At 39.1% G+C, this 144179-nt stretch overlaps 3 protein-coding genes and 1 long non-coding RNA gene across 5 annotated transcripts; all 4 read right to left on the reverse strand.

Moving 5' to 3' along the window:
• Nucleotides 1-970: 970 nt before the first annotated feature.
• LOC150091008 (uncharacterized) lies at nt 971-2838 on the reverse strand. The gene is made up of 3 exons (XR_016547377.1): nt 2770-2838; nt 1370-1436; nt 971-1268 (listed from the first exon to the last, which is right to left on the reverse strand). It is a non-coding gene; the product is annotated as an uncharacterized LOC150091008 (long non-coding RNA).
• Nucleotides 2839-19729: 16891 nt separating this feature from the next.
• Nucleotides 19730-32020, reverse strand: LOC150091009 (uncharacterized). The gene is made up of 3 exons (XM_090380221.1): nt 31953-32020; nt 23098-23281; nt 19730-19815 (listed from the first exon to the last, which is right to left on the reverse strand). The coding sequence occupies exons 1-3, from the start codon at nt 32010-32012 to the stop codon at nt 19730-19732; spliced, it is 330 nt and encodes a 109-aa protein (XP_090236347.1). The 5' UTR covers nt 32013-32020.
• Nucleotides 32021-40106: 8086 nt separating this feature from the next.
• Nucleotides 40107-62301, reverse strand: LOC150091010 (uncharacterized). Of its 2 annotated transcripts, none has more exons than XM_090373864.1 (3): nt 59136-59316; nt 41140-41314; nt 40107-40412 (listed from the first exon to the last, which is right to left on the reverse strand). In XM_090373864.1, exons 1-3 carry the CDS (start codon nt 59202-59204, stop codon nt 40192-40194), a joined length of 465 nt encoding a protein of 154 aa, XP_090229990.1. In that variant the 5' UTR covers nt 59205-59316; the 3' UTR covers nt 40107-40191. The 2 variants fall into 2 exon arrangements, with proteins under 2 accessions (XP_090229990.1, XP_090229996.1); XM_090373870.1 differs by lacking the exon at nt 59136-59316 and adding an exon at nt 62247-62301 and having other exon boundaries at nt 40110-40412.
• A 7516-nt stretch (nt 62302-69817) lies between these two features.
• LOC150091011 (BMP and activin membrane-bound inhibitor homolog) lies at nt 69818-99663 on the reverse strand. Its single transcript, XM_090373841.1, has 3 exons — nt 99300-99663; nt 74138-74413; nt 69818-70412 (listed from the first exon to the last, which is right to left on the reverse strand). The coding sequence occupies exons 1-3, from the start codon at nt 99400-99402 to the stop codon at nt 70021-70023; spliced, it is 771 nt and encodes a 256-aa protein (XP_090229967.1). The 5' UTR covers nt 99403-99663; the 3' UTR covers nt 69818-70020.
• Nucleotides 99664-144179: the final 44516 nt, after the last annotated feature.

Raw genomic sequence — 144179 nt, forward strand, 5'->3', positions numbered from 1 at the left:
CTATTCAAATAGGATGAGCTATTTAGTGGAGTATTTTCCTGGGTTCTGTAAATGTTCTAGACGGTACAAGTTCCAAGTTCTCCGGGTATTATCCATAGAGAATTTTGGAAATGTAGGCTACAATCAATTCAGTACGTTGGACAAACTCGAAAGAGAATCAAACGAATAGGACCTTGCAATGTTGCTTCAACTTGACCTTACGTTTTAACTCGTATCAACAATACGAGTTAAAACGTAAGGTCAGTTGTTCCACATCCTCCCTATGAAAGACTATCAAATTAAAGGCATCCAAAAACTAACTTATACGTCCATGTGTATTATGTCCATAAATTGCGTGCGTTTTCTGGTAGATTTGCCTGTTTTTCCGGACGAAAACCCCTAGTTTTCTGGGAAAGAGACACTTGCTATCCTCGCGTGAGACCGACTAACTCACCTACGAAGTGAAAACGGGCCATAAAAGTTCCTCGTGTCATTGACGGGACCCGAAACAGGCCTTTACTACCCGTGTGTGTAAATGATTATAACCACTAATTACAGGCAGCCAGAAGAATAAGCAATGTGGTGGAGGGGGATTAATTACCTTTTAATCAGTGCATTCCCTATTTTAATTCATTCTGACTCATCCCAATGTAAAAAAAGATTAATATAAGTTTTAAATTCAAAAAGAAAATGTTATCCAAACAAAGCTCTAATTTGTTAAAAAAAAGTGTGAAAAAATTGCACATTTCGGCAAGGCACTATATTTAAAAGGTTGTTCAAATCCATGGTATTATTATTATGTTACATAAAATCCTTGCGATGATTTTATGTAACATAGAAACAAGGGTGGTCATATGTGTTCACTTCTGGCCTTTGAGCTGCTCTCAGTGATACCCTCGTATTTCTAGATGATGTTATAGTAGATATATATTCTGGTAAATATATATTCGTCAAGAAAACTTGTTTAATGATTAATCATGAATTTATTTGCTCTTTGGTGCATACATTAGAAAGACAATAAATTGACTAGTCGGTTGGTCATCCATGGAATTGGAATTTTTTTTAGAAATCCTGACATACATTGGTGAGTTAGAAGTGATTCAGTGTGCAACCCGTGCTCAATCGGACAGCTTGATTGTTGTCAGGATTGGATGGCCCTCTTCCTCACCCACTGCCGGCAGTGGTAGTGGGAATGGTTGCTGGAGTTGTACTACGACGTCCGCATCGCTTTCCACGCACATGCGCTTCATTGTGAGCAGATCGTTTCTCAAGCAACCGCTCCTTCAAACCTGTAAATTAAAATATGTTTTTAATCTCAACACTAGCAAAATGTGCAATAACACCACTCAAGCTACATTGACATAACATAACAAACATAACAAAGCCTTACTTAAGCTTTCAGAGTTAGCGTTCTGCATGCAGAGCAGTAGTACCAAAGCGAAACCAACGAAAATTATCTGAAAAATCAAACAAAGTATTCTTAGTTACAGCAGTGGTATTAGAGCAATTAAAAATGCGTGATATTCTTACATTTAAAAATTACAACAAACTGGTGGGCTGTTACTTGCTTCTTGGGAAAAACCAATTGTACAAGTTTATTGTTTTAAGTACCAGGAGTATGAATACTTCCAAATGACGTCGACAAGATGCAGTTCTAAAAAGGGTACTTCAGTAAACTGAGCAGTTTCTGCTCACATTTGCGCTAACTTCAAAAAAGCCAGCCAACTTTTTCTAAAGCATGGAGGCAGAAAACGAAAAATATTGAACATAAAGTTGCATATCCTGAGGCAAGAAAACAAGTTCCAAAAAGAACACAGAAAACCAGCAATACTCCAATGAGTATTCCAACAATTGCTACCTCAACATTATATAAACGAAGAAACCAAAAAAAGTATTCAAGTCCAGAAGGCTGTTCCTGCAATACCGGCAGTATGGATGACACAGTGTTAGAATTGCAACCAAATAAAACCATGGAATTAGACCGCCCGATATGTCTCAGTAAATAAAAACGTTCATCACTCCTAAAAAGCAGTCGGATCAGTCTTCCTTAACCAAGCCCAAATAATGAATAAATTCATACACTGGAACTTCAGAGACCTGTGCAGTAATTTCGATGACTTGTCCCCAAAGAGTTCTCCTAAATTCCGAAGATCGAACCTCAATAGAAGGAACGTAAATTCCGAAGATCGAACCTCAATAGAAGGAACGTTTAAGAGCTAACATAACATCATTGTGGAAATAATCTGTGTAGGACGAATTGCATGGTTTCTGCTCCACAAGTACAGGAAACAGACAAACCAACCACAGAACTAGCGAAATTTACAGACGCAGAGGATCTCATTGCCTTAGCTCTCTTGCAGTTTATTTCAAACATGCACTACATATTCTAAATATATGTAGTGCATGGACGGACATTCCACCCTAACTGCATGATCTCATTGAGAATAATACGTACCAAGATTAGTTTTGCGTTGAGAGCTAAAAAATAGTCCCATTTTTTTTAGTTTTTTGAAGTGCGAATGCACCAACGTGTTGTTTACAACGATTTATACATCACGAATAGTAGAAACCTGAAAAATGAGTTTCAACGTAGCATATTAGTGGTTTATTTTTCGATGTCTCAGCACCATAGACCATATTGAACCAGTGTGTTGTGTCTGAGCAAGTATATTTTTATATTGCTTACTGATTTGTGTCTCGCTGCGCGATAGGTCTAACATTTAACCGACTACATATATTTCTAACTGGGACTGTTAGGAATAGCCTCAGAAAAATTAATAATTCGCTTACCACTCTCTTGTCCATGGTGTTCAAAACTTCAGACAGAAATGTTAACTTTCGGTAACTTCAACATCTGATGAGGAGCTGTCTGAATAAATGTGGTATTTATACATAACCACATTTGGTTTCATCATTTCTCCCCTCTTCCCCTCACCGATTCGACAAGCGAGTGACCTGCGACGAATGACTCATAAGTGTGATACGTACTATACATTGGCGTAAGCCATTCATGTTTCGAAATTGCCTGACAGCAGATGTCTAAAGGGGTTAATTGACAAAAATCTTCCACGCACACACACATACACACGTGGTAGTTCTATAGAATTCATTGTCCTATTCAGTGGAATCTAACTTGCCTGAAAAATTGTAGTTTCCTCAAACCTCGTATTTTTGAAATGAAAAGATTTATTTATTTAAAATCGTTCCTTACTATCGATCACTTTTTTCATCGGTTTTATAAGTTGGTATATCCTACAACTTAACTTTCAAAATGGCCTCGGAATATCTAACTGTGGTCAGCGAGCTTTTGGTTCACCACCGGTTAATTAAACACTTTTCTGCTGTATTTCTCATATTTCTCTTGTTTTAACTTAAAGCTGCGACATTGAAATTAAATTCAAATTCTGCCATTCTTACAGTAGCATCTGAATGAGAAACTAATGTAAATGTGGACTAGGACATCAGTAAATTAATTGAGAGAATATGACGAGAAGTTCTCTTTGGAGAAATAATGTGAATGTAAAATTTTGACGAAAAACTGACCAAGAAACAATGAATATACTCGTATTTGCACAGTAAGTTCAAACATTGCAGCAAATCTGCTGATGTTAGTAGCTAGCATCATAAGGACATCGTAGAATTTATGATTGTCACCAAAGGTCGATCTCTGGACGGTGTATAACCTCCATAGAAAAAATGACTGACATGGAGTGTGTTCTGATATCATCTGGAACAGCCAACTACAACAAGGTTGTATAATCATGATTCAATAGGTGATTTTTAAGAGAGCTCAAGGATCTTCTACATTAGGACATTTATCAAGAGCGAAATGGAAAGTTGGACAGGTTTCCGAAGTTAGAATTTAGAAATACGTCACACGTTGTTGAAAGCACCTGTTATCTTAAAATGATTTGCTGCATGCAAGAACTGTAGAATGGGAATGAGAAATAATACTAAAATAGGGTCTTCCCCAACTCACTGATTAACGCTCTCCCGGATGGTAATACTATATACCAGGGAAGCCCATGGGCTGGCCACATCAGGCCCATAAACCAATTCTATGAGACCATCAGTCCCCTCAGAAAAATAGTAAACTGCACATTGAAATTCAACTCAACTACAGATTTTAATTTCGAATTATAACCAACTACGTACTTCTTTCTATTTCTTTCAACGTTATAAAAAAAAAAAAGTGTGGACAACTCAATTTCATGAAAGTGAAAGCTTTCGATTATGATTTTTTCTAATATTAATTTAATCCAATTAATTTATATTGATATTATCATCATAATCATCTATCATCGTTCCGCTGTTCCACGGGTTGACGTATGAAGCCTCGCCACCATGCCCTGTCCGTGTACTTCTCTCCGTCGTTGATTTCACTCCAATTTCTTCCTCTCTTAATGACATCGGTCCTTATCATGTCCTGTCATCTCACTCTTAGTCTCCCCCTTGGTTTTTTGTCCCTTAATTGTAAATCAAACATTCTTCTTGGCAAACGCCTCTCGTTGATCCTCTTGACATGTCCAAACCATTTCAAATGGGACCTTTCAATCCTATTCTGACATTTTTCAACCTGAATCTCTCCCTAATCACATCATTCCTGATTTTGTCGCGTCTTGTCTTTCCGGCTATGCTCCTCACAAATCTCATTTCTGCCCCCTAAATTCTGCTTTCATCCTTTATCCTCATAGTCCAAGTTTCAGATGCATATGTCATTGGTACGTAATAGGCCTGATAGCCTTCTTACACTTCAGTGGTATGTTCCTGTTCCAGATCACATCTATTGTCTGCCTATAGAAATTCCCACCCGCGTGTATCCTTCTACTTATTTCTTCATCTATTACTCCAGTCTTTGTAATGGTGCTTCCTAGATACTTGAAGTTGTTAACCATTTTTAGCTGCTTCCCTTCCATTGTAATGTATCCGTCAAGCTCGCCACTCCTCTTTAGAACCATTACCTCACTCTTCTCCTGACTGAAAACCAGTCCAAATTCATTGGCCATACTAGCCCATATATCAACTTACCGTTGCACTTATTCCCTGCTCCCCCCCCCCCATATACAGAGGTCATCTGCGAAGAGCATGACTTTCATTTGGTCCTGTCCAAGTTGTTCCACTACTCTACATCATTATATTAATATTTAATATCAGTAAATAATATATTGATATTAGTAATTAATAATTCATTTTAATTTACCTTATTAATTTTTAATATTTTAAGTAACGACTTTTAAGAGGCATGTTGATTTAGATTACCAAACAGAATCGTTGTATTTCTCACAGTAAAATTTCTTAATTTAGTGAAAACCTTTGACATTTAAAGATGCAGCTTTTCCATATATTTAAACTATTTCATCTATTTCCATTCAGCACGGTTTATTTTGGTAATTGTTAGGTTTCTCTTGTTTGCTATTTTAAATGTTAAAAGTCTATATTTTAACAGTTTCTATCCGTATTAATTATTTTTGGTATTCTTATGAGCTATGAACTGAGCAACAAAAATACTGAGTTTCATCTTGATTTCGTGGTTCTGTTACAGAAGTCACCAGTTAGCGAACTCCCAACGATTTTTCAGTAGTCTTGAACCTAGGTCAATAATTTTTACTTAAATAATTACTTACTATTTGATTTTTACATTTTTGTAAGTTTCCTTGATTCGATGCATTACACTGATCAATTTTTAGAATTTTATATGATTCGCAATATGAAAAAGGCTTCCAACACCCAACTAGAGGGGTGGGGGAACTTCCACATGTTACGTTGAAGAAAAGCCAAAGTTATTGGCTTATTGGATGTTAGAGATACTGTAATCATTGGCTTATTGGATTGGCTGTTGGAGATTCTATAGTTTGCGTGCTGATTGCGGTAATAAAACAGTACAATGTCTATTGAAAATAAAGACATGTATCCCTCTATTTTAAACATGTTTCAACTTTAAACATTCTTACAATTAATGAGGCGTTCGCTTTTTTTTTTTTAAATATCCGCTGCTTTTCGCAGGGTAGTGTATAAATGAGTGTGTATCCCTATAATTCTAGAAGAGATTGCAATCATATCTTTATTGTCGATATCATGAGTAGGTGTAACACAGATAAGTTGATCGCACTCTTCGAATGTCACAATGGAAGATGGCATTCATCAGCCCGCCAGTTACAACTCAAAAATCATACGTTTACATCGCGGTCATCCGATGATGAAATTCGTGTATCACAGGACCGAAATAAATGCGAAAGTTTGTAGAATTGAACTCCCTGATCATTTGCTAATGTCATCATTTGCATCGTCGCACTGGCAGAACGCTTTACTGACTCATACTTGAGTCAGCCATCTGTGATTTGTTATTTTGATTAGTACGTGGGATTACGTAGAATATTCAAAATATCTGGAGACAGATTAATGCACCGATACCAAGTGACAAAGAAGGCAGTTTTCCAAAAAAAAAAAAGGAATAATTCTGTAGCCAATCGAATCGAAAACTTCCGTTGCACTTTCATAAATATATTTGTACCTTATTCAAAATATGTTTAAATTCTTTTCATTCGTCACTAACTAACTAATGACTCGATATTTTAATTTGATTTATTTTCTTGTTGCGTGGTATCAGCAACAAGCATCAGCCACTTTGCGCTATATTGTGAACTTGCATATTATGTTTGTATATAATATAAGAAGATTTCCATTTAAGCTTCAGCCTTCAATAATTATTGAAGTTTCAAAATAATTACGCGAAACTGTAAATTTTCTAATTAAATTTGCTATGAAATCTTAATTTACATTTTAAATTGCTTTCATCAATTTAAATCAATTTTTAGATAGAAATTTCTAATTTTTATAATTTCTATCTAAAAAAGACAAAAATTACAAATTTTGAATTTCGTGGCCGACTTAACGAAAGTTTGAATAAATTTTTCAATATTTTCAATATCCATATTTAAAAAAATGGCCACTAGGGGGCTAAATTAAAATATCCCAAAAATAAGTAATTTGTTCCTGACTAACATAAACACAGTAATTTATCTCTGTAACTAAGGGTTAATAACACCTCAATGGTAAGCCCAAAAGGAGCCCGATTTTACTAAATCCTGTATAGCTTAATGTATATTAAAATATAACAACAACAACAACTAGACTAACCTTATAATCCAAGAACAGACTACACAGCTTGTGTAATCCTGTCCTAAACTAGATCTGAACTGAGGAAACACAGGCCACAGGTCTTGCATGTCGTGCTGAATAAAAAATCCGTAATAATTTAGGAATGAGAATCTGAGATCGATTAACTACAACTCCGATTGAAAAGGTCTTTAGAAATTCCGACAGCCATCGATGAGACTTGAAGCTAGACTTCTGTAAAATGGAGGGCTAATGTCCCAAACCACGTTTTCTCCAGATATAACACCACTGAGATTCGAATAAATGCAAGTTGGCATACAGATGAGTTTTCTGTTGCTTTTGTAGACTTCTGTAAAGTCTAGTGCAAAAAACCGTTTTATTCGCATGATTGGAGCTGTAACATGCCCTTCCGTTTTAGAATAACCTCAAATGTTATTTTATGCTTTTATTCCTGCGAGTCGATAGAATGAATCTCATAGGTTTTCTTTTATAGGATCGCGTAACATGAGTAGGCGATGTCATGTGGAAAACTGTGAGCGATGAAGAGCAGAGGAAGGATCGGCATGCACTAATTACACTGTGGAGGTTGAAAAGTGACCAATAGCCCCATCTCCAAAGTATAGCAACAATTTCTGTAAGCGGTTTCATGTAACGGCCGAAAAGATGAAGGTCATCTACAGGAAAATTCGAATTAGTTGAACGACTATCTGGCTTCGACAGCCAAAAGCAACAAAAAACTCATCTGTATGCCAACTTGCATTTATTCGAATCTCAGTGGTGTAAACGTGGCGAAAACGTGGTTTGGGACATTAGTCCTTCATTCATGTTTAATGGTCGCATACCCCTCGATAGCTTCTGGTGCAGATCCTTGATTGTTCAACGATATATAAAAGAATATATTGTAATAGTCAGTCTTACAAATATGGAGATTTAGAGGTTATGGTAAAATTTGTAATTTGGGAATAATTTAATCTTTGATATGGAAAGGAATTTTGACATTTAAGAGAAGCATATATGAAAGAAGTACTAGATTTAGAAAATAAGCGATTACAGATGTGCAAACTGAATAGCACTGAAATGGAAGAGAAAGTAACATATAAATGTATATCCGTGGGAAGAGTGGGTGAACGGTGAGTAAACAAAAACAGCCGTCCCATACTAGGGAAGGAGTGGTCATTAGTGAAGGAGCGGAAAAAGGGTTACTGGAAACAGAACAATAGGTCTGTGAAATGCAGGTGATTAAGACACGTTTGATCTATGCGGCAGTTGGATATAAGTCCCGATGGGCGTTTAGGTCGAAAAAGACCAGGTTACTGTGGCGGCTTTTTGGTAAGTTTTCAGCATTTTCGCAAATGGGAAAAGACGAAAATGGCTATCCTGGGAGACGATGGCAGACATGAAAAGATTGTGCTACCCTGCAAACTAAACAAGAAAATGGCTTGGTTTGCACACGGGGCAAATAGTTATGGTAAGTTTTTTTAACGAATAGAAAAGAGGGAACGATTAAGCGAATTCCTGGGATTGGTATAGTCCTGGGGAAGGAGGTTCAAACGACGGAGATAAAGTTGGGATCGTGAGTGTGAGGGGAGGGGTGGCAAGAAGAAGAGAGAAGTGGCGATAAGAGGAGTGTGACTAAAGGGGTGATCGTGGAGACAGAGTGAGAGAAGTAAGTCGGGCACTGCAGAAATGTAGGGAGTGCAAAAAGGGTCCTAGACAATAAGGGGGAAAATAGTTAAGAGTAGAAAAGTAACGAGAAGGCTAAGGATGATAAGAAAAAGGTTATGAAAGACAGTTAAGTGAACCAAGCAAGGTAACGACCTCTTGGAGAACATCTGAATGATTTATAGTAAAGAAGGAGTTATGTATTCAAGGCAGAAGAAAGGACGCCAGACCCATGCAGCCAAGAGTTCCTGAAAATTATCTGAAGCAGATTCAGGAGAAAGCAGATGAAGGAAAGCCTTAGAAGACAGCCTGGAGAGCCTAAGATGGAAGCTTGAAACCTCCCTGGAAAAGAAAGGAACAAGATAGAAGTAGGTGAGCGATATATTAAGTACACTAAGTTAACAAGAAGGACTGTTAGTGAAATAGTAGGGTAATTAATGAAAAGGGGGTAGCACTAGAAAGTAAAGTGAAAGATAAATTATCTCTGAGGTAGATATACCAGAAGAGTTTATTATGTTAAAAAGAGTTAATGTATAATGCAAGGGAAACGAAGGAATGAGTAATAGATTAAATTGATGTACAAATAGCTATAATGTGTTAGAAGGGTAGTAAAATTTATAAAGAGGGATTCTGAATATGTTTTAAATGATAGAAATGTAAGTTATATGAGCAACTCTGAATATAGTGTTTTTATTGATGAAGATTTGTTGGTTTATCTGAGTGTTAATAACAAGTAGGGACTTTAGAATACTGAAGATTGGTCTACAAGTATATTGTAACAGAATGGTGAGAACACCGAGTTGAATGATGAACGTAGCATGTTTGTTTATTAATATATGAAACAGGATTGTATCCAGGAGTAAGTGAAATAGGTATAGTGAATGTACAAGTTTTAGGAGTTAGTTGGTGAATGAGGAAAGCAGAATGAATCAGGTGTTTTTTATATATATAATTGTCAAATCAGAATAACTAGTAAATGGAAACTGTAATTAGAATAATATATGCGAGGTATCTCTGGGTCGACTTTGTATATTAGGACTGTATGCTTTCTAATTCAATTGTATATTATGTTTTATATATGTATGTAATAATTTTCATGTTTTGTTTTCACTTTGAGTCCTGTTATTTTAAATAACACTCGCGTTGCTTGCCTAGTTAAGAGTTTGCTCTCACACAGTTTATCGAGAGAATCTGTGTCACTGATTAAGGGGAATAAAAAGAAATTACCCTCAAGATCTTGAGAATCTTCTGTTATATATACAGAGTATAGCAGTCAGGTGGCAAAAAGTTGGGGCCTTTGTAGGTGTGAGGGCACCTAAGGAAAATCTTCTGTGAGATAAAATATAATAAGAAAGTGAGAAGTAATAATAAAAAAGTAGAAGATAAGTAAAAATATAAAATAACCCCCCCGCCACAATATGAAGGAGTGTTTTATTACACCTACGGGCAATAACGCACTTCCCCAATAGGGCTCATCCTATGCTTATTCTTCGATGACCCTCAGATTTCTAGAGAAGATCACATAGCTCTATTAGGGATTACTCATCTCTTGACAAAAGCACATCACAAATATTGCTTTCTCTGCATCTAAAAAACTGGGTTTTCTCTTTCGCTCTCGGTGTTACTTTTCTTCCATGGTAGAGCGGATTTGCAATCCGCTCTACCATGGAATATTTTTTCCCACATCTGTGGCGGTACCCCCAAAACCTCTCAGGCTTCTAGATTCCATTCAAAAGACGGCAGTTAGGTTAATTAATGACACATCTCTAACAAATGCTCTCCACTCTCTGTCTCATAGACGTTCTGTTTCTGCTGCATGCCTTTTATGCCACTGAAAAGTGGCATAAAAGGCACTTTTACTTTGGCATTATTAAATGCCACTGAAAAGGTTAGGCTGGCAAAGGCAGATTATGAGAAATTGCGGGCAAAGAGAGCAAAGGGGGGAAAGAATTCTTCACATATATAAATGCAAAGAAGAGAAGGACAAACCAGATCGGACCCTTATGAAATGGACGTTGGATACTATTAGATACCCCTGCTGGAGTTGCAGATTAACTCAACAGTTACTTTGCATCGATATTTACAGAAGAAAAACCCTTCACGTCAATAAGAAATTATGGGAGTGAAGTTTAAAAAAATGTAATTAATGATGTTGAAATTTCACGTTTATTTAATGAAAAAACTTTCGAGCCTACAGGCCACTAAGGCTCCTAGGGTTGATAGCATTTTACCCTATAATTTTAAGAGAGGCGGCATTGAACCATCAGGCTAAATATGAGAGCATCACTGGACTCGGGAGTGATTCCGTTGGATTGGAAAAGGGCCAATGTATCTCCAATACATAAGGGCAGTTCTAAGAGTGAAGTGAGAAATTACCGGCCGGTTAATGTAACTTCAGTAGTAGGGAAAATCATGGAGACTATGATCAAGGGTGGAATTAATTTAGGATCACTTAGATAGAAATGGAATTCTGAAGGCTACTCAGCATGGTTTTCTAAAGGGAAAATCATGTTTAACTAATCTGGTTAGTTATTTTGACAGGGTCACTGAAGAGTTGGACTTAGGGAATAATTTCGATGTTGTGTATATGTATTTCAGCAAAGCATTTGACTCAGTCCCACATGAGCGGTTGCTTTATAAGCTGGAAACAGGTTGGAATCACAGAGAAAATTCTTAGATGGAAAAGCAGGGTGGCTTCAGGGCGGGAGGCAGAGGGTTGTGATAAATGGTTATTCCTCAGATTGGGTTGATATAAGAAGTGGGGTTCCCCAAGGATCACTATTAGGATCATTGCTGTTTTTGATTTTCATAAATGACATCGATGAAGGGATAGAGGTCGTGATGTCTAAATTTGCAGATGATGTAAAGATTGGTAGAGTAGTTAATGATTGCCGCCAAGCAGAGCTTCCTCAGTATGACCTAGGACTTCAGAGACGGTCAGAAAAATGGCTGCTATGCTTTAATCCAGCAAAGTATAAATTATTGCACCTGGGGAACAGTAACCCCAAAATAACTTATACACTTGGCGAAGTTGAACTAAAGCAGGTAGTGGAGAATAGGGACTTGGGTATTACGATCCGATCAGATATGAAGTTCTCCGAGCATTGTACACTGGTTGCAAGGAGGGCCCATGGTGTCCTATCGATCATTTATCGAACAATCGCTAATAGAGAAAAAAACGTCATAATCCCGTTATATAAGGCTATTGTTAGGCCACACTTGGAACACTGTTCAAGAGACTGAACCTAAAGAAAGACATTGCGCTTCTTGAAAGGGTCCAGAGACGGATAACTCGCCAGGTGAGATCGGCAAAAGGGCGTCCATATGATGAACGACTTCGAATATGTGGGTAGCAGAGCCTGGAAACTAGGCACCTTAGACATGACTGAGAGGCATAAGTAAAATGAATGAGGACGAATTTTTCAGGTTTATAAATGATTCTAGAACTAAGGGCCATAATTTCATGTTACGAGGGGAAGTTGTTTAAATTGGATTGCAGGAAGTTTTATTTTAGCCAGCGAGTTATAATTTATTCGAATAAGACAGCTTCTGCCACCCTACATGGCTGGTAGAAGCTGACACTCTGGGGAAATTCAAAGATCAGCTGGATAATTACCCAAGGGAGGAAGGAAATGCATGGGTTGTCCATTTCCTTTTCTCTTATTAATTTTTATTATCATCATCATGAACTTGGTCTGGCTTCAGTCTTTTAAGACCTGTTCCGTTGTTGCTCTTGGAGGTGGTCTTGATCTCGCCATCGTTGTCGTAGTCGACCAACATCTCTCTTGTCTGTAGGTTTGTAGTTAAAGGCTAATTTTGGGATCCCGTCTGGGTTCATTCTTTTTTTTTTTTTTTGTGGCTGGTCCATTTTTCCTGATACCGTTTTATGTCATTTACTATGTTATCTACTTTTAATTTCTCGCGGATATCTAAATTTCTTCGGTGGCCTAGTCTTGTAAAGCCTGATAATGGTCTTAAAAATCTAATTTGTGCGCATATTTCTTATTTATGACCCAAGTCTCACAGCTGTAGAAGAGGGCTGGTTTTGAAGTAATGTTGTGCAGTCGTAATTTTATTTCAGTTGTGCTTTGTTTTCCGAAGTGGCGTTTAATCGTTCCATTCATTATTATTATATTTTTGTAGTTTAGTATGGTTGTCTTTCCCTTCATTTGATATTAAATTTTCCAAAGAGGTGAAGTCAGATATTTGTTCTACTATTTTATTGTCAATAACAATTTTGACCCTTTGTATGTTTTTTCCACATAATCCCATTGATTTTGTTTTTGAGGTGAAGATTTTCATCTCGTACTTTTTACCTATTTTATTAAGTTCATGTGCTGCTATCTGTAGTTCTTCTTCGGATTTTGCAATTATGACTTGATCATCAGCATATAATATAGTTTGCATTTTATTCCCGTTGTTCAACTGTATTCCGTTGTTAATTGTTTGTTTCCATTCTTTAAGAATTTTATTGATGTAGATATTAAATAAATTTGGTGATAGCCCACATCCTTGTTTTATTCCTTTATTGGTGTTAATTGGGCCTGATAGTTGGCCATTAGAATATTTTATACAGACTTTTGAGTTTTTATATAGGCTTTGGATCGCTTTCCGGAGTTGGGTTGGGATATTTTCTTCACGTAGAATCTGCCAAAGTTTTTCCCGGTTTACATTGTCATATGCTTTTTCATAATCAATAAAGAGCAGAAACGTTGGTAGATTGAATTTTCTCCAAAATTTGTTGTAGTGAGAAAATAGCATCTATTGTGTTTCTCCCTTTTCTGAACCCACATTGTTCTTCTTCTAAGAATTGTTCACTGTGTTTATTAAGTTTATTCGTTAGTATATTAGAGTATAGCTTGACAACAGTGTTATCCCTCTGTAGTTGTTAGGGTTATTTCTGGAGCCTGTTTTTTTGTGTAAATTGATTACTATTCCTGTTTCCCAATCTTTGGGTATCTGTTGCTTATGCCATATGATGTTAAATAATTTTAGTAGTGCGTTTTTTAGTAAGGTGTCCCCATATTTAAGTTTTACATTCAAACTGTCTATGCCTGGACTTTTTCGGTTTTTTTGATTTTTGTAATATTAACTCTAGTTCATCCATTGTTATATTTTTTTTCTTCATTTTTGGTTACCAAAGATTCATCTTCCGATTCCCTAGTGCCTGGGTTATACCATAGTTTGGAATAGTGTTGCTTCCATTCTGCTTGGGAAAAGGAGTTGGTTTTTATTTGATCATTTGTGTCCAGTTGTAATTTGTTAAAAATTTTAAAACCTCTTCTCTGTGGGCCCGTGATATCACGTTCTAAAGATTTAACAAATTTATCCCAGTCATCTCGTCGGATTCTCCTGGTTAGTTTTCTGACTTCTGCTCGAAGCTTTTTATATTTTATGTGTAGATGTAGGTCTTTAGTTTGTAGGAACAGTTTATAGGTCTGTTTTTTTCTCATTGATTGTTTGTTTCAATTCTTCATTCCAAGTTTTTAGCCAGTTTTTATTTTTTATAGGTTTATATCCAAGACTTTTTTCAGCAGCTCCCAGAATTGATTTTTTCATGTTTGACCAGATTTCCTCACAATTATCACTCTCATTTGATTTGTGTTTATCTTTCTTTCAATCGACTTTCATACAGGAATTTAGTGCTTTCGTCTTATTTTATTATTATTATGTTAAAATTTTCTTCTTATTATTAATTTGTTTTTATTCTTATTATTTTATTGTATGTATTATTTGTTATTTTATTTTATTATTATATACATATACATATATATTTTTTAGATGGTGCAGCATAAGCCATAGGCTTCCTTGGGCCATGTGGCCATTACTAATACTTTTTTGTAGATACTTCCTTGGGCAGTGTTCGTGCCGTAACCAGTCAGCATCCTTTTACTGTCCAACATCAAACTCATAGAATCAACTTTTCTTCTTCCTCATTTATTCCTTCAACTTCCGTTTTTGGAACAGCCTCCCTTCTCAAGTATTTTCGTGTGAAAATTACAATCTACAGAAATTCAAGTCTAATGTCAACAAGTATCTTCTTTCGTCTTCTCAGTCTTCAATGTATGCACGGTACTAAGTAGTACAGGTTCTAATAACTTTCTTGCTTGGGGTTCTCATAAAAAAAAAGCTCGGTTGAATTTTAATGAATTTGAGGAAAGTGAAGGTATACAAAGAATGTGTTGGTCTGCCAGATCTCAGACCTGAACCTATAGAAAAAGACCAGGATGCTCAGGAGGAGGCAAACTGCAAGTCTCTTGAACAAAAATCTCCCCTCAAACAGGAATGGGATTTATTTTCGTCCTAAAAACTTTAGTGCCATGAGGGGTCTTGTGACAGATGCATAGCAAAAAGGGGATGATCACGTCATCTATTAATCCCTGTGTAACCCTTTATTTGTGGTGTGAAATCGTGCTATTTTTGAGCTAATGATTATTCTTCCACGACATGCACATTCAGTGTTTTCTTCATGGGTTTCAGAAGTTTCTCATATATTTAAGTCTACAGAAAATTTTATTGATGTCTCATCAGTGGGTGATGAGATATTCTTAAAATTTCCTTAACTTTTGCACATCAGCGTATTTAAGTAGTCTTAAAGTTGCATCCCCACCATCTGGCCATCGTGGGTAGCACAGTTGGTATAATTCCCGTCCTCCCCATACTGAGTGGAAAAGACCTGAGTTCCAATCCTGTCAATGATGCGAGGAATTTTTATGGGTCTCTTTCACAATGTGGCTGAGCTAGTCGGTCTCAGGATAGGTTGCCTGTTTTTTTTTTATTCAAGAAACTCGACATTTTCGTCCAGCAAACAGCAAATCGACCAAAAAAAAAAAAAACAGTATATTATCACGTCTTGGCCTTAGCTGCCTTGGCGCGTGTTTTATACAACAACCTCAGAACAGCACCTGTTTGTTTCGTTAATGATAAAACTTTAATCGCCTTTTCCAGAATTAAGAAAAAATTATAAACCTCATATTTTATAAACAAATAAAAATAAAACAAAAATCCGATGTCAGGTCACCAGCCGATCAAGCAGTGCCCCTCTAACTCATTCTCGATTTGGCACTTTCTAAAAAATAAGAAAACCTGGCTACATCAAACTTAAGGGTGAGAAGAAAGAGTTGATTCCTCTCATGACCCGAGGAACCTCCGTGTGTTTATTTTATTATTTGCCATCCCCGGCCCTCATTGTTTTTCTACCATATCATCTCGTAGGACCATTTAGTATATTTTACGAGTTCGCTTCAAATATTCGTCTACTTCTCCCAATAGACATTTGTGTAACGCTCCACCTGCTGGAAGCAGTAGGTATTGTGTCACACTATTGTGTCACCCACACAGACTTACTCACGCGCTCGTGCGTCATGATAACGTCGGTCATCGTAAAATTTTGCCACATTTTCGATTGATTCATCCGTCGGATATTCATTCATACACGCCCAACTGGTTTGAAAGGGAAATCATTGACATAAATTGCATGCAATAATTTTGCTCAATGAAATCCACAAAAGGATTCTTAGGATGTCAATGAAGAGATGATCCAACATCCTCTTCCAACCTTTAGAAGATACGCAATTCAGATACTCTATGCAACGCTTCCTGGCCTAAGCCGCCCTTGAACTATTTCAAAATAACCAAACTCTCACTGATTTCTTACAGGGAAAACACAATTGGGGACAAATTCTTGTGCGAGTCAACTGCATAACAAATTTTAACTTCTTTCTTTCCTGTAATGCCGTTAGATATTAAATCAAACACTAACAGAATTCTCTAATATTTAAATATCAAATGTTATGAATTTCATCAAAGTGATTCAATCTGTTTGTTCATTAATTGAATTGACTGACACTTCTGTCAGAGTTACACAGCATATCTGAAATTTCTTTTATGGTAATCGTGCCCTGTATATCAATTTCACAAATGTTGTTCCTCTGAATATACACTGGTGTGCAAAACTTAAGGACCAAAACTATTTCTAAAAGTTACAACCACAAAATCTTTACTTAAGGTTTTACTGATGAGAGTAGATTCAGTCTCAGCAGCGATTCTAGATGTCAGCTAATGTGGCGAGAGGTTGGCACACGGTATCACCCCGAAAACATCATTAAAGTGGAGCGATATGGCGGTCGAGGTGTTCTCGTCTGGGAAAGCGTTACCTTGGATGGACGTACACAACTCCAGATACTGGAAGGCGGTACTGTAACCGGTGCACGCTACTCTACTGAGGTAATCCTTCCCCATGTGCGTCTGTTCCGAGGTGCCATTGACCCCGAGTTCGTGTTTATGAATGATAACCACACGCCATCGCACTGCAGCTGTTGATATGCTTTTGGAAAACGAGGACACTGTTCGTATGGATTGGTCTGCCCGTTTCCGCGATCTAAATCCCATCGAACACATATGGGACGCTCTGGGGGAACGCCTAGCGGCACGTCCACACCCACCAGAAAATGTTCACCAGCTGAAGATGGAGCTGACAGAGGAATGGACTATGTTACCCCAAGAACTTATCAACAACATTGTTCTAAGTATGGACAGGCGGTGAAAAGCCTGCGTCGACATTATGGGCGGCCATATCTCCTACTGAGGACCACCTCTTCCCTCTGTTCCATCTTTGGCAGTGATGCATCTGTGTCATGGCAGCCAGTGCTATGTTGCCATTTTTGAATAAAGTCCATCTGTACCGTTTTGTTTCCGTTGTTGTGTCGGTGTTGTTTCCTTCATCATTTCTGTACCTCATGAGGTTCCTTTGGTAAGGTTTTCCCATATCCAAGCCACTCCTATGAGAAGCTACAGGTGAAAACCTGACTGGTCCTTAAATTTTGCACACCAGTGTAATAGGGTGTTTCGTAACACGAGGGCCATACTTTTATGATCTAATTTGAACCTAAACACAACGAAAAAGTTTAAAAAGAAACATGTGTCTGATTCTAATCAGTTGTGGAGCGACTCCTGTTTGAATTTTTAAAATGGCTATGGAGTTGCCAATAATAAAAAATAGTAAAATAATAAATGAGAATAAGCAGACACATACTTAGTAAAATGTTTATCCATATTAGGAACGTGTTAATTTATCCTTTTATTTTTTAATTTTTTACCATTGAGAACTCCATCTAGAACCGCGATGGCGAACATTTTTTAACCTGTGAGCAGAAAATAAAATCAAAGACGCTATGTGACAATTTTCGCGTGCTATATGAAAACAAAACAGATTAAAATTAATAAAAAGTCTTTATTGATATTGTATATTTTCTCGTGCATGCACTGGTGGCACGTGTGCACTAGTTTGAACAGATTAAAATTAATAAAAAGTCTTTATTTTCTCGTGGCACGTGTGCACTGGTTTGCAATCGCCTTTTGTTTGAATGTTATGTTCCATTATTGTTTTTGAAGTGTTTTTTTTTAATATCAAACAGGCGTTATAAGTTATAGACGTAAGTGGTAAAAATTTTCATTTTTTTGGGGGGTTTGAGTTTGTTAGTCCCGTGTAAGTTACTTTAAGAACATTTTTAATTATCATCTTGTGTTTGCTTTTAAAAAGATATAGTAGGGAAAGTCTAAATGTTTGGAAATTTGGTATGAACAGAGAAAAGCGTGCTTAACAGGATAATTTTGAATTTTTTTTTAAATTAAACTAAATAGTTTATTGAAACTTGTTTTCGTTTTTTTGAACCTCAGTTCAGCTTTAAGTAAAACATAGATAAATAAACAAATAATGGCATTTAAAATTAGTTGAATAGCGACTCATGTTTGCCATTGAGAATTTTTAACACTTAAGTGCTGCCATCTTTCGGATTTCATTATAACTACAGTTAAAAATATTAACGAAATTCTGGATTATTATTATTATATTTTATTCTATTGAATTGTGTTATTACTTAAATTGTACTATCTGAATCTTATAAAAATGTGTCCTCCATGGCAATAAAGTAGTTTGTCACTTTTCACAGGTTGGGGAAGCCTCAGATGCCACTACTATATGAAAATAAGAACCCTGGCCAATAAAATATGGTTTTAATTAAGTGCGTTCGGTTGCTTACAAGTGTTAAGTCACCTGGTATTAGCATAGCTTTCAAACAAACGATAACTGCGTTCTCCTCCAGTGAGAAGACCCTGATTTGCAAAAATTTAGTGATATCCAAGAAAAAGCGAATTGTGAGGGGTGTTCTGTAAATGAGACACACAAGGCTCTTGTATAGATTTGTTTATTGATACACAGATACAATTTTGTATTTAATATCATGAGCAGAGAGGTCTTAGTTGAAATTTAAATACTTCCCCTTCCCACAACTGTTCTAGCTTCCACTTCACGAACAGAAAGCACAGCCATTATACATACGACTGTCGCACCTTAATAATTTATTATTAAGGTGCGACAGTCGTATTGAGGTAAAACCACGTTTCTATAAGCAGTCTGCAGGAAGAGGTCGATTTGTGGGAGGTCATTGACTAGCTATCCAGCATGGTGTGAAACTTTGCATTTGTATAATTAATTCATCTTTATATTCACATTGTCGTTATCCCCCCCCGCGAGAAAAAAGTGGTGCAATTCGAAGATCAACAAACTTCTTGCTTTCACCTAGAGGAAGAGAGGGAAGTTCGTTATGTGTGTCGCTACCCTACGATCACTGTAACATCTGGATTGTGCTGGTGAATACCCAAGACTTCGTTACTCATCATTTGGGATTTCGTTTATAAGTAGTAAGTGGATTCTATATACAAATCTTTCGAATATTTATCCTAATAATCTGTACTGTTTAATATATGATATTGTAACTTACACAAAGGCTTTGCTTTATTAAAATTTTGACCAAGTAATTGTATTAACTGGTATTAGTTGGTATCGATATGTCTATTCAAACGCCTTGTCCAAAAAACTCAACTATTACGAAAGTTTATTTTATTTTCATGAAAATACGTTTTAGAAACATGACTTAAAATTTGTTAAAGTAATATTTAATTTTGCCTAGATTTAAAAGCAGGGATTTCTGCTATTTTTTCCATTATCTATCCAGTGATAGTCACTGTAGTCCTCATTAATGTCGATTTGGTATTCATCTGAAAAGAAACAAAACAGTGGTTAAATTAACGTTTCGTCTTTATATTTGCAAATAAAATAATTCTGAATTTATAGATTCATAATGAAATGGAATAGACTGGTAGTAGTAGGGTGTACATTGTAAATAACGTAATTAGCAGTAACTATGTTTAAAAAATAAAGACAAAAATGGAATTGAGTTAATAAAGTTAGAGTTAAGTCTAATAAAGCCAAATACTGGAATGTAAAAAAGCATTCTGAGTTCCATTTAATCACAGTCTGGGATATCTCAGATGGCACTAAACTCACTATCTGTGAATCCTCTTATGCTACTGATCTGACCATGGTTTAGTAATTTCGCTTTTTTCTACTCCTTTATTGTGGTCATCTGAGTTTCTTTCTGAGGATTCAGCTTTAGCCATATTCGCCCAAGATAATCTTTCAGTTCAAGCAGGATGTTTTGTGTATCGTAGATGACTGAGCTTACATTTGCTGGATCATCCCAGATGATAGGTAGCTTTAAATCGTCGACGAATGTAACAAAGTTGGGAGGAAAGTATACCCAACCCCCTGTGGGATACCGAAGGAGGTTGTGATGGTGGACCTTTCCGTTTTATGGGTACATGATGTAAAATATGCCTGTTGTGAGCAGTTCATTGAGGATAGCTTGGAGTTGGGAATTTTGAATTTCCCAGCTGGCCATTAAGAGTTTTGACAACGTGGACTTCCTAGGATTAACGATATGCAGATGTTATGGACTCTCATTGAAACATTGGTCGATTATGATGGAATAAATCGTTTCCTCAAAAACGTTTAATAATCTGCAAGGTATGAGATAACCTAGTATCCGTTCATGTGTGTCTGTTAGTTGGTTTTTGGGATTGGTAGGCAGTGAAGAATATTTCAAAATTGTCGGTGTGATACTGGTCTCAAGAATACGGTTAAAAATGCTAAACAGTGGGCCAATCACATATACACTGAACATTTTCAAAATAAAAAGTGGAAATTCATCAGGACCAGTTGTAGATTTGTTGGACAGGAAGTTAAAGAAACAATAATCGCTTTACTGTTGTTTCTTAAACTTTGTACTGCAGCCTGAGTTACCATAACTGTTTAGAATAAGCGATCACAAAACTTATGACCGCTCTTTTGATTCTAACAAAATTCCATTTAACTTTGGAGAAACCATATGGACCCAACTGCTCAGGTCATTTTCCGAGTTAACAGTTTGGTCTAATACATGCTGGTGACTATCCGTTTGTGAAGGTTATATGAATCAGCTGTGTTATCCAAGTATAAAAATAACGAACTGTCCCTGAATATTTAAGCTGTTGCATAATTTTCAAAAATTAAACGAATAACGGAATTTTCAAAACTCCAGAACGCGCTGCATCTTAGAGGATGTTGGATTTGAGGTTTTACTGTATTTCTTTATTAAACATTTAAAGCATTCAGTTATAAGGATTCATACTTGGAACCCTCTAAACGCAAAATAATATATTCTAGTAGTAGTCACCCCTCCAAATATCGTTTTCCATCGTGAATAAAATCAGACTAATCGTGTACTGCATCCCATTATACAAATGATTTCAGTCCGCTCCGACAGATGGCAGCAGGAATTAAATGCGGACCTGGGAGTATTTCTGACTTGTATATTATTCTTGGTCCCTTCTCGATTGGAGTTAAGATATCAGTCAAGTCAAGTTTTATACAACCTAGAAGAAGAAGTGTTTAAATAAGTATTTAATGTCTTCTGTGTTATTTAAGCCTATATAATGTTTTCTATAAAATATCCTTTAAGGTATTATATTGAACAGAAACATTTATTCCCAATATTTCAGCTTCCATTTCCCTTGTCTTTGTATTGGCAGTCTTCAGCTGCAATTCACATTGATATTTCTGCATATCAATGTAAATATCTCTCAAATACAACATAGCTGAATAAACAACACTTTAAAATACTTTAATAACAACAAAATTAAAAATAAACCATTTATTTTCTTATAGTGATTGTCTTGCGTTTGTAATGTTCCAGAAAAAAAAGCTATTTTTCTTATTTCTTTAAAAGATTTCGTTCACCACAACTTCCATCTACTCCAATGTCTGCTGTTGTTTCTTACGTTTGCAAAATCAAGTTTCAAAACACCGAAAAAAATTAAACTAATCCTTTGTCACTTAATCCGAGAGGATTAATAAAAACTATTAAATATTAAACTCTAATTTATAACCCTAAAAACCAATGACTCAAGTTTACCAAATGTTGACCAAGGCCGTATATGTCAAATATCTTTTGGAAAATAGATTTGTAATGCTCTATCGTGTCAGTGTTTAATTATTCACACATATCTGGCCACCAGCTGACAATGAACAATGACATATTATCTTTCTTCGAAAAGCAGCCATGTAGAAGACTTCTGAAATATGCCCAATATTTACTGAAAAACAATATTTTACCAATGAAAAGCAAGATTTAAAATAAGGATTGACTTGCGATACTTCATCGATTAATGCAGTCTGAATTTCATTGCACAATTTAAACTGAAACATTACTTCTTGTTTTTTCTCCTTTCTTTCGTGTTGTACGCAATCGTAGTATCATTGACATTCTCAAATCGCATCAAGTCTCTCTCAAAAAAAGTAACTGTATCATTCCAACCTCTCATCCTTCCATCTCCCCCCTCCCCCAAAAAAAAGCTCCGTTGTTTACCAATTGCTAATAAAAGATTGGGGAAGAACTGCAACTTCTATCCCAAGAGTTTTAACTCAAGGTCACTATCAGTATATTTAAAAAGTAGAGGATTAGTGAAGTTGGGAAAAAGAGGACGAATGCAGATATTATATTTATATTGCACATGAAGATCGAAGTGAGATCAGAATCCATTCTATACATTATTTTTTTATACATTTAGATGATTACTTTTGTTTAAAATTTATCTAAAAAGCAAAATACCTTAATCTATTCACCCTACTCTACCTACTCTCTAATCTACTGTAAAGCCTCTAAAACCTCTCTAAGACCTCTAAAATACACATGTACTCAAGGTCATCAACGGATTGCCTCCGTTGATGACCTTGAGTTCACTTTTGTAGCAGTATGGTATATGTCCCACAACATGACTCGTTGAGGAGGCTTCCATCCTGCAGTGGATTTGATTGATAATGGCTGCAGTTTATCTCTTTTACCTTTTTTATGGTATATGTCTATTTGAGATTGATCTTTCTCCACTCTGAATTATATTTCTTAGTTTAATAGTATATAACAGAGCTATGATGCTCAAGTTAAAGATTCGAAACATTCTTACCACTACTTCGGGTGCACGAATTACAGAAAACTGGTAGTCTTTGAACTGGAACAACTTCGAAATATATTTCCATGGATGGTTTTCTGCCCTCAAAATATGGCTTGAATTTGTTCTCTTTGTTTTTTGAGTTCAGTATGGCACGGCAGCAAGGGATAAAACATCCCATCAGACATACCAATAAAATCTGTAAAAGGAAACGAAATTAAGTTTTAATCCTTTTAATTTGGGTCACTGGTCCGCAGTAATTTCATTCTTGGAAACCACCAAATTTGATATTCTATTCTGTTTTGTTTAATTTTGAAGATCAATAAAGCAAAATAAAAGAAGTATTTCTTAACGAAACACATCTTTGTGACGAATATGGCAAGGTCAATAATCTCAAGAAAATCTTGAGACTGGTGACTTTTCCATATTTATCGAGTTCTTGGACCACTAATTGAGATGCTTGACGAATAAATGCTCTCATTTCTCAGGTATAATGTTAATAAGAGCATAAAATTCACTTTGAGTGATAAGTAATCGAAATGTGCAGCACAATTTTCGGAGAATTTTGACTTAAAATATTATGATATTCAATTTTAATGATGGTCCAAAATTGGTCCAGGTCTAGTTCTTCATCTTTCAGTTTTAGTGTTCTGTGAAGTGACTGGAGTGGCTAGTCTGACGTCTATTCAAATACTGAGTACTGTGTATTAATGGAATATTCTGTAAACTTAATTCTTAATGTGTTTTGAAAAACATTAGTCACGATAAGAAACGTTTGTCGTTTTCTGATAACTCTGTCATCTATACGATAATAAAAAATAAAGTTGGCCACGTTTAAGCAATTGAGTTTTGTGATGTAGCAAATACGAGCTTCGCAGTTATTATCGTGGTAGTGTTCCTCATCTCCAGACTGGTATAAAATGTTTATGAACAGATGCAGGACAGGTAAAAGGGTTTTAAGGGTCTTTATTGTAAACAAGAAAATACCGCCAATTCTTCACTGCATGAAGAGGTCCTAGTAATCATTAATGATTACTATAGTAGAGGCAAATGATGCAAGAAAGCAAACTTAGACAAGCATCAGCCAAAAACAGAGCCCAAATTTCCCATTTCACCTGTCCATCACCTCTAACGGTTTATCTATTCTTCCTCCAATTTATTCAAACTACCCACTTCTCAATACGAGATGGGAATTTGTTTCAAAAATCAACCACCCTCCGACTGAAGGCAAATTTCCGCACATCCAACCTGCAACTATTCTTCCTCAAACGGAATTTATGCTCCTCCATTGGTGTAATCTGAGCAAGCAGTATTATGCTTGCTCAATCCATTCAAGCCCTTAAACACCTGAAATAGATCTGATTGCAGATGCTTCGTCTCCAAACGCTGCAATTTAAAAAAACTGAACCCTTTTTCTGGTAAGGCCATCCTTTTGTTCCCCTCACAAATCTTGTTGCTCTCTCCTCTCCTCTCTACCAGTTCCAACAGGTCTACGTCCTTCATAGAATGAGGCTTCCAGATCTGTATACAGTATTCATGATGTGGCTCAACCATTGCCTTATACAATGGATAAAAGTGAAGTGGGAAATTATCGACCTGTCAGTCTGACTTCAGTAGTAGGGAAAATCATGGAGGCATTGATCAAGGGTGGAATTCAGGATCATTTGGATCGAATTGAAATTCTCAAGAATACTCAGCATGGTTTTGTAAAGGGAAAATCATGTTTAACAAATCTGGTTCGCTATTTCGAAAGGGTCACTCACGAGCTGGATTTAGGGAATAATTTCGACATTGTTTATTTAGATTTCAGCAAAGCTTTTGACTCAGTCCCACATGAGCGGTTGCTTTATAAGCTGGAACAGGTTGGAATCACTGGAAAAATCCTTAGATGGATAGAAGGATGGCTTCAGGGCAGGAGGCAGAGGGTTGTGATAAATGGCTATTCCTCAGATTGGGTTGATGTAAGAAGTGGGGTTCCCCAAGGATCAGTATTAGGACCACTGTTGTTTTTAATTTTCATAAACGACATTGATGAAGGGATAGAGGGCGTGATGTCTAAATTTGCAGATGATGTTAAAATTGGTAGAGTAGTTAATGATCACTGTCAAGCTGAGCTTCTTCAGAGAGACCTAGATAGACTTCAAGAATGGTCAGAAAAATGGCAGCTGTGCTTTAATCCAACAAAGTGTAAGGTATTACACCTGGGAAACAGTAATCCCAAAATAACTTATTCACTTGGTGGAGTTCAACTAAAGCCAGTACTGGAGGAAAGGGACTTGGGTGTTACGATACGGTCAGACATGAAATTCTCTGAGCATTGTAAACAGGTTGCAAGGAAGGCCCATGGTGTCCTATCGATGATCTATCGAACTTTTGCAAGTAGAGATAGGGACGTGATAATCCCATTATATAAGGCCTATGTTAGACCACACTTGGAATACTGTGTTCAAGTATGGAGACCGCACCTAAAGAAAGACATCGAGCTTCTTGAAAGGGTGCAAAGAAGGGTAACTCGCCTGGTGAGATCGGCAAAAGGGCGTCCGTATGAAGAAAGACTTCGAATATGTGGGTTGCAGAGTTTGGAAACTAGACACCTTAGGGGAGATTTGATTGAGGTGTTTAAGGCTCTGAGAGGCATCAGTAAAATGAATGAGGACAAAATTTTCAAGATTATAAATGATGCTAGAACTAGGGGACATAAATTCAAGTTACGGGGGGAAATGTTTAGATTGGACTGCAGGAAGTTTTATTTTAGCCAGCGAGTTATAAATTACTGGAATAAGTTGCCTTCATGGGTGGTAGAGGCCGACAGTTTGGGGAAATTCAAAGGTCATCTGGATAGTACTTTCGGGTAAGGGAAGCCCATAGGATGATAGGATTAATTTCCTTTTTATTTAATTTTTAATTTCATTTTATTATTTTTATTTATTTATTAATTATTATTATTTATTTATTTATTTAATTTTTGTTTTTATCATTGTTTTGTTCGGATTTTTTTTTTTTTTTTTTTTTTTTTTTTTTTGGCTGGTGCAGCATAAGCCATAGGCTTTCTTGCACCATACGGCCGTTACTAATACTAATACTAATACTAATAATCACCTCCTTATCTCTACTGGAAAAATCCGTATATATCATTGATAAAGCTCCGTGACTCTAGTGACAGCCTCTCCATACTACTCAGAGAACCTCATATCTGACTGCACAATTACCCCGTCTTTTCATTTTCCACTGCCCTGAGTGTGGTACCACACAGTTGGTACATTAATCTGGATATACTGCATCCCATGTGAAGTTCCCGGCATTTGTCAATATTAAAAAAAAAAACTTCAACTGCCACTTCTCAACCCATTTGCCTAATTTGTCTAGATCATGTTGCAGTAGCATTCCCTCATTACTATGATTAACTATCTTGCCAACCTTCGTATCACATGCAAACTTAGACATTAAAGCTAATATAACTTCATTATTATTAATAATAAATATATAAACAATGTCCTAACATCGAACCTTTGTAGCTTTTGTACTTTACAGCGCTCTCAATACACTTTTTTGTTCAAGTCTTGACATTATACATATCTAGGATCAAATCATTGTTCCTGACTATTAAACATAATGACCTTTCAGTCATCTTAAGCTCTTCTCAGTAACGTTCAATTTCTTTTCGATAACTTAAAATGAAGCTTTGCGCTGCTAAACATCTATGCTTTTTAGAAACGTTGGCTGACAGCCAACTCCAACTCCTGAAAATGGCTGCATCTTCCTGGGCTGCTGTTTATTATTTAATGTTTATGGAGCCAGGGGTTACCTGCCTGGAAATGATTAAAATTATCATTCCTGATCATTTAACCTTTTTTCTTTCTTAAACTTAAAAGAAAGTGAATATTCTTCGGTCTTAAATGCTTTTAATGCCTGAAAAATAATTCTTTGTTAGATCTAACTGCAATTTGTGGCGTTTCTTGTTGCTTGCCAATCAAATGGTTGCTATCGCGATGCCAAAAATCGTTTGTACGTCGAAGAGGAGCGTGTAGCAACAACTGGTAGCACTCAAAGCAGTTGTGATTACTGTCGGAGTAAAATCAACTCAGAAAAATACTTCCAACCGGAAAAACACGCGCTGCTGCTTACCACCTGTCGAGTGACGGAGTTGATCGTGCGATACGAGCCTGGGGAGAATTACGGTAACCTATTATGACATTTTACGACTACGCAAGCCGTGAAATGACACAATAGATTACTTTTAATAGTACAATTTCATGACCAGCGTATTAAAGACTTTTACATAATCTTAAATTTATTCTGTTCAATCCATGAAGGTATTGGTCTCGCTCTGTGAGGAAAACCTAAAATTATCATTCGTTTTTTCCATTGATTTTTCTCCCATTTCATTTTGGCATCCCCTTGCTCTTTTATTCATTTATCTTTCATTTTTGTCTTATTCGAAACACGAGTTTCTCAACCAGATCATTGCGCAGACTTTATAAACGTTTAGTCGCAGTTCATCTAAGTGGCCGCGTGCGTTCAATCATCTATAACGCCACCACTACGCCATTTCCGCATTGAACAACTTAAATGTAGTTCACTCACTCACTTTTCCGACTTTTAAACAAGGGTAGAGGGAATATTACCTGCTGTATCCGCAAATTGGTACCTTAAATTCAAATTCTATTAAAAATATAAATCATTTTTAACTCAGGCTCCGAATATTCCATTTAAAAAATCTGTAGCATTGATTCCTAAGAAGAATTCCAAATAAACAGAAGCATACCTCTCTCGTTTGGATGCAGTTCTGTTTATTTTTAGTGCGAAACCGTGGCAAGTCATGATTTGCTTCACAATAGATGCATTACGAAGCAAACTTAATTTTCTCTTCAACTGCGTTTTGCCAGCTCGTGTACTTTAAGTTTTTTTTAAGCATATTACAAAGTCATGAGCTTCTCTCTCTCACCGAATAAAATAACATATTTTTATGCATATGTACAAGTTTGGATATATATTTAACTTAGGAAGCACGTGTATACATGAGTTCTGAACTTCAGGTGGGCTGAGTTAAGATATTTTGATGTTTGGGTTAAAATTCATACTGGTATAAATCCATGAAGCGTTTTGTGGGGATCCGACTTTATAAATCTTACATTAGCACTATGATTAATTTCTGTTAGGGGAGGCACCGTGAGTAATTTGGTGACAAGGTCTGTCCTCACCGAGCTTCTAAAATATAGCCAACCGAAGTGTACTGCTGCCTTCCCCTGTCTTTCTAAACTGCAAAGAAACCTCCTTTTTTAAGAGTGAGAATTATGGAAATTTAAAAAATATATATGAATTTGAGAATAAAGTAATATATCTCGAAGCCAAAAAGAAATCAAGTACGCCTGCGTGCTCCTATGCAATAACTATCAAAGCCCACAGAACAGTTGCTGTCCAAACAGATGTCTCAGTTTCTCCGAATGTCTCTGTTGCACCTGGACACATCCTTCCAACAAGACAGTTAAATGTCCAAACACAGTTAATGAGAAGACTAACAGCCCGAGAACCGTAGTACCTGACAAATGGACAACCTCACAGAAACCAACCAAAAAAAGCATGCTGTCATTAATGGCAAAAAAAGGGCATTTTTCCACCAGTGTGGAAATAGATGATCGAACGGATGAAAATTATACACTACTGATGCTCTGTGCAGAAGATGGCATTTATAAAACCCTCCCTGTTTTCTCTAAGAGGGAGAAATAGACCAGACATAAAATAATTTCCTCAAAAGATCAGTCGGAACAAGCAAATCATCAAATAATGCAGACCTTGATATAGTGGAGGTTACGCAGTAGCAGCAGAGACGACTAACAGATTTAATACAATAGTACCGTACATTTTAATTGACTAATTCCAGTACTCAATTGTCTCATTCTTACAAACTCTTTCTCCTTCTAAATATACACCATCCTCTCGGAGATAAAGCAAGCAAATTAAGAACTTTTCCTCTTTCTTGGCGACTACAGATCTATGCCGGAATTTAACCAGCCATGGTGCTGGTGACATGCATGCCAATAGTCAACCTTGAATCTTGGTGCGAAGTCGGTTGACTTGTCACCAGGATTCACTTGTCAGTCCTGGTTGAAAATCACATGGCAATAAAATAAATGATTAAAAGATACGTTTTGGTCTTGGTTGCCCTTCTTTCATCAATCTTTTCACAACAGCAAACAGAAAGGATTACAGCATGGTTTCATCAAACGAAGCTCTTTCCTGAACAATCTGGTTCATTGCCACGATGAGGCCATAAAACATTTTAATGCAACCAGATTTCAGTAAAACTCTTGATACGACCCACCCGCACAAGAAATTATTGCGTAAAATGTGGAATGTTTTCGGATTTACATTTAGAGTTCTTCCAATAGTTAACTTTCGAGATTTCTTATAGAAAAAGTGCTTACCTATTGAAGCACTGTTTACGGGAAAACTAGTTTACAATACGGGAACTGAACACGCAACAAGGAGTGGCTCGGATACTAATCGAAGTTGCCCCAATACGCTAATAAAAACTATGGTAAGATCACCTACGCCTGTAGGGGTTTCTTAAAATTAGTATTACCTTACCCACATAGTGATAGAATGCCACCGGCTTTTCCTGCGCTTTCCAAAAAAGTATTATAATAATAATAAATAAAAAAATATGAAATGAATAAAAAGAAAATAAACAGCCTTATGTTTCCCTTCTTACGTAGGAAAGAATGATCTTTGAATTTCCTCAAGCTGTCTGCTTCAACAACCCACGGAGTTAACTTATTCCAGTAATTACAACACGCTGGCTAAACTAAAACTTCACACAATCCAGTATGTAACTCTTTCTTTGGAATTTAAATTTGTGTGTTGTAGTTCTGGAATCACTTACAAAAGTGAAAATATTCTCTTCATTCATTTTATGAGCCCCTCTTAGAGCCTTATGCGTCTCAATCAAGTGCCCCTAAGGTGTTTGTTTGCTAAATTTACTTGGAATACTGTGTTCAAATATGGAGACCGCACCTAAAGAAAGACATTGTTCTTCTTGAAAGGGTCCAAAGACGGGTAACTCGCCTTGGTGAGATCGGCAAAAGGGCGTCCATATCAGGAAAGACTTCGAATATGTGGGATGCAGAGCTTGGAAACTAAGCACCTTAGAGGAGACTTGATTGAGGTGTTTAGTCTCTGAGAGGCATAAGCAAAATAAATAAGGACGAAATTTTCACGGTTATAAATGATTCTAGAAATAGGGGCCATAATTTCAAGTTACGGGGGAAGAGTTGTTTAGATTGTATTGCAGGAAGTTTTATTTTAGCCAGCCAGTTATAAATGACTGGAATAAGTTACCTACATGGGTGGTAGAGGCTGGTAGTCTGGGGAAATTCAAAGGTCAGCTGGATAATTACCTAAGGGTAAATAAATAAATAAATAAATAATTAATTATTTATTTATTTTATTCATTTATTTATTTATTTTGGCTGGTGCAGCATAAGCCATAGGCTTCCTTGCACCATGTGGCCATTACTAATACTAAATTCCAAATCCCAAATATTTCAATTCTTTCTTCATATCGGTGCCCTTTTGCATATCTCATCATGCAGGTTGTCCATATGTGGACCATTTTCGTTTTTTAGGTTTCTTCAGATGTGGACACAGTGTTCCAAGAGCAGTTCTTATAATTGCCTTATTCCGTGAGATTATGATCTTAACTCTACGAGCAAGTGTTCGTTCTTCGATAGCACACAATGAGCCTTCCTTGCCGCCTGTCCACACTTCTCGTATAGTAACCTCCAAATCTCTTGCTTCCTTTGTTTTTAATATTATAAGTAATTTAGGGGTTGTTGCACAAGTGCAAGATTCTGCGTTTTGCTGCATTAAATTTCTGACTATCCCTGAAGCCTATCCACTGAAAGGCTTCTGCTTGTCGCTGGTCAATAACCACTTTCTTGATTATGACATCATGCACTCTATTCCTTCATCGATGTCATTTATGATAATCAAAAACAACAGTGAGTGGTCCCAAAACAGATCCTTGGGACCTCGTTGCTAACCTTAATCTCAAGGGTTAACGATTAACCAGAACTGTTTACTTCTTGCCCTGCATCTTAGAACACAACCTGTGATCCCAGGACGTTCCAACTTATACATATAGCCTCTCATGAGCGACTGAGGCAAACGTATTTTTGAAATTCAAATAAACAATGTCGAAATTATTTCCTATTTCAGCTTATGGGAACTATGCTAGAATAACTTACCCGGTTAAATATAACTTCCCCTTAAGGAAATTAAGGGCAAGTTGTGTTGTGTTTCTCGGAGAACCCCATTTATCTCTGATGACATTCTTATTACTGTCTTATAGCCCTTATATAAATCTCACGAAAAGGATTCATCTCTCGAGTTGTGAGGCTAACTTGCTTTATGCTGCACTACTAATGAGAAACACTTCCTAAAAAAAGAGAAGTTACTTAGTGTACGGTGCCACTCCATCAGATAGCCATTTGCGTATTTGTTGGTACCTCATACAGCATCTTATAACAGAGTGATCGTACAAGATGTACCAGTTGGTGTAATTAGTAACTTTCAAAGTTTGAGCAAGAGGCTGGAGCATTATTAATATTATTAATTAAACGCTTATTAATACAAATAACTATTTCAGAAAAACACTCAATTCTGTTCAAGCAATCAGAACAGCAATCCGCACTCTCACTAATTTGTATTCCCCCACGAGACAAAAGCTCAAATTTACTGCTACATTTCTTTCTCTACAATTATTCCTCTTTGACATACTTTTAAAAGAAAAAGAAATTCAGGGCGTTATCACATGGACATCTTATTAATAAAGAAAAGTTATCAGGCGAAATAGGGGTCTATTTACTCACCGTGGTCTTCATGGATGTTGTTTTCCAAAAGAGCCGTGCTTTTCGAATGATTTCATACATATTATCGCTTCGAAGTTCGCCTCCAGTAAAAGACCTGATTCGCAGTCACCTGCTACTCTAGCAAAATGCAACTTTGATAGAACAACAACAGATGTACATCCTCCATATTTCCTGTTTTGATGTCTCAAATTTATACCTGCCCCATTTGTGTTTATTAATAATGACGATGATATGAATCATGACGTCATACATTAAGGAAAACTCAACCAGTATCCAAGTTCAGGAGAGGGGATAAAAGAAAAAAAAGGAGAGGTTACATCTTACTATCGCATCATTTTAATTTCTTTTTTAATGATATTTTAATAATAATGCAATCTGGCGCATGAACGCATTGGAGCACAGACTTATTACACAAACCGATGACGTGAAACCGACAGGAAAAAATTTTAAATGACTAATAAAGAAATAAAAAAAAAAGGTGCTTCTCCCATTTTGAGGAGGAACTAAGTGTTAGACTTCTACCATCGATTTTGGATCTGCAAATGTGTCTGATTGAAATTTGCCATAGATGAAGGAGTCTTTGTAACGTTGCTGTGAGCTGTTATGAAATGTTATTTTAATGTGTATCACTCATCCACCCTTTTTTACATATTTAATAATAATAAAATTCTTTACTAAATTAACTGGTGTACATTTTTGATTCCCTGCACAGATAACTAGAGGAACCTTACAAAACATTCTCCATACAAGTGACCAATCACAAAAATGCAAAGTTCAGCTACAAAGTAACCATTAAAGACAAAATATCTGAACAGGGAATTAATCTTAATAAAAACAAGACTACAAATTAAGCATAATATAAAATGACATCGGCATACTAAGACCGGCACCTGGACACCTGTCCTTTACAGTAAGATAGCCTAAGATGTCATCTCGATATGACTCGTCAATCGACCATAGGTCCAAGTCGATGTGGAGCGAATTGAGAGTGTCCAAAGTCACATTCGGGAAGTGTCTATTGAAACTCTGGAGTCTTGAGCACAAAGAAGGGGTACTGCGGAGGTGTCTTCCTGGCCAACCAATAGTGTTCCAGATATTCATATGATCATGCTTAGATGAACACAGATGAAGAAACGCCTTTATTTTCCGCACATGTACTATGTGGACTGCGGGCTTGTATTGCAGGTTGAAGCATAGTACAGATTTGGATGTCGTGTAGATCTTGTGAGACCACCCGTTGGCAAACTTCAGCACCCAGAATTCTAGACCCCATAGTTTCTTAAGGCTAGTGGGAGGTGCGGCCGACCAAACTTCCACGGCATAGGAGATCACGCAACTGAAGTACGTTTCGAGATATTTCCTGATTATTTGTTTGTTTATTGTGAGTTCTGCATAAATCTATTTTCATTCCCCAGAAGCCTCGCAAGGCTTTGGAATTCTGGGCTTGGATTTGTTGTTTAAAAGTGAGATTCGCGTCCAGGATTAACCCTAGGAACTTGACACTGTCTGTGGGAGTCAGAACCTTTCCTGCTAATTCCGCAAGTAAGGTATCAGCGGACGTCATGCGACTTGGAGAAAAGATAAGATACGATAGCTTGACTTCTGGGGATTCACTGAAAGACCAAAAAAATTGGCAGAAAGTATTAAGGTAGTTGTTTAAAGTTTCTGAGAAGGTTTGTCTTTCTTGTGGATCAACAACCTTGCGTTTGCATGGCAAGTAACACACAATATCATCAGCACACGACAAGAACTCTGGAACTTGGTCCATAAGTGGAATGAATATTGCAGCGAATAGCAGAGCTGAGAGAGAACCACCTTGTGGGATTCTTATTGCTTTTAGCCATCTGACTGAGCCTTATACACTCAGTTAGATTTTATCTGACAATGTCAATTTATCAGCTGTTTTTAGTTTAAATATTTTTGCAATATTTATTTATTGCAACTGAAATATTAATCGGCTTTTTTATGTGAACTGGTTTTGGTGCATTGAAGCCTTAGTCACCGATGCGCCAATAAAATACAAAACAACAACAATGGTCCTTTCAAAAGCTTTCACCCAAGAAGAAGGCGTGCCCCAGGGTCTGTGCTTACCGCTACCCTGTTTTCTGTGAAATAAATACCATTACTGAACGTATACCAAGAACTATTGGTTTCCACTTTATATGGTGACGATTTCAGTATTTCCTATCACTCTCAGAATATGCGAAGTGTACAATAATCATATGGGCACGGCACAAACAAATGGTTTCCAGGTTTCTACACAAAACACTGCACGTACACACTTCTGTAAAAAACGAAACCCACACCCTCATAGCCTAGTGGTCAGGCGAGCGAGTGCATAAGTACACGTGCCTTGAGTGACCGGGGTTCAAGCCCGTGACTGCTGAATACGGTGCTGTTGCTTGTATTCTGTCTATCTTGTGAATTCCTCTGATCATTTGGACGTCCCGGAGTATAAACAGAAAATTTCTTTTATTATTTATTAATTGATATTTGACAGACATACGAACCCAGCAGCATTAAGCATAAGATTCTTAAGGCTTCTCTTGGATGAGAAACTAACTTTCCTTGAACATATTAAACAACTCTACTCCCGTCGCAATACCAACCAAGGAAGTAGCATCTAATGAAAAATCTCCTCCACCTAAAACCCCGCCTGTTACTAGTTAGGTACAGGAAGTAATGGAGGTAAATGAAGAAGAGGAAAGTGTTGAAGAATCTATTCTGAATCTTCATCCTGAGAAATAAATGGATACTGGGCGCCCTCAATTTCCTAAAGGCAGAGTAAAATCCAAAGCGTGCCAATCAAAACCCGTATCACTTCGGAAGTCAGCCAGTGGTTCCACTAACGTCAAGCAATAATGGTTAAATTATTGCAATGGAATTGTCGTGGATTCCGACGAAATATGGAGGATGTCAAAATGCTAATGCGCAAATGCGAATCTGTTTGCTTTTGTCTGCAAGAAACGTACTTATGACCCCATCTTGCGAAATTTTACTGTTATCCGTAAAGAGAGAAATGGGGATGGCCCGGCCCATGGAGGAGTCAAAATCCTCGTGGGAAACCATACCGCTTTTTCACAAGTTCAATTAAACACTAACTTAGAAGCAGTAGCCATTCGCTTAGCAATAGGGTCTTTTCTTACAATATGTTCTATAGAGAGTGATTCACTACCAGTGCGACAAACTTGCAGGAGGTGTAGGGAGCACAAAGACGAATCGGAATCACATAGCATTGCAGGGTCCGAAATGTCTTCGTCATGCGGTAGAGGACGTTGAATGGGAGGTCGCATGAATAGCGATCTCGCTGGAAGTCAGCATTTGCGAACCGTTTCTGTTGAAGAAACCAAGTAGCAAAAGTCCTCCGGAGTGGATAATCCGCAGGCTCCAATGATTGGACGCGTTGCAGATGGTATGAACTCATTTGGTTTGTTGACAGTATCCTCCATACAGTGGATTGGGAAATACCCAATCGTTGGCCTATCGCTCGAGTACTCGTACTCAGATTGTCTTCTGCAAGACGCAGGACATTCTTCTCATTGTCTGGCGTCCTCGTCGTTCGCTCTCGATTCATGGTACCTCTCGTGAAACAACCAGTGTCACGTAACCTTCTGTGCGCAAATCGTATGATCAGGAGCATGCCTGTGCGGGAAACGTTTCTGGTACAAGCGCAGAGCGGCGCGCGAGTTGCATGTCGGCCAGTTCAACGTTTGAATACTCGTCCATCCTACTGCCTCGGGAACCGGTTCGCAAATGCTGACTTCCAGCGGGATCGCTGTTCACGCGACCTCCCGTTCAACGTCCTCTACCGCATGACGAAGGCATTTCGGACCCTACAATGCTATGTGATTCCGATTCGTCTTTGTGCCCCCTACACCTCCTGCAAGTTTGTCGCACTGGTGAATCACCCTGTATATTTGCCTCCTGGGACACACATTTCCCAGGTAGATCTCGACGATCTTATTAAGCAATTGCCCTCTCCTTTTTTACTTCTTGAAGACTTTAATGGACATAGTACCCTGTTCCTTATTAAATATGGGGATCAACACCTATTACCATATGCCTACCCGTACTTTCTCTGCCACCCATCTCTCCATCTGCTCACCTTCTCTACTACCTATGCTTTCCTGGGAAGTGGAACAGATTCCTTATGGTAGCGATCACTTCCCCGTAATATCTCTTATAGTGGACGGACAACCTTGTCATCCATTTAGAATTCCACGGTGGAAGTATGATCAAGCAGACTGGAATACAGTTTCACCGCTTACGGAATTTGATCCCGTACAAATTCAAAAGGGATCAATTGATGAAGCAGTGTGAATTATTTCACAGAGTGTATTATCCATGGAGCGGCAATTGCAATTCCAAAAACATCCTCCCGATTTCCACGTTTTTCAAAGCCATGGTGGAACCAAGAGTGTAAAGAAACAAGAAGTTACAAAATCACAAAATCGAGCATGGAGAAAATTCCGACGTTATCCCACCACCGAAAATCTTATAGCCTTTAAACGTGCCCGTGCCAAAGCGCGATTTATACGCTGACAGAGCCAAAAGGAATGCTAATCAAGTTTACATCCTCAATTAACCAAATGACTAGTGCCAAAGTAGTATAGTTTCTACGTGGTAGATGACTCTCATCGACTGGTGCAATACCACCACTTTGCTTATTGGAGACTTGAAGTGGTGAAACCCATGTTTAGTCTCTAGAGCAAAGTTTCCTGCATCCCTCTCCCCCCATACTTCTCCTTCAACCCATGCACGTACTAAGTACTATAGGTTTTGATACCTTTCGTGTTTGGGGTTTCCATAAAAAAAAAAAAAAAAAAAAAAAAAAAAGTATGTTGAGGGTCTGACGGCTCCAGGGATTTCTCCCATCTCCGCGTGTGTTCTATGTATCGAGTGACAGTACCCTGTCTATGCCAGAGGTTTAAAAAATAATGTATGGGTCATGTGGTATGTAGTTTGTTATGCCCATTGTTCATCCGGCCTGTTGGCCGCCGGGCCCCCAGTGGGACCCGGCGTTACCATACCTAGCGACGGGGACGCCGGCCGGGTGTACCAAGAGACTAATTATACTCTAGCAGGTCCTGCCACTTACTTTCCTGGGATTTTGAAGGCTAGGACCTAAAATAAAGGTTGGAGTTATCGCTGTTGATTTAAGTAAAATTGCATTTAGAAAGCGCTGCGTGGGGTTTTACGCTCAAAGAACTATTTCTAGAGGGCCTAAAAGGTCGGGCAGAATTTGATGTGATTTAAATTTGGACATGTGGGGCAGTCGCTGTACAAGAGAAAGTAATGGGAGGGAGGGTGTAGACGGGGGGATGAAATAGGAAGAGGGGGTCGGATAGGAAGGTGGTCCCCCATTTTCAGTGGGGCATGCCCATGCCCCACGACAGTGAAAATATGGGGAGGCGAGGAGAGGAGAAGAGCAAATACCCTCTCCCCCTCCCGATTAAAAAAAAACCGCACAAGGGAGTGCAGTTTTGTGTCGACAGTAGGTCATCCAAATCATCCTAAAGTCTTGTCTTTCTGTGGTATACTGAGGTTTTTTTGTTTGTTTTTTTTTTACTTGTTTGACCTCCTGCATTCTTTCTAGTCGGGTTGCCTTTGGTATATTTCTATCATTGTTTTCCTTCTAGAAAATAGATCCTGGGCATATTGACTGAGTGCTTGTAGTCCTCTTGAGTATCTAACAGTCTAGGTTCTTGGTTGTCTGGGATATACTGTATTGCCGTTATTAGGCGTAGTCGTAGGTCATCATACAAATCGCACTCAAACTTTAAGTGTTTCCAGGACTCCGGGTTGCCACAGGGACAGTCCGCATTATCAATGATGCCAAGTTGGTGAAGTTTAGCTTTAAACGGGCCGTGTCCTGTAAAGAGGAAGGTGGTATTTCGTGCCAAAGTAGTAAAGTGTGAAGTGTGTTTGGTGTCAAGCGGCACCAGGGGTTTCCCCCATCTCCACATTGCTTGCATTGTGATGGGTGTGCCAGTTTACTGGAAATGCCAGAGATTCAAAAGTGTATGGATATTGTACATGTGTAGTGTCGTGTACCGTTGTTCATCTGGTCATTTAGCCGCTGGACCCCTATTGAGGCCCAACGTTTCCCCACTTTAGCGACGTGGAGGCAGACCAGGAAACACCAGTCGACTAATATTTACTCTGGCAGATCCTGCCACCTAATTTCCTGAGATTTCAGTGGCTAGGACCTTAAAAAAAAAAAAAAAAAGTAGTCTGTGATAAAATTCGGAAGATTAAGGGTAAATGCACATCAGTTCCCTCATCTATGTTACAACATAATGGTTGTACATTAGCAGCCGCCGACCGGGCTAGCCGGGTGGGTAAAGCGCCTGCCTGGCAACCCAAAGGTCGCGGGTTCGAATCCCGCCTCGGGCTTGGATCAAAGTAGTGCAAAAACCTTTGGAGGTGCATTACGGCCACAGAAGCCAATTCGCCAACAACTACCAAAAAAAAAAAAAAAAAAAAATTAGCAGACCCAACTGGTATTGCCAACGCTCTAGGAGAAGTATTCTCCAGTATATCTGCTGAAACCTCATATTCTGTAAAGTTTTGGAAAAAATGGTGAATGCCAGCCTTGTATATTAACTTGAGGCAAATGACCATTTGAACAAGATCCAGTGCGGCTTCCGAAGGAATCGGTCCACTCTGGACCATTTAATCCGATTGGAAACAGCAATTCGCGATGCCTTTATAAAGCGTGAGCACTTGGTATCAGTTTTCTTTGACATGGAAAAAGCTTATGACACAACCTGAAGGTATGGTGTTTTAAAAGACCTCTATTCTTCTGATCTTAGCGGTCATTTTTCTACTTTTGTCAGAAATTTGTTATCAAAACGACTCTTCCAGGTTCGTCTAAAATCCAGTGTGTCCCGCTTTTCTTTTGTCAAGAGGAAGGAGTTCCCCAAGTCTCTGTCCTCAGTGTTATGCTGTTTGCAGTCAGAGTTACCGTAACTCCATTACAAAACAGCTCCTCCTTCACTAAATAGTGCCTTGTATGTAGATGATTTTAGTATTTTTTTTCACTCCTGTAGCATGAGAGTTATTGAATGACAATTGCAACAAGCAGTCAACCACCTTAGTTCCTGGGCTTTAGCCAATGGGTTCTGGTTTTCTGCTCAAAAGACCGTTTGTGTGCGTTTCTGCCGCAAACGGAATCTACATTCTGACCCGGAACTCAGACTTGGGCAAAATCCAATTCCTGTGGTACCAGAAACAAAATCTTTGATCAAAGCTGACATTCCCACACCATATCCGTCAGCTGAGAGCTTCCACCTCTAACTATGCCTTTCACTCAATACCATATACAAATTACAAGTCCTTAATCCACCAAAGCATTACAAAATAATGGCAACGACACTGGAAAGGACAGACTAACAACATACTTCTTGTAACTAAACAAACACTTTGAACAAAGTCTATTAGTTTCCGATCCAACATACACAGTGTCCATTGCGAACACTGTGTATGTTGGATCTGTGAACTGGCCAAAATTTAATAGGAAACGTCTAAGGATTTTTCAAGCTATAATGAATCCACAAAACAACCTAACGCTTAAAACAATTATAGATGAGGCCGTTTTCTTCTTTTTCAAGTTAATTGGATACTTCCAAAGCATATAAAATTAATAGTATACCATTTGCGTAAAAGCTACTTATAAAGCAGAATCTTGGTATTCTTATAAAATACATCAAGACAAGAGAAACATGTAGAAATGTGAAATTGTCCTAACCTAAGCTAAGCGCATTGATGCCTTAATTGCAAATGCTCTAAAAGCTATCAAATAACAACAACCTTTTTATATCTATATTGTTGCATATTTTGACATAGTAACATAATTCGTTAGGTCAATAACCTAGTTAATTGCTAACGCGCCAATAAAACCCAAAACAGCCAACATTGCATATGTATTTCTTTGTTTTATATTTTCTGTAATGTATTTTGTTCTTCTTGTCTACATATTACATCATCAAACGTAGTTTTCGTGTCTAACCCCCCGTGTTGTTTATGTGACGGATAAAAAGATAAATAAATATATGAAATATAATGAAAACATTAAGAATATCACGTCACAGAAACTGAAAATAATTCTATTTGATTTATTCTCTGATTAATAAATTGCTCTACACTTTTTGTTTTTGCATACAAACAACTGAGGATCTTCAATAAATCAGAATCGCTTATCAGCTTATTAATATGGTTCGACAGGAGAACCAAATTTTCATTTTGCATTTTGGTTTTCGCATTTTCTTTTAATACACTTCAAACCTTCGCTACATTCGTAAATACCCTTTGGAGGGGATCCACCTGGTCCATTTTCACCGTCAGGTGGGGGCGGTGGAGGTCCGTTTTTACCGGCAGGAGGAGGTGGTCCATGATGGCCAGGTGGGGGCGGTCCATGATGGCCAGATGGGGGCGGTGGCATGCAATTTTCTCCTACACCTGAACAATAAAAAAATTATACAAATTATCAATTCATTATACGCTGTTTATAAAATGATATAAAATGCTACAATATTTAGGAGTATCAGTTCTATAGTGCTGAGAGCTGTTAAAGAGATTCTGCGTAGAATGGAAATGAAAGACGAAGAAGAGTTGTATTTCTTTGTCCAACTGCTCAACTGGTTTTAATAGTGGATGATGCATCTTCAGCGTGAAAAGTGGATTGCTTTATTCTTCCTATTTCTTTCCTTCTGAGTTGCCTTGCGTTGCGATGCTGGGACAACTTTTCTAGAAGTAAATCCTGTTTTTAAAATGTCGTACAGAGACAGATTTTAAGATTTTGGTGACCATGGGTACTAAACAAAGATTCATCCATATTTTCCAATTGTGTATAATAAATTTCATATTTTTATTCAATACATATACATATGATTTATTATTTAATTTTATTTTATTTCAACAATGTCCTAATTATAATATATTAAAATTAACACGTGCTTTTAAACTTATACAAAAATATGCAAAGGCAAAGTGTACAGTTATAAAATACAGCATAAATTATATGATTCGTTCTTATATAATAAAAACATGACACTGTTTTTAAAAAAGCGTAAATTCTTTCATAAATTAATGATATATTTCATTGAGACCAAAGGAACAGCACTAATAAAAAATATTGGACAGAATTTTAGACGTATCATTGATGAAAAGCGAATACGGTACTTACCGACGATGCATTTATTACAACAACCTGGGAAATCGGTTCCGGATCCTGTTTGTATAGTCCCAGAGCAGTTTTGTTGAGTGAAGACCGCATTGCATATTCCATCTTTGCAGTCTGGACGATGATGTCCTATTACTGTCAAAGAAAGCTCTAGCACAATCACACACGTAACAAAAACCTGCAAAATATTAAAACGTATATAATGACATGAGAGAATGAGGTCATTACTGTGATGTTTTCATTTATTCTCACAGAATCAATTTCATAGTTCAGAACAGTATACATAATAGCAAAAATAAATGCAGCTTTAATATTAGAAGAGAGCAATATGATCGTTTTAGGAGATTTCTAGGATCGATGCCATCTGTGTAACTTTTTTTATTTATTTATTGGGTCATGCGGCCCCGACCACACCTTGGGAACTCCTCTGTGCCACCGCACAGCTAAAAGCCAATCAATGAAGTAAGTGAGTGTATCGTAGTGTAGTGTTGGGTTATGTTGTTAGCGTTGTGGAACTGGGCACTTCGCCCAGCCAAAGGAATTGACTGCCCCTAGCTTGTTACCATCCATGGCACAGGAAGCCGGCCAGGGATCTACTATCTGCAGTTCATAGACAACGTAATGATAAAATACAGATGCCCCATACTTGTTAAATGAATAAATAAATATAGGAACAAACAGAATTAGAGCTCCACTTGTAGCCACTGTAAGCTACAAAGTCAATCAGATGTCAAAGTCATTAAACATGTGAAAACATAAGTACAGCCAGCATTAATGTTCGACTATCAGTCACAGTAGTAATGTCACATCAAGTGTCGAAGTCAATATAAAAAGAATACTGGAGTCACCTAGACGTACAAGCTGCTGTTAATACCTAAAGATGTGGCTCTGCCATGACGACTAGCAGAGACTCAAACACACTTTTAATTTAGACCAAATTCAGGATCAGAGGTCCCATTGATATAGCACGAACAGCTTGTTGACTAAATTGCAGAACCTGCACACTACGTCAATTGAGTTAAATCACAGACAGCAGCCAGCCAGCCAACACAGACTGGCAGGATCGCCGGGATAGTCCACCGCTCCACTGGAGCCCCTCATTCTCCTGAAACGAACCAAGCTAGAGAGGAGGCACAGTCACCACCCAATGATGACCAGGACACTCTCTCAAGATCTCTTTAAATACTGTACTGCCAACAGACAATACAGAATTAGCCAGTACTAATGTTCAGCTCACCATTGCGAAAACAAGAAACACAGCCAGATGACTCCAGGGGCAGATCACCATTGCAGAGCACAAAACTTTTAGATCAGAAAACATTAGATGTTGTACAAATTCAGATGCTACTTTCACAGAAAAAAGTCATTTGTAGTCAGCTCTATTGCTACTAAAAGCACTGTCATCTGAAAAGGCCTCCAAGCAACTTCAGAAACCAGACACCATTAAAAACACATAATGTATCCATGATCAGTAGAAGCACAATTAACCCAAAGAAACTCACAGCGCCAACTGCACAGCAGATAATCAATAGATTATAAATTCACACCAAAGGCAGCACCAGGAACTGCAGCCTCGGGTGACAAGCTTTATAATGATCAAGCGATTCTCTGAGTGATTTCTCGAACGTTTTCTCAAAGATATAGTTTTGTCTCAGTTGTAAAAGTTTTCTTACTTTTCTATTAATTAATAGGCAACTTAGTCTTACAAACAGTAAGCAAGTTTCAGAAAGGAAAAACGTATTTCTTCTCTTTTTTTTCCCTTAGACTAATACTAACTTTTACACCGCTTGGTGGCGGGGCCAGTAACCTGGGAGAAGAAATCTACTCTCCCAGGACTGAAAGGAGCAAAGATGGATAAAAATATGTATGTTGTTATTCATCTTTGTCTCTCTTGAGCTTAATGTCTCTAAAGACATTGAGTTCAAGACTAGACACAAAACCGTCCTTCTGCAAATCGTCGTTTGGGTATGAGAATAAAACACCTCTTAGAAGAACTAAATTTAACCTTAGACAATGTGGCGCATACCCTCCCATTCTCTCTTGCTCCTTGGAACATCACTCCACCTTCATGCGACTTACAAATTCATGAATGGAATAAATCTACTTTACATAGGAAAAATTTCTTGCAACTATACCATGCAGCAGTGGACCAGTCTCCCAACTTCGTCATAATACATACTGATGGATCAAAGAACGATGCCCACGTTGGAATCGCAGAAGTTTTCCCAAACATCGCATTAGCATATCACTTGTCATGTAAGTTCAGTATATTCTCAGCCGAACTAATAGCAATTCAGGTTGCACTGAATTACAATGAGTCCTCCGATTTTCAAAACAGCATGATTTTCTCAGAGTCTTTAAGTGCACTTCAAGCACTGAAAAACACCATGAACACCACTCACCCAGTTGTAAAAGAAATAATCACCTCTTTGCATACATTATTAGAACTTGGGAGAAACATACGCTTCTGCTGGGTCCCAGGACATATGGCAATTCCTGGAAATGAACCACAGGACAATGCTGCCAAATCGGCTAACCTACCACCCGACAACAAGTGGAAAATCTCTCATGAAGACTATACACCAATAATCCAGGAAAAATGCATGTGCCAGTGGCAATTATCATGGCAGAAACAGCTTAACAATAAGCTTCGAAGTATTAAACCAAAGCTTGAGGGATGGCCTTCAAGCTTCAGTTCAATTCGACAGCAGGGGGTAATATTAGCTCGCTTGAGAATAGGCCACACTAACATTACTCATTGTTATCTCTTAAGAGGGGAGACCCCCCCCCCTCAGTGTCATCACTGTAACACTACACTTTCCGTGAAACATATCTTTGTCGGGGCGCCTCCGTAGCCAGGTGGGAAGGAGCAGCAGTGCATAGCACACGCTTCTTGATTAGACCGGGGTTCGAGCCCGTCACCACCAAATACGGAGGATGCGGAAAGGTCAGGGAATGACCACCGCATATTCCCGGAGCAATATGGCCTTAGTTGCTAATGCTCCTAAAAACCAAATAACAACAACAAACATATCTTTGTCGAATGCACAAAATATGCAAAAAAACGCCAGATGCTTTTCACTACTGACATAACGAAAGACCCTCTTACACTTGCTCCAACTTTGGATAATAAAATAAATGTCTCAAACATCATTACTTTTCTCAAAATTATTAATATATATCACCTCCTTTAGCTAATGAAAAAAAAAGAATAATAATAATTTTATAGTCCTAGTTATGAAATTATCCATACCTGCAAGAAATAGCATCCATACTTACCATTTGTATGGCGCACTATGGCCATAGATGCTGATGCGATAAAAAAAAAAAAATCCTCAATCAACTAACCATCCAACACAAATAACAATGAAAATGACTTCTCTCAACCCGTTCCTCTGGTCTATTGTCTTGGACGAGTTCCTGGGCTTGGACCTTGGGGGGGCTGAGCCCTTGGCCTTTGCGGACGACCTTGTCCTGTTGGTGCGTGCGGACACTAGGTCGTCCTTGGAAATTATTGCAAATGCGGCGCTTGTGAAGCTTCAGAACTGGGCAGCCTTGCACAACCTTACCATCTCGGCAGAAAAAACAAAATCCATTCTCCTCAAGGGCAGACTACAAATTAGAAGACCACCTACGATGAAATTAAACTTCACCCCCATCCGACTGTACACAGAGGTTAAATACTTAGGTATTTACATTGACTCTGGTCTTACTTTCCATAACCACCTGAAATATCTAGCCACCAAAATCCGGAAGTATGCCGCCATGATCAGGAGGGTGAGCAGATCCGACTGGGGCTTGAAGCACAGAGCTCTGACCCTCATATACAAAGCAGTATTTGTCCCGATTGTTTGCTATGGTGCCTCCACCTGGTATAGACAAGCTACACTAACAAAAAACAAACAGAAGCTGGATACAATTCAAAGGTTCATGCTGCTATCAATTAGTAGGGCGTGCCGCACTGTTAGCACCCCTGCCTTGCAAGTTCTAACAGGTTGTCAGCCACTCTACCTAGAAGTAGTCAGGCGAGGCCTATATTACCACCTTAGGAAAGGAACACCAGCTGAAATAGTAAATCTCCAGCTGGATCTTGCAAATGACCCCAAGATAGAGAAGAGGAGAATCACCCAACACCTACAAGCGATATGGCAACAGAGCTGGGAAACCACGCAGAAAGGAGACATCACGAGGCGATTCCTCCCAACTATAAACCATACTCACCCAATAGCCCCTCCCTGGTTCTCACCTGGTCTGCACATGACGTTTATTATCACTGGACACGGCCCCTTCCGTCAGAAACTCACAGCTATGGGGATTGAAAGAGACCCGCGGTGCCATTGTGGAGAAGAAGAGTCCTGGGGGCATCTCATGTATGAGTGCCCTGCCTATTGCAACAGTAGAATCAAGTTTGCTACCGCAATTCAAAGGAATCCACGAAACCAAGCCCCTCGACGTGGGCACCTGTACGTGGTGAGGGGACCTCCCAGTGACGCTGCTGGACTTCCAGACTAGCGTCACTGGGATCCAACGCCCACAGCCTAGGTTCCGGGCTTACATCAATGGAATCCGGCGTGTTTGCCGTGCGCTGCGACCCGTGGAAACTCGGAAAGGGGGATCCTGGTGGTTGAGGGGCCCAGCTTCAATACACCACTTTGGCCCCTGCTTCGACAAGACGGGTGGTCCTGGAAGGCCCGGCTAGGATCAATCGGCTAGTAGGTTCGCCTGCGAGGGTCAACCGTGTCAATGCCACGCCCCTACCCTCATGGTCCGAGGGACAGGATTCAGGCTGGCGGCGGTGCGGGTATAGTGTCTGGGTAGCCCTGGCGTCCCACTCCCGAGCGCATTTATTGCATGCCGGGTAGTGGGCGTCCCTTTGGGCTCCGTGGTGGGTGGGGAGCCCGGGCACTGAAAAATTTATAAATCTCTATGAATCCTCATAAACATACTCCTTCAGGGGCCCCAACCCGGTCCCTATCAGAAAACATTGACACAGATACAGAGAGCAGTATTGCTAAAAAGAGGCAGCGAACCGAAGTAACATCAGGGCCAATCCCTCGGTTCTTAATCATGCACTCAACAAGTGAAAAACCGATTGGAAAAATGTCACCCTTCTTTATCCAAAAAGGGTTGGATGGGTTAGCAGGTTCACCTAAGTCAGTTAAGAGGCTCCGTTCTGGAGACCTCTTAATTGAAACTAAAAATGACAGGCAATCAGAACACCTACTCCGAACAACATCAATCGGAGGAATCCCTATAACAGTGACACCACACAGAACACTCAATTCATCTAGAGGTGTCATTTCGGAGTGGGACCTTCTCGACGTATACGAGGAGGAAATCTGCTCCGAATTAAAACCACAGGGAGTCATTGCCGTCAAGAGAATCACTGCGCGAAGGGATGGAAAAATTGTTAAAACCAGGAGCGTTATCCTGACTTTTAACACTCCTAAACCTCCTGATGAGATTAAAGCTGGATATATCAACTGTTCAGTGCGTCCATACATACCAAATCCTTTACGGTGTTTTAAATGCCAAAAGTATGGACATTCCCAAATGGCCTGCCGTGGAGTCCTTGCATGCGCTCGATGCGGTGCAAAGGACCACGAAACATCAGCATGTTCAGCCGCAAAACCCACCTGTATTAATTGTGAGGGCGAACACCCGGCCTACTCACGAGCATGCCAGAGGTGGAAAGAAGAAAAAGAGATTCAACGGCTGAAGGCAGAGCTTAACATATCATACCAGGAGGCAAGGAAATCGGTCAAACCCCTGAATATCAACAAACCTACCTACGCCCAGAAGGTAGCAGGGAGATGTTCCGTCGGAACTCAGACGGACATGACCGTTCCTCCAAAGGAGTCTTTCACTCCCATCGCGCGGTATCTCTTAAGCTCTCAAAAACCTGCACAAAAGGACCAATCAGCTGCCACTCCTATATCGGTACCTCCTAATGCTCCACAAGTTCCAAAGGTAATTATGAAAGAAAAGAATACGAAAGGGGAAGTCCCTCCTAGTATCCAAGAAAAGATGGATGTCGAGCAGAAGGAGGTACCCGAAGATTCAGTCTTGGAACTCTTTGCGGAGGAGGAAATGGACACGGGACAGCGTCCATTCTTCCCCAAAAAAGATAAATCCAAGACTGATAAAAGTAAGCCCTCAGCACCTCGGAAGCCGCCTGATGGACCCACCAAGCCAAAATAATGGCTAAATTCCTACAATGGAATTGTCGTGGATTCCGGCGAAATATAGATGACATCAAGGCCCTCCTGCAAAAGCACGAGCCAGTTTGCTTTTGCTTGCAGGAGACATATCTAAAGGCAAATGATGATCCCACCATGCACAACATCACAGTTTTTCGAAAGGATAGAATTGCGGATGGCTCTGTACATGGGGGAGTGGCTATCCTGGTGGGTAACCAGACCCCAGTGCAGCCCTTGCTAATTACAACCAGCATAGAGGCTGTTGCAATTCGCCTTTCAGTGGGATTCTTATTAACTGTATGCTCTATTTATTTGCCACCTGGGACTGACATCTCCCAGGCAGACCTTGATGATCTTCTAACGCAGCTGCCTCCCCCTTTCTTACTTCTTGGGGATTTTAATGGACATAACACCCTGTGGGGTAGTGCTAACATCAATGGAAGGGGACGAGTCATAGAGCATATGCTCAATGACAATGACCTTTCCCTTCTAAATACTGGAACAAACACCTTTTTCCACATGCCTACCCGTACTTTTTCTGCCATTGATCTCTCTATCTGCTCCCCTTCTCTACTCCCTTCACTCACCTGGGAAGTGGAGGAGAATCCATACGGTAGTGATCACTTCCCCGTGATAACCTTGCTACACAGTGGGAGACCATGTCTTCCCTTCAGGCTACCGCGGTGGAAGATTGATCAGGCTGACTGGACTGCCTTCCAACATCAGGCAAATTTTGATCTTAGTACAGTCAGTCAAGAGCCTATCAATGATGCAGTTAAGTACATCACAGAAACTGTTGTCCAAGCAGCTGCTAATGCTGTCCCAAAAACATCAGCCCGGTTCCCACCATTTCCTAAACCTTGGTGGAATTCACAATGCACAGCAGCAAAAAAGGCTCAAAACAAAGCGTGGGGGATATTTCGCCGATATCCTACCACGAACAACCTTATAGCCTTCAAACGTGCACGAGCCAAAGCACGCTACATCCGTCGTCAGAGTCAAAAGGAATCGTGGATCCGTTTTACATCATCTGTTAACCAGTCTACCAACTCTAAGGTAGTCTGGGATAAAATCCAGAAAATGAAGGGAAAATATACCTCCCAACCTTCTGCAATCCTAGATTATAATGGATGCGCTATTGCAGATCCAACTGCAATAGCCAATGCTCTTGGGGAAACATTCTCTAACATCTCTGCAACATCTTCGTATTCCCCAGAGTTCCTGGTCCTGAAATATAAAATCGAAAAACAGGCACTTAACTTTAAAACTAACTGCATTTATCCCTACAACGGGGATTTCACTATTCTGGAATTGAAAAGAGCCCTCGCTCTTTCCAAAGCAAGTGCCGTTGGACCAGATGGCATCCATTATGAAATGATTAAGCATCTTTCACCAAAATCTATGGATTGTCTGCTCCTTCTGTATAACAGAATCTTTACTGAAGGGCAGTTTCCGGACTCCTGGCGAAAGGCAATCGTTCTTGCCTTTCCTAAGCCAGGAAAGGATCCAAAGGTCACCACCAATTATCGTCCTATTGCTCTGACTAGCTGTCTGTGCAAAATCCTGGAGAGAATGGTTAATTCCCGTTTAATATGGTACTTAGAATCAAACGACCTTCTCTCCAGAATCCAGTGCGGCTTCCGAAGGAACCGGTCCACTTTGGACCATCTTATTAGATTGGAAGCATCCATCCGGGATGCTTTCCTAAAACGCGAACACTTGGTGTCGGTGTTCTTTGACATGGAGAAAGCGTATGACACAACTTGGAGATTTGGCATTTTAAAAGATTTACATAGCCTAGGCCTAAGAGGGCATCTGCCCTTTTTTATTCAAAATTTTTTAGCCAATCGATCTTTCCAAGTTCGTATGGGATCCTCACTCTCTCGCTCCTTTCGCCAAGAGGAGGGAGTACCACAAGGATCAGTCTTAAGTGTCACGCTTTTTGCCATCAAAGTCAATTCCATCATAGAACAACTTCCTCCAACTGTAAACAGTGCCCTCTTTGTTGATGACTTTAGCATTTTTTGTCAGTCGTGCAACATGAGGGTTATTGAAAGACAACTGCAGAAAGCCATTGATAATCTGAATGTCTGGGCACTTGCCAATGGCTTCAGGTTCTCGCCGGAGAAGACCGTTTGCGTACACTTTTGTCGCAAGCGTAGTCTTCATCCTGAACCTGAATTAAGGCTCGGGCAAAATGTTATTCCAGTAGTGTCAGACACAAAATTCTTGGGACTTGTGTTTGATAAAAAGTTGACCTTTCTCGAACATATTCGTCAACTTCGTACAAAATGCACGAGGGGTCTCAATATTCTCCGCTCTCTCTCCTCAACGCGTTGGGGAGCAGATCGATGCACCCTACTACGGCTTTACCGTGCACTTGTACGCCCCAAATTAGACTACGGGTCCCAGGTATACTCCTCAGCTAGAGATAGTGTCCTCCGATGGCTGGACCCTGTCCACCATCAGGCTCTCCGTATCGCTACTGGAGCTTTTCGAACATCTCCTGTCCAGAGCTTATACGTCGAAGCAAACGAACCATCGTTATCCCTTCGACGTAAGCAGTTGTCTTTAAACTATGCTTTAAAGTTGAAATCCCTGCCAGACCATCCTACGTGGGCATCCGTTTTCGAGCCACGTTGGGAAAACTTGTATAATACCCGTCAGACTGCCAACCGACCTTTTGGTATTCGTGTCCAAGAGCTAATCAGAGAGTTTAACATCATGGTAGACAAGGTGGCAGAAACACCAAAAGAAACTCTTCCACCCTGGCATGCTCATCCCCCACCATGCGACTTTTCCCTTAAGAAATGGGTAAAGTCTGAAACCTCGTCATCTCTCTACCAGAAGCTCTACTCTGCACACCAAGCTGAGCACTCAGACTTCCTGTCCGTTTACACAGACGGCTCGAAGTCTGAATCGTGCGTAGGATCTGCTGCTGTCTTTCCAGACACTATAATATCTCAGCAGATTCCTCCTGAATCCAGCATATACACTGCAGAGCTGTATGCTATAGAGCTAGCTTTGGATCACATTCGAACTTTTCAATTCCAAAGGTCAATAATATATTCTGACTCTTCCAGTGTACTACAGGCTTTATTATCTCTGAGACACAATTCTCATCCAGTTCTTTGTCGGGTTCAGCAGAAGATACATTCTCTTCATGAATACAAGTTTGATATCCGCTTCTGCTGGATTCCTAGCCACATTGGGATAAAAGGAAATGATTTGGCTGACGCTGCAGCCAAATCAGCAACACCCACTCATAATTGTTGCCTGTCAGTCCCCTATACAGACTACAGGCAAATAATACGTAACAAGATATATTCCCATTGGCAAGAACTGTGGCACAGACAGAGAACAAATAAATTATACCAAATAAAGCCTGTAATAGAAATATGGCAGTCTAGTCTGCGCAGGAATTGGAGCGAGGAAGTTGTTCTTGCCCGACTCCGCATAGGACACAGTCATTTGACACATTCTTTTCTGCTGAGGGCGGATGACCCTCCTATGTGCGAGTCTTGCGACACCGTTTTAACTATAAAGCATATTTTAATAGATTGCGTTCATTTTACCCATGTTCGCAATATATATTTTACCGCTTTTACTCATTCGACTGAGCCTTATACACTCAGTCAGATTTTATCAGACAACGACCACGTGTCGGCAGTTTTTAAATTTTTAAAAGCTACTAATATATACCCACATTTATAAATAACAATTTGACGAGGTAACCTTTTTAAAGGTTACCAGAATTTATCTTTATTGATATTTTAATCGTTTCATGGCGCAGTATAACCTTAGCTGTTTTTGCGCCAATAAACACAAAATCAATCAATCAATCAAACGAAACCAAGAGTCCTCGCTGCTGCTCGATGAAAACACATACAGGGTACTAACTGTGTATGCGCAGGAAATCTTCGCACTGAGGCTAGCCAAGATTGCTGAAATGAGTACAACATTGGATCATGCTGCCCAAGGCCTGAATCAGACTGGCGTGGGTTAGCTCCTTCTCTGCTAGAGGACACTGCCTTGACAACTTACAAATCCTTTAAGGGTAGGAACACTGCTGGTACCATTCTGGTGCGGGACTGCTGGCACTCATCGAGTGCGGGATACTGCTGCAAACCCCTTATAGGGTAGGATCAGCCGGCACCGTTCTGGTGCGGGATTGATGGCACTCTGGAGAACTTCTGAGTGCGGGATACAGAGTCCATTGGCCTCTGGTGATCATGCAGGGGCACCTGTCCCCTGCTACTTTAACTCCCACCCCCAGATCACTATTTTCACCTCACAAAGAGCGGACTGCTCCTTAACTTCAGTCCGTCCTCCTTTCCCTCTTTCTGTTCCTTCTAACTCGTACTCCTGCTCTGTTTTCTCCCCCCCCCCCCACTTTTTTATTTTTTATTATTATTTTTTATTTTTTTATTATTTTTTTTATTATTATTTTTTTATATATTTTTTTTTGTATTATTTTTTTTTTATTTTATTTATTTATTTATTTTTATTTATTTATTTTTTTTTTCACTTGACCTTTGTCAGGAAGCTTAGGCAACCCTGGCAAAGGCCAGCCAGAGTATAATGGGCAGCCTGGCTCACCTCCCAGTGGTGGTGGCGGGCAACGTGGGGTCCCACTAGGGGCTCTGCGGCCAAGCAGCCAGAGACACAACAAAACATAACGCTACTCTGACAGAAACCAGACATTACACTTTTTCTGGCTTTTACAGAGATTCTGTACTTCTTCACAAAGTACCATGGTGCAGATGTGGGAAACCACAGGTGGCGCCTTTCACAAAACACTATGCCACTATGCCACTATTCTCTCAACCCAAGAGGTTGAGAACAACCCCTCAAGAGGAGATACCATCATTCCTCATTCTACACTCACTCACTCTCAGACCAGCCTCTGAGTAAGTTATCACCATTTCTTGTTCAGAAATGTATTGAGTCTGCTGCAGGTTCACAAAAACCGATGAGGCGATTTCAGTCCGGGGATATCCTGGTAGGGACCATTAAATCTCAACATTCTGCAAAGATTAAAGCTGACTACCTTTGGTGGACAACCAATAGAAGTTACTCCCTATGCCACACTAAACTCCTCGAAGGGAGTAATGCAGAATAGGACTTATTAAATGTATCAGAGGAGGAAATAGTCCAAGAGTTTCGTGAACAAAAAGTAATCCCCACGAGGAGAATCCTGACTCGGAAAGATGGTATTCTTGTTCCCACGAGGAGTATAATCCTCACTTTTAGCTCTCCTATTCTACCAACATCTGTTAAAGCAGGCTATCTTCATTGCCGTGTCCTTCCTTACATCCCGAACTCAATCAGGTGTTATAAGTGCAAAAATATGGACGCTCCCAAACTGCATGTAAAGGTGAGGCAATATGTCCTAAATGTGGATCAAAGGAGCATAATCAATCTGAATGCACTGCTACTTCTCATTGTCCAAACTATAAGGGTGATCACCCGGCTTTTTCTAAAATATGCGAATTATGGAAACAAGGGGGAAAAATCCAAAAATGTCAAGTCGAGAATAAAGTCACATACTCAGAGGCGAGAACACAAATACTCAAAACAGAACCAAAGCGTACATATGCCACTGCTGCTAAACAATTTCAGTTAGTAGGTATTCAAACAGATGTTACAGTTCCTGCAAATATATCCATCACTGATTGGGCACGTTCCATGCTCTCTACTTCCAAACAGTGTCCTTCACAACAAAAAATTGAACAAGCCAGTAACACCCCGATTACTTTTCCAGCCAGAGTGCCCCCAACAGCAAAACCAAAAGTAGCAGAAGCTAAGGTACTGACCCCACCAGTTTCAACGGGAATAGATATTGACCAACACAATGAATCAGATGATGGTATATTAGAACTTCATGAGACGGATAAGATGGACGTCACACGTCCCTACTTTCCAAAGAAAGTTAAAGCGAAATTGGATCGATGCAAGCAAGTCTCAACTAAAAAGCAGTCAGAAACAAAAATAAACAGCATAACCACTTAATGGAAAGATTATTCCAATGGAATTGTAGAGGCTTTCACAATACCTTTTGTATTGCGAAAGTCTACAATTTATATGATCTCATCGGCTGCTATGAACTAGTAGGCAAATCCCTACAAGAAACTTACTTAAATGTACAAGTGTGTCCTACCATTAAAAATTACACCATCTTCAGACAAGAGAGGAGTATCGACTCGCCAGTCCGTGGAGGATTGGCGATTCTTGTTAAAAACAACGTTCCATCGAAACATATTGCTCTTCAGACTCCTTTTGAAGCAGTGGCAGCGTGCATTGTAATTGGCATCACTCTTACAATAGCATCAATATATATATATATATATATATATATAGAAAATTATTTTAATGTTATGTGCAAATCTTTAATTTAACTTATGCTAATAATGAAAATACCGTGTACCCTGGGAGCGATGTATGTTGAATAAAGGGGGGGAAGAACGGAAAAGAGTAACGTTATAAACAAAGTGCGAATTTTGAAAAATGTAAAATTTGAAAAGAACGAAAATAGAAATAGCAGATTATTGAAAAGAACGACCAAAGTAGAAATAGCATTGCAGTATCTTTCATAATTTCTGTGTCATAATTTCTGTGTATGAAAGATACTGCAATGCTATTTCTACTTTGGTCGTTCTTTTCAATAATCTGCTATTTCTATTTTCGTTCTTTTCAAATTTTACATTTTTCAAAATTCGCACTTTGTTTATAACGTTACTCTTTTCCGTTCTTCCCCCCCTTTATTCAACATACATCGCTCCCAGGGTACACGGTATTTTCATTATTAGCATAAGTTAAATTAAAGATTTGCACATAACATTAAAATAATTTTCTATATATACATTATGGTTGTAGGGTACCTTTGCTCTTGCAGTGTCCCTGATCCATAATTCATATTATTGATATTCCATTTTATCTCTATTCAAATTCAAATCCATTTTCTTTCTTTACTTAATTTTAATTTTTATTCATAATTATATATATATATATATATATCCCTCCTAATTTCTCATTCTCTTCAAATGACCTAGAAAATCTAATAGAACAGCTTGCCATCTCCGTTCTGCTTGCTCGGACACTTCAATGCGTTGAGGGGATCTCCAACAATTGACAAGAGAGGTAAGCTAATAGAATCATTTCTTGATGCTTATCAACTCCATTTTAAACACTGGCGAGCCAACCTATATCCATTTTTCGACAGGATCCATGAGGGCTATCGATCTCTCAATCTGTTCTCCCTGCATATATTCTATTATGGAGTGGTCCGTTCTTGAAAACCCACTGAACAGCGATCACTTGCCAATTCTCTGCATGCTCCAAACACGAGCAAACTCCCCTTCACCACGTCGCTCCATTTGGAAATTTGATGGGCACATTGGAGTGAATATAACTCTCATGTTCAGTTAGTTGATAAAATAATCCAGTCCCAGCCCATGTCACGGAACATATTACTAGTCAAATATTACTAGCTGCTACCACTGCAATAACAAAATCTTTACCGGAGAAACGGAAACACAGTAACTACTGGTGGAATCAAGATTGTACGCATGCTAAACGAGAAAAGAATATAGCTTGGAATTTATTCCGTAAATTATCCACAACTAGTAACCTAATTAACTTCAAAATACTGAAATCCAAGTTCCGCCAAATAAGAAGAAAAGCAAAAAAGATGCCTGGATTAGCTTTACTTCAACACAGGTAGCAGAATCATCTGGAGGAAAATACAAACGCTCAATGGCAAATATTTTGAGTCTCCGGCTACAATACTGAATTCGGAAGGGAAAGATCTGTCATCACCGGGAGAAACAGCAAATGCCTTAGCAGAAACATTTGCCATGTATCAGCAATATCCACTTATAACCCAACCTTTCAACGAATTAAAAAATCTGCAGAACAGCACAAGATTAATTTTTTTTTACGACAGTTTCACACCCATACAACCAGCCATTCACATTAACAGAATTTCTACGGGCACTCAATAAAACAACCAGTGGTGCTGCTGGTCCAGATGAGGTCTATTATATAATGTTAAACCAACTTGACAACAGAGCAAAAAAGGACATTGCCGAAGTTTCTTAGAAAATACTTACCATCTCCTGGCGTCACTCACTTGTTCTTGCCTTCCCGAAGCCAGGAAAGGATTGTACCTTTCCGCATAACTACAGGCCCATTTCACTGACTACTTGTTTGGGAAAAGTCCTCGAAAAAATGGTTCACAGGCGGCTAACGTGGTTCCTGGAAACAAACAACTTACTAAACAGTTGTATGGGCTTCGAAAGAACCGTCTACGTTAGATGTGATGATAAAAGCAGAAGCAAACATCCGCAATGCCTTCATAAGGAGAGAACATCTAGTCATGATTAATCTGTACATTGCGAAAGCCTTCGATACCACTTGGCGATACGGTGTTCTTCAAGATCTTCATTCTTTCGGAAATCATTTGAACAAGAGGAGAGTGTACCGCAGGGTTCCATTCTCAGTCCAACATTATTTGCAGTAAGAATTACAAACATGACAGGGGAAGTATTAAATACAGTAGAATCGTACATGTTTGATGATGACCTCGTTATCTTTTGTTAATCCAAAACTATGGATTAAGAAATCCGATCTAAGTTATTTTACTATCAAACAGCCAATCAGACGATTACCTTCTGCTGAATCCTTGGCCATATCTACATCCCAGGTAATGAACATGCGGATGACGCTGCTAAACATTTATGTTGTATTCATGCTAAACATGAAGACAACATGAATAACATCAACCCCAAGCCCAGCCATAGATGCTTTTCCGCATCAAATGGCCGAATTTACAGTGTTGATCAGCTGCTCAACTCTCAAACAAGTGTCTGAATATTGCCTTCTCAAGTGTGCAGCCAGCATAAATATAACAAAATCCTTAAACTACACATATCGATATTTAACAGAGATTCATTTAACCATGGACATGTTCGCAGGGAATTCCTGGGATCAGAGTTACCGAAGAAGCCCAGAAGATTAAAATGCATAACGCTAAGAATAAAAATTACCACCGAAAATCTTTAGACCACGGCTCCGCCCTTGTGCTCCAACTGACTCAGCTTTCAGTTCTTTACAACCCAAATTCGGCTGTTCAATCGGTTCCGTTCTGTGTATTTGTTCCATGCTATGGAAATTTCAGGGATAGAGAGGGATTCACTGAAGAATAATTAATCATTGTCGATATCAAAGGAATTTATGACTTAGCATAAAATTTAAGGATAGACGTTGTAACACAACACCTCATGATACCTATTTAGGGAGAAGTAGCTAATCAATCCTTAGTTTTATAATACATTGATTTATCCAATTAAAATGCACCTTGTCAGAGTTACCTGAGGACACATTAGGAAAGAATCTTGCTATTGTATGTGCTACTTTACACATAATAGAAAAGATTCAGTAATTTATTAAGCATTCAGAGATTTATTTATTTTCGGAATCAGAATATTACAATAAAAAAACAGTTCTTTTATTATTTACTACGATACGTGTAGATCTGTTAAACTATGAGAGATGATTGAAAAGTTTCAAGATTACACGTTTTATTTTGAGTCGAATCGGCCCTCAGCTCCTAGGAGAGAGTCTTTATGAAATAGAGTTTGACACGTAATCGACATCTTCCAACGTCCTACCAACTTCTCAAACACATGCAATAGACAGTAACTTCCATATATCGCCAATTTTTTTTCTCCTTCAGCTGCTATTTTCAAATAGAGAACAGCCAAAACTTATATGATACGAGATTCGTTCTGGAGGAAGAAATTCGGATGATGTCCTTCCCGATATTAATGCCTTCGAGCTAAGTTTCACTTAGTGTTATCCAGTAGAAGAAACTACATTTTATTTGATATCTCTGACATTTTTTTCCCGAATTCCTTCAAGTGATATTGAAGAGCCGAGGAATAATTTCCAGTTATCACCGTTTTCAATCACAAACTTTTATGGCTTATTAAATAGCGCTTGAAATCCTCCATGGCAAAAGCATTTTACTTTCAACGCGACTACAAACACAAACCACTAGGTTTAATGGTGACCTGTATACTACTACTCACTACTCTACGACTGCCATATGGCCCGCTTTTCATCCCATTCTCCTAACTTCAAACAGCTCTTAGAAACAAAACGATCAGGTTTTGGACTTTTTTTTTTACCAATTTCTACGCGCACGAATCTCATTTGGATACTCCCCTTAATTCTTTTGCGTTGTGAAACCACTCTGTTTACTCAACTGTAATGCGCAGTACCATTTAAGGGAAAAATTTCCTTGGAGTTTTCTGTTAAATTATTGAAAGTTCCATTTAAATACGAGCGTAAGCCCCTCATTCACGTGCATTTTGCGTCAATGCAGTTAGATAAAATTCAGGAAATAATAAACGAGGCTTACCAGTCTAAATCACTTTGAATCATTTCTTGTCCCCCCCCCCCAAATGTGCTCTGCATGAGCAGTTGCATTACATACGGTGAATTACAATCTCTGATTTGATTTTCATCCGGTGTCGGATTAAAATAAAAGGAAGGCATGCGATTTCCTAGTTCTTTTACGAAATACTATTGAAGTCTGGTTGAATAAGGTTGGGCGACCAAACTGTTGCCAAGACAACTAAAGCAAAAGAGTCAGTGTATGGTGTCAGCAAACTGCGTGTGTATTATACAGTCGACTTGTCTGTCTTACTGGATGAAAATCTTCGCTTTATGGGAGAAAAGTACCAGGTTCACCTCCAGTGTGAAATTGATAAGTTTAAATACGCTATGAGGAAAAAAAACTCTTCCCAAGTAGCTGGAATTTGAGTCCAATACCTTTCCACACTGTGTAGAACGGTTACCATAACTATTTCACTTAAAATAAATAAATAAATTTCCTGTTTATAATCCGGGAATACCACGCGGTCAGGAGTGACAAAATAGCGAGATAGAATATAAGAAACAGCTCCTTGAGCCATTAAGCCTTCAACTCATTATGGGAGAAAACGCAAACGTCAGTGAACTCTTTTCATACCTCAACTTAATAAACTTAACTAATCATATCTAATATGTTAAATCAGTAACAATATAACAGGAAATAACAAAACTTGAACAGGCGCAATATAGCCGAAGTTGCTCTTGCGCCATTAAACCCCAAACAACAACAACAAACAGCTCCTTATTTAGCTGTCACACAGGCTTGGACTACGGTCACTCAAAGCGCACGCTCCTGCCTCCCCGTGGCGGGGTCGGTAACCTTGGCAGAAACGTTCATCTGCCAGGGGCTAAGAGGGGCCAACATGGAAAAAAATATGTTTCCAACTATAGAGTCGACGAGCTGTCGGCCAGATACCGAACATAAACATGATTCGTCACAAGCAAAGAGGTTGAAAACCAATCCCTCGGTGATAGACTTACCAGCATTATTAATAATGCACTCACTATCAGAACAGCCTCTCAGTAAGCTATCCCCTTTTCTAAACCAAAAACATCTGGAAAGTATTGCAGGGTCTCCGAAGACGGTTGAGAGACTGCAATCAGGGGGCTTACTTGTTGAAACTCTAAACCACAGGCATTCTGAAAACTACTAAAAATTACAAATTTTGCTGGTATTCCAGTTAACGTAACTCCACATGCAACCCTAAATACATCAAAGGGTGTAATATCTAGTTGGGACCTGATGAATGTGACGGAGGAAGAAATTAAAGAAGAGCTTCAGGAACAAAATGTAATCGCTGTAAAAAGAATTATGGTCAAAAGAGACAATATATTCATACCTACCAGAAATATAATTCTAACCTTTAACAGTCCAAATCTGCCCTCATCAGTAAAAGCAGGATATCTTCTTTGCCACACTCGTCCTTTCATACCCAATCCGTTTAGTTGTTATGAATGCCAAAAGTATGGCCACTCTCAAACGACATGCAGAAGCAACCCAGTTTGTCCCAACTGTGGATCCTCTGATCACATTCAAAGTGATTGTTCGGTGAAAGAAATGATCTGTCCCAACTGCAAAGGGAACCATCCGGCCTACTCTAAGACATGTGAGAGATGGAAAACAGAGAAACAAATTATGAAATATAAAGTTGAAAATAAAGTTAGTTATCAGGAAGCAAGAAAATTAATTGCACCCAGTATACATAACCGTACATATGCCAGTATCGCAAAAAAATATCAGACAATAGCCACACAAACTGATGTTACCATTCCACATAACATATCAATCTCCGACTGGGCTCGAGCTGTCCTCTAAGAGCAAGAGTCCAATACCCAGAAGCACTCAGACCAAGCAAGTAATACGCCTCTTAAGGTTCCGGTAAAATCTCCTCCTCCACCAGTGATTGCTACTACTTCAAATAATCCTAGTTCATCTTCAAAAAAGATAATTCAGGACACATCGATGCATTCAGAGTATTCATCCAAACAGGAAGATCCGATTCTGGAAATATTTGTTGAAGAAGAAGATATGGACACAGGTTGCCCTACATTTCCAAAAAGAGACAAACCAAAGCCAGAACGCCATAAGACAGCCGCATCAGGTACAGCTTCTTCTTCTAAATTCAAGTAATGCCTAACATCTTGCAATAGAATTGCAGAGGCTTTCGTGGCAACATTGACGACATTCATTATTTAATTAACCGCTACTCTCCAGTTGGTTTCTGCCTGCAAGAAACCTATTTAACTCCTCAAATTTCCATTTCCATAAAAAACTACTCAGTCTATCGACTAGATAGGAATACATCCAATTCTGCTCGTGGTGGTGTAGCTATTTTAATTAACACAAGGATTCCAGCTAGGCAAATCACTCTCCAAACCCAAATCGAAGCTGTCGCTGTGCGTCTGATTACTCAGACTGCATTAACTCTAGTCTCAGTTTATCTCCCACCAAATTATACTTACTCTTATAATGATCTTAAGGAACTTTTATTACAGCTACCCTTTATACCTAACTGATGAGCTATCAGTAGACCTCACCAGTGAAACGTTGGCCCATACGCACCAGAGGTCCTAGTTCTAGCCAAAAAAATATGCCCCATATTAAGTAACCACCGCCATCCGTCTGGATAGTGGGTACCATGCACAATGGATCCATGGATTCGTGTTGCTTGCGCAACACACTTGGACGGCGTGTTGCACCAGGTATTTTGGCTCATCCGACTAGCACGCTCGTTTCCAGTCCTCCAGTGTCCACTTTTTTGACACCACAACATTCTTTACCGAAGATGATCAGACGTGAGGAGAGTTATCTCTTGGGTGGTCTATAGTGGAACCCCATACGTCTGAATATGCAACACATTGTCATTTGGGATATTTTTCTTGCATTCCCCATATTGTATTGCGATGCCAACTGTCCTACAGTGGCCTGCTATTGAGCTTTTACAACGCGCTGCACCCTTCTTCATGAAGAACCACCGTGTGTAATCATTTACAGTTCTGTCGACGGGAGGTGGGGCTAACCGTTGGACACCATTCTTTGTACACCTTTAGCACAGTGCTTGTGAGCAAGCGACAAGACGTGTGTCACTTCCGATATGGAAGCACCCGACGCACGAGCTACCACAATCATACACTTTCGAAGCTCCGTGATATCTTTACTACTTTCTATAGCTGCTACTTTATAACTTAGACCTGCACTACCAGATGTAAATTACCACTGTGTGGCGTACGAAGCCGTTCTTCTTTTTATACTGAGAACTATGCGGCATAGTGCATCACCGAAGGGGTGATCATAATTCAGTGATCATTGGATATATGTATTTTTTTTTAAATTACAACTTATCGAAATCCAACAGAAATTTAGGGAGAAAAAAATGTCATTATTACCCACTGATAGACTCGAAATGTGGTCGTAACCGCGGTATGGGTATGGGTATAGTGTTCCTTGTCAAGCAGCTCCGGAGATCTTCCCCTCCCCCACCAACTCCGCTTTTGTAAACACTGTTACGTAGTGCAAACTCCGTAAAGGCGAGAAAGTGCGCATTTATTATGTGGTTTGCGTCGTGTAGTGTTGGGTTATGTTGGTCTGTTGTTCCTCCAACTGCTTGCGCTTGGCTTAGGGGCCCGTGGAATATCACAGTCTCCCTAGTGTCCGTTCAGCACTATTTTGAGGTGGACCGGATAGTAGGGAGTGAAACGTCTCTGGAAGGAGCGAACTCTGGACGTCGCCTGCGTTTGACAGGAAGGGGTCCCCAAGTTAAAAAAAAAAAAAAGGAAGAAAAACTCTGAAATTTTTTATTGGAAAGGGAGCGTGGGGGTGATAGTTTGAGTTTGGAGAAAACAAGGTATGAAGGTGTGGATGATAGGAAATTTACGGGACAGAGGAGCACCCTTGTGATGGAGCCTATCCTCCGCAGCGGGGACTATTACGAGTAGAAAAAGGTTTGTCTTGGTAGGCCCCACAAGGTGAAAGGTTTGGGTTGGGCTGTGGGGGAGGGGTGGCCAAAGGCCATGGGTATAGAGGAAACAAAGTCACAGTACCAGGGAAATTCGTGCGGTTATCAGTACATTATTAAGTCTCATATTGGCGAAATCAGTAGCAGCCAGTGTCACCAAATCCCACGCCATGCTGTCCATGCCTCGCCATGAAGCTGGCTGCAAGAGGAAGGTATATGCATTACGGTTATAATGTTTTGACTGGACAGTATATAACTGAGCGAAGTTCTTGTCTCCCAACCATAACAATGATACTTTTTTCAAAATTCAGATTGTAAAATGAAACGGTGATGGTCGGCTCGAAAAAAATATCAACACCACCACCACCACCACCACCAAACTACGTTCATTAAATTTATTGCTTCCATCATGACATGATAACAGTTCCGATTTTTGATCTAAAATTACCAATTTTAACGTTAAAAGAGTTCACTAATAACTGCTCCATAAATTTTAACTGATATCCAATATACTTACGAGAACCTTGCCCATCTTTAACTGTGGCTTTTCTTGGTGGTGATTGGAGACGAAGAGTGCTGCTGTGAAATATTTTATAGGAGAGAGAGAACGAGGAAAATGACAGAAATCGTGCAATTCGCTTGTCTTTCAAAAACATCTAAAACGAAACACTTCTTTTGAATTAAGGACCAATCACTAAGCAATACGTGCAATTAGGGAACAGTACAAGAGCTACAATTTTCTCTTGTGTGTGACGTCAAAATCCCCCTATCTTTGTAATGAAACAGATGCAATTTCCTACTTGCTGACTTCGTGGAAGAAATTGCGTTGCTGGGAACAAATGAGTTGGCGTTTTGTTTATTCAGCCTTAGGAGAGAGCCATTGCGAAGAAAGAAAGAAAACTTATTTTTGCTCGATTCTTTGTGCCGAACACACATTTCGTGATATCTGGGAACGAATAATATGGATTCACCTGCTAGAAAAATAGTTTCATACTGATCATATAAGCAGGTTCTGCGTTCGGTACATAAAAATTCGTGTAGAAGAAATTTGTGTATAATTTGAGGCCTCCAAAAACGAAGGTTTGCAAGCAGTTCAGAGTTTCTTATAATAAGTATTATTTAGAGTAAGCCTGCCATCTCTTTATTCATTATTGTAGGACACTGCTTTCTGTATTGTATACCAGAGATGACAAAAGAGCACGGCATCAATAACTGAAGATATCAAACCACCTTTGTTCGACTTTCAAATGCATTACGATAAGTAGTCTTCTCATGAAAGAAGTATTTCTTGGAGATTTTCCTTACTGAAAAGATGATCAGAGCTTTTACGTTCCTTGACGAAGGCGTGCAGGGTAAGTTGTCAAAGTTTGGTGATGATTTAAAGGTAGGAAGAGTAGCTCTAAGACCAGAATCCGGCCATTTTGCTTCAACATGAATTAGATCAGTTGCACATAGGGAACAGAAATCCAGGAGTTAGTTACAAGTTGGGGGACAGGTGAAAAGTGGCCCATATATAATATTTCTGTTAACTGCGTGCGTTCTGTTGTCGATTTTCTGTTTGCTGGACGAAAAACCAGAGTTTCTGGGAGAGAAAAACATCGCCTGAGACTAACTCAGCCACGTTGTGAAAAAGGCCCATAAAAATTCCATGATCATTGACAGGATTCGAACCCGGATCTTTTCCATCCGGTTTTGATAGAACGATGAGTATACCAACTGTGTTACCCACGAGCTCAAGGATGAAAAAGATTTAGGGGTTACGATTCTGTCAGACATGAAATTTGCCACGCAGCGTAGTCATGTGACTAGCGAGGCGCATGCTGTCTTGTATACGATGTACAGGACTTTTTCCAAGTAATGAAAAGGATGCCATTGTTCCTTTGCATAAGACGATGGTGAGACCGTATTTAGAGTATTGTGTTCGGGTCTAGATGGCACAGTTGAAGAAAGAATTCAGAGGAGGTCCAGAAAAGGCTTGAAAGAGTTCAGAGAAGGGAAACCAAATTGTGAGGGAGTGCTAATCGATGTCTATATGAAGAACAGCGCCTAGAGGTCTTGATGGGAACTTGATATGGATCTAAGAGAATCAGTAAAATGAATGAGGGAAGTGTATTTCCCTGGTAAAGGAGAGAAGAACCGGGTAGCAGAATACAAAACTTTCAGGAGTAACATATGGCTTGATCTCACGAAGTTTACCTTCGCGCAGCGTGGAGTAGATCACTGGAATGAATTCCTGCCATGTAGTCGAGGTTGATAATTTGGTAAAGTTCAAAGCGGAATCGAACGGGCACTTTTTGGCAAAGGAAAGCTATGAACGATGGAATTGTTTCTTCTTTTTTTTTTGCACGATGCATAAAAAGCTTGCTTCCTTGCATCATTTATCTAATAGGATTACTTTTACAGAACATATCCGGTATGCAGACTCGAGAATATGATGTACGTTTATTAATAAGTAGTACTAATAAATTATATTTCAGTTAAAGTTTTATTTTATATTTTGTGCATTTTCATATTTTGGGTTTCAGGACTCTATTTAATCACCGATTATTTTGTGTTTTTCTCATCTCGATTGCTATCGGGGTTTAATATACGAAATATCTGAAATTAGTTGACCTAATTTTAAAAAGAAATTTAAATAAGAATTTGCAGTACCTTTTATAGAAAGCGCTCGAATTTTAGTTCAGTTTGGTTATCAGCAACATTTTACTACAGAATACATTACAATTTTACTTTAAAATCTGCATTACAATTTGACTTGATTGAAAAACAAAGCCGGTTGGCCTAGGTTTCTCTCTAATAGTTTCTCTTATTTATATTATTTCAAAAATTTTATGTCAAAAGAATTGAGAAATAGTTGGGAAAAAATAAAACGTCTAGATTTGATTTTATCTCTTATACTACTCGCTCAACTGTTATCATTCAATTGTTTTATAATATCGTGATTTACAATGTTAATTAGTCCTTCCTTCATACGTATAAATGAATTAATTTTGTATTTAAAAATCAAATTGTTACATTCTGGTTAATATAATAAAGCCGATTCCTGGCTAAGGTTTTCCGAATGATATACGATTTATCTTTATAAGTAGAAATATCGGATCAATATCGTAAATGAACATATATTCAAGAACAGTTTTGATTACCTATAATAGATTCCTGTTATATTTAATAAATAAATTTAAAAGTTCCTCATTTAAAATTGATTTATGATTAAGCTATTAACTGGGTGTTACTTTAAGTTAAAGTAACACACTCAACTCACTTCCAAATCCGTAATGGAGTAGGGTTTACCTCATTTACTTAGCAGCCTCGGTGCTTATTCTTAATAACCAGATTGAGTGGTTTAAAGCGACTGCTATATATGTTCAAAATGTGGTGAAACTATAAATGATACCCACACTCGAATTTAGCACGATTTTAAGTCCACGATATTTCTTGGTTTGTTTTAACATTTTTATAATTAGGTAATGTAAAAGCAGCTTCTCTCGGTTAAAAAAAATATTAAATAATACGTGAGATATTTCAAGCCTTTTTACGAAGTAAATTAGCAAGCCATCTACTTCATTTTTTGTAGTTTATTCTTAGTAATGGCTTCTAAACTATTAGGTGGAGTAATAATTTCTGGGAATACCTCAGTAATCTCTCTCCAACCACGGATTTTGGAGAACACTGTTTATATTTGCTTCCACTTTTTTGCACAATTTTTGCTTCTACTTCTGTAGATCACGACTGGGGGAAGATGGGTCGTGGGGTATGCGGATGGAGTGGTTTGTTTACGCTCTACACAGTGGTTTCCAAAAGAGGTTGATACTTGGAAATAAAAGTTGATATATTCGCTACCCATCCAAAGAGCCCACCTATTCGAGACTCTGACCCACCTTTTGAGTTCATCAGGTGGGTCAGAGTCTCGAATTGAGACAGTACACGCTCCATTGGGACTGGCCCACCTTCCCGTGATGTGGACGAGTACCCAGAATCACCTCTCCTCAGGTGACCGATGCTTCTGGGTAGCCAAGCGGCCAGAACACTAATACACACACAAACCTACACTTTTCACATTTCTTGCCCTTTTACAGTGGTACTGTGCTTCACAGAGATACGAGGCGGAGTTAAACTGACGTTCTAGGAGTGCCCCTTACAAAAACACATGCCTATCCAAAGAGTGGCTGCGGTTGAACTCCACGGAAATTTTCCTGACCTTATGGCACGCACTCGAAGATTATGGCACATCAAGATGCCGAGATACATAGTTTTCGGAACCACTGTGGTCTATCTTCTCAGTGACACGCTCTTCAATACCGTACATGCAGTGTGTCACATAGATTTATCCCTGCCTCTGTATGTTTTCTCTTGTAGATTAACACGTTTCCTCAGAAGTTTTTTGAATTTGTTTTCATAGCGCTGTAAAAACTGAAGATCGTGTTTCTCTATATCAAATTAAGGCGTAGTCAACATTTTATATATATATATATGTATATCGTGTTACGTCATGTTGTTCTTATCTGTTTTTCTTATCGTATTGGGAACCTTATCGTTCTCACTGCATGAATTGAGAGTGAAATTTACTGGGATTTGTTTCACGAAATTTAATACCATATTTGTTATTTTCCCCTAAACTCCTGTTTTCTATTTTAGTCTTGTCATGGGCAGTTTTGCAAAACGTGGTACTTTTCGGGAAGACATTCCCCTCCCTGCAATTAGCGAGGGACTACAGTACATTCTGTAGATAACGACATAGTGCATTTGATCGATAGGTTGCAGTTATTACTCTTCGATCAGTTACACCATGTTGTTTTATATGGAATTTATTACTTCTCACATTTACAAGTAGCTATATGAGATCCATCAAAATTGCTTGTCAGTTTATTGCGTATAATTTGGATTAAATTCTTTTCCAAACAGCCTATATGTGACATCCAGCTGTGTTGTTTTCAAATATGAAACAAACTGTTTATCGAGAAATATTCGTTTGTGAGCAGAAAGGATAGTGCGCTTGAACTGATACTGGTACCATCTGATAATATTAAATCCAACCAACGTTCCACCTCATTAAAGAAATTAACATTTCCCCATGTTAACTGTTCCAGTTTATTTTATCTTGGTATGATAATAAATTTGTTATCATTAAGAAGATTAACTGGACAGAACATAAGGATTTCTCTGGGCGAAACATGCTCAAACAGCAGAATTGCCTGCATTACTCCAGAAGGAGATAAATTATGCAACGATCATAAAGTTTACGCCCCTCTATTAAAGGTGATGGTACAAACTTAAAATAACTTTCCGCCATAGAAATAACGCGCCTCCCTCTCCCTGTAGACTTATGATCTTTCCTCTCTGTATTATAATATGCTTGCTCGCTATGGAAATGATGATTTTAACGAGATTTCAAATACTTCCAAGCTATAGCCTTCGAGTAACCGAACTTGTAGAAACCACAAGCTACCCTGCTAATTCTGGCAATGGCAATGAAGAAATAAATGCTTTAACTGTTAAAACCGAGTTCCAGCATTACATGACAAGAGGCGTTTTGATATAGCTGTTAAAATGTTAAATATCGCTCATCTGGTTCAAGTTCCACAAGCCAATGTTGAGCGTTAGTAACGATGGTAGCGTCAATCTCAAAACAAATCAATTTTGATTTGATCGAAGGAATGACAAAACTATGATACTCCTTCAGGACAGTACTGCTCATTCATTCCTATTCTTTTTCCTTTCTTTGTAAAGTAAATTGGAAACCACAGTTTGATTTATTTCAGTAATTTGTCAAAAATCAAATTGAGTTACAAAATATAGTACAATCCCATTTTTAGGACAATCTTCGTTCTATCAAAGCGGTCCCGAAAAATGGAAATTGGCAATAACGAACGAATAATTATTCGAAGTTAAACATGCTTTTTTGTTTCTTTTATCCCTTTATGATGAATTAGGATAGTGAGGTTCTTTGATATATTTAAAATCACAGATATACTTTTATAGTAGGCCTTCTCAGAAAACTGAATAAATAAATATGCAAAACGATTCTTCTTTAACAAAATATTATTATCATAAAGCTCTCAGGAAAAATAAAAAAACAGCAAAATTAATTATTTATATTTTGTATTCATAATAAGTTGAGCTTAACTCCAGCTGGTGGCAAAGATTTTCAATTTTTCTGCGCATTTCTTTCCCCTTTCCCCTACAGCCTTTGGTAACTAAAACTGTTGGTTATTCAATCTAGAGTCATGTACACGGCGGATCGCAGTAACTTCAGTTTGACATCTCACACAGCCATTGATGAATTCCTAAAAGGTGAAGCTGGCATTTTACATCTGAAAGGGTCATCTCTTAGACAAGTAGAGGGCATCTGTCACGCTGAAGGTCTGCCGTGATTGATGATCAAGAAAACTGCCACTGATACAAATTAACAAATTGTAATCTCAACTCCCTTTTGACTCTTGTTCTATTTTTTTTTCTTATCCAAACATTATTTGCAATCACAATTTCAAATCGCTTGTCTCTGTATGTCAGATAAGAACAGTATTCAGGAACTTCAAGAAGGACTAACTTATTAAGAAAAAACCCTTAATAAAGGACCAAGTGATAGTACAGGGTAATAATCATTTGAAACAAAAAATACAGGTTAATACAGGTTGTATTAATTATAATACAAAATGTGAAAATATAATTAATTACAAATATTTATATTCAGTGCGTGTTACTAAGAGAAAATCCTAAACGTAAGTTCTACTTTTCCATCCTCTTTACAGTTTTAATAAAGAAAATCCACAAGTATTATAGAATCGTTTTATTTCTGTAATAAATAGCATCATGATTTTTTTTTTGATTTAAAGAAAATATTGTATAATCCACAATATTAATAAATACAGGAGCACACAGGAAAAGAAAGTAAGAATCTATACAAATTCAAGGTGATATTTCTTACACTTTGTACAATAATACATCTACGATTATAAACACAAGTTCTGGTCGTCTGTCTGCTTCTGTAGTAACTTCTTCAAGACAGTGACATTTACAAATATGGAAGAAGTACTGAATATTTTATGGTCAGGATGGAAAAAGTCAAAAAACTAGGAATCCAAAAAAAGGAAAAATATAAGCAGTAAATTGCGTATTCAACTTTTAAGAAAATTTTAAAGACTTCTAAAAGAAAAGATGACTTAGCATCTTTTCTGTCAAATAGTAGGATATTACTTATTAAAGAAACTCTCTCCTCTCAAGATGCGCAAGTGAACTCTCACTCTGGAATGATGAGATTTTAATTAGAAGTATGGACTTATGCGTGACATATTTCCTGTCAGTTTTGTAGGCATTAAAAGGCATTACCATCGATTGGAGAAAGGTCATCTTATTCTCCGACATCGGTTATTTGCTCTCCGATATCGTGATTATTCAGCGGAGTGCAGAATGTGTCACTAATAATAAAAATCAAGATCCTTAAGGATCAGCCGATAACGTTTTCTCTATGGGACAACACGTTATTATAATATGTATAAAATTACATATAATGTTCTTGTGCATTTGAAAATTCTTTGCAGTTGGTAAGATCGAATTTGTTGGCTCATTTTGAAAATAAGCTACACGCTTTTTTCATTCATTTTAAACGATGTTTTCTAAGTGATAGTCACAAAAGGATATCCCAAATAACGCTGACATTCTCGAATTTCACCAACCATTCAATGATTAGACTTTGTTGAATTATCGTGATATTAGTCGCCCCATCTAGTGAGAAAATTCAACATAAATCGATAAGAACTTATGATTTCATTTCCGGTTATTACAAATCGCATTGTTCGATTTTATTATGCATGTTTTTGAAATATCAGGAAGTAAAATGGATTTCTATTTCGGTACTTAACCAGTGAGTCGATCAGGTGTATTTTGAATATTTTAAACAATCGCCATATACCATAATAAATTAAAAGCCGAAAACATGGAGTCTTAGTAATATGAAAGATTCAAATTTCGATTTTCTGTACACATATTACAAAACCTGCAATCGGTACAATCCACCATTGAATTACTTCTGAAAGATGCTATAAAAATTCAAACCTTCGTTCAAACTTAAAACAATAATAATGGCATTGATCAGATTCGGTTTAGTGTTAGTATTATAATACAAGCGAAACACAAACAACCAATTTGCATATAATAAATTTACACCATTAAAATATATTGGGTGGACGAAATTACGATTAGCTCCATGGCTCCATCTGGTGATGAAATTTATCATAATCCGGTGTTTCCTTTCCTGAGAGATGTAATATACAGTGTTTGGTCTTTAGACGAGGTCACACAAAAACGAAATATTTGTCTTTGGACTCTGTGCTGGCTGTTTCTGTTGACAAAGCTATGGTAATGTTCCTGTAGAAGCTGGGATGATCGTCGAGTTCACTGAATTTCACATCAGTTAATTTCTTCTCGAAATAAGGCATGCTTTCGTTTAACAGCCACTGAGTTTTGAACTCCCTCTGTCGGCGAAGTTCGAGTATCCTTCTTTGTCTTTTGGTATCCTCGCGAAGCATGCGCACGGCCACAAAGATTAGCATAATTAAAATAAAACTTCCAGCGATTGGGACAGCAATGACGGCTGCTCTAAACCACAGATGCTGTTCAAGTACTGCACTATGGGATGGAGGAACGAAAGGGAAAAGACGGTGGTTTTCTGCGCTTCGATATAAACCTAAAAGGAAAGAAAGCTGCGATAAGTTTATGGTTGATAAAATCAATAGTAAAGGCATAAAACTCATTAATGAATAAGTTCTTAAGTGGTAAATGAGAGTCGTTGTTCATACTCTATTTTAAACAACTAAAATATGAATTTCGCACAATTAATTCTTTTACTTCAGTAAATGTCTGTCTTTGGCTGGAACTAAACAACATGCGTGGAACCAAGCGAAATTTTGTGGAAATTTAAATGGTACATAGCATACCATTTAGATGTACTTTTTCAGGCCATCAAAAGCGGCATTTATTCACAACGTAGTTATTAAATAGAATATAGCAATAATAGCATTTAACACATCTGTATCTGCGTATTTCGATTAATTTTTTAATCCATTTATTACCACCAGGGCGCGGTACGGTTAAAATGGGCTCTGGAACACCAACACTAAACTATGATGGATTGGAAGTAACTCTGCGTGGTCTGACGAATTCCAGTTCCTGCTGTTTCAAGCTGATGGGAGAGCCAGAATATGAGAGAAAGAACATGAGTCCGTGGACCCATCCTGTAGGATCAGCTGTTGTCCTCCCAGACAAAACATCCAACAAGATTCCAAAAAAAAAAAGAAACCAGCATTTATACCGCAGAGTTGCATGCATTGGAAATAGCCTTTGATCACATTAAAGATAGCGTTTACCAAAGATATATGATATATGCTGGCTCGTCGTGTTTATTACGGGCTTTATTATCGATGACGTGTAATCCTCGTCCAATCCTATCCAAAATTCGGTATTCGATTTTCACATCCGCCTTTGCTGGGTCCCAAGCCAAATTCAGATCAGTGGAAATGAATCGCCTGATACCGATGCCAAGTCAGCCGTTTTCCTGGATAACCGTCGTCTGTCGGTCCCCAACCAGCCTACAGGAAAACAATATGCGCCAAATTATATTCCCAGTGGCAAGATTTTTGACATAGACAGGCCACAAATGAACTATAAGAGATTAAGCTTGTAATCAGGCAATGGCAGTCCAATCTACGCAGTCCGAAGAGGGGAAATTGTTCTTGCTCGGCTCCGTATAGGTCATAGTCATCTGACACACTCGTTTCTTCTGAGGGCGAATGACCCACCTATGTGATGTGATGTGTGAGAACCGTCAAACTGTTTTAAGCATTATTTATATTTTTATGGAATGTCTCGTTTTTACCTTTGCACGATATTTATGTTTATGCATCTTATTAATCTGGCTGAACCATTTACACGTATATTGATTTGAGATGACAGAGACAATAAGTCTGACATTATCTTTTTGCAGTCCGTTAATTTATACTTGCGTATTTGAAATTATACTTTATGCTTTTGATACATATTTCCTGGGGGTTTTTTGACGTGGAACCTGTTAGAGGTTACCATATATATTTTTCATGTGTTTTTTATTACCATGACTTTGCTCGTTATGGTGTTAGTTGACAATGCGCTATTAAACACTAAATAACCAAACCCGGTCTCAATCCAATTGAGCAAGTTGGAATGAGCTCTTGGGAGTAGAGATCTGCAGTGATCCTATTTACAACTCTATTTACAACTCAGTTGAGTCACCATGGGCCAGCATCCTCGTTGGGTCCATGTCACGACGAATCCGGACTGCTGGAGGGGGAGCTACGCTCCATTAGTTAGGTATACCTAATAAAGTGGCCAATCGGTGTAGTTATGCAATAGGATTGTATTAATTTTGTTTCCTAACCTGTCTAAAGGCAGAGGGGAAAACTATTCTAGTATTTCTCACTCCCTAAGCTATCTGGCAAACCGGTTTGTTGAATGCTTTCAAGAAGTACTCTTGAAACAATATATCATGCCCTAGAGCCCTCACGAAGAATATAAATTTTAAATTTTTGAACTGTAACAAACAAACAAAAGAAAAGAATGATACAAATTACTTTTAGTAATTGAAAAATTTTAAAGCTATTATAACACAGTAAGTCAATTGTCAGATTGTTGTGTATATCTTATATTATACTATATATTTCTTTTACCGGTTCTGGTGTGCTAATAAATTAGGAGTGGATTTTTTTTGTACACTGGTGTGCAAAACTTAAGGACCAACACTATTTCTAAAGGTTACAGCCACAAAATCTTTACTTAAGGTACTCTTTATTGATGAGAGTAGATTCTGTCTCAGCAGCGATTGTGGACGTCAGCTAATCTGGAGAGAGGTTGGCATACGGTATCACCCCGCAAACATCACTGAAAGGGGTCGATATGGCTGTCGAGGTGTTCTCGTTTGGGGAGGCGTTATCTTGGGTGGACATACATAACTCCACATACTGGAAGGCGGTACTGTAACCGGTGCACACTACTGAGGTAATCCTTCCCCGTGTGTGTCTGTTCCGAGGTGTCATTGACCCCGAGTTCGTGTTTATGGATGATAACGCCACACCCCATCGCACTGCAGCTGTTGCTATGCTTTTGGAAAGTGAGGACATTGTTCGTATGGATTGGCCTGCCCATTCCCTTTGATCTAAATCCCATCGAACAACGCTCTGGGGAGACGCCATGCGGCACGTTTACACCCACCAGAAAATGTTCAACAGCTAAAGATGGAGCTGACAGAGGAATGGACGATGTTACCGCAAGAACTTATCAACAACATTGTTCTAAGTATGGACAGGCGGTGCAAAGCCTGCATCGACATCAGGGGGTGGCCATATCTCCTACTGAGGTCCACCTTTTCCATTTGTTCCATCTTTGGCAGTGATGCATCTGTATCATGGCAGCCAGTGCTGTGTTGCCATTTTTGAATAAAGTCCCTCTGTACCGTTTTGTTTCCGTTGTTGTGTCGGTTGTTGTTTCCTTCATCATTTCTGTACCTCACGAGGTTCCTTTGGTATGCTTATCCCATATCCAGGCCACTCCTATGAGAAGCTACAGGTAAAAACCTTTAATGGTCCTTAAATTTTGCGCCTAACTGTATGAAAAATAACTTGCCACTGATTTGGCTTTTATGCTGCTCTTATCCGTTATAGACATCAGTTAATATTGATTGTGACACAGGCGATATAAAGTAAATTTTACTTGAGCTAACTCGACAGATTTTAGGGAACTTATAAATTATGGGGAATACTCCAAATATATTGTAAGATTTTCGCTCTATAGTTAGGACAGATATGAACAAACTCAGATCACTAGAAATGAATATTTTTAAATATAAGTTGAAAATACACTTAAATTAAAACTTAAGTATCAAAATATAAACAAATTAATGTTGGGATGTTCTATCTTTAGAGATGCTTATATGATAAAAAATCTACCTTCCTCTGTTAATTAATTTTAATTTATTAAAATTATAAATGTTTATGGTATATAATATATTATAAAATGCAATCTGATTCTAAGATATAAAATCGCTGATTATTTACGTTAAAACTCCACTTGCTCCACTGTTCCTGGTAGCTTTCAGCTATTCCTGTTCCTGGTATTATTTCACTGTTCCTGGTATTTATTTCACTGTTCCTGGTAGCTTTCATCTTGCTCCACTGCTCCTGGTAGCTGAAAGCTACCAGGAGCAGTGGAGCAAGATGCCAGTCTCCACTTACCAGAAAGCTGTAGATGGTGTCATTGTGGATTATCATTCTAAAATTTATTGTCATTCTAAAATTTATTATCATTCTAAAATTTATTAATTTCGAAGAGAATCTATTGTCATATTTTGGATAAGTAAAAGAGGATCCCGTGGAGATTACTCACCTGTGTGGTTCAGTCTGTACAACTGGATGGTGAAGTCTATGCCATTAACATAGTTACACATGTCTTCGTGGCAGCATCCACTTCCCAAATGCAGGATGCCTTTATTCGTCGGATGCGGATCACACACATCTGCGTCACGGTGAACGTACAGTTCGATGCAGCCATGGCGTGATTTAGAAACTTCGAAATACTCCGAGAAGCACGTGCCGATGGCGGATTTACACATGTAGCCCGTAGCGACACAGACTGGAAGATTGCAGTAGCAGCGAATGTCCGCTGTTAAGAGATAAAATGATAAAAAAAGAAGCTTGAAATTCATCTTTTTGGTATACAAAAAGAAAAAAACTAAGATAATTGCAATTTTTACCAAAAGGAAGAGGGGAAGAAACTTCAGGCTGGTGGTGATTTTATTCCTTTCCAAGACACGTATTCAAAACTAGTTCTCATATGCTTCTCAACCCTTTACACGCATATTTCTTTTTCATATTGCAGAAGCAAATCCAGACATTCGGTAGAATGCATTCATGTTCCCTCCATTTAGACATAAGAGTATACGAATTACTTTTGGCCAGTTTATTTAACTTACCACAGACTTAAACGAATCTCTCTTCCAAATTAAAATGCTTTTCTTTTCTTTTCTTAGACTAACCTCCAAAGATACAAAGTAGCTTTTGAGATCACAAGTATGTATCCGCCTCTTAATAACTGGCGCATTATAACCATAGTTGTTTTTCGCATAAAAATCCAAAAAAACCAACCCTTAATTACTCTAATATTTATATACAACGCGATCCAAACCAGGCTTACAGTACACGTGTGAAGAGATCCAAGGGTACTTTGGTAGACTTTCATTTTTATCGACCAACCTCAACCTGTTTCAAGATGTTCGCCAATCAAGATCACTTTCAACACTGATGTATTTCATCAGTGTTGAAAGTTTTTCCATGGATTACATTTCTTTTTGAATGCACTGTATAAATTTATCGCTACCATGAAGAAATAAATATTAGTTCTCTGTTTATATTGCTACGTGGGGTGAGTGAAGAATTTGGTCTGTAAACTAACAATTACAGATATTTGGCTGAATGGTGGACATCTTGAAACAGGTTTAGGTTGATCGATCAAAATGAAAGTTCTACCGAAGTATCCTTGGATCTCTCCTCACATGTACTGTAAACCTGGTGTAGCCTTACTCTAAACACTAAACCAGGTTTACAGAACACGTGAGGAGAGAGCCAAGTGTACTTTCATTTTGATCGACTAACCTCAACCTGTTTCAAGACGTCCACCATTCAACCACACATCTGCAATTGTTAGTTTACAGACCAAATTCTTCACCCACCCCACGTTGCCGTAAAAACAGAGAATTAATTTTATGACAACTGCATTCTAAATTGCGACCTCTTCCAGCGAATTAGGATGATTTGAACCTCCATTTTTAAAAAAATATATCCTTTAAAAGGAAATCAGATAGGCTGGTGTTTCAAAAGGATTATGGCCACACCATCTATGAAAATTTCCAGAATGAGGACACCTCGACAAACGACAAAAGAAAGACATTTTTAATCTTGCCGATTTTAGAGTATTCATCTGCAGCATGTACTATCAATCGCATCTCGTCTTGAGATATTTCAGAAACTCCTTCCATCGGGCATTAAACAGCAATAACTGGAATTTGACGGTTACAGTAATATTTAGCACTTCTTCTGGCATAACTGTCATGCTCACATTCAGACGTCAAACATTTATTTCTCTACTTTTTTACCCAGTTTTAGGATAAGCTTTATGACGTTCATAACTACTCTAAAAAGACATTGCGTATCAGGTTTCGCCTCATTCTTTATCAAACTGCTTTAAGAGTAAATAACAAAAAAGGCAAAACTAACCGGAACCTTCACTCTTGGGATTATCATCGTTAACCGAAATCCTTTGATACTTCAGTCAACTAAGATTGATTGGAAAACCTTATGATGGACCAAGTCCGGCAACAGCCGCATCCTCTAGAGACACGCGGCCATAAAGAAATACAACACATTGCAGTCTAACTCCCAGATGTACACAGAAATGAAAATAAGTGTTATTTAATCTTCCAAAAGGATAGCTTTTACGTCTCGGCCGCAAGTACGCCGTACTAATAAGCAGAACGGTCCAAGAAAGGTACCGCACGTATAGTACTATCAGCATAACCTGAACGTTTTAATTAAGCGGTCCACGTTTCTCCCTTCTCCAAAGACCAATAGGAAGCACGTGTAGTGGAGATTGTGATTACCAGAAGATTTTTTTACAGTGCGAGAGTCAGCACACAAAGCAGGCGGAGATAACAAAGGGAAGTGATGACAAGCAGCAATTAAGGTTGATGGATCGTCTCACTCCAGCGACATTCACAACGCGCAACCACACTTTGGCTTTCCCCCCGTGACCTCTCCTTTTATTGATCAAAGTAAATCGCCACCTACCTGAAGTGGTTCGTCAAGTGATGATAGGAAGAGAATGGAGAGAACTAGTCGGAGGTTGGGTTACCTCTAACACTTCGCGCTGTTTTGGGGGGAGGGAGGAAACGCATTTTCTTTTAAGGTTTTTCTGATAATCCAATTTCTCTGATAACACACTTAGATGTCTGTAAATTAAAGCTGGAATTAAAAAAATACCTTTCTGTTTGCTAGATGTGTTTTCGAAAGGCTTGGATTTTGTTGGTTTATTTGAGGAAAGGAGAAAGATTTCTTTTTTGGCTTCTAATTACATTCGTCATTAACTGAATTTACAGTCACGTTTCTACTTGAATATTTCGAGACCAAATCGTATTGCGTGTTGGCTATTTTCAAGAATTCTGATGTATTTTATGCTTAAAAATGGTGATAAAAGAAAAGATTAGTGTCTAAGCGATGGACACAAACCTTTCCTAAATAAAGTGATAAAACTTAGAGTGGTGGACTGTAAAGTAGCCCTCGTGGGTAGCATAGTTGGTAGAATCGCCATCCTCCCCACACCGGGTGGAAAAGACCTGAGTTCCAATCCCTTCATCGGCGTGAGGAATTTTTATGGACGTTTTTTCACAACGTGGCCGAGTTACTCAGTCTCAGGCGAGGGTAGCATGGTTTCTTCTCCTGGAAACTCGGGTTTTTCATCAAGCAAACAGAAATTCGCCCATAGAACGCACTCAATTTACAGCCAATATACACGGAGCGATGTGGCCTTAGTCGTTGATGCTCTTAAAACCCTATAACAACAACAGCTGTAAAGTAATTATAATGCTTATATAAATCAAAATAGTTAAAATGAGCGCTATTACAGACTTCATATGCGATTTTTGAGGTCCACTAAATATGCAGTTTTATTATTTTTTGTTAAAAGTTGGAATCCTCTCAGCTGTTTCTGTGAGAAAATCACTTTTGACTGACAGAACATTTTCGGGTTTACAATGTATTTCAAAACAGTCCGAGGACTGTTTGAAATACATTGTAAACCTTGGGAAAAAAAATAAATAAAACGAAAGTCTCTATCAATCAGCGAAAGATTTTTACAGTTGCGACAATCTCTAAGCCCCTGCCCGCTTTCGGTCTTATCGACATCGCACAAAGACAAAAAAATATATACGTTGGTGTGAAAGAATAGCAGCAAAGAAATCTTTTAGGTTCTAAAAACTGCAAAGATGGCAACTTACGCACTCAAGTAATATCCGGTTCTTTAATCCACAGTTGCTGAGGTTACAAACTCAGTTTCCGTTGGCAGCTGGACAAAAGCATCACGGGAAACGACTACTGAACAAACCGCGATGTAATTTATTCCATAAAATATCAAGGTGGGTGGCTTGGTTTTGTTTAACTGAAGGCTTCCTTTCTAGCACAAAACACAACACACCAATGCTACCTCAAAGGTGCGGGTTTAGTCGCTCGAGACATGTTTACCCTGTTAAGGTAATCCCTAATTAATTTTGGCCATTTTTTAATTTCAAGCTGCTGATAGAAAATAAAGCTAGTTGGCAATTAATTATTTCCACACATATTTACTGAAGCGTTTTTATATGTTAATAGCAAGGATGAGATTTTGGAATTTATAGTGTAAGAACTGAGAAGTAAGAAGAAATTTGTTGATACTGGACTTGGATTTCTCTAGGCCGTAATTGTTCTGGAAATACAGAATATATCTTAGGGTTCAGAGAGAGGGAGTGTTCTAATGAATAAAATTAGAGGACCTGGATGAAAAACAACATAAGTTAATCTAACAAGTTTAGAGTTCAGCCTTCAGATACTTTCTGCATGCCTTCCCTCTGGTTTAGAAGAAAATTCACAGAATAAGGTTTGTCAATTCAGAAGAACATGGCCCTTTAAATCTACAGAGAAGGGTTCATCAGAAACCAAACGTTTCTGTGGGAGCAAGTCCAGAAATCTTCGATAAGGATCATAATTCCAATATGGATCATAAGGTTAAGCATTGATTAACCTTATCAGAATAAATGGGAAGGATTATTAGAGAGGTTTTGGAAGCATCCACACATTCGCGAACCTGATAGGTCAGACTTCAGATTTGTATAGAGGTAACAGCTGCTCAGAAGGAAAATAATTTTTAAAACTTTAAGTGTTATGACCGCTAAAGCGAAAGTGGAATGATTGTGTGTCAAGAAGTGAGAATTAAGATTATTCTAAGTAGAAAAATTTTATCACGGTGTTAAATCTGAATATCTGGTATAGAAGTATTGGGTTTAGAGATTAACTTAATTTTTCCCACGATCCATTAGAGATTCATTTATATTGATTAGATATTGATATCATCGGTCAAAATTCACTGAGAATCTGAGTTGTAGTCAGCAACAATAAATATCAGCCCGTCATTATATATCAGTGAATGTCCAGAGCAAAGCGTCTAGCAATTTAAAAATCAAAAAAGTGCAAGATTTTATAACATGGAAGTTCCCCTTTAGCATTCCCTAAGGTCGACTCGATCAGATGTCTTTGAAATGTCTAAAAGAGGGATGCTCAGTACGGCGCCAATCAAAGTATTTCCAGGAGCCTGTCGAGATATCCCTTTCAGGAATGTGTTGAGACATTCTGTAGCTTGGGGGGAAGATATCGCGTTGTCTTAATTTGAAAACACTGAGCATGTATGTGAATGGTTCGATTCTTTATTAAAATCATTTAGATATTGATTTATGCATAGTTGTACCCACCTGCCCCTTTAAAAAGCCCTGGTTTAGAACACAGATTGATTTCTCAACCCAGATTCACGAATTTGTTCATGGGCGATGAGATTAATAAAATAGCCGATATGGATCTGAAATGATGGAATCCATCTTTGTGACAACCTTTATAGCTTTTTTCTTTTGCCCTCGTGGGTAACAGTTTGTAGAAGCGCTGTCTTCCCCACACCGGGTGGAAAAGACCTGAATTCGAGTCCCGTTGATAACGGGAGGAATTTTTATAGGCCTTTTTCACAACGTGGCTGAGTTATTCGGTCTCAGGTCAGGGTATCGTGGTTTTTTCTCCCGGAAACAAGGGTTTTTTCTCCCGGAAACAAGGGTTTTTCGTCTAGTAAACAGAAAATCGACATCAGAACACATGCAATTTACAGATAATATACACACAGCAATATAGCATAGTCGCCGATGCTCTGAAAACCCAAAACAACAACAACAACAACAACATTATTTTCCTTTAACTGTAAAATTGTACAAGTAAAGGCAAAAAAAACGATAACTGGATCTCAAGTATTTGTCTCCCTTCTTTGTAATAAGTTGAATATAGGAAGATTCCTATGCATCAGGAGGGCAAGCACCAATGGAATAAAAAAGCATATTAAGGCGACAGAAAGCAATACTTAACTCTGAGCTCAAGAATAAGAAACCATAAATTCTAGAAGACTTGCTGGTATCGAGATTCGTGTTCTAATTGGTTAAGAAAGATGCAGTAGAACCATCGGAACTCAAAAAGATGGAAGTGAGGATTGATAAAAGTTACGGCCAGTATTTATTAGCAAAGCCTCAAGATACAACTGGCATAAGAACAAGAAGCAAGTTATTATAATTTCAGACTTTAAGATGATGCAGAATAATCTCTGTAGTTCAAATAGACATTGACTAATCATTCTTATAATTCGCCCAGAAGTGAATACTTCTCTCAGGTCAATCCTAAGTTACGTCGGTCTCCAAGGATGGATAAGCCACCTCACCATTTCCTGAATTTGGTTGTTTTCTATACATCAGTTTTTTATGGTACATATAAGGGATTCATAATTAGTGAAGTAATATATTTTAATTGTTATTTCAGATATTTAACCACTTTCTCCTATCATTTCCTTTCGTAGTGCTGTTATTTATCAAAGTTTCTCCGTTATTTCCATGACATTATGCATTCTATCCACCGCAAGCGTAAAAGTTTTATTCAAAACATAAATGGATAAATATCTTCGAATTATCCGTTGCCAATTAGAATTTTAAGGAGACTGTTACTGGATTTAGAGTTCCATCACACTCCAGCGACTACTGTGATTAATTAGTGCGGTAGGAGGGGAAGCTGCAATCAGTAGTTCGCTCACGAACTGCTAACAAAGTGATCACGTGGACATCATTAGAAGGCGAATAACATCATTATATCTGTCTGATAATGTCTAATGAGTCTCAACAGGACAGTGATTCCTAATGAGTAAATTTTGGTGATGTTTGAGTGATGTTATATCGCTTGTCAGGTAGTAAGCAAACATGAGGTTTGGCCATTTATCTCTGAAAATTTAATGGAAAACGCGGCGGACGATCTTAGCAAGAAATTAAGAAATCATTAATATTTATTTCATAATAAGTTCTTTGGAATGGTTTCGCGTCATATTAATATTACATAGAACAGCGATGATGAACCATTTGCGCTCTGTATACCAAAAATAAGTTTAAAAAAATATATAAAATGTTTGTGTGCCATACACGCAACCGTTCTTACCAGTAAACAGTTAAATCTCTAAAGTGGAGTAGATCTCATCTCCATTAGGATTTGCTTCCAATAAATTCTGAGTCTCTGCATCAATTTTTATTAAAAAAAAAACTTAAGAATATGGTCTAGTCTCGTTTGGATTCTCAAGTTGCTTTTTAATAGAATATCACTTCCTTTATGACGAGTGACAACAAAATCCGAGATGTTTGCTGAAGAGATCCTCCCCGTTAGGAACTTTGCCGTGATACAGGTTTCCTGCTGTTTCCATGAGATTGTGCCCAGGTTAATACGAAGGATAGCACGTGAGATGGTGAGGCGCCTTCTTCCGATTCTCTTCAACCATCGGTGGACTCAGTGCTTGAAGTATGTGTCAGAAGACCAAATAGCCGTGCATGTTGGCATGAGGCTTCCTTTACTGTGATCGGTGGTAGAGTTTTGGGCTTGATTTATCTCAATATGACAACCGAGAATATAAATATGCAAACGAAATAATAACACCCAAAAGAATTAGTTGTGTATAACGAGGCATGGTAATCAAACCCTCATGACTATCGCTCAAATAATTCTAGAATTTGCGTTTATTCGTTTCTATGGTGATTTGTTTCTAAGTTGATATTTTATCGTTCTAGCTTTGGTGGCATGAGAACATATTCTTGAATATAAAGAAGAATAATTACGAGTCCATGAATGTGAAAGTCCTCAAGAAGTAATAAATCGAAAAGCTGAATTCGCAGAAAAATAGAACAAGGTAGGATTTTGTTTATTTTTAAATTGCAGTTTTTTTTTTTTTTATTAATAAACTTCCGCTTTATCTCATTTATGACTTGTAAAACATCGAAAGTATATCGCATAATTACGTTGAAGCATATCTGATTTCTTGTATTCAATTTCCTTGTTTGATACAACTACAATGTCTTCAGTTTCTTTCATATATTATCGCATTTAGTGGGATAATTTCTGGGGAGACTAGAGTCTTAGGGCAGTCGTCAACATTCTTTTCATAAAGTAGATCTTTTTCTTGTAGTCCAGTACTTACGCTATTTCTGTTTGATCAACCATAAAATGCTTTAAAAGTGCGCATGTCACGCTGATAAATATCAGTGTCATTCTAACTATAGGCAATAATATTTACGTTAGGATATAAATGCAGAATGAATGTTGACAAAGTCTAGTTGCTCTGCTGCAACCAAATCCTCCACTTACACCTTCACTCTGGTCATAAATCTTGATGCACAGGATGGTTCAGAAAACTTGAATAAGCATTCGAAGCTTTCATTTCATGAAAAAACTCAATGGGAGAATTATTCAGAGGAAAGAGGAGAATTATTTCAGGGAAAATGTTTGGTCTGATTTCCATCGGCAAAGAATAAATCTACAAAAAATATCAAAATTATAGATAGAGATAAAAATGTTGTTCCTTTCTGGCTCCTAATTCGTCACCCAGTAGTATACTAGTACCAGTTGTCCTGCAGCTCTTATTCCAGTCCTGTCTAAAGTTAATGGAGAATCTTTTAACCGTCAACTTTAACACTACATTCCAACGGATTTATAACCTTCCATCTAATTTATGATGCTAATGTGGATTCATTTATAAACAAGACTTACGTTAGTCACTACCGATCCTCGCGGGTAGCATAATGGGTATAATCGTGGTCTTCCGCACACCAGGTGGAAAAGACATGAATTTGGATCCCTTTAAATGACACGTGGAATTTTTATGGGCCTTTTTTTTCACAACGTAGTCGAGTCAGTTGGTCTTAGGCGAATCGCGTGGTTTTCCCTCCCGGAAACTTGGGTTTTTCGTTCAGAAAAACGACCACGAACACACGCAATTTACAGACATGTCATATATGGAGCAATATGGCCTAAGTTGCTGATGCCCCTACTGTAAACAACCAATCAACTTCTTGTTCTTGGTGTTTTTTTTTTTTTTCTTTTTTTTCTTTCGTATGTTTCTGTGGTCGATTTTCTTTTTGCTGGAGGAAAAACCATGCTACTCTCGACTGAGACCGACTAATTCAGCCACATTGTGATAATGGCCCATTCCTCTAGTCATTGAAAGGATTTCAACTGGCTTTTCGTTACTCACGAGGGCAGAACAACGTCACTACCTTATAATTTCTAAATTGAAGAATTAGGGACAAGTTGAATTTGTCCAAATTTTTCTTAGAATTCTGTTACTGCTATTGCTCATAGAGTCCTTATTTGCGATATCCGCCAGTGAGTAAACTCAACTTCTCGTATCATCTCTAGAGAATGGACAGAACCTCTTAATTCTAATAGCAACTAAAATTTCCCATCAAGAAACCATAATTCCAAAGTGGACAATAAAAAGACTACTTTGCCATATAAAAAAGAAAGGCTTGGGCATTAAAAGATCATTTTTATAGTGGAACGAGCACTATGAGAATGGGCGTTGTCCAGAGAATGCACTCGATGTTTCCAGCAGACTTTAAGGAAATAATGTGACACAAGAGTTTCATTTTTTTCCTTATTTTTGTATTTAGGGAGTTTTTAATTTGTATCTTTCCTAATACCAATCTTCCTATTTGAAATTACCCTAAAATAAAGTACGCACAACAAGAAAATTTAATAGATATTGTGAAGTCTTTCAAAGAAAGATTAGAATTTCCAGTGTAAATAAAGGGGCTTCATCGTGTACCTCTAAAGAATTCGGACGTACAATACCTAAATTCGAAGATATATTTAGTGGAAACAATATTTAGAAATCGCGTGTTTGCATAAACGGGATAAAAAACAAAGCATTCCTACGCTTTGGTTCCATTCTCTTTCATCTCGGGGGATGCTTCGCTCCTTTGTGTTCACTAGAGAACCATCTCCCAACGAGCCATCCATACGAGCCTCTTTTCAAGTATTTTTTTTCATGGCTATCTCGAAGGAATTTTCTGAAAGTTTTGCGAAGACACAAGTCTCGTTCGAGACACGAAGGAACGCTTTTAATAACTACAATTTCTAGAAACCATTGTGGAAAATGACGGGAAGAAACGGGAGGAAGGAAGTCGTGGCGTCTTTGGTACTCGTGTCGCAACGTCAAGTTTGGAAGGAGTTGCTCGTAACAAGAGGGAGACTACGAGATGTTGAGGGAGGGGGTTGGGACGGAAGGGGAAAGAGAAGAGAGAGAGAGAGCAGAGCAAACGATACAAAGTGATGAGATGTAGGAAACGCTCTGGCGCCGTAAAAGCGATGCTTCGACTGCTTCTGACATTTATAATGTAACGAGAAGGAACGATCGGATAAGGGACGGACTGTGGATGCTGAATATAGACACTCGTATGGGCTATAAGTTTATCGCTAAGCTGCCTTTATGGGTAATTAAGGGACGGCTTATTTTGTATTGAGTACCGGGAGGAAGCTTAACTGAATACTCTCTTTAAACGGTCATCATATTTGGCCTCGTACGAAGCGTTCGTAAAATAGTGACTCAGTTGATTCGCAGGCCATCTAACCAGCACTTGGGCTGATAAAAGGCGCTATATATCGACCATATCTTTCTTTTGACATATTTAAGTTCTTCGGGACAGAATTAAACTAACCGAAAAATTGCCAGTTTTTTTTCTATTTATTTTTTTTTGAATTTGGATGATTCGCTGCTTCGAAAAACAACATTGAAAGTTATTTTCAACAGTTTCCGATAGTTTTAATTAATATGACACGAGGGGCTTTATTTGAGCGAAGATAATGCCCTATTTTTCTTTTTAGGGAAACATTTTTTTCCCAGTGGAAAACAAAACAAAAACAAAAAAATACCAGACCATGTATGTTTGGCAACTAGCCAAACAACCTAACTTCGGCTTCTGTCACTCACTTTTAATATCCTTCTGAGGGCAATCAATAGAACCTCTTAATTCTAATAACAATTAAAATTTCCCATCCAGAAACCATATTGTACTGTCTTTTTAATGTCCAATTTTTGAAATATAAAAAGACAGTACTTTGCCTTATAAAAAAAGGAAGGCCTGATGATGAAAAGATCTTTTTTCTGGGGCTGACTTCCACAGGGTAAACATTCTTGTTGAAAGTTATTTACCTCTTCTTCTTTCCTCGATGAATCCGTCATATTTCGTTTTATTTCCCTTGTCAATCATTTGTCATTCTATCTGCCACTCCTATACGCACATCCCTCCTCCTCTTCTCCCCTAATGTCATCATAACGCCTCTTTCCTTACAGACGGCGCAGGAGAACCGAGACAACCTGGTCAGGCTGTCTTTCAACGGAGGTCATGATACCGTAATTAATCTTCCTGATCACCGTTCCGTGAAACTATCGACGCAGGGTGATGGGCGACATCGTAATGGCAAGAGATGGACCATTTGCGGCCAGAAAAACAAGCCAAGCGTTTTTTAAATTTTAGATGTGCGGACCGTTAGCCCTCAGACTTCATTTCAGGGATTGTTTTTCAAGTTGGAGAAAACAATCTTCTTTTTTAATCCTTTGGTCCACTTCCTTAATGCGTATATTTATGTAAACTATGTGTATGTGGGTCCAAAGAACATTATGACTGAGAAGGAAACCCTTATGTCCATGGACCAACTAACGCAGTACTTTAAAAAAAGCTTGGTAAAAAAAAATATATATATTTTATATTTGCACTCCAGGAAGGTCACATGTAGTCCAAAGAGTTCACAACTGTATACATTGTTTTACATGAATCGTACTTCTACTTGACCACTCAGCTACCCTTGTGCTAGAATTCAGTTTATGGTATATTGGATGGCATACTCTTAGCTGGTCGAAGTTGTGGATCTTTCCGAAAGTTACAATTAAGTATATTAAGGACAACAATTCATCCAAAGTACCATGAATCAAAAAGTGGTTTCAAACGAAACTGATCCATGGAATAAATTCAATTAAATACTTAAATAGTCTTAAACGTATTAGGTGGGTTAGTATAGGAGTATACAGGTGTTTCAAAAGTATGTACAGAACTTTGTGGGAAGTATTTTATATTCTGGGGTCCAAAATAAGAAATAAAAAACATATAAACATGTACCATTCGGAAGGCTTACGCAGCTATGGCTGCTTGAATTGTTTTAAAAACGGCTATTAGTTTTAATAGTCAAAATTATAAAAAATAAGAATAAACAGATAAGCAATGAACACTTTATTATGGGTTCTGCTTATTTTTTTAATTATTTTATTATATTTTACTATTCAAAACTCCATAAGTATTTGTTAACAAATTATTTTTAATGTAAGAAGGGCATTACATTTCAGGTGGGTTAGCAAATAGTTATAATTCATGAATGATAATATGGTATATGAATAGCCTATGTAATATGTACAAAAAAAAATAATAATAATCGTTGGATATTGGTCCGATTTGAAAGAAATTTGGAAAGACTCGACAAATCGTTCTAATCTATCTAAATATAAAATTTCATGAAAATCCATTCATTTAGAGTCGAGTTATTACATGCGGACGGAAGGACGGACAAAGAAAAGCAATTTCCAGATTTCTCATAGTCCGATTTTACTTAAAATTTCGGATGACTCGACAAGTTTTTTTTCTAAAAGGGCCACATATAATATTTTATGAAAATCCATCCTTTAGGGGTCGAGTGTGGTGGACAGTGAGGACAATAGGTGCTTTAAACATATATGCTAATAAAGCCTAATAATTCAAACATTCTTACAACCGTGTTTGTTTTAATCGGACGCTTGCTTATATGGCTTTTGTTTTAATTTGTAAAATGATTGGTTATTCGTATTGACATGTTCTGCTTTGTTAATCTATTCATAATCAATCGCGCATATTTTTCATGCAAAAACAGAAGGTGGGGGGGGGAAGATCACAATAATCACAGTACAGATATTTCAAGGCATAAAAATTCCGTTGTTTTTCATCAGAAAGAAACTGTCACTACATTAATATATACCGAAACAAATTTATTGCAATCATCACAGCAGAAACTAATGACTACCAATTTGCACTGGCGACTGCAAATCACACATTTTACCAATCAGCGTACAGTAAACATTGTTACTTGGTCACTGGACTCCACATTACACGATTTCTCCTCATTTCTCAACTGTTGCCGGCCCGAAATGCTTCAAAATTTAACGTTATTCATTTCCGTCTATTGCGAGACACGTGGCACCTTGTCTAGACGATTCCCGCAGTGTCTGGCTGGCTTCGCAGTTCCATAACACGCACAAACACACGCACGCACAAAATTATATAAATTGCAGTGATTAAGTTATTAAATACTTTAGATGTCTTTATAGTATAACGCATTGGTTCATTTAGACTTCATTCTAAGTCCTCGTTTCCTTTTCCTTTAAACATACAGCATTTATGGATTACTTCGGCACAAATATGAAAAGTTTTCTTCCGAGTACTAACCACGACAAACAAACTCCTCTCTAACCTCATCCGTTTATTCTTCGAGACTCCAGCCGAACTGCATTATCTGCCAATCTCCCTTCCTTCGATGTCTTTCTTTTCTGTTTCCCTGGAAGAACTTGTTCCGTGTTCCTCGCTGCAAGCAGGGAATTAAGCCGGCTTCACATCTGATCGTCTTCGACCCCACTAACAGCGACAGACGCTGGGAAACCCAAGTCTGCATCTTCTTATCTGTCTTTAACTAAGTCGTCACTATGAGACACCAAATATTAGGTTTTCTTCTACTCCGCTTCCTCGGCAGGGTTTCTCGAAATCTCTTATCTGCTCGTGCATCTGTCAGACACTGTTTAGTTCCCCACGCACAGGAGGATGGACCGTGAAAACATCGCGAATAAAAAAAGAAAAAGGGAGAAAATAATCGGCAATTTCGCTTTGCTGGAAACATGAAGCAAAAGTGGACAACAATAATCCTTCTCCACTGTATTGATTTTCCTTTTCGTGACGCGCATCTCTTTCTGCTAACTGCAGATCACCAGGAATTGACAATATTTATACTTCAATTTCCGAAAAGTGATAATTAGCTACTGGAAACCACGCGGCCACGCTCTACTTAGAATGATCTAAAGGCTGTCGCTGTTCGTGGTAAAGCGTGCTCTTTCCACAGAAAAATCCTCCAGATTGTGTGTGTGTGTTCGTACTCAGCTAAGGGATGTGTGGCTATATTTAGAATCGAAATAAGCACTTCGGTTCTTACTGACACGCTTTTTTTTTTCTTATTTGTCACTTTTGACAGGTTTTTGTCTTACGTACTCCATTGAAGAGATTGCTTTTTTCTTCCCTGAATATTTCATACGAAAGATGGGGAATTTTGAGGATGTACTCCCGATACTTTTGGTGAGGAGCTGTATAAAAATCCAACAACACAGATAACCGTCCAAAGTTTCGACTAGAATTACTTTTATCCTTAGTTTACAATACTGGAATATTTTTATCGTTTTTATGAAGTTATATATACTAAGTTAGCAAAATAATAGTGTACGTGTGAAATATATGGTGCTGCAGTTTTAAAACGCATCTTTTCACTTTCTTTTTATTTAGAAAAGGATCGTTTTAGAGGTCTGAGTGATTTACTATTTTTGCTCTTATTCAAGCGAGAAATGCAAGCCGGCGCTGTGTTTCCTGTATTTTGTAATCAAAATGATGTGCTGAGAATACTTAGTCACTCAGCCCACGATTTCCACTGCAAATAGAGTAGATTTTGGCATTTCTCCCGTAGCGATGTTCCGTTACAGGAAAGGGGTATCCTACTCAGTATCCACTGTAGTAGCATTTACCATTCAATAAAACTGACCTAGTTTTTTGAATGGTAAAATAGTTTTACTGAGTGGTACTGAATTCTCTCATATTTCTCTAAAGTCCTATCGAAATAGAATTGCGATTTCAAAAGAAAATGCGCATATCACAGTCTTTGAAGTACTTTTTAGGAAATCGATTCTTTTCCCTTATAAAGAGATTGCTTTCAGATGAGCCGAAGCTAAGATGGATTTCTTCATAAGTTTAAAGTAAGACATGTAATATTATAATATGTTACATTGGGTCAAACGGCAGGGTGCAGTAGTACACCTATTTCAGTTAACCGTGGTTCTAGCACATGATTGCTAAATACGATGATGTTCTTTTATTATATCTTGTAAACTCCTCTTACCCTATGCGGCCGTCCTGGATCATAAACAAACAAATTATTTATTTATCATATTGCCATATTTTTTGGTGTCACGTGGATTCGAACACCTAGCGTGCATAGCGCTATACTTGTACCTGGTTAATCGGTTACAGTCTTGCCTAAAGTCAATGACTGCAACAGCCAATCAGAACGTATTCAACTCAGGTCTTTTGTGGCTCTCTTCTGATCTAATTCTTTCAGGACTTCATACTTCATTGTAATGTTGTCCAGGCATAGTACATTTTCCTCTACAGTATGACTGTAAATTTTTCTGACGATGGTAAATGTTTTTGAGGTGGATACAGGTGTCAACTCTAACCTGACTTTTTTTTAGGATTGTGGAATCAAAAGACCCAATGTGAACAAATACTTATCATTCTTGAATGTTCTTTCGAAATGCTTTGTGCGCTTCCATGACTAATACCGAAGGTCTCTGCAAATTTTGTGACTGTAATTCGTCTGTCTTGAAGGACAGTATCAAAAGGCTGTGGACTCAGAATGGTGATCAACATCAGTATCAATTACTGATGTTGATGGCCAGCCTGAGATCATTCTGAGGATGTCCTGTGCTGTTTTTTTCTATTTTTAAACCGCTTATGCCAATCTTTCAGCCGATTCATCCATCTTTGAACCACAAAAAAGCCTATGGAGAATCCCTTGAGCAAAAATCACTAGGAGCAAAATCTGAATTATAGCGAGGGTGAGTAACTGTTTTGATGCTTAACTCATATAGCGTTTCCTCAACAATTGAGGCTGTGTTTTGTTGGTGTTTTTTCAGTAGTACGCAGAATTTCACAATGTCTTGCGGTTTGTGCATTATTATTATTATTATTAAAATCAGTTTATTTCCCAAGAAACCTTGGGTCACCCCGGGACGGCTCTGTGCCAGAAGGGTGTGAATACAGACTAAGGTGCGAGGAACACAATGTACAATAAACAAGGGTATATTCGTGCTCGACCCGAGACTTTTACAGGATTAAATAAACAATAATGTACAAAATATACAGTAATATACATGATTACATGAAGACAGAAAGTCTTTGTCATATACCAAGAGGCAAGTTAAAAAAAAAAAAAAAAGTCTGTCCAGGAGCAGGTGAGTATTATAGGTTCATAATCTGGTAACAGTTCTTGAGGATTTCCTTCCTGTAGGGCTTGTCTTCACAGAACCTATCAGAGTGGATCCTAAATTTATTGAAGATCCGAAGACAATTGGCTGGAAACATGTTCCTCAGGGAATCAATGCTTGACAGCGTAAGACGTAGAGGGAGACAGGAGTCGGGGTGCTTCCCTCTTGCCCTCTTCGGGCCAGAGATTAATGCGGATACTGATGGAGCATCAATTCGCCTCGTTATAAGCTGTGCAAGCGTGAGAACATTTTTTGTCATGATGATATGTCTCCAGGGAGTGGTGCCTAGATTTGCTTGTAGGATAGATCTGGAGATAGTTAGGGGATGGCCTACCACCCTGTTCATCCATCTAAGCAACCAACACTCTAAACTAAGATACTTCTGAAGGTATGAGGCAGGGGCAGATGACCAAATTTCTGAAGCATAGAGAGGAATCGGCGTAATACACCTCAGGATGTGCCGAACAAGCAGCGCTGGCTGATGCACACCAACGAGCTCTTGACGCACTGCCCAAAGAGCAGCGTACGTCTTCTGCCTCATCCTGGCAAAGTGAGGCTGAAATGTGAGCCCAATCTCCCAGGTGAGGCCAAGATCAGTATGAGAGGTCACCTTTTGCACCGGTTCCCCACTCACAAAGATTTGGATATCATTTTTGGCTTTCTTCTTGGTTATCGTCAGTTGTGCTGATTTGGAAGGGCTCAGATGCAGTCCTATTGTGGCAAGATAACTTTCCAAGCTCAATATCTGCCTAGAAGCTCATTTGCATCATTTGCCTCGTTCAAATTTGAAGCTATTTTTTTCCAAAATGATTGCAGACCTGCCAAGACAGAAAATATATTACAGAAAAATATCTGATAGAGTTAAATGTATTTCGTTTTCATTAATAATCGTTCTACATTTTGTGTAGCCAAATTTGCCTCGATCTCTTTTGATCAGTCCTCGTATCTTTCAAAGAAGAGTAGATTGATTTTGTTATGACCATCAACGGTTACATTAAACCTACACCAATACTAGGAATTCTTTTAACAAACAAATTGTGCATATACAAAAGCAGTATTTCAATAATGAAAATCGTAGAACTGCAAAAGCCAATCATAGAAACCATTCTAATTGGAAACTAATAATGTTACTGTTACTAAGTTGCATTTCTAAATGAAAGCACAAAATCTCTCTGTCTCTCTTAAAGTGACACATTAGAAATCCGAGAGGAAAAACAAAAAGAGAGACAAAAAAAAATAAAATAAACAAATAAACCCAATTACATGGTTTGGTCACAACGGAACATGACGTCATTCATCGAGCATTTCCCCTGTTAATCCTTTGACGTTATAAAGCCTCGATGTTGTAGTGTTAATCTCCCTCCCCCCCCCCTCTCCCGGTTGGTTGTAATATGATGGTGTCCGTCAGTTGGCGAAGACACGTCCAGAACATAGGCCTACAACATTCTTTCTAAGCTTCCCCTATGAAGCACCCGCTGTCAGCCTGATAAACAACCCTCCCTGGTGATCAATGGAGTTCTGTTCCCGACAAGTCGGAGGCCGTCAGCCTCCACAGTGATGCTTTGTCTCCATGGCTGTCCGCGCGACGTGTTGCCGCCAATCTCCTTTACTGAAAAATCGGCGACGTTGTGGTCTTCTGGGGGCTTAGAGCAGCCACTAACTGGTGCCTTTCGGACGCACTGACTTCAGCTGCTCCATCCGAACTGTTCTCTTGTTTTGTTTTTGGATCTTGCCAGGTAGAGGAGCAATTACCAAGGGATGTCGCTGCTTCCCCAAACTGCGAAACTTCACTGGTTTGGGAAAATGTGGCCACTGGGAGATACGAAAGACAAATCTTGCAGTCTTACGATAAGAGGAGAGTGCTGACGTTGGATTTTGTTATAAAAAGAGTTAAAGGAGAACGGGATGAAAATGAAGATCAGATGGGAGAAATGGGACCTGAGGGGGAAAATGTTGGCGAAAATGGGCAGAATGAAAATGAAGAGCGAACTTAAGTCGAGATTTTATAAGTAGATGAATAAATTATTGTGGTTTTCGATATTTTTGAAGATCTGTAGCTAGGATAACTTGTTTCTTGAAGAACGGGTCCGAACAAATAAGTCATTGCTTCAAAAACAGGTTGAAAATGTTTAAAATGGACTTCAGGAGGATTGTATAAATGTAATAGTGGATTGGTAAGGTTAATCAGGGATAGTTTCTTATGAAAAAGCAGCGGTAGACTTTGATGTGTGTGGATGGCGTGCTGGGTAAAACATAGAGTTCATATTTGTACTTTGAAAGGAGTTTTATTTTTTGTTGACTCATCGCGTTTCCATAAACTAAGCAGTTCATTTAACTGAAGTTGCAATGTTCGATTTTTTTGCAAATCAAAAACCTTTCCAGGCTTTTTTCAAACGAAGTTGAGTTAGTAGATGGAGATGACTGCTTTGAACGTACTTTGTACTCAGTAAAGAGACATATCGACCTTGCACTACGAGCAGTTAGACAGTTAATAGAGTAATCTTGAATAACCTTGGATTAAGAATAGTACACGAGTAGAGTATTAAAGACAATATCACAGTGGACTATGATTATGCTTCTGGCTGAGTTGTGGGACATCGATTATTTGCAGAGCTTATTTTTGTCAATTTTTCTTGTTTTAAATATTTATTATTAGATATTATTAATTATTCGGAAAATTAACTTTCTATTTTACGAAAATCTTTATGAATCTTTTAAGTACTGTCTCTGAGCATTTGTTTGTAAAAATAGCTAGCGAACTGGATGGAGTTTTCGGTTAAAACTAAGCAAGTGACACGAATAGATGCAGAGGAATTGATTAAAAGTGTTGCTTCACCATTCTTTCCACATACTTTGTAAATTTATATTTTTAATAAAATATAGAGCGAGGGAAATTAAACTAATATGACCTTATAATTTATTTGATAGATAAGTAATCACTACAAGGGAGAAGATTTGTGGCAGGACATTAGGGGATTGCGCTATTAGAGGCTTTGCAAAACCACAGATGAGTTAAAGTACGGCACCAAATTCCCTCTTCTATGGTCACTAAGTCTGAAGCGACGGGGTCACTGCAGGGCGTTGTCGACAGAAGACTGCCGGAAGCCGTTATTTGAGTTAGAGCGGTAGTGGCACAGAAGCAGGCAATTGGTAGCTGCACAACGGGTGGTCAAACCGCAACAACCGAAGAGAAAGTGAGAAAGGACATTTTAGAGAACTGCCAGAGCAGAATTCATAGCACACACCATCAGACCAGGATACACGCATCCCCTTTACACTATAAATATGGTTTATACGCAGTTCAAGGTAGCTTTCCCACTAGTGTGTCTCAACCAGTGGTATATTGTACTCCATGGAAAAGAGTAGGGTACCGTGGCTCAAAAATGTGGAGGAACAATGGATAAGGAAGCTATATGATGACTTAGCAACAGACTTCATGATTGGCCCAATCGACATGCTGACAACACTGGCTAATCGAAGAAATGAATGCATCCGATATGAGGCAATAACCTTTATCATAATAACCAGATCAGAGAGCTACTAAAATCCTGCAGTCTGAAAGGAATTAGAGCTCCTTAAGGAATGTTTCAGGCAAATACGATCCATCCAATCAATTACTGTATAATTGGTCTGAACCACTTCTCTCGATGTAAAAGTATAGAAACGAAATCTTTAAAGAAAATTACAAAACCGATTGCAAAATAACACTATGAAAGAAAGTTGACTACCAAAAGGAGGATATGAAATGCGTAAAGAAACATATCTGCTATTCTTAGAATAGAAAGAATAAGCTGCATCAAAACTGCCAGTCTAGAAACGTGAAGAGACCTCCCGACTTGTAACAATCTGATTTTTAAAGGGCTCGATACCGCTTTTATGATAAGTTTCTTACGTATAGAGTGTTCGAATCTTTTTTAGAAAGTGCAGAATCATAATTAAGGAAGTTAAGATAAAGGAAGATAGAGGGGCGAGTAATTCTGTCATAATTAGATTGCGATGTAAAGAAATTTGTCATTTGTTTTTTACAAGTCTTGATCTACGAGGGGGTGATCAGAAAGTTCATATCATCCAGTTATGCTACTGTTACAAGATGGTCAGCAGAGTTGAGGAGAGGGAAGGGATCAGTTGAAGATGATCCAAGGTTTAGCTGGCCATCTGAAGCAATCGTTTCTTCAATGATTGCTATCGTTGAAGAAATATTTTAGAAAACAAAAGAATTAAAGTGCTTGAACTTGAAAAAGTAATTAATAGTTCCCATAAAAGCATTTTAACAATAATATATTATCATTTGGGAACGCCCAAAGTTTGTGCAAGGGGGTCTCCTGAAACCTTTCTTATGATGGAGTCACCAAAAGACAATTTAAAATTGATTCTTTCTGATCCAGTTAGATTCTGATCCCGTTGGTGATGAAACTTGCCTACAATTTTATGATTCTGAATCCAAATTAGCGCAGCGAATCTCCAACCCCGATAAAGTTTCGAGCCCAACCATCAGCTGAAAAAGTATTGGCCTCAATTTTCTAGGACACGAAAGGATTGTTGTTGTTGAGTACTTTGTACTTAAATCGTAGTAACAGGGATATATTATGCTAACCTTATGATAAAATTAAAAGGTGCAGTTCGAGAAAAAAGACGAGGAAAGTTGGACCATTGGGTTTTTTTCTACACGACTCATACACAAAGCCAGCTGCACAGACCAAAATTCATGAATGTGGATTTGAACAATTAAATCTCCCGTACAACCAATCTTCGTGGGACTCGTTTTGAAGATAATGAAGAGCTAAAAGCAGCTGTGGAAGTCTGGTCTGATGCCAACCTGAAGAATTTTTTTAAAAAAAATTAAACTCTGTCGATTAAATGCAATAACTGTATTGAACTTCCCGATGAATACACTAAAACATTAAGGGGAAAAAAAACAGAATTTTGTTCCTATTTTTTTATGCCCTGTTCTCAGAACTTTTTTGACTCCATCGTGTGTTATAAATCGCAGTAATTTGAGTCTGTACCTTTGTAATAACTCTCCTAATCCAGGTGAGGGTTAATCGTTTATGAAAAAACGGACTGATAATAATAATCTATGATTAAGCTGCATTTTCGCTGTAAATGAAGTGATCTTATTGCATGTCCTCGGAGAGCTTATAATGGTTTCGCAATTTGTAAATCGTTATGAGAGGCCTGGTTTCGAATCCCACCATACAATGAAGGAATTTCTAAAATCGTCTTCAATCGAGGCTGTAGTTAGCCGATCTAGGCGGATGGAGTAGGGGTTTTCCTCTTTGAGTTCCAGCTTTTCAGCTCGTACAATATCCAAATCAGCCATGAACACACCCTTGTACATACACAGTAGCCTGAGTTGTTGGCTAACTAAAAGCCACTTTATTGCACAACATAATTGGCTGTAGCACTTTTTTTCTTGTAAGATGGCGCCTCCTCTCATCGCCCCATCCTTCAAGAGTCTGTTCAAGAAAATTTTTATCGAAGGCTATGTCATAAGTCAATATTGATACAATTCTTAGTCATTTCCTTCATGCGATCAGTTCCTCCCTCTGAGTTCTTGTTAAGAGATTATTTAAATAATCTGTTAATAAGAAATCACAGGGTTTCTGGAGAAAGTAACATCGTGTAGTATATCGGCAACTTTACTCTAGAGATTCTAGGCTTCACCATGGATCATTTGGTTCCATTGTAGAGCAGATGAGTCAGAAACTACTGACAACACTACCTGATGGAGAAGTTCGAATGTTTAACATGAAAACAGATAAGCAGTTAATTCTTTCGTGTTATCTTCTGAGATATTTGAATTTGCGGTGTTTGTAGGGCATTAAGTCTTCACATTGCAGTCACTGGGGGCTGAAGGACCTCTTATCAGCGACCTCTGAGTGACTAAATGGTACTTTCACAACTGTGATCACCTCGAATAACTTCTCGTTACGAGCATGATTCCCTCGAAACATTATCACGCGCTGCGTTCAAGTGTGAAACACCGTGGGTGTACTCGTGGAGGACTATCGCTTAAGATGCAATTCACTTAAAAACAGTAAATGGCGAGTTTAAGCAGAGTTGCATAAATTACTTCACCCGTTTGTTACTTCACGCAGTGACACTTATTGCCTGGAAGTCAGCCACTGTAGAAACTTTGGTAATTAAGGCGCGTGCTAAACATCCCTCCTCATCGCTATTGTCAATAGTTCTTAACGAGCGCTTTCGACATTGTGTATACTAAACGGCAAACCTCCGTGAGCTATTGATGCACGCAGGGTTGGTGGGTTGCCAAAATTCGACAATGGACGTTCATATTTCACTGACCTATCAAGTGCTGCCCTCTGTCTGTTGATTTCCATCAACGACGACGAATTATTTCAGTTTAACCGCGTGCTCCTACGAAGGATCACAATTTCCTCAGACGATATATGACACACGAGGAATGTGGGCTACGTTTTATTCAAATAAATTGGTCCACATCCCTCCTAATCATATTAAGTTGCTTAAGAATATCGACTATTTCGAAGCTTGTTATGTATCAGAATTGGCAGTCTATAAACATTGCCTCTCTCTCATCTGTTGGTTAAAGCTGTCTTCAGTGTTATCAGGGCCTATTATCCAATAGGAACAGTAGGCACTGTGCCTAGAACCTACAAAACCAAAGAGACTACGAAAAATATTTGACCATGACTTTAGAGAACTGCCATAACAAACTGCAGAGATGAACTTTTCGAGATATTTTCTTTGCAAAATCATCAGTGACATCTTCAGATTATGTTTTTCGCATACTCTCATCCTCAATTGAGAATAATCCGAGGAAATACAAAGCGCTGTTATCTCAGGGTTGACCGAAAACAGTTTTTTATCAGTTTCAGTTTCGAAAGAGAACGCTCCCACTTCACGATTCGTTCTCAAGATAGCAAGAGATATTCTTAGAGCAATGTAAATAGCGTATAAACGTGCACGTGTAATGGTAATGAATTGTCACCACTACTTTAAACATTTGTAAGAACAAAAGATAAGAACATTACAATCGTCTTAGGATAAAATCAGATTTAAGACCTGTTTCATACCCTCTTGCTTCCGAAAAAAAATTATTCAAGGTAATTTTGATTATCCATAAACGTACATTCGTCAAAGGGCACACGAAAAAAAAAAGTGCCTAGGGTCTACAAGGAGTAATCCGACCCTGAGAATCATCACAGCTTTTTCGATCAGATTCCTAAAAGAGCTACTACGTACGTTACATTCTTTTCGGTTTAGTATTTTTTATATAATAAAATGTACGAGTTGAATTCTAAATTGCTCTCTTTAAAATTCCATACGCTGATTATAAATCTTTTTATAAAACTCACATGCTAAAAAAACAATGGTCAGTACTCGGGTGAACAAAAGTTTATTTTGGCGCTGTGGAAGATCACAAAAGATGACCTTCCAGTGCCAAAATTATGAAACCTAACTCATAATTCGTCATCAAATAACAGACTGTCCAGTCTATCAAAAAGCGCGAAGGTTTCAATCTTTCTCGAATCATGATGAGTCGTTAACACCATAGGAAGTATTAGAGAATAGGAAAGACATCGCACAGCCACCTTAGAAAGTCTGATATCAAACATGAACGTAACTTATTCTTTTAACTGAAGTAATTAATTAATAATCACTTCTCCTGCTTTTGGTCATCAGCTGTTTTGTGTGCTGATACAGGAAACGGATCTGTACATAACTGCTCAAGCAGTTAAACTATTGAAGTAGTCTAGAAATCCTTGAGTTAGTATAGATTTCCAAGTCTTTCTTTCGAGAACCAGGAGAAAAAAAAGAGAGCAGAGAATGGAAGAAACACTATTCTAATTAATCTTAAAAGTTCTGATTCTCTTTGACTGCCTTAAATAAATCGAAGTGATCATCCCGTTTAAGTACACGTACGTGGTACAAACGTGGTACAATTACGTGGTACAAACGATACATAGAGTTTAACTATCCCAGTTTAGAAAGCGAAACGAAAAATTGGAGCTTTGGAAACTAAAAACAAAATGGCGTGGTAAGTTCGATATCGATTTTTCAAGTCTGATGTCTTTATCCACGCGATAAATCTCTAGGAATACAAATTATGAAGTTTCATTCAAAACTGGAGAAGTATAGTACTATAAAACGTAAACAACCATAAAAAGTATAATTAATTTAAATTTCTGTCTTACTGGATCAATCTATAGGATAATTTGAACTTTGACTATATTAAATAATTGTACCAAAATAAAGTATTTGTACCAACAATTGTCCAAATAAAAATTGCACCAACAATTGTCCAACAATTAAAAATTGCACCAACAATTGTCCAAAAATAAAAATTGTACCAACAATCGTCCAACAATTAAAAATTGCACCAAAAATTGTCCTGACAATTTTTAATTGGTGATGTATTTTGGTAGCAAACAGATGTCGTCTGCATATTTTCTATGTAGAGCGGGTATGGAAGGAGTGGAAGCTAGCTTCTGGTAGTAGAACAGTTTTCATTTATAATTATCTAAACTGATGAAAGAGAGAAGAGCTTCTATCCCCTGGTCCGCTGATTAAAAGACTAATTCGGATTAAATTTCAAGATGGCTCACGTTACTAAATACAGTGTATAGGTTGCAGTTACTCAAATAAGTTAAGGCAACAAGAGGGAATAAAACCCGACTGCCGAAAACGATTAATAATAATAAACGATATATTTTAATAATAATAATAATAATAAACGCAGTTCCTAAACAAGTTGACGTGAGTATTTGTTTTTTCCAAAAACATATTAAAAGTGAAAGATTTTTCAAAGAATTATTCATTAGTGAATTACCACACCTGAAACAGAGAAGAATTGACATTAGGAGTATTTGCTGGTGATCCATGACTGTTTGTTTGGTTACATATTAAGTTCGATTAGCTGATGTAAGCGTTGACATCAACCGAACTGAACTCGAATTAAAATGCGGATTTAAGTAGAATACAATAGCCAGCTAATATCAGCCACCCTCGCGTGACTTCTTCCCATTAAAAGGTAGATTTCGTAACTCACCTGTCACACTGGACATTCCACTGTGAAGAACGCACAACAGCAGTAGCAAGGACTGGATATACGGACAAAGCACCTGAATAACGACCACCCCTTCGAACATCATCCTCACATGGAAGTTGCGGACAATGGGCAAATCGGTTTCTCCACCGTTTTAATTACCTTGGAATGCGATTCCGAGTGCAATGGCAAGTCGAAAGAATACCCTTGACCCCCAAGACACACTCACGAGACATGGGTCACCCCCCTGCTAAGACACACGATCCGCGCACTGACTCTACGTGCCAGTCTGTATAGCTCGACTACTCCACGTGCTCTTCTTGTACACATCCCGATGCTCGCGATGACTCATGGGAGAGCAATTACCACGAGTCACGTGAATCGCATTCCGTTCCCCCTCGTCCCCCCACCCCTTCCTCCGCAGCCCTCAGCGAGCTTCAAAACCGCTGGCAGAGCGCGCGGAGTCGTAATGCCAATCTGGCGGTGCCGCTGGCATCAGACGGAAGACGCCTTGAACGCGGCGGAGTTGCGAGCGAAGTCAAGAAAACGCTTTCGGAGAGCAACAGGACCCTGTTTTAAGGGAAAAATGTGGAGATGTAATCTTTTCGGGATGCTCGCTGTCAGTTTTCCTTAAACTCCTCACCGCGTACGCCCCCGTTGTCCCAGGGTTTGTCTGTTGGTCTCTTTCAGTGACTGGCTTATTCAATGACGGGGGCAGTTTGGAGCAACGTGTTGCCCGCGAGGCTTATTAACTAGCGAGATAAGCCTACACGAAGGGGAGGGCGCCGTACTGTCGCAAGAAAAGTGCCGTCGATAAGACTTACTAGAAGGACCCTAGCGGACTGTCTCCACGAAGCGATTTCACCGATTGATAACAGGCAAGCCGTACTCAAGGTCAGAGTGAAAATAAGGGGGGGTGGGGGGAGAAGGTGCCAGTTGTCATCGTACGTTATCGTGTCGATCGCATGTGCGGATTTGAAGAAAGCGGAACAAAGAGAGACACCAACGAAATTTCAACAGAAATTTTCCCTTGAGACTCCCTGGCAGAAATATCAAACCGAAGGGAAGATTGATATCTTCAGGAACTGAAATATGGCGTCTGTGTCATGTCGAAGGCTGGCGGAGGGTGGAAAAAAGAAATCTGCGTGATTCGGCACAATAAACAGCAATAATAAATACACCGAGAATGATAGGCAACCTTGAATTGGTGACACTATGGGGAAACTTGTTAATATGCACCTTGCTCGTGTGTCTGCGCATGTCTAATAAATCTGAAAATGATTAGGCGCCGTTGACAAGGTTGTCAGTAGCACTCAGTCGAGTCATTCTTTTTGGGTTTGTTTATTAGCTGAACTTGGCAGCGTGTTTTTTTAATTGAAGCATGCGCCCATCTTTTCTGATTAAATTTTAAAATAATTAATCAAAGCAATCGCAGGATCTTAAAAAGGATCGCGAACTTTTGGTTTCAGTTTCCATTTTACAGAATAACGTTTTTCTGGTCTTCAGAGAAATCCAAAATTTCCTTCTTAGTCTCCCTCCTTAAGGAACCATTCACAAATATCCGCTCTTTTGCGTTATGTAATTTGTAAACTGTGCCTAAATCGATTTAAAAAAATATAATTTCGAGAAACGTGTGTTAACGTCGGCACCTATCGGGGCATGCTCACGAATGCCCAGAGTTGCCTTCGTTAATACTTTTGCGGACACGTCTTAATGGAGGGACACTCTTGGGCAAGTCGTATCTCGTGTACCCATCTTAGCGTCCGAAACATCTTAAGAGCTCGCAGCTGACCTCATAGTTCGCTAATGTGCTTATAGAAACAGAACCACCCCAGTTCCATTTATCTTTAGCAGACGGCTCCATCAACCAGGAAAAGCCGATGTTCTTATCATCCATTCAGCAGTCGCCAGTTCTTATCAGAACCCTCTTGAAATGTTCCCGTTTTCTGAAGTTCCCTTCCGAATTTCTCTCCGCTTAATTTAAATTAAAGGTCAAAAGCTGACACTCCCTCTTCGTAAACAAATACGCTGGCAATTCTGCAATACCACGTTTGGATACAAACGTTTAGATTTGTTAGATGTGACGTCACTGGCTGAACAATGAAATACAACATTAATTGTTGGTTAAGCAGTTCAAATCAGATGATTGAGTTTGCACGAAATAAAGTTCATTGACAGACGCCCTACTTAATATAATCGTCTGGAAATGATAGCTATTATCGCATGAGTTTACCTTCTTTCAGATCTCTCAGAACTGGTCCTGCTCAAATGTTTGATAACATTCGAATAAATCATTGCAAATACGACAGTTTATCTATAAGGAATGGTAAAAACAGACGTATAATCTCAGTTTTGGATTAGTTGTTTATTCATATGTAAAACATAATATAGTAATAAAAACTTGCATGAGTTGAAGAAGGATGCCAAAAGATAAAAGATACCTGGAAATAGCAAAGGAGCAAACTTCGTCACAGATTCGTCTGCACTTTATATGTTGTCTTCTCGTTCTCATTTTAATAAATATAAAACTCAAAAAACATATCTAATGAGAATTTCAATTTCGTTTTGTACAAGTTCGGATATACTGATTCAAAATGAATCTATACGGATGGTTCTGCTGCAGTCAAGTTCGTTGAACTTTCTTAACAATGAACTTGAACCTTGCAGTAGTGAACAATCAAGTTCGCTGAACGTCTGACGCAAAACACGTGCAGCTACAGGCACAGTTCGTTTGGTATTTAACGATATAACAATGAACCAAAGTTAAAAAATATTTAAAACTCATTTCTCGTTTTGTTTTATTGTACTAAATCCAGCAGAAGGAGACCAAACTGTGTCTTAAAGTTAATAAATTGCAAGACACTGCATAAGAATGTTTAGACAAACAAATATGTGAAAATTTGATACAATAAAGTACCATTTTTGTCTTTTTCAATCCACTTTCCAAGAGGAATGTGGTCTTAGCTAATCGCACGTTGGAGTGTCCCTAATCACTTTTGTGCTTAGAATCCAATATACAGTTCATGTGAGATGGTTTTATTTTCCTTCTGTAATACTGAAATAAAATGGCAGCCACTCAAATTAAAAGCGCTGTCCCTTTGGAGTCAGCAACCTTTTTACTTAAGCATCGTACATCATGGAATGTCAAGGATGAGGAGAATGGGGTGACGTAACTCTCAAAGGAAAGTGTGCTGGCATGGGTGACGTAGCAAGGTCGAGATTGAGAAACACGATCGCCAGTGCGCCAGAGGCAATAAAAAATATCTTTATAATTAATCTAACACGCTCTGATACTGCAACGTAAGATTACCAGATTTTTAAAAGAGGGAAAGAGAAAATATGGGATTTAAAAAATGGAAATAAAAATATAGGTTAAATAAATCAGATCATATGTCCTGATTTACTTAAAATAATTAATTTTCCTTCTAGTATTAGTATTATAATCGCTAAGGGATGCAAGGAAATGACTTTTTCTGCATCTGCCAAAAAAACAACGAATGAAACAAGATAAAAAAAACTCGCTCGTATTTTCCTGTCCCTTTCCTAAAACGTCCGTCCAATTCCGCTTTGAACTTTATTAACTTTTCGTCTGGACCACATGATGACAGCTAAATAATTCCAAAAATCTACGCGCTGTCCAGTTGTAAACTTAATGAGATCCAAACTTCTCTTATCCTCCAAAACCATATATATGTAACCCCCTAGTTCATTTTTCTCTCACCAGCGAAAATATACTTCCATCGTTCATTTTATTGATTACCTGCACGGGCTTGATCACCTCCCCTCCTAAAGATGTCCACTTGCCAAACTACGCAGTCCGCACCATTTAAGTCTTCTTCATACGGACATCGATTAACAGCGCTTATTAATCTGTTTGCCCTTCTTTGAACTCTTTCTAGAAGTTCTTGTGTGGTCTGCAGACCTGTACACATGATCCAAATGAGATCTCACCATTGGCTTATACAAAAGGACATTGACATCCTTTTTCGTGCATGCGAAGGTCCTATATATCACAGGCAGGACACCATGTGCGTTCCTAGCCATTCGTTTACGCTGCGTGGAAGATTTCACGTCTGACTCAATCGTAACCCCTTTTTTTTACCTGTACAACTTTTAACTCCTCTACTTCTCCTAACTTACGAGTTCAAATAATTCCTGGATTTCTGTTCCCAAAGTGCAAAACCTTATATTTAGAAGCAGTAACATCAGATGCCCTTTTCTTAACCATTTGAGCAATCAATGTAAGTAATTCTAAAGAAAAATGGTCTCTTAACCCCCCCCCTCCTAAATTAAAATCATCAGGAAATTTTGACAGCTTCCTCTGCACTCCCTCATCAGTGCCATTAAAGAAGATAAGAAACAGAAGTGGTCCCTATACTGATCCCCGGTGAACTCCGCTTGCGACATTGGACCGCCCTGATGAATTGACCATCTAGGACTTCCCTCTGTCTTCAATTTTCAGCCAGCCTTTCTTCTAGTGGAGGACCATACTAGTAACCCCAATTTGCTCCAGTTTATAAAATAACCTTTCGTGGAGAACAGTATCAAAAGATTTGTTGAAATCAAGATAAATAATGTCAGAATTATTTCTTGCATCCAACCATTTTATAACTGTCATCATAATAATTAACTACGTTAGTCAGACAAGACTTCTTAGTTAACTCATGCTATGATCCATTACCCTTCTTACGGAGGTGGATCTGTGTCGGCCATCATTGACCACAAACTTCGTGATCTTTCCCATTACCGAAATCAAACACACTGGTCTACAAATTTCCATCACATCTTTCGCACTTCCTTTGTGAATTAGGGAGACATTAGCGGTTCTGTAGTCTATAGGGATTTCCTTCGAGTTTATTGGTGATCTCCTTAACATTCCCAACAATATTGTGCACTCACATGTAGCCTTGTTTAGAATAACAGGTTGAATACCGTTCTGAAGCATTTTTTTTTCATTCAGGCAGGTTAGTTTTTCCCATAAAGTTTCTTAGACATTGATATATCTTAGAGCAGTCTCACTCCTTGTCACACTTTCCTCATGGTTTCGAATAGTCTTTCAACTGTAAAGATCGTTGCAAAGTGCATATTCAACGCGACTGCCACCTTCTGCCGAGCTTCCACTTCGATCAAATGAGATCTACCTTTTTTTTTTTAACTTCCTTTGCTAGGGGCTTCTTGAATTCAGCTTTCGCTGTGTTATTACCCATCAATTTTTTTTACAAGTACGCTTATAATACTCACATAAATCAGTATCTCACAATAGTCTGCAACTTTCTCATGTCTTTTTCTTTTGCTTATTTTCCTAAGCAGAAGAAAAGGTAACTTTTGGGATACATCTCCACTGCAACAAATGCAGCTGTATCTTTCGAGATAATTCCTTTGAATGCTTCCCAAAATGAATCTCTATCCAATAGCATATACGATGGATGGTCAATCAGATTTGACTCTCACCTAAAATATTTGAATTAGGTGTTTGAAACTTGGCTGGCAATTTCATCCTTCTTTGTGAGGAATTCTTTAGGTAAGTGGAGGCTAGAAGTTTATCAAATTTTAACAGCAAGCCAAATAATTTAGTAATAAGCGAGAGAAAAGTGGAAGGGAAATTCTTGAAGTTCAACATAAGAAAGGCACCTGAAGTGGATGAGATCTATTTTATTATATTAAGGGATGCAGTGAAGAAAATAAGCAAACCTTTAAATATAATTATGAGAGCATTCTTGGATTCAGGAGGAGTCCCCGCGACTGGATATGTGCGAATGTATCCGTAAGTTACAAGGGGATCAAAGTGTGACACAAGTAATTATAGACCTGTTAGATTAACTTCTGTTCCGGGAAAAATAATGAAATAATTGGTTAAAGAAGTAATGCAGGATCACCTGAACAAGGCTGCAATTATACTTCAGACAAAGCATAGGTTTGTTAAGGGCAATCTTATCTGACCAATTTGATTGGTACTGCGATGTGGCCATCTGGACGCAAAAAATAATTCTGATATCATATACTTGGATTTCAGGAAAGCCTTTCACTGGTGCACATAAAAGAATGCTATTGTATGGCATTAAGGGGGAGTTGCTGCTATGGATAAAGGGATAGTTCATTGGGAGAAGACAGAGAGTGATAATCAATGGACATTGCTCATCGATCATGCACTAATATTATTAGTGGAGTCCCCAACGGTTCGGTGTTGGGCCCATTGTTGTTTTCTATATTTATCTGTGATATTGATGAAGGCATATCAGGCTTAATGTTCAAGTTTTCTGATGATACAAGGGTTGGCAGGGTTGTCAATGACGCGGTATGTTACTGCAGCGGATTATAAATTTAGGCAGATGGACTGAGAAATGGCAACTGAAGTTTAACATTTACAAATGAAAAGTATTGCATATGGGTAATAGTAACTCCAGAGTAACGTACCAACTGTGTGGCACTACACTCAGGGTAGCGGAAAATTGAAAAGACCTGGGGTAATTGTGCAACCAGATAAGAAGTTCCTGAGCAATGCAGACAGACTGCCAGGATAAGTCATGGGGTCTTGTCAATGACATACAAAAATTTTGCTATCAGGAATAATGAGGTGATTGTCCCTTTGTATAAGGCAATGGTCATGCCACATCTTGAGTAATGCATATAAGTCTGGAGTCCTCATTTTAGGAAGGATGTAGAGTTGCTAGAACGAGTACAGAGAAGGGTAACGAGATTGGTGAGGGAACAAGGGTGGGGTGGTACTCTTATCAAGAAAGGCTTCAGTACTGAAAATTGCAGCGTCTGGTGACTAGGTACATGCGAGGTGATCTGATTGAGGTGTTTAAAGTTTTAAATGGTTTGAGCAACCTCAATTCTGATGGATTCTTCCTCTCGCTCAGATTACGCACATGAAGGGCATAAATTCAAGTTGAGGAAGGACAGTTGCATGGTAGATGTCCGGAAGTTTGCCTTTAGCTAGCGAGTGATTGATTGCTGGAACAAACTTCCATCTATTGTATAGGTAGTTGATAGCTTAAAGAAATTCAAGGAAGAACCAGCCAGAGTATTTGAGAAATAAATAGGTGAAGTGGAAAGTTTTTTTTTGCTGATGCTAAGCTTTCTTATATCATATGCCACTGCTAATTCTAATGCTTATGTAGCTACCTTCTAGAGCCACACATTTTCTCCATCTGTGGATAAGCTCTTTCAATTATTTTGAATAGAACTTTTCACTTTGGTCATAAACCAGGCTTCCCCTTCATTAATTACCTTTTCATCAGTCTGAAATCTGTCGCACGTAATGGTTTCTTATTTTGGGGAAGAGGAAGAAGTCTCATAGTGAGAATGTCTGAAAATAAGGTGTGTTCTGCAGATTTTCAAAGCCACACCTGATTGCAAAGTCCACTGCGAGAGCAGCTTTTTGCGAGCGGGTATTTTAAAACTGATAAATACAGGGTGTTTCAGTTAAACGTTTCAGAACTCCTAAGAGGGGTAGGGTACATCCTGACAACTCGAAATCATATAGCAATGTGGGGTCGGAAATGCTTTCCTGAAGCGGTGTTGTACACAGAAGCACCATAAAGAAAAGAGACCGTAAGTGAGAAATCGTTTTAATAATACATGAAAAGAAGCAAAAGGTACATGGATTAAAGTACGTGTTCGAAGTTTCTTCCACGGGCTACAATGCACGCCTCACATCTCCGACGCATGGACATCCGAACATTCTGGAATACTCCAGGCGAATTTCGAATTTCTTCGGCAGCTACTGCGATTCTTGCAACCAGCTCCTCAGCATTGTCAACAGGGGTGTCATAAACTAGCCATTTCATATGACCCCAGAAATAAAAATCAAGACATGATAGGTCGGGTGACCGAGCAGGCCAACGCACGGGACCACCACGTCCGATCCACTGTTGACCAAATGTGACAGCCAGGTAGTTACGAACATCTCCGCTATAATGGGCAGGGGCTCCATCGTGTTGGAACCACATTGTCTGTTGCGTCGATGCAGAAATCTGTTCATCTCTCAAAAGTTGTGGCAATACTTGCTGCAGAAAGATCAAGTAGATAGGTCCGGTTAGACGACACGGTAACAGGTAAGGTCCGATGAGGTGATCTCCCATAATACCGGCCCATACATTGACCGAAAATCGAATCTGTGCTGCACGACGTCGTATTGCATGCGGGTTCTCGACCGCCCAGATATGGTCGTTATGCGTGTTGAAATTTCCTTCCCTTGTGAAGGATGCCTCATCGGAAAACAACACTTCAGCAGGAAAAAGGGGATTTGTAGCACATTTTCCAAGGTACCACTGTGCGAAAGCAATACGAGGTGCATAATCCTCCGGTTGCTGTGTCTGGACACGCTGCCTGGAGTATTCCAGAATGTTCGGATGTCCATGCGTCGGAGATGTGAGGCGTGCATTGTAGCCTGTGGAAGAAACTTCGAACACTTACTTTAATCCATGTACCTTTTGCCTCTTTTCATGTATTATTAAAACGATTTCTCACTTACGGTCTCTTTTCTTTATGGTTCTTCTGTGTACAACACCGCTTCAGGAAAGCATTTCCGACCCCACATTGCTATATGATTTCGAGTTGTCAGGATGTACCCTACCCCTCTTAGAAGTTCTGAAACGTTTAACTGAAACACCCTGTATATTTAACTTGCTATTTTAATATACTGTATATATACTTTTGTTTTTATTTAGATTTGCTTGTTTTCAGCTTTCATATATATTTGACCAAATATGCAGCTTTTCTATATAAATAGTTTTGGACGTGGTGACCTATCCGTTGGTCACTTATGATTCTTCTCTATTATCTTGGCATAGTAGCCAATGCGCCACAAAACAACAAATCAAATAAAGTCCCTCTAAACTCGGTACTTTCGTATTCCTCTAAAAAAAAAAAAAAATCACCTTTGCTCATCTTGGATGACACAAGATTTCTAGACAAGGTCACCTACCTCTATTAGGGTATACCCTGACTTTTAATCTCTCCCCTGGTATTATCAAATCACAAATATTGCTTCTGTATAAAAAAAAAATGAGTTTTCTATTTCGGCAAGGTTATGGGGACACAAAAAGGTGTATCACAAATAGACGAAAATAAAACATGCTATAGATCAATGAATATCGAAATATGTAGCTAGGATTCTTAAACTTCCTTCAGTCGTCGACAGGGAGTCGACAACTGAGCGGATTCTCCAATCGAGTGGCAAGCGGTGGTGCATCGTGCCAACTGAACTACCACAGAAGACTAGGAAAAACAAATCCTGTGATGGACTTCCCACAGAAAACTTCCAATATGGACAGAAGACTAAGAAAAACAAATCCTGTGATGGACTTCTGTATATTGACGAACACAAATTGTAGCTGACTCTTTCGAACAAACATTTTGGCACTACTTTCTTGGAAACCCTCGTATAATTTTCAGTATATTACTGTCAACCTCACTGATGTGTTTTAAGTTACCTGCGAGTACCTGCGGCTTCATCCCAAGATGGGAGATTTTTAACTAAGAGTATATTTTTAAATACACAACAAAAGTATCGGGGAATAAACATGTACTTAGCACAAACTCCAAGTGAAAAGGCCTTTATGTTCAAATTCTGAAATAGTTTATGTAAAGATGGAGATCTAAATTTTTTTTTTCTTCTTTGTGATCCTAATTCTTCTGCCACTTCAGTTTCTAGGATACTGTCTTTCTATTTTCAAAAATATCGCTGAGAATTTTTTTTTTTTTTTTTTTTTTTTTTTGCTGGCTGTAAACAATGTGGAGCCAAGGGATAGATTGTGTGGGGTGTTAGAAAAGTTTTCACAAAAGTAGAACATTTATCTTCTGACATAAAATATGATTTCGGAGCACCATAGATCATTAATCCTACTGACAGCTGGCAGAAACGATAGCCGTCTAGTTTTCAATTTCAACGAATTCACAGAACTTTTTCAGTCCCAATTTGCACTCTAGAAATGCGAAAGTGCCGAGATATTTTGTTCCCCACCGTTTCAGTGTCAGTAGGCAATATACACTCAGTGATCACCGAATTGTGACCACCACATCCGTAATGGACTATGTCGCATAGCTTTGTACGCTAGAGCAGTGGTAATTTGCATCTGGTCGTGCAAGTCAAAGCAGTAAAGGCAATTATGGAATATGGTAAAGATATCATGGAGTTTCTAAAGGGCATGATTGTGGTAGCTCGTCCTCCGGATGCTTCCACATCGGAAACGGTACGTCTTGTCGGCTGCTCACGGCCTACTGTGGTTAAGGTGCGCAAAGAATGTTTTCGAACGGTCAAACCACCTCCCGCCAAAAGAACTGAAAATATTGTGCAAGGTGAATGTTCGTGGTGAGCGAAAGGTGCAGCACGTTGTACGGGCTCTATGGCAGGTCACTGTACGACAGTTAACATCGCAATACAAAATGGAGAATGCAAGAATAATAACCCAAATGACAATGTGCAGCACACTCAGACATGGGGTACCACAGCAGGCAACCCAAGAGACACCCTCTCCTCACCGCTGATAATAGTCGACTGCGAATGCTGTAATGTCAACAATACGCTGGTTGCACAATGGTGGATTGGAAACGAGAGTGCTGGTCGGATTAATCCAACCACACACCGATGGATGTCTTTGTGTGTGGCGAAAGCAACACCAGTCCATGGACCCATCGCTCATGGTACACACTATTTAATATGGGGAATGTTTTTCCGGCAAGAACAAGTATCCCTCATGCGTATGGAACAACGTTTCATTGGTGAGAGCTACCGACAGCTCTTAGGAGACCATGTGCCCCATGTCATGTTGCATTTTTTTCCGGACAGAAACGGGACCTTCCAAAACGATAATGTGCAGTATCCTCGGGCCCGTACTGTTCACGAATGGTTCTAGGAACACAATGAAGATATCACCCATCTTGACTGGCCTCGGAATTTTTCCGCTTCCAATTCAATTGAAAACCTGTGTGATGTCTTGGAACGGAAGGGAGTCGTATGGACACGCAACCGTCATCTATTCTGACAGTGTGGAAAGCCTTGCAGGCAGCGTGGCTGCAGATCCCTACGGACGTCTTCAGATATCTAGTGGAATATATGTCTAGGCGAACAGCGGCTGTTATCCGTGCAAACGGTGGTCCAAGACAGTATTTAAATAAGTGGTCATAATTCAGTGATCACTCAGTGTATTTTCACTTCTCTGTAAGACCACTGCATACATGAGCAGCACAGCCAACTCATGAACGTTTGATTTTGACACTCTGATAACTTTATAAATGTGGCTATCCTTTATAAAACTGTTCTGCCAATCCTTGAATTCAGTTCATCCATCTAGAATCCTCACACAAAGACTTTAACTAACAAAATTGAAGCAGTCCAAAAAAATATTGTCCGTTACCTTACGTTCCGTAATCCTCTATTTTATCTCTCAGCATACTATGAATCACTGTGCGATTACTTTCATCTGAGGTCTCTGTGCACTAGAAGAGTTATTGCTGACATCATCAGAAGAGCCAAAGTAATCGCTGGAACTTATGAAGCATCTGATAGCCTTAGTAAAATTAACTTCAAAGCTCTTTGTAGACAAGTCAGGAACCTTACATTGTTCCGCCTTGACTCTGCCACCACGGACTTTATGAAGTTCAGTCCACTAAACGGAATCAGCAAATGACTCTCTCATTGACTTCTTTGTCAACTCCCAATCACTGGTGAATTCCATCCACAAAGTGACTAGCTCTCATCTAATTATTGTAGTTAATAATTATTATTTTTGCCAAATGTTCCGTGGCCAAGCGATTTCTAGTGCATTTCTAAAAAGAGCATTTGAGCGAACAGATTCCATTTTTTGTTTCAAAAACCGTTTTCTTGTATATCAGAGTAGCACGTTCGCTCTACAAGTAGTAGGCAGAGGCCCAGAAAGGGAAACCACCTTTCTGTTCCTTTTTTTCTATAAATACTAATTTACTAACTCAGCCGCTTGGTCACCTCATGGCACTGCTCCTGCCTCCTCGTGGCGGGGCCCGTAACCTGGATGGTAAAGATAAACCCAGGGCCAAAAGGAGCCATCATGGATTCTAACAATTTTCCACCCTTAGAGCCTTCAAGCTCAAGACAAGAATCCTGCCATGATAACAACGCTAGTCAACCAAAAAGGCTTCGAACAGAAGCACAGTGTCCAGACATTCCTAATTTTCTGGTGATATACTTTCTGTCCACCCAGCCTGTGGGCAAGTTATCGCCAGTTATGATTCAAAGACATCTCAAATATATCACAGGATCACCAAAAATGGTAAAGCGACTACAATCAGGAGATCTCCTCATTGAAACAGCCACCTCCAAACATTCTAAGTGGCTATTAAGGACAACGGCATTTGGTGGGTTGCCAGTACCTGTTACTCCCCACAATACCTTAAATTCATCCAAAGGCGTCATCACAGAATGGGACTTAATGTCAGTGTCTGAGGAGGAATTAATTCAAGAACTTTGCATCAAAGGTAATCAGTGCTAAAAGAATTGACAAAAAAAGATGGAAATCTCATTCCAACTCGTTTCATCATTTTAACTTTTAGTACTCCTGATTTGCCATCCTCAATAAAAGCTGGATATTTAAACTGCCGAATTCGCCCATACATCCCGAATCCTCTTCTTTGTTTTAAATGCCAGAAATACGGCCACTCACAGCAGACATGCAGAGGTGACGCCATCTGTCCTATTTGTCGTTCAAAAGATCATACACAAGCAGATTGTTCAGCCACAGTTCCCATTTACCTCAACTGCAAAGGCAGTCACCCTGCTTTTTCTAAATAATGTGAAATGTGGAAGACAGGTAGGAAAATCCAAAAATTCAAACGAGTACATAAAGTGACATATCCTGAGGCACGGAGATATAAATAATGTTGACCATGCCTAGTCCACCTTGTGCCTCTCGCACCCGAGGTTTTCATACAACTGCAGTTCAAACAGATGTGTCAATACCGCCCGACGTCTCGCTACCTAATTGAGTTTTATCAACCACTAGAAAAGATAATTCTATATCTAAAACCAGCAATGCCACCAACACCTTAATTAGTATCCCAACTGAAACTCTGACTGTCTCAGATGACACAGAAAAATTGAAACCTACTAAAGACTGTAAGGAAACTGAACCACCCACCAACACTATGGAAGTGGATAGACACCCAAGTTATGAAGAACCTATCCTAGAACTCCATGCCAATGGCACTATGGATACCAGACGCCCCTTATTCCCAAAAAAAAAGACCGGAAAAATATGCCCTACAAAAAACAGTCAGATGAAGCATCCTCAGCCAAACCAAAATAATACCTAACGTCATACAATCGAACTGCAGAGGACTAAGTAGCCATTCTGATTACTTAAGGGATTTAATCTCTCAATTCAATCCCATAGGTATATGCCCACAGGAAACATTCTTGTCACCCCAAGTTTCGCCAAAATTCTCAAATTATATGATATACAGACGAGATAGGAGCCCAGAGTTTCCTGCTCGTGGAGGAATAGCCATTCTTGTAAATTCTAAAATACCATCCAGACCGTTCCAATTAAGAACCACCCTAGAAGCTGTGGCAGCTCGGACTGCAGTTAGTATTTCATTTACCATTCTTTACATTTATATTCCACCATCCCTATCATTTCCCCATTCAGGACTTGACAACCTCATTACAAAACTCCCAACTCAAATTTGTCTTTTCAGTGACTTTATCGACACCATCCATTGTGGGGATCAACTACAATGGACAGAAGAGGCAAGTTGATTGAGGAATTTATAAATTATAATGATCTGAATTTATTAAACTCTTGACTACTACAGGATCTGCTTCTGAAATTGACTTGTCAATTTGCTCATCATCCATCTTTCCAATCATGACATGGTATGTATTAAACGATCCTTTTAATAGTGATCACTTTCCAATTATTTGTTCCTTACAAATGTTCCTTACAAACAGGCGTAACTCCAAATCCTGATCAATGATCCACTTGGAAGTTTAAAACGGCGAACTGGAATGGCTATTCTGCTCAAATACTTCTAGGCGAGACTTTAAGTATATACATCATCAAAAGAACCTATTGATGATGTATATACTTACATCACCAGTCAGATTCTGACTGCCACTAATACCTACATTCCAAAATCCAAGAGATATCGCAATCACCGAAATCTCTGCTCGAATAGTAGTAGTAGTAGTAGTAGTAGTGGCGTGTGATGCAAGAAAGCAAGTGTATGAGCTTATGCAGCATCAGCCAAAAAAAAAAAAAAAAAAAAATCACACCATTCCCTCCAAATGCCTGTCCAGTTCCTCCTTAAATTTATTCAACCTATCAACTTCCACAACGAAAGATGGAAGTTTGTTCCAGCAATTAACCACCCGCTGGCTAAAGGCAATTTCCGCACATCTATTCTACATCTGTCTTTTCTTAATTTGAATTTATGTCCCCTTAGGTTCGTAATCTGAACAAGTGGAAGGATCCCATCAGAATTCAGCGTGCTCAACCCATTGAAGGCCTTACACACCTCAATCAGATCACCGCGCAGGTTCCTAGTCTCCAGCCACTGCAATTTGCAGAACTTAAGCCTCTCTTGGTAAGAGGATTCCTTCATTCCCCTTCATTATTTCAAGCAAATCTCCATCCTTCCTAAAATGAGGCCTCCAGACCTGTACGTAGTACTCAATCGTGGCCTGACCATTGCCTTATACAGAGGGACAATCATCTCCTTTTCGCTGCTAGCAAAATTCCTACATATAATTGGCAAAACCCCATGACCTGCCCTGGCAGCCTGTCTGCATTGCTCAGAAAATTTCATATCTGCCTGCACAATTACTCCCAGGTATTTTTCATTTTCTACCACCTTAAGTGTAGTACCACACAGTTGGTACGTTTCTCTGGGGTTACTTCTACTCATATGCAGTACTTTGCATTTGTCAAGGTTAAACTTCAGTTGCCACTTCTTAGCCCATCTGCAGAAATTATCTAGATCCTGTTGCAGTAGCACACTGCCATTACTGTCATTAACAACCCTGCCAACCTTTGTATCATCTGCAAACTTCGACATTAAGCCTGATATACCTTCATCAATACCGTGGATAAATATAGAAAACAACAGAGGACCCAACACCGAACCCTGTGGGACTCCACTAATAACATTAGTCCATGAAGAGAAGCACCCATTGATTACCACCCTCTGTCTTCTCCCACTCAACCATCCTTTTATCCATTGTAGCAATTTACCTTTAATACCATTCTGCTCCAATTTGTACAGTAGTCTTCCATGCGCAACAGTGTCAAAAGCTTTCCTGAAATCCAAGTATATGATATCAAAAATTATTTTTTGCATCCAGTTCCTTTGTAACCACATCATAGTATCCAATCAAATTTGTCAGACAAGATTTTCCCTTAACAAACCCATGTTGTGTCAGAATTATTGCTGCAGTCTTGTCTAGATGATCCTGCAATGCATCTTTAACCAGTGACTCCATTATTTTACCCGGAACAGAAGTTAAACTAACTGGTCTGTAATTACTCGTGTCACCCTTCGATCCCCCTTTGTGAATTGGGGATACATTTGCACAGCTCCAGTCCGTGAGGACTTACCCTGAGTCCAACGATGCTCTTATTTGAATTCTGGGTTGGCAGGTTCTGGAGCCTTAACCACTCGGCCACCCTGGCGTATAATTATGGCTAAGGGTTTGCTTAGTTGCTTTGTCGTCTCCTTTAATATAACTGGATAGATCCCATCCACCCCAGGTGCCTTTCTTATCTTTAACTTCAACAATTTCTCCTCCACTTTTCTCTCAGTTATTACAAAATCATTAAGCACCCTGCTACAATTTGATAACCTTCTGCCATTTTCAAACCTTAATAACTCCTCATGTGTGAATGTAGATGCAAAATACTTATTCAGTTTGTTTGCTATCTGAGCAGGATCATCAACAGTTGACCCATCGATGTCAAGTGGACCAATCAGATTCATCCCCTTCATTTTAGAGTTTATATAAGTTAAGAAATCCTTGCTGTTTTTCTTAGCATCCTCTGCCAAAGATTTCTCGTAATCTGCCTTCGCCTGCCGAACCTCCTTTGTGACCTGATTACAGACTACCTTATATCTGCCATAGGCTTCTGAGTCGCTTGATAATTTATATGCATCCCATGCATTTTTCTTCTCTGTTACGAGTCTCATTAGTTCATTTGACAACCATTTAGGCCTAAACCTTGAACAATATTTCTTAATAGGTATGAACCTTTTAGTAGCATCCACGATTAATTCCTTGAAAGCTTCCCATTTAGAATTTGCTGTTGGTAATATCGTCAGTTTATGCGACTGTACAGAATTTAAAAACTGTCTGAGACCACTGTAGTCACCTTTACGGAAGCAAAAACCCTTTCCTTTACCCCTGATGGTAATTAAATCTTTAAGTAAATCCCACATCAGTACACTGTGATCATCGCCACCTAGTGGTTCCTTTATCTGCAAATTCTTAATGCACGAATGATCACTGCTGATAACCAGATCAAGAGTATTACTTTCTCTGGTTGCCTCTCGAACATGCTGCTGCAGAAAACAATCATCCAATAAATCCACAAAAGTCTGACTAGTGTGTGAATGACCAACCCAGAAGTTCCAGTCACTATCTGGGAAGTTAAAATCCCCCATTATAAGACATTCTGATTTACTGGCCCACTCTATTTCTATGTACAATTGTTCATTGTACTCATTCGAGTCATTAGGCCTATAACACACTCCTACTCTTATTTTTGCTTTCGCAGTGCTTATGTCACACCAAACTGACTCAACAGTGCACTGTTCATCTATATCACCCCTCGACGTGGGCACCTGTACGTGGTGAGGGGACCTCCCAGTGATGCTGCTGGTTTTCCAGATTAGCATCACTGGGATCCAACGCCCATACCTTGGTTCCAGGGTTACATCATTGGAATCCGGCGTGTGCAGCCGTGCGCCGCGACCCGTGGAAGCGGAAAGGGGGATCCTGGTGGTTGAGGGGCCCAGCCTTAATACACCACTTTGGCCCCTGCTTCGACGAGACGGGTGGTCCCGGACCGGCTCGACTGGGATCAATCGGCGGGTGGTATTATACTGCTAGGGTCAACTGCGTTCCAATAAGTCTCCCTCCCTATGGTCCTGGGACGGGATAAAGACTTATTGGTAACGTGGGTATGGTGTTCTAAGCGAACTCGGCGTCCCATTCGTGTACGCAGTACCTGCTAGTTCACGAGTGGGCGCCCCCTCGTAGGGCTCCGTGGTGGGTGAGGTAGGCATCAGACATTTTTCTTTACTCTCATGAGTAATTCAAATCCCCTTTCTTCTGGGGCCCCAACAAGGCCCCTACCTAATCGAGATGATGACGCAGATAACACCTCTGCAAAACGAGCCAGAACTGAGGATAAATCACCACCATTAGTGACACCGCTTTTCCTCATTCTCCATTCCACCGGAGAGCAGTCCATTGGAAAGATGTCACCCTTCTTCATCCAGAAAGGATTAGAAGGGTTGGCAGGTTCACCAAAATCTGTAAAAAGACTGCGTTCTGGCGACCTTTTGGTCGAAGCTTCTACCACCAAGCAAGCGGAAAAAATCATAAAGGCTACATCCATAGGGGGAATACCTATCATCGTAACCCCTCACAAAACTCTAAATTCTTCACGTGGTGTCATATCAGAGTGGGACCTTCTTCATGTTTCTGAAGAAGAGATCTGCTCTGAATTGAAAGACCAAGGAGTGACAGCTGTAAAGAGAATATCGATACGGAAGGATGGGAATCTCGTCCCTACCCGAGTTCTCATCCTCACGTTTAACACCCCACGGCCTCCAAATTCCATCAAGGCAGGTTATCTAAACTGCCCAGTGAGGATTTATATCCCAAACCCACTGCGGTGTTTTAGATGCCAAAAATACGGCCACTCACAAACATCTTGTCGTGGTAACCCTGCCTGTGCTCGATGTGGTGTTAAAGACCACGAGAGCAAGGAATGTACAGCTCCAAAACCCGCCTGTGTTAACTGCCAAGGTGAGCACCCCGCCTATTCAAGAGCATGCCAGCGGTGGAAAGACGAAAAAGAAATCCAAAAACTAAAAACAGAGCTGAATATTTCCTACCCAGAGGCCAGAAAACGTATCCAACCAGTAAATAGCGGGAAACCTTCATATGCCCAGAAGGTTTCTGCTAAGAGCACTATCGGGACACAAACTGAGATGACTATACCACCAAGAGAGTCATTCACCCCGATTGCACGCTATTTATTGAGTTCTCAAAAGCCCACCAAAAAAACACAGTCAGTTGCCACTCCTATATCCGTACCTCCTAGTGCTCCACCACTACCAAAACCAAGTGGTAAAGAGCCTGAAGTAACAACAGAAAGAATGGATGTAGAGAACAAGGAGGTACAGGATGAATCAGTCTTGGAACTCTTTGCGGAGGAAGAAATGGACACGGGACATCGTCCATTCTTCCCCAAAAAAGACAAAGCCAAGACTGATAAAAGTAAGCCCTCAGCACCTCGGAAGCCGCCTGATGGACCCACCAAGCCAAAATAATGGCTAAATTCCTACAATGGAATTGTCGTGGATTCCGGCGAAATACTGATGACATCAAGGCCCTCCTGCAAAAGCACGAGCCAGTTTGCTTTTGCTTGCAGGAGACTTATCTAAAGGCAAATGATGATCCCACCCTGCATAACATCACAATCTTTCGTAAGGATAGAATTGCGGATGGTCCTGCTCATGGAGGAGTGGCTATCCTTGTGGGTAATCAGACCCCAGTTCAGCCCTTGCTAATTACAACCAGCATAGAGGCTGTTGCAATTCGCCTTACAGTGGGATTTTTAATAACGGTCTGCTCGATTTATTTGCCACCTGGGACTGACATCTCCCAGGAAGACCTTGATGATCTTGTAACGCAGTTGCCTCCCCCTTTCTTACTTCTCGGGGATTTTAACGGACATAACACCCTGTGGGGTAGTGCTAACATCAACGGAAGGGGACGAGTCATAGAGCGTATGCTCAATGACAATGACCTTTCCCTTCTAAATACTGGAACAAACACCTTCTTCCATATGCCTACCCGTACTTTTTCTGCCATTGATCTCTCTATCTGCTCCCCTTATCTACTCCCTTCACTCACCTGGGAAGTGGAGGAGAATCCATACGGAAGTGATCACTTCCCTGTGATAACCTTGTTACACAGTGGGAGACCGTGTCTTCCTTTTAGGTTACCACGGTGGAAGTTTGATCAGGCTGACTGGAATGCCTTCCAACATCAGGCAAATTTTGACCTCAGTACAGTCAGTCAGGAGCCTATCAATGACGCAGTAACGTACATCACAGAAATCATTGTCCACGCAGCTGCTAATGCTGTCCCAAAAACATCAGCCCGGTTTCCACCATTTCCCAAACCTTGGTGGAATTCACAATGCACAGCAGCAAAAAAGGCTCAAAACAAAGCGTGGGGGATATTTCGCCGATATCCTACCACGAACAACCTTATAGCCTTCAAACGTGCACGAGCCAAAGCACGCTACATCCGTCGTCAGAGCCAAAAGGAATCGTGGATCCGTTTTACATCATCTATTAACCAGTCTACCAACTCTAAGGTAGTCTGGGATAAAATCCGGAAAATGAAGGGAAAATATACATCCCACCCTTCTTCAATCTTAGATTATAATGGATGCGCTGTTGCAGATCCAACTGCAATAGCCAATGCTCTTGGGGAAACATTCTCTAACATCTCCGCAACATCCTCGTACTCCCCAGAGTTCCTGGTCCTGAAACATAAACTGGAAAGAGAAGCACTTAATTTTAAGTCCAAGGGCCTCTATCCCTACAACGGGGATTTTACTATTCAGGAACTGAAAAGAGCCCTCGCTCTTTCCAAAGCAAGTGCTGTTGGACCAGATGGCATCCATTATGACATGATTAAACATCTTTCACCAAAATCTATGGATTGTCTGCTCCTTCTGTATAACAGAATCTTTACTGAAGGGCAGTTTCCGGATTCCTGGAGAAAGGCAATCGTTCTTGCCTTCCCTAAGCCAGGAAAGGATCCAAAAGTCACCACCAACTATCGTCCTATTGCTCTGACTAGCTGTCTGTGCAAAATCCTGGAGAGAATGGTTAATTCTCGTTTAATATGGTACTTAGAATCAAATGACCTTCTCTCCAACATACAGTGCGGCTTCCGAAGGAACCGGTCCACTTTGGACCATCTTATTAGATTGGAAGCATCCATCCGGGATGCTTTCCTAAAACGTGAACACTTGGTGTCGGTGTTCTTTGACATGGAGAAAGCGTATGACACAACTTGGAGATTTGGCATCTTAAAAGATCTGCATAGCCTTGGCCTTAGGGGGCAACTCCCCATTTTTATTAAAAACTTTTTAGCCAATCGATCTTTCCAAGTTCGTGTGGGATCCTCACTCTCTCGTTCCTTCAGCCAAGAGGAGGGAGTACCACAAGGATCAGTATTAAGTGTCACGCTTTTTGCCATCAAAGTGAATTCCATCACAGAACAACTTCCTCCAACTGTAAACTGTGCCCTCTATGTTGATGACTTTAGCATATTTTGTCAGTCATGCAACATGAGGGTTATTGAAAGACAACTGCAGAAAGCTATTGATCGCCTCAACTCCTGGGCTCTTGCTAATGGCTTCAGGTTCTCGCCGGAGAAGACCGTTTGCGTACACTTTTGTCGTAAGCGTAATCTTCATCCTGAGCCTGAATTAAAGCTCGGACAAAATGTAATTCCAATAGCAGCGGACACAAAATTCTTGGGACTCGTATTCGATAAAAAGCTGACCTTTCTGGATCACATCCGTCAACTCCGCACAAAGTGCACAAGAGGGCTAAATATTCTGCGCTCTCTTTCCTCAACATCTTGGGGTGCGGATCGATGCACCCTACTACGCATCTATCGTGCACTTGTACGATCCAGACTGGATTACGGGTCCCTGGTATACAATTCGGCCAGAGACAGTGTACTTCGTTGGCTCGATCCTGTCCATCATCTGGCTCTCCGTACCGCTATTGGAGCATATCGCACATCTCCTGTCCAGAGCTTATACGTCGAAGCAAACGAACCGCCATTATTGCTTCGACGTAAGCAGTTGTCTCTAAACTACGCTCTAAAACTGAAATCCCTGCCAGACCACCCTACGTGGCTAACCGTTTTTGAGCCACGATGGGAAAATTTGTACAACACCCGTAAGACTGCCAATCGTCCTTTTGGTATTCGTGTCCAAGAGCTACTCAAAGAACTTAATATAAAGGTAGACAGGGTTGCCCAAACACCAAAGCAACCCCTTCCACCCTGGCATGCTCATGTCCCGGCATGTGACTTGTCCCTTCGAAATTTGGGAAAGTCGGACACTCCATCGTCTGTCTACCTGCAGCTTTTTTCAGCACACCGAGCTGAACATTCTGACTTCGCGCCAGTCTACACAGACGGGTCGAAGTCAGAATCATATGTGGGATCTGCTGCTGTCTTTACAGACAGCACTACATCGGAGCAGATTCCCTCTGAATGCAGCATATTTACTGCAGAGCTGCACGCTATAGAGTTAGCCTTGGATCACATTAGTGAATGCCAATACCAACGGTTCATTTTGTATACCGACGCTCTCAGCGTGTTACAGGCTTTAATATCTGTGAGATATAATTCTCATCCAGTTCTGTCTAGCATTCAGCAGAAGATTCACGTTCTCCATGAACGTGAATATGATATCCGCTTCTGCTGGATTCCTAGCCACATTGGGATTAGGGGAAATGATTTGGCTGACGCCGCAGCCAAATCAGCAATTCCCAATAATGACCACTGCCTGTTAGTCCCCTATACAGACTACAGGCAAATAATACATCAAAAGATACATTCCCAATGGCAGGATTCGTGGAATAGACAGACTGCGAATAAGTTATATCATATAAAACCTGTAATTGAACCGTGGCAGTCTAGTCTGCGCAGGAATCGTAAGGAGGAAGTTGTTCTTGCCCGGACCCGCATAGGACACAGTCATTTAACTCATTCGTTTTTGCTGAGGGCTGATGACCCTCCTATGTGTGTGTCCTGTGGCACAATCCTAACGATTAGACACCTTTTAATTGACTGTCCAGATTTTAGCAGCACCCGTTTTACCGCTTTTAGTCATCTGACTGAGCCTTATACACTCAGTCAGATTTTATCCGACAATGACAACGTGTCTGCTGTTTTTAGCTATTTTAAATCAATAAAAGTTTTTAATTGTATTTAAAATTTGTTATTGTTATCTCTTTATTGATTTAATTTTTATATATTTGTTATTATTTATCTGGACATGGTGACCTAACTAATTAGGTCACCGAGAATTTAAACTTTTAAATATTGCATAGTCTTGGCGCATTATGGCCACAGCTGCCAATGCGCCAATAAAAAACCAAAAACAAACAAACAAATCATCTATATCAAGTGGATGCACTTCTTTTTATTTTATGTTTTTCTTAATTAACAGCATAACCCCTCCTCCCTTCCTATCCTGTCTATCCTTTCTATAGACGTTGTACTCGCCAAATTCCAGTTCTGCATTCCTTATATCTGTGTGACACCACGTCTCTGATATCCCAACAATATCCGCCTTTGATGTCTTGACCAACACTTCAAATTCATCAAATTTATTTACTATATTTCTAGCATTGGTATACATGCACCTATTCCTATTTACCCTGACGACACATCCCATATAACCACCTGTTTCACGATGACTGCCATCAATCCCTGAAACCCCCAGCACCCCGTCGCTCCAGGTTGCTACTTATTCTAATAGAAGTTGTGCAAGAATCGCCTTCACCTCTGCCTGCGGCTACTTTTAACCTTTAATCTATGAATCCTCCCCCAAGCTAGCAGTTTTCCGACCCACCTAACACTGCCTCGATAGCATCAGCAAATATTCTTGCACCCTTCCTATTTAAGTGTATCCCATCCCTGTAGAAGCAGTCTCTCCTATTAACAAATTGCTTCATTGCCAAACAGGAAAAAAATGGAGCTTGGAATAATTTACGTAAGAATACCACCACTAGTAACCTCATTGCTTATAAAGGCTTAAAGCAAAAGTAAGGCAAATTAGACGGAAAGCAAAACGAAACTCGTGGATTGCTTTTTGCCTCAATAATCACAAAAGACACCGACACACGCCTCATCTGGAACAGAATACAGGCACTAAATGAGAAATTCGCTCTCCTCTGCCCTCTCCAATACTTCATTGGAGCTGCATGGGTAAAATTTTCGAAAGGATGGTTCATAGTAGGCTCACTTACATCCTGGAGTCACAGAATCTCCTTGTAGATCATCAGTATGGCTTTCGGAAGAATAGATAAACGCTGGACGTGTTTATCAAAGCCCAATCTCATATCCGCAATGCCTTAGTCATGAAACAACATCTAGTCCGGGTCAACCTAGATCTGAAAAGGCATTTGACACCCCATGGCGTCATGGGATTATTATGGACTTTTACCATCTGGGGCTTAGGAACTATTTGCCGAAAATAATTCAAAATTTTCTGCAATTGCGTTCCTTTCAGGTCCGATATAAAAACATACTCTCTGCATCTCACATTCAGGAAGAAGGAGTCCCACAGGGATCGATTCTTAGTCCAAAATTATTTTCGATCCGAGCTGGCAGCATGACACGAAGGTATGAACACCATCGAACGGCAGCTCCAACTTGCCATTACCAAAATACAATCCTGGACTTCACGAAATAGCTACCGACTATCAGAAAAGAAATGCACTCTCACCACTTTTACAAGAAACGAGCTCTCCATCCCGATCCAGAACTACAAATAAACAATGAGCAGACACAATTTGACCTTAGCAGCCCTTGTTTCGTTAAGCCACAACAACAACATATTATTAGTTGTTTTATTATTTTTCTATTCTCTAACTAATTAATTATTAATTGTTTTACCGGTAACTTAACTTAATGCGTACCCTTTTTTGTACATATGATTTTAATGTTTGAGTCTATATCAATGTTTATCTTCCTGTTGGACTTCATATTCTTGTTATCAATGCAGCTATTTCCTCCAACTGAACTAATATTTGCTTTATTGGTTTGACGCATCTACTATAACTGACATACACATTGCTCTATCATTTTTAGAGAATTCAGCGTTCCGATACCATCACACTAACCATAGTTGGTAAATCTAATAGAGGTATTAAATGCAGGACGAGTTCCTATAAAGAAAAATGTTTTTAGGCATATCTGAGATCAGAATAAACTAGGAAGAAAATTTTAATAGAAATTTGTGTTCACTATAATCATGAATCATTCTGAGAACCCATTTTAATTTGACATCTTCTAAGTAGACTTAGACAAAGCAGGAGAGGATATTTTCGAATTCCACTATTACGAGGTGGAAAAAAACTCCGCAATAATATAATATAATTTATGTAATGGATTATATCAAAAGTGCATTGCCCTACCATTGTCCTCGTGGGTTGTTGTTGTTACGGGGTTTTCTGGTACAAGGGCAGCTTACGACATATTGCGCCTATCAGCGTGATTGAGGATACAGATGAAAATTGCAAAGGAAGCAGTCCCAAGCTGTCATTGAACTGAAATTGTTTTAGGAAAGAAAAAACTTCAGAGTCATTCGTGCCATTACCTATGATATGGGACAGTCATAATAGCCGGCTTTGATGCTGGATGGTAAGATAGCTGTACCGAATGTCAGGATGATGTTGTGTGTGAGAGTAAGCTCAGCATCTTTCCTGGTCATCCTGCATAACATTTTAGTTTTTTTTTTTTTTTTTACTTCATGGACGAGTTCATCATCTGTTGCGTTCAACAGGTCTCACTCTGCAATTACTCCCTTGGAGGTATTTAAAGTTGCATGTAAGGAAACCTACAAGGGTGTTCCTCCAAAGGTTCATAGTTTTAGTAGTCTTAGAATGTTTTCGCCTCTCAGTTTCGACCAATAGATCGCCAGATCTGAGTCTTCTCACCATTTTCGGCAAACACGTCACATTTTCTAAGCATGTCTGTATAAGAAATGAAGATTGAGCACTCATAGACTTGTCTGATAGTGGCCGTTTCCACTGTTGCGTGTCGGTGCGCGGTCGTTTTGACTGTAATGTGCCATGGTTAGTACCATGATCAGTTTCGCACGATGAGCGCCTAGGCTGCTGCAGTGGTGGACAATTGTCGTATTCCAGGTTTGCTCCTTTTCCCTCGGGGAGTTAACTTTCCCTCCTAGGTTTCCGGCCCCCTCCAAGGGGAGGCAGCCCTACGAAGAATCGTCCTCTTGGAACACAGGTCAATATTGTCGCAGCACCTACAGGCGCACACTGAGACGAGTGTGACGCATGTCAGTACCAGTACAGTGCGCAGGCGCTTCACAATAAGGGACACCACGGTCGCGCAGCCGTCCACAAGCTACTAATCACCCCTAACTAATGCCAACATTCTTAATCAGCGGCACGTGCGAGGTAACCATACATAAAATAAAATAAAAACGTCTTTTGGAAAACCGGAATATTTGGTACGTCTAGTAATCTGACTGTAGGGTTCTTGCAACATGCCATAATTTTGGGGGGGGGGAGGGTCGTATTTAATTTGTAGATTGTATTAAAATTAAACGCACATATTTATATTTTAAATGCGGTTTTAATAAAATGTAGCTAGTTTATGTTTGCACATTCCATTATCAAGATAGGAATGATTATTCTTGTCCATTTGTTGAAAGTTGTGTTACAGTTAAAAGGGTTCCAAGGTAACTGTATGGGAGGTTAGTTGATTCGTGGCAGAAGAGCAACACTTGTTTTACCAACACACCATTTTTCACGATATCGACCTACTAATCCAATTTCGATCTCAACTTCTTTCCGAGAAGCGCTCTTGGAAAATAGGCTATCAATGTTGACAAGACGATGCGGGTTGAAGAAGAAGAAGAAGAAGAGATTATTAAATGTATGTTTTGTAAACATGATTTTGTTGAAATTCTTTAAAGTAGCATGAATTTCAAAAGCAAAAAATGGAAATAAGAAATCCGAACAGAAAGGGAAAGAAATATGAAAACAGAAATAGGGGAGGTGAGGGGAGCGTCTTTTCCTGGCATTATAATTCCAGTTTAAAGAAAAACGACTTGTTAAAGCCGACCTAAATGGAAACTCTGAAGCAGCGGATCTTATCAGGAATTCTTTGTTAAAAGGAAGGGGGAGGAGCGGATAATTTATATGGGTCATGTGACCAGCCACTGTAACCTGACCTTTCGGTAGTAGCTGTTTAAGCCCCATTACCATGAGAGACGACACACCACACCATGAAATTCTTAAAGTGGAAAACGATGTTTCCCTAATGCCGTCTGTCCCAAAGCCATGTGGTCCTTATTACCACTTTATTCGCCGCATTTTGAACTATTCAGAAAATTACAAACTTGTGTGAATTTTAAATTCGATTTTACTCTCCATCCACGCGAAGATTTATATCCTCTACTGATGGAGCTCTTTCAACGAACAGGCAAATATGATTTATTACAGTTCGTATACTTTTGGCCTGGTGATAATGAAACTCATTTCTCCAAAAGATTAATAACTCGAGACACGAGGAAATCCATAATTTTTAGGCTCTTCTGTAACTCGATATAAGTAATCATACTGCTCATTTGAATTCCACATTTTACACCACAGTCCTCATTCGTATTTTTTTCAAATTTTATGCTCCAGTGATTAATAAATTAACCTTTGTGCCGTTTCTGTATTTATAAATACCTCTCTCTTAGAAGAAATCCTTCAACGGTAATTGGAGCCTTTGGCACAAAAGGTTATCCCTTCCACAGTGTCTTAAGTAGGTCCCTCCCCAAACAAAACACGTACCTAAGTGCAGGGATTGATGACAGTGACGAACGAGCCCCGCTTGGAAATGGCTTCGCATACCAATGCCGTGACCGTTAATTCGTCCCTCCTTTGCTGGGCTAAACTAATGATTGGGGAGTGCATGGTACGTCTGTGTTTGTTTTAAACTTCGTGGGGGGTCACACCCTTCGAGTTCCGTGGATAATCGGCGTTCTTTTCCACCACTCCGATGTAAGAGTTAAAAGATGTCAAACAAATAAACGTACAGCAAGTTACTGGTCTTTTTCGACATTTAATAGCTCCTAAACATCCGCCCCACCACCTCTTGGGGGAGGGAAGTTGCTATGCTAGAAGCCTTATTAATAAATACTGGGGGGAAAGGGGAATTCGGTCTAGTTTTCACACATGCACTGGATCTGTGTCATCAGATGGAGATTGCACATGCGCAAAATAAATTAAATATGTACTTTCAAATTTAATTATAATCAATAATATTGAATATAGCGCAAATATCATAACACAATGACTGATTTAGAGGCTAGTAACAAATCAAAAACGCAACCTTCTTACTCTGTACATATTGTGATTAGGAGAAACTGAATTCATAATCAAAACTTTCTTCATTTCTTCCAGTTCCATTACAACTCGAAATAACCGAATTATATCACGTGTATTTCAAGGAAGCCTAAATTGAGTCAAAAAAGGATTTCATTAGATCTGTATATGCCAGTGAAAATCATGAATTGCTGCGGGGGCTAAAGCAAATTTATTTCTAAGATCTCCAGATTCAGTTGGACTGCTAAAACCTTCAGCATACTCTAACAATAAGACAATATTCTCACAAATCTACTTATTATGGGACAAAATTTGTTATGGCGGTGTACCATAGAAGAACGATGAAATGAGGAGACAGCGAGAAACTTCGGACAGGTATAAGGGACATTTATAGAGATTGTATAAGAATTACCAGAAAGATCACATTGCAGAAGTCGATACGAGATGCTCAAAAGTATGGTCATTCTTCCACCATGATATCAGTATGGCGTATGATACTCTACAGCTGCTAAACAAGCCTAACAACGGTGAACCGTGCTCGATATAAGGGTATCTATAAGATTCTGTGGCAACAAATCCCATTCTTCCATCAGCGCTGACCTTAGTTCACCGAATGACCGGAGAGTTGACTGTCGACGTGTAATGCGACGCCCGAGGGCGTTCCACACATGTTCCATCGGATTTAAGTCTGATGACCGTGTTGGCCACGGCAATAGTTGGACATCTTCAATTTGTGTGTAATGTCGTTGTTGTACTTGGCGAAATGGCGTTGTCTTGCATGAAAAGAAAATCTGTGCCAACAGAACCCCTAAAAAGTCTCACATAGGGATCGAATATCTGTTCTCGATACAACTGCGCAGTTAAGAAACCCCTATCAGAAACATGAAGGGGGAGAGGCGGTTGATCATTATTCCGCCTCGCACGAGGACACCGCCTCCACCGTAAGTGTCCTTTTCTCTGATGTTGGAGGGATGGAACCGCATTCCAAGTTGTCTCTAGATGAAATAGAGTGTAGAATATGGTTGTAGGCTAAAACGGGACTCATCAGAGAACAGAACTGTAAGCCATTTGTCAGGGCTCCAAGTCACATGTTCAAGCCACCAATTTCGACGTTTCAGGTTAATGGGATAAAAAGCATTGGCTTCCTTGCGTAGAGTGCACTTGAATTGAGCCTTCTTAACATAATCCGTTTGGCCGCAGCAACCTCAAGAGACAGTTAATGACAGAACATATGGCTCCATCTTGCTGTTAGAGCCAGATAGCGGCCTGTTAAGTTGACGTATCTCTAGAGGAACCTTAGCCAGTTCTTCTTGTAATGATTCCTGCCTCCTGAAACTGCTTCCATAGGTATAGGTATGTTGAGGATCAGACGGCTCCGGGCATTTCTTCCATCTCCGCGTATGTTCTATGTATCGAGTGACAGTAGTCTATTTTAAACCTCTCGCATAGACACTCGTCTATGCCAGAGGTTTAAAAATAATGTATGGGTCATGTGGTATGTAGTTTGTTGTGCCCATTGTTCATCCGGCCTGTTGGCCGCTGGGCCCCTAGTGGGACCCGGCGTTACCATACCTAGCGACAGGGATGCTGGCCGGGTGTACCAGGAGACTAATTATACTCTAGCAGGTCCTGCCACTTACTTTCCTGGGATTTTGAAGGCTAGGACCTAAAATAAAGGTTGGAGCGATCGCATTTGATTTAAGTAAAATTGCATTTAGAAAGCGTTGCGTGGGGTTTTACGCTGAAAGAACTATTTCTAGAGAGCCTAAAAGGTCGGGCAAAATTTGATGTGATTTAAATTTGGACATGTGGGGTAGTCGCTGTGGAAGAGAAAGTGTTGGGAGGGGAGGGTGAGGACTGGGGTGTTAGTTGGAAGAAGAGGGGTCGGATAGGAAGGTGACTGCTTCCATAGTGCCGAGATGACACATTAAACCAACTTGCCATCTCCGCTTGCGACTGCCCGGCTGCAGGTCGTCCAACGGCCCGCCATCTCAAAGAATCATCTAAATGACGATGATCTACCATCCTGAGATGTGGCTATCCCACTGAGTAAGCCAAATAAAGGGAATTAAGTGATGTGGTCGCTACCCGTGTTTTATAGGCATGAATTATTTGCATAATATGCAGCTCTGTAAGGTGATAGATCGATTTCTATTGGATACTCTAAATTTTCATGCGGATGCCTATTAAAAATTCGCCTTCGACGACACTGTTCACAATAAAATATTCATGAATAGCATTCTTTTATGTTAATTTTGTCGATCAGTGTAGTTTGTACAACGCATGTGCATATAGGAAAGTTTTTCGACTTCTCATAGCGCCAACATCCATCACTGCATGGAAAACTGTGTAAAGCAAAGTTAGCAACTCCTTAGCTCCTGAGTCGCATGTCCTGGCCACGATTAAGTTTTGTGTAAGTCTTATGTCCTGCCACGACTAATAACAAGAACTCTCAACCATAGAATGTTGTAGTTTGCCATGCTGCGTTGAGAAATTGGACAACAGCACTCGAAAGGAAGGTCGTCACAATTTTGTGAATTAAGCAAAACAAGTTCCACCAACCATGTCAGTCACGGAAAGAAATTCCAGTACTCGTAGTTTTGCCACTTAACCCTTATTCAAAAAGTTCAAAGAGACCTCGGCTCAAATACCATCGGAGATTAGAGGAATTCTTAAGAGCCTCTCCAGTCGGAATAGTAAAGTTTTCTCCTGTGAATTATTGGAGAGTTTCAGCTCAATTTTGCAAACTGGTCCACGAGCACACTTGTACAGACATAATATACACGGCGAAATATAACCTAAGACGTTGATGAGCCGTAAAACTAATTAAAAAAAGAATCCAATCTACTGAACCAGGGATTATTCGCTTCCATCCATCTTTATTATTTGAGTACAACTGAGAGAGCTCTGATTTACTGTCTTACTTTGGATTAAAAATAAATAAATTTTAGTTCTATATACTATTCCTTATGCATTAGTATATTAAATAAATCATCGCTGTTTTTAATTTTATTTTGGTATACTCGAGTAGAATTATATAAAACACTCACGAGTTGTCTGTTTGAGAATAGCTCCTTAAATAAATTGTAGCCCAATCGGACTTATACAAGGATTCATTAATATTTCCAAATTAGACCCAATTTGCATAAATAACAACAGAACATGCTGTTTACGTATTAGTACACACAATCACGCAGATATATGTTTATACTTTTATGTCGAAGACAGTTTGAAAGATGGCAGGTTTTCAAAAGCAGAGAAAAATCCCCGGTTGCGTTAGTCAATTTTTAATTCCACACTAGCTAATTAAGCTGGTAGATGAATTATTTAAAGCCAGGTTAGCGGGACTTCTTTATGATAGGGCCTGCCTGTCATAATTTATTCTTGAAAGCAAAGGCAAAACATGAAGTGAGATTGGAACTGATGATTGACGAGAGAAGTTGAAGTTGACAGCGTTTAATATGCTGGAAGTCTACCACAGAATTAATTACTATACGGAGAAAGTAATTAATGTGGTGCCACCTCCTTTGAGAACAGGTGTTGATACAGGGTTGCGTAATCAGCTGAATTCAATATCATTATTATTACTTAAGAATTCGATCCAGCGACGCTGATACTATACCTCTAAGATGGAACTTAACGTCTCGGAGGGGGTTTGAAGAGAGAGAGAGAGAATTATGCAAAGTAAATATGTACCGGTATACAAACTCCACGATAGTGGATGGAGAGTTGATTCAGTTGTTGATATGTCTTTGGAATGAGCAACTTTCTCCAGTTACACTACAACTGTGTTTCGTTTGTTGAATAGGATAACTTGTCCGGGTTACAGTCAAAGGATGCCATTTTTGTCTGTTCTGATTCCGCTTTCTGTGTTTTGCTTCGCTGTATTAAGGACAAGACTTAACCTCAACAGTACACACCATAAGATGTGGCCAGAAACAACAATTAGTAGAATTCATTGTCTTTACAAAGTCGACTTTCAAAGGCTCTCAAGTACCCGAAACATTAGACCAAAGAACAGAAAGTTCGTAAGAATAGGGCTGCCACAAGATATATTGTCCTGAACAGAGATGCAATTTGAAATGGATATAAAGATTTAGCAAACGACAAAGGTCTTGAATTTATTGCAGAAATATGTCTGTGATTGCAGATATCGTTAGGGTCGCTGTTGTAGATCAAACAGTAGCAGTTAACAAGGACAACAAGAAACCCGTGGGTTTATCGTTGTCCAGGACTAGGGGAAGACCCTGTTTTTAACTTCCAAATGATCTTGCTAATAAATGAATTTTCTATTATACTTCTAGATGATTTATAAAGTGAATTTTTCATTGCACAGAATTAGAATTTCATTGCACACAATTAGAATAGGGTTACAAACAATTTCCAAACGCAATATTCCGAGGCCTGGTGGCCTTAGCTACCTCGGTAATAAAACAACACTTCGATAAGGTTTTTTTTAAATAAACAACAACAGATAAAAATAAACAACAAAAAAATTGTTCGCCATAAAAAACTTGAAAATATTTCAGGTTACTCTTGTACTCCATATCATCCTTCTGCAGTATTCCCAAAGGATAGCCCACGGTGCGTCAAACACACCATTACTTCCCCGCGGCATATAAATAAAAATATATATATGATAAAAGAAATGTTGATTTTATTTAATCGATTCTTATCCATCTTGTCGCGGTGCTGTGTGTTCTTACAACTACAAATAGAATTGTTTTTGCAAAGCTCAAGAGACTTCCCCTCTATACTTTGGAATGCGATGCTTTTTGGAGGCTGAACAAACGAAAGAACTCTTCAACAGCAAAGAAAACAATTGGTTAGGGAATGGTTAAAATAATGTTATAAGAAAGAAACACGTATAATGAAAAAGGGCTCAAACTTTCCTCAAAATGTCCACATTTAAAAAAAAAAATTGAGGTCCAGTTTAAACTTCGATCTTCAAGTACCAAATATTTCCGATCCTTCAAGACAGAAATAAAAGAAAGAAGAAGAAAATCTTCGCGTTGCCATCTTATGTATCCTAAATCTAAAAAACATGTAAAAATGCCTCATCAACACATCAGCCTAATCAGTATTGATTAAACTTATTAAAATAAGCGCTTTCTTTTGCAAATAACTTGAAAGTGATTACGGCTGGAAGTACCATGAATCGAAGTGCAATTTTCCAGGGATAAACAGCCATTAGGGGGCATTTGACGGATAGCAGCGATCTAATATTCCACAGTAACGGCAGCTTGCTTTAAAGTTTCAAATAACTGGTATCTGAAATTTCATTACGAGAATACTTTGAGATAAGACAGATTTTTTTCAGGTGGGTGGTCTTTGTTACAATACAAACCACGATTTTGATTGATGAACGGAAAACTGCGATTTTCTATGGGAGAAGTGATATTATCACAATATTGATTTCGAACTCAATTTGGCGAAACCTTATTAAATATTGGCAAAAGATTTGTCTTTCGGTTTCATCAGATTAGCGTATCGTGGATTGGATTTTTATTCGTGATGATGCCCCTCGGAAAAAGCACAAACAGGGAAATTTTTTTCCATCAATTAACAGACGAACCAGTTTTAGAACCCGCGCTATTTATAGATAAAATACACTGACGCCTCTTGGCTTGGGTTGCCTCGGCGCTGATCCAAAACAACTGCTTTCCGAAGTTGACCACCAGCATCGCTCTGTAAACACTTCACTAGACCGTGCACCGGAAATAACCCACATCGCATCTGCTTCTCCTTTCAGTCTTCTGCAACGTTATACTAAATTAGCAGTATGGAGCTATCGATATAGGGTTCGCTTCAACCCCCTCTTGAAACTACGTCATTTTCTTTGAAGTGTATCTTCTTATTTTCTCTGATATGCAATGTTTCTCCCAATAAAAGTCGAAGATTACTTAGCAAGTATTGAGAAAATCCATTTTAAGTATCCGGAATTTAAGATAAATTTTAGGCTACTAAAGAACATAACTCTGCTGTTTATTTTAGTATAATCGATAAGGTAAGCGTATATAAATACTTGATTTACAAACGTACATTTTTAAGACTAATAAGATAATTTTATTGAAAATTTTCGATTAAAGTGAGCTATCTGTTATTCCTAACTTTAATTAAAATGTTTATAAAATTGTAAATATAAATAAAATCCTAGTTTAAAATATCCTCCCTCAATATTTGTTATACCCAGGAGTCTAAACGGCAAGTACCGACTTTCTTAAAGGATTGTCCCCAGTGTCTTACCATTCATTAGCGAAATTTAATATTTTTTTTATGTATCTTGAACCAAGATTGTGTAGATCGGTGGTTTCTTGAGATATTCCAGACATTTTCAGCTAAATTTTGATATTGTAATGATAAAATGACCTCAAATAGATGCTTCTAAAGATGTACTACTATCGTTACTTCTGCCAATGGGCAGTCTGAGATGAGCAGCATGACTTGGATGCCAACGTGCATCTCTATACTCCTGTATACAAGTCCCATCACATATTCCTTTATTTCATCCCCTCCCTCTCGAATGGTGCCCACACTTCATCACTGATCTGCGGGGTGTCTTGCAGCGAGTACATTAAAATGATGTGTAATATATTAAATAAGAAGTCATTATGCCAACCCCCTTCTTAGTTCATTTTTTCCCTTTGAAACTTGATAGTGCTCCAATTCACAATTTCCATAACAATTTTCCGAATTCCTCCAAACGCATTCTTACGATGTTGTTACTTGGTGCAGTGCCAGAGAAAAAATTGTAAAGTCAGAAGCGTCACCAACCTTTTTGGCAGTATTTCCTTTCTTCTATTCCCAATAGCAAGAACTTGTAGCAGTGTTTGAGGAATGCTTAGTACTGAAGACGCCACTTCACGTTTGCTTTCCCTTCATGTAGAATTTCAACTTACATGTGAGACTTTTGCATTTTCATCGAAGAGTCATAATTATGGAATACTCTTGTATGAAAACATTAAATATTGTCTTTTAGTGCAGCTAAAGACTGACTAACTCTTGAGCATCCCCCCCCCTGAAGTTAATTGTCTACTCATGTAGTTCTAGGTTCTGTACAACTTTACTGACAATATCCTCCCTGGAGGATAATTCTCTACTGATGTCTGACACGCTCGGCAAGATAATGGAAGATTATGATGAGGTAAAACCTGCCCCTTTGCAGTCTCCTTCATTGCGAATTGTAAAATTTGAAGAAAGGTACTAATCAGCAAAAAACACTGAAAAACATTCACTGTAACTATTGTGGAAATTATTTACTAGATTTCTCATTTTGGTTTAAATAATCGCCTGAGGGTAGTCAGGTTAGATAATGACCCCTCTCTTACAAAGTTTTTCTGCTGTCTGTCTCATAGACGTTCAGTTTCTGCTGCATGCCTTTTCTATAAACACTTCCATCAACACTATTCTTCTGAACTGGCATTTATAATTCCTATGAATTCTTCTAAAACTAGTCCGAACACGTGCGGCAACTTTTTAGCATCAATTCGCTGTCCAACTTAAAACTCACAAAAACAACTTTTTCTCTTCCTCATTTATCCCTTCTGTTTCTTTTTTTTTTCTAGAACAACTTTCCTTCACAGGTATTTCCAGATAATACAATTTATACAATCTACAATCAATTTACAATCTGTAGAAACTGCAATGTCAACAAGTATCTTCTGTCTTCTCGGCTTCAACCCAAGCACGATACTTAATACCATAGGTTCTAATCGCTGTCTTGTTTGGGCTTTTCAAATTAAGTTAAACTCTTACACAAGACTACTTAATTACTGATAACAGTCCTGGATTCCATGTTGAATCCTCTCTCGTCAGACCAAATATCATCACTGAGTGAATACTTTATTAGGTACACCTACCCAATAGCGCCTGGATTCTTCGACGTATGAACTCAAATAGGTGTCGAAAGCGTACCAGAGGGATGCTGATCCGTGTTGATTCAATTTCTTACCCACAATTATTGTAAACTGGATGGCCACGGAGAGCTAGTTCCAAAATCACCTGTACAATGTCTTCTAGTCACCAGATCTGGAAGGGAGGCTACCGCAGTAGGTCCATCAAACAGGCAAATCGACCACAGAACACCGCAATTTACAGACATATTGTATCGGCGCAATATGGTCCAAGTCGCTGGAACTCATGAAACCCTACAATAAACAAACAGACTTCACTTTCCGTGTGGAATCGACTTCTTGCCACATCATTTTTCACTCTTTCAGGCACATAAAAATCCTAGGGCAATTCTCAGCGAAAATATCAAAGCGTACTGAACATTTCAGTACGGTCCACACTGTACGGAGATGTTCAGTCATTTCCCAGTGTGTTTTCTAGATGGTTTCCATAATGAGTTGAGCCGTGTGTGTTGTTTGTGCAATGTTCATCGTTAAGACACTTGAATACTCATTTTTGCACGGATCTTCCAGTACTGCAGTCTGTTATGGATGGCGTAAGCAGATCCGTGGAGGATATCCAGCTCTTTGGTCACATCATCAGCTGTTGTACACCGATCCGTCCCAATGACATTGTCAGTCAAGGCAGAATTTTCTTCTTTTTCAACTCTACGAATTTGTCCTGGCAAGAGGTCGTCCTACTAATGAGCGTGACGTTGTTGTGTACGTAGACCTTTTCTATATGCTGTGAATTTCTGCTCGAGAGACGCTCTCCGTTGTAGATTGGATGCAGGCGTCACTGTGAACGTCATCATCTCTGCTAATGTGCATTACTTCTCCCATATACAGGACAGCCAATTTATATTATTGTTCAGTGTTAGCATTATTACCAATCCCTGAAACTAACCCGATATCAATTTAATTTAAATTTCGACAACCAAAATCTCGTTTTCATTTGATCCACCCTCGTATATTTCTTTTCTTTAATTCGAGTTATTTTAAACTCTTTTCTTTACAAACTCAGAAAGCCCTCTAGGAATAACAGCTTCTGAAAAGAAGCAGCATATCGAAAGGAAATCCAAATCACACAAGTTGAAAGCGAAAGAAGGATCAAAATATGGAAATAGAAAACAAAGAAATAATGGTGGAGCAGAAAGCTATAACAGGGACATGAAGGTGACAATACTGAAGACAGATGGATACGTTAAAAGACGAAAGTCAAAGAAAGGAAAACAACCAAGAGAAGTGGCAGATAAACAGAGCAGTGGATTGACCAGGTGCAACAAAAAACACTCAAGACATGTCACGAAGAAAGAGACTCCCCAAGTTGGGAGAAGAAGTGAAAAGGAAACCACAAAAAGCAGGTGGCTGGGAACGTACGAAAGATGGAGGGGAAATGTTTGATAAAGTGAAAGATAAGCGATAGGAAAGCATTCTCAAAGGAGATAAACGAAAGAATGGCGTAATATTGCAATGGGAAAAAAAAATATTTGAAATGGGAGCTTCAAGGATGGAATAAAAGAAAGTAATCTCGCTTGTTCTTTAAATCTAGGGATTACCCAAGAATTAAAAAAAAGACAGTGAGCTCCATGAATTATTTTATGACATTTCAGAAAAAGTCTGCTTTAATTGCATTATTTATCCAAGTTACGAATGCAACTTTCTGATATTGAAATTTACATTTTTTTTGTTACGTTTGTTTATTTAACTTATAGAGGGCGGTAGGGTATCTCAATAGGGTTGCTTAGTACCCACGTAGCAGAATACCTTTTCAAGTACAATCGTACTACTTGAAGCATTAATTTTCTGCATTAGTTTCGTGGAATATTTTGGTGTTGTTCTTTCTACATTGGCTATGGTTCATTTTTTTTTTTTCAAATCCTAGGGGTGTCGGGATAGTTTTAGCAATACAGTGCGCGTTACTCTTTGGATCCATATTGTTGGATCCATGAGTACAAGTCGAGATTGTTAGCTCTTCTGCTGTCTTTGGATACTACATTCTTCCAGCAAGTCACCCACAAGATTAAGTGGCACTCTGAATGTTTCATCTGTGTTTTGTTAGCTTCTGAAACATCTCGAATTCGGAGAGTGCCCGGTAACTATTATGAACGCTGTGTTAAGTGTGTATGGAAAGACCAAAAGACGGTTATTGATAGAACACAACTCTGAGATGAAGATAAGATTAAATGGATTCAAGAATTGGTCAGAGGATCTTAGATAAGACTGGACTCTGGAATGCGAGCATTTTGCTTTCTTATATATTTCTGGTCTGCCTCTTTGAACGTTGTTATGAATTTTGCGTCATCTTCAAAGGTATGATAATGTTTTTAATGGATGGATTTACTCTGAATAAGTTATAAATGATAGCCAAATTATATTAACCTTCGAAGATCGAAGAGAGACAGCGATTGAAGACATTCAGTTTCATTTCATTTATCCATCGCGCTGTAAACTGGGATTTCAAACATCACTCATCATTCACCTAAGTGTTCAGTGGTGTCGTGTAATTTCTTTCTCACGTGGATCATTTTTTCTTAATGTCGTCCAATACGAAATAGAGAAGCCAAGCCAAGAGTGTCTTTACACTAGCTTATCAATTAACACCATCCATAGCTGCTTTGAAGCGCAATGAGAGTCGTGACAACTTGACATTGAATGCGACACAGCGGTCAAACATGAGACCTCTCCCTACATCGACCGGAATCATCTTTCTGATAAGGTGCTGAAACTTAGCGTTTACAGTGATGAATACCTTCGGATGAGTTTAGATGGAAGCCTTTGCTGGCATCTGAGTGGATAGCATATCTGTGGTGCATGTTCAGAGCCTGCAACAGATGACGATAGTCAGAGACTTTACTTGATACTTTAATAGACGTCTTGTATTCTGTCAGTTTAAGACGGATGGCCGTGCCTGTCATGTTGCATCAACTCACAGGATGCTGTAGCGAACAGATTAGAGTAACTTCTACTATGCACCGCTTCCTACGTGTCTACTCAGTCAGAAAGATTTGATGTCGAAAGAAAGAAAGAAAATAACGCATTTCCACAAAACTGCATCCCCTTCAAGAGATTCAGGCCAAAAAAAAACTGGGGAAAAAAACCTCTTTTGTCTCTACACTTCAAAAGCACTCTCCATTTCGCAAACTTTTATCTCCAAATCAAAAGGATCATAATTATTCTTGTCTGTGAACAAAGCGAAGCTCATTTTCATGATGTTTTTGGATACTGCCCATCTAAGAAAAGACACAATTAACGTTGTCGCCTTTGATCTTGCCGAGCTTCGCGGTTTAAGACATTCCATCTGCCTGACTATGAACGCGCGTTGTAAAAGTGGCACAGAAAAGCTAGCAGATGCGTTAAGTATGGCTTCCATTGGCAGTAGAGACTAGCAAGCCATCAATTTTAAGCAGCCAGATTGAGCTTCAGATTATTTATTATTATCTGTTCATTTCGCTGCAATATTTGGGGTAATTCCTTATTCCTCGATCTAATTTCAAATCGTATCTAACATAAAATGGCAATTTCATTGGGACAGCAGTAATACTTGAGGAATATGTGCATGTGTGTGTGTGTTAAGCGCCAAAGAAACTAAAGACTATTAGGCATTAATTCTGTTCGTAATTATGTGGTCGATTTCCCTGTCTGCTGGATGAAAAACCCGAGTTTTCGGAAGGAAAAAACCAAACACCCCTCTAATGAGCCCGACTAACTCAAGCATTTCATGAAAAAGCCCATAAAAATTCCTTACATCATTGACGGGATTCAAACCCAGGCCTCTTCCAGCAGGTGTAGGAAGGATAGTGATTTTATTCACTGTCCCTCCAAGGCGCAATTGAAGAGTATTACATTTGTTAGTGCAGTGAGCTACATAGGATTTTCTCGAGGAGAAAATTTCTTTATTTTGCAACATTATCTTTCATCCAAATCATTTCTGTAATACCAACAGATATAAAGTAACGATGAGAGCCATATTCGATCCATTGATGAACATTTCCTTCATAGAGTTCATCAAACATACTGAAAAGAGTGAATTAGCGTCTACACGAAGACGGTTCACACTTTTCGCCATTCTATAATGGTAGCCGAATTCTGGATTCAGACATGGAATGTCTTGCATTGCAAATTGGGTTTCATTTTAATTAAATTAAACAAACTTGTATATTTCCTGGAAATTTCAAGTCCAGCGTCAGCAAGTTTCTTTTCCTTTTGCGTTTGAGGACGTCATAAAAATGTATATGCGTTGCTGTTAATGGAATTGCATTGTGGAGGAAACACAAAGAAAGGTGACGAGGAGTCATACTGTTCCCACCATATTCATCGTCTTAGTCTTGCGTGCCATTACTTTAAGTGTCTACCTGTTCTTGCGTGCAACCATTCCACCGCACTGTTCTAAGTCATACTGCTCTGATGATAATACGGAGAATATCATCTAAAAGTACATTCTGACTAGCAAAAGGAATTACCAAGAAAAACTGAGTCTCAGTATTTCTTTAAAGTTTAAGAAAATTTTAAAAGAAACTGACTCTTTCGTCGTAATTTCAGCTAGTCAAGATAACCCTTCTACACAGGATGGTAAAACACTGTACATAGGACAGTAAAAATAAGTCAACATCAGATATTGAGCATTGGCAATAATCAATTAGAGATTCATTTCAGTTACAGATAAGAGAATATCGGAATCCATTTACGTACCAGTTTGAAAATAATTAAAGATTACCTCGTAAATCTCGAAAAGAATAGTTAAGCATACCACACCTGGTGGACGATTAGTATCGTAGGACAGCATAAAAATTTGCTATGAACAATATGTGCAACGTATGCAACTATAAAGACTGCAGTAACAGAAAAAATAGAGATATACACTGAGTTGCCGCTTTATTAGGTACACCTGCCAAATATTGACTAGATTCATGTCCTTTTAGTCCTCAGAGCAGTTGCGACTCATCGTGGCATGGACTCAACGAAGTGTCGAAAGCGTATGCTGGTCAATGTTACTCAACTGCTTCCCAACTGGTCGTATGAGGTAGAATGAACCTTATGAAAGGTTCATTCTACCTCATACGATCATATATATATATCCACAAGTACTCAATTGCTTTGAGACCTGGTACTGAGAAAGCCACTGCAGTGGATTGAATTCATTCTCGTGTCCCTAAAACCTGTTCTCCACAATTTTGGCCTTGTGACATTGTCCTGTTTTTGAAGAACAATTGGCAGTTGGATACACTACAGCCATGAAGGGATGAGCCTGGTCGGAAACAATTTCCATATAACCTGCAGCATCCAAATGTTGCTGCTTCTGTGGTATCAAGAGGCCCAATGTGCACCATGAAGATAGTGTCCAGGTGTTTTTTATATTCCCATACCATCGCGTCATGGCGCCAGCTACCCCCTCACGTTTCTCGCACTGAGTTAAACACACACAACAATCCTACATATCCGCTCAGCTGTTTTATACCTCACGATAAAAATACGTTACGATTTTCTGAAGGAATGCTCCATTTCGTGAAAAGGAAGTATGGGAATTTTTTGATGGCACGAACCGGGTCCATTGATAGCTTCATCCGATATACTGCACCCTGCAATGTTACACTTTTATCTCAAAGGTGCCAAGATCGTTCAAGAATGGTTCGAAGAACATGACACGGATTTTCACCATCTTCCCTGCTCCCCCCCCCCACATTCATCTGATCTCAGTCGTATTAAGAATGGATGGGATATACTGGAGAGAGCTATTCAGAAACGAAGTGCTGTTCCTTCAGCTTTGAATACAAAACGATATGACAAAAAAGTGCGATTGAAAAGTAAAATGTAAATTTCACAAGGTCAAAGTTGTTAGCCCTGAAGTATTGGAAAGATCAGGAAAACATTGGTAAGGACAGAATGTTAAAGTGAAAAAATAAAGAGTCCTGCGGAAACACTTGTTTGCCCAAGTTCAGTATTACGACAATATTAGTTAAATCAATTAATAAATGTGTAATACTTCGGGATGACCACATAAGGTCAGAGGAGTTTACAAGATGCGGAGAATACAAAACAGCACTGCTTTTACTAGTCACATGAGCTAGAATCACCGTAAACTCAAACGCGTGTCGAGAGTAGGTCGGTACTTTCCAGTTTACCCACTCCGCTGCGGCGCGCTTTTTGCCGCAATACTTGGAAATAACCAGAGAAATTTTACAATAAGCTGTGACTACAAATAAGCAATACAGGAATACAATAGATTGGAAACATCCATCCCGGATGCTTTCCTAAAACGAGAACATTTGGTGTCTGTATTCTTTGGCATGGAGAAAACGTATGACACAACGTGGAGATTTGACATCTTAAAAGATTTGCATAGCCTTGGTCTTAGAGGGCATCTCCCCATTTTTATTAAAAACTTTTTAGCCAATGGATCGTTCCAAGTTCGTGTGGGATCCTCACTCTCTCGTCCATTCTGCCAAGAGGAGGGAGTACGACAAGGATCAGTATTAAGTGTCATGCTTTTCGCCATCAAAGTAAATGTCCATCACAGAACAACTTCCTCCAACTGTAAACAGTGCCCTCTATGTTGATGACTTTAGCATATTTTGTCAGTCATGCAACATGAGGATTATTGAAAGACAACTGCAAAAAGCCATTGACCGCCTAAATTCGTGGGCACTGTCTAATGGATTCAGGTTCTCGCCTCAAAAGACCGTTTGAGTACACTTTTTGTCGTAAGAGTAATCTTCATCCTGAACCTAAATTAAAGCTTGGACAAAATGCTATTCCAGTAGCGGCAGGCACAAAATTCTTGGGACTCTTATTTGATAAAAAGCTGACCTTTCTGGATGACATCAGTCAACTCCGCACAAAGTGCACGAGAGGCCTGAATATTCTCCGGTCTCTCTCTCTCTCTCTCTCTCTCTCTCTCTCTCTCTCTCTCTGTCCTCTACATCTTGGAGTGTGGACCGATGCACCCTAATACGTATTTACCGTGCGCTTGTACAATCCAGACTAGATTATGGGTCCTAGGTATACAATTCAGTCAGGGACAGTGTACTTCGATAGGTGGATTCTGTCCATCATCAGGCTCTCCGTACCGCTACTGGAGCATATTGAACATCTCCTGTTCAGAGCCTATACATTGAAGCAAATGAACCACCATTATCGCTTCGACGCAAGCAGTCTCTAAAATATGCTTTAAAACAGAAATCCCTGCCAGACCATCCTACGTGGCCATCCGTTTTTGAGCCACGATGGGAAAGTTTGTACGACTCCCATCAGACTGCCAATCGTCCTTTTGGTATTCGTGTTCAAGAGGTACTCAGAGAACTTAAGAACAAGTTAGACAAGGTTGTCCGTACACCAAGGCAGCCCCTTCCACCATAATATGCTCATGTTCCGATATGTGACCTCTCCCTTAAATACGAGGGAAAGTCAGAAATTTCATCTTCTGTCTAAATGCAGCTCTATTCAGCACACAGAGCTGAACATTCTAACTTCATGATAGTTTATACAGACGGCCCAAAGTCGGAATCATATGTGGGATCTGCTGCTGTCTTTACAGACACCACTATATCAGAGCAGATTCTCCCTGAATGCAGGATATTCACTGCAGAGCTGTACGCTGTTGGATTAGCCTTGGATAACATTAATAAATGCCAGTACCAACGGTTCATTTTATATTTCGATTCTCTCAGCGTCTTACAGGCATTACTAACTGTGAGATATAATCCTCATCCAGTTCTGTCTCAAGTTCAGCAGAAGATTCACTCCACATTGGAATTAGGGGAAAAGATTTGGCTGACACCGCAGCGAAATCAGCAATTCCTTCTAATAATTATTGTCTGTCAGTCCCTATACAGACTACAGGCAAATAATACACCAGAAGATACACTCCCAATGGCAAGATTCATGGAATATACAGACTACAAATAAATTACATCAGATAAAGCCTGTAATTGAACCGTGGCAGTCTGGTCTGCGCAGAAATCCAAAGGAGAAAGTTGTTCTTGCCGGGTCCCGTATAGGACACAGTCATCTGACATAGTATTTGCTGAGGGCTGATGACCCTCCTATGTATAAGTCCTGTGACACTTAATTTTCCAATTTCTTACACTTGGGGTCGCCAGCTTAAACCATATATACTTTAGCTCACCTTTAGTTGAAACTTTTTACTACCCCACAGCAGTACGATCGCCGTGACCTATATGACCCTAGTAAGTTATCCTATTTCTTTTTACTCTTTTTAATCTTTACTTCCAGCCTCTGTCGGGTCAGCCATGAAGTATACGCATACCTTTTGATTTAAAATTAATTTTAACCCTAATATACTTTATCAACTTTTCACGTGTACCACATGCTGCGTATATTTCATGTCAGAAACAGAGGCTTTGCTTACTTATTGCCGTTTCCTCCTTTGATTTCGGCAGCTGGCCCCCGATGAAGTCAGAGGATGAATGACATTAAGTAATTTTTATTACTTCTTTTTACCTTCGCTCCCTTCTTGTTATCCGTGATTGCAAACTTCTTTTCTTTGCCTTATTGGAAACAAGGAGTTTCCAATATGGGCCAAACACGTTTTCCTCCTGGACACCAGTCCACTTATGAAATGGTCAGTAGTTGTCTATTTTATCTTCTGGAAATTCCTCCTTATTTTAAATAATTCAACAGCATATGAACCTTCCGAGGACTTCTAGGAGCAATGGGCTATCCTCTTTTCCTTGAAGGAGGTCATTCCATTGCGACTTAGAGTGGGGACTAATGGAGCATAATTTGTACATTGAAAACATGGCAATGAATTCCATCATCTTGACCGCCAACAGGCAGCTTCAGCAATGTTCAGCTCAGCAAGGATATAGCACTGATATAGCTAAAACAGGGTAATGACCTTGTCGATGTTAATGTATTTAGTGTTGTAAATTCTATTAAGAGTGTTTGCACCTTTCTATAACGAACGACAATTCTTAGGGGCAGGCAGTGATATTCTGGCAGCGATTTGATCGGACAGGATGAAGTTGTCAGATGTGAGCGAGGTTTCCTTTACTGAATAGTTTGAGAAGGATTCAATTTCCATGTGAGGGAGGAACGTCAATACGACCAATGCCCATTTGTGACATGTTCGAGGAGAGTGTGTCGATGAGTTTCTTTGTGGATGGCAGTGGAAGGTTGAAGTCACCGAGGATGGTGACCTTTTGCTTATGATGGATTGTGGACGACAGCCATACGATCAGATTGATCAAACAAGCCTCTGAAACTGGTGGAGAGCAATAAATTGCACATGAGGAGATGGGCATTCCAGCAACTCGATTTACTCGTAGAGTTGCTTCGACTTCAAGTCCTGGGTAAAGAACCCTCGTGAGTTGTACAGTTGATATAATCACCGTCTAACCTATATAGTGTTTAAAAGGCTTGAGTTCGAATCCCGTCAATGACACGAGGAATTTTTATAGGTCTTTTTCACAACGTAGCTAAGTTAGTTTGCTAAAGCGAGTGTAGCATGGTTTTTTCTCAAGGAAACTCCAGACAGCAAACAGCAAATCGACCACAGAACATACAATTTACAGACATATTATATACGGCGCAGTATGTTGCTGATGTCCCTAAAACCTTACAACCAACAACCTGGATAAACGGATGATTTAATTAAAGGGAA

Source organism: Mastigoproctus giganteus, chromosome 1, assembly GCF_048544385.1.
Source record: "Mastigoproctus giganteus isolate SK-2022 chromosome 1, ASM4854438v1, whole genome shotgun sequence".
In the NCBI taxonomy this organism is placed as follows: Eukaryota; Metazoa; Arthropoda; class Arachnida; order Uropygi; family Thelyphonidae; genus Mastigoproctus; species Mastigoproctus giganteus.

What these genes read in the sequence shown, in the direction of transcription:
- LOC150091011 (XM_090373841.1), bottom strand. Translation starts at nt 99,402, where the DNA reads ATGATGTTCGAAGGGGTGGTCGTTATTCAGGTGCTTTGTCCGTATATC. An exon ending in TGGAATGTCCAGTGTGACAG is followed by an intron (nt 74,414 to 99,299) that starts GTGAGTTACGAA and finishes ATCTCTTAACAG; the next exon opens with CGGACATTCGCTGCTACTGC. An exon ending in GTACAGACTGAACCACACAG is followed by an intron (nt 70,413 to 74,137) that starts GTGAGTAATCTC and finishes CTTTCCTTTTAG; the next exon opens with GTTTATATCGAAGCGCAGAA.
- LOC150091009 (XM_090380221.1), bottom strand. Translation starts at nt 32,012, where the DNA reads ATGTATGAAATCATTCGAAAAGCACGGCTCTTTTGGAAAACAACATCC. An exon ending in CAACATCCATGAAGACCACG is followed by an intron (nt 23,282 to 31,952) that starts GTGAGTAAATAG and finishes TTCCTTTTACAG; the next exon opens with ATTTTATTGGTATGTCTGAT. An exon ending in TTCGTGCACCCGAAGTAGTG is followed by an intron (nt 19,816 to 23,097) that starts GTAAGAATGTTT and finishes GTTTCTTTTCAG; the next exon opens with ATGAATACCAAATCGACATT.
- LOC150091010 (XM_090373864.1), bottom strand. Translation starts at nt 59,204, where the DNA reads ATGAAAGGACGAGTGTGGCAAAGAAGATATCCTGCTTTTACTGATGAG. An exon ending in GCAGATTTGGACTGTTAAAG is followed by an intron (nt 41,315 to 59,135) that starts GTTAGAATTATA and finishes AATATTTTGCAG; the next exon opens with GTTTTTGTTACGTGTGTGAT. An exon ending in TTGTAATAAATGCATCGTCG is followed by an intron (nt 40,413 to 41,139) that starts GTAAGTACCGTA and finishes TTTATTGTTCAG; the next exon opens with GTGTAGGAGAAAATTGCATG.